At 32.9% G+C, this 144,179-nt stretch overlaps 10 protein-coding genes and 2 pseudogenes across 10 annotated transcripts; 6 read left to right on the forward strand and 6 right to left on the reverse strand.

Moving 5' to 3' along the window:
* The first annotated feature begins 31,486 nt into the window (after window positions 1-31,486).
* LOC132932959 (uncharacterized) lies at window positions 31,487-33,828 on the forward strand. The gene is made up of 6 exons (XM_060999302.1): window positions 31,487-31,699; window positions 31,777-31,843; window positions 32,305-32,471; window positions 32,571-32,780; window positions 33,090-33,285; window positions 33,644-33,828. Exons 1-6 carry the CDS (start codon window positions 31,487-31,489, stop codon window positions 33,826-33,828), a joined length of 1,038 nt encoding a protein of 345 aa, XP_060855285.1.
* Window positions 33,829-34,051: 223 nt separating this feature from the next.
* Window positions 34,052-35,681, reverse strand: LOC132932960 (zinc finger MYM-type protein 1-like). The gene is made up of 5 exons (XM_060999303.1): window positions 35,439-35,681; window positions 35,129-35,317; window positions 34,707-34,980; window positions 34,447-34,642; window positions 34,052-34,391 (listed from the first exon to the last, which is right to left on the reverse strand). Exons 1-5 carry the CDS (start codon window positions 35,679-35,681, stop codon window positions 34,052-34,054), a joined length of 1,242 nt encoding a protein of 413 aa, XP_060855286.1.
* Window positions 35,682-48,954: 13,273 nt separating this feature from the next.
* LOC132932961 (uncharacterized) lies at window positions 48,955-52,083 on the reverse strand. Its single transcript, XM_060999304.1, has 2 exons — window positions 51,590-52,083; window positions 48,955-49,339 (listed from the first exon to the last, which is right to left on the reverse strand). The coding sequence occupies exons 1-2, from the start codon at window positions 51,904-51,906 to the stop codon at window positions 48,955-48,957; spliced, it is 702 nt and encodes a 233-aa protein (XP_060855287.1). The 5' UTR covers window positions 51,907-52,083.
* Window positions 52,084-57,573: 5,490 nt separating this feature from the next.
* LOC132932962 (uncharacterized) lies at window positions 57,574-59,797 on the reverse strand (annotated as a pseudogene).
* A 366-nt stretch (window positions 59,798-60,163) lies between these two features.
* LOC132932963 (uncharacterized) lies at window positions 60,164-62,300 on the forward strand (annotated as a pseudogene).
* Window position 62,301: 1 nt separating this feature from the next.
* On the reverse strand, window positions 62,302-62,777 carry LOC132932964 (uncharacterized). The gene is made up of 2 exons (XM_060999305.1): window positions 62,596-62,777; window positions 62,302-62,545 (listed from the first exon to the last, which is right to left on the reverse strand). The coding sequence occupies exons 1-2, from the start codon at window positions 62,775-62,777 to the stop codon at window positions 62,302-62,304; spliced, it is 426 nt and encodes a 141-aa protein (XP_060855288.1).
* Window positions 62,778-63,272: 495 nt separating this feature from the next.
* LOC132932967 (uncharacterized) lies at window positions 63,273-75,668 on the forward strand. The gene is made up of 10 exons (XM_060999307.1): window positions 63,273-63,604; window positions 74,273-74,315; window positions 74,377-74,506; window positions 74,574-74,625; window positions 74,775-74,817; window positions 74,881-75,010; window positions 75,083-75,134; window positions 75,307-75,349; window positions 75,414-75,543; window positions 75,613-75,668. The coding sequence occupies exons 2-10, from the start codon at window positions 74,313-74,315 to the stop codon at window positions 75,666-75,668; spliced, it is 639 nt and encodes a 212-aa protein (XP_060855290.1). The 5' UTR covers window positions 63,273-63,604; window positions 74,273-74,312.
* On the reverse strand, window positions 69,823-71,265 carry LOC132932965 (uncharacterized). Its single transcript, XM_060999306.1, has 3 exons — window positions 71,114-71,265; window positions 70,433-70,722; window positions 69,823-70,385 (listed from the first exon to the last, which is right to left on the reverse strand). The coding sequence occupies exons 1-3, from the start codon at window positions 71,263-71,265 to the stop codon at window positions 69,823-69,825; spliced, it is 1,005 nt and encodes a 334-aa protein (XP_060855289.1).
* Window positions 75,669-75,904: 236 nt separating the features above from the next.
* LOC132936225 (uncharacterized) lies at window positions 75,905-76,706 on the forward strand. The gene is made up of 5 exons (XM_061002917.1): window positions 75,905-76,029; window positions 76,102-76,153; window positions 76,326-76,368; window positions 76,433-76,562; window positions 76,632-76,706. Exons 3-5 carry the CDS (start codon window positions 76,330-76,332, stop codon window positions 76,685-76,687), a joined length of 225 nt encoding a protein of 74 aa, XP_060858900.1. The 5' UTR covers window positions 75,905-76,029; window positions 76,102-76,153; window positions 76,326-76,329; the 3' UTR covers window positions 76,688-76,706.
* Window positions 76,707-77,843: 1,137 nt separating this feature from the next.
* On the forward strand, window positions 77,844-78,728 carry LOC132932968 (uncharacterized). Its single transcript, XM_060999308.1, has 6 exons — window positions 77,844-77,877; window positions 77,941-78,070; window positions 78,143-78,194; window positions 78,367-78,409; window positions 78,474-78,603; window positions 78,673-78,728. Exons 1-6 carry the CDS (start codon window positions 77,875-77,877, stop codon window positions 78,726-78,728), a joined length of 414 nt encoding a protein of 137 aa, XP_060855291.1. The 5' UTR covers window positions 77,844-77,874.
* A 652-nt stretch (window positions 78,729-79,380) lies between these two features.
* LOC132935181 (zinc finger protein 892-like) lies at window positions 79,381-85,932 on the forward strand. The gene is made up of 14 exons (XM_061001652.1): window positions 79,381-79,449; window positions 79,513-79,642; window positions 79,710-79,761; window positions 79,911-79,950; window positions 80,014-80,143; window positions 80,216-80,267; window positions 80,440-80,482; window positions 80,547-80,676; window positions 80,746-80,797; window positions 80,947-80,989; window positions 81,056-81,173; window positions 81,256-81,307; window positions 83,540-83,588; window positions 84,733-85,932. The coding sequence occupies exons 1-14, from the start codon at window positions 79,393-79,395 to the stop codon at window positions 85,465-85,467; spliced, it is 1,683 nt and encodes a 560-aa protein (XP_060857635.1). The 5' UTR covers window positions 79,381-79,392; the 3' UTR covers window positions 85,468-85,932.
* Window positions 85,933-103,578: 17,646 nt separating this feature from the next.
* On the reverse strand, window positions 103,579-105,267 carry LOC132932970 (zinc finger BED domain-containing protein 5-like). Its single transcript, XM_060999309.1, has 2 exons — window positions 104,188-105,267; window positions 103,579-104,016 (listed from the first exon to the last, which is right to left on the reverse strand). The coding sequence occupies exons 1-2, from the start codon at window positions 105,265-105,267 to the stop codon at window positions 103,579-103,581; spliced, it is 1,518 nt and encodes a 505-aa protein (XP_060855292.1).
* Window positions 105,268-144,179: the final 38,912 nt, after the last annotated feature.

Raw genomic sequence — 144,179 nt, forward strand, 5'->3', positions numbered from 1 at the left:
TTAGGTTTACCACTTGCAAGACGGAGGCAACAATTAATGACCGACTAAAGTCATCTTGAAATAATGTTATTTGGTCCGGAGAGAGAGGCCTCCATCCACAACCTGGCCATGGCACGGCCGATACCCACGGGTGCCCCCGGATATTTTGCCACGCTGATTTGACACCCCTAGTGTTCGGGGCTCTGTTGTCTCGTCCAGGAGACCGGAATAAATAAAAATAGAAACGCCGGAGGGGGTCCGGCAAGAGTTCTCATTTCTCTGAAGCATAGCGTCAAGTCTTATCTCTCATTATTTTCGAACAATATATCCATTTATCCATAAAATAAAAGCGATTTAATTTATTTGATATTTTAAGAATATAATTTACTATGATATATGAATTGTAATTAAAATATCTTAAATTTAAATTATTTCAAGTCACTATGTGTATGGACAGTTGGCACACCATAATTGGTAGCAATGCTAAATAATAATTTAGTGAATTTGGTCTAAGATAGATAATTCTCGTATATATTATTTTTTATTTATTTACTGAGTAAATTGTCATTTTACAATTGTTAAATATATGATATTGCAGTATAACAATATTATGTGTTTTTAAAATGTTCCCAGACCTTCTAGCCATTTTTTTTTTTTTAACCAACAAAGGTTTTATAACATGTGTACAATTTTTGATAATTTACGGTGGTGCAAGGTTGTATTCGGTATAATACAGTACAGTGGCGTAAAATACATTTGATAGTAGGCAAGCATTGGTCTAGAACCTTACTTATATTATAATGCCAGAAAATGACAGGAGTAAAGGGAATTGCTACTTATATAAATGTTATGAAGATTGGATCAGTTTTAATACGCTTTTTTGATATTCTCGAAGAACAGTATATAAGACAGAATCATCGCACGATACTCGACCTGTATTCTGCCCCATGGTCCGCTCAAAATAAAAGTAAAATTAAACAGATTTTTATTGATTATATTTTGGCAAAACATTATGTTTATGTTTTTATGTCGATCGACGTTTCCGTTAGTTCGAATATTTATTAGAACACGTGTGTTTATAGCCTATATGTGCCCTTAAATGTATCATATAATGAGACAATTTTTTTAAATTAATTTTTTTTCCATTTTTCTTCACACTTTTCTACAACACACATAATATAACGTATTTCGTTTGAATGCCGCCACAGAACATGGCACTTGAGGTTAGACAAATCTCTGTGATATGTCTGGCAAATTTCACATTTGAATGGTTATTCACCCGTGTGAACCATTTTGTGCCTAGCCAGACGGTGCTTAATTTTAAAGGTTATTTGGCATCTGCTGTTTGAATGGACTGTCGCCGATAGGGAAGGAGAAAATATCGAGACCGTGGTGTGAGCGGTCGGAGCGGACTGGCTGTATGGTTCCGAATTCATGACCAGATCCGATGTCTTGTTCCGGGCGGTCAAACAGTTTGCACACGCAACACTGAACCGCACCGATGAAGGGTGAGCCCGGTAGACATGACTCGGCGTTAACGTAAGATTCCGACACGGGGCCCTGGTAAACAGTGAAAGCCAGGCGTCAAGGGGAAGAGGGAAACCCTTCTAATCCGCACGGGAACAACTCGTCCTAGTGAGACATCAGCGACGTTAAAAAGTACAGCGACAAACCGGCATGGGATATCAAGCGATGGATATAACTCAAGGGTCGGGCCAAAGCAACCACGGAAGGACACATGTTAAAGAGAAAGGAAATTAAGCACAGACCTCCTACATGGTGGAACGGAACGCTGGGCCGAGAACTGAGCACCCTCGGCCGTTGGAAGGTGAATCTCAGAAATGCTGGCAATGCATTCGAACGACGGGCTGTGCGCACCAAGTTCAAGACTTTTGGATTTGGACTCAAAACACTATGCATTTTAGTAAGTGCGTCGCACTTGCTGTCAAAGAGTTCGTGGCCAACAAGCGCGGACTACCGGTCACTGAGGTGACTTGGCGCCACATAGCTGTATATTTATTTAGGTGCACTTGACGGTTTCTCGGCATTTTGTTCAACCATTTCAGCCACAATGTGTGGATGGGAATGTTAAATTGTTGAAGGAGATAAAAGACAAAAAGAAAATTGTGGCTCGTACTACCTAACCTACCCAACCTCGTACTACGGGAGAAGCCGTTTTCGAATCGCCCGTGGGGCGGGGAGGGAATCCGGTCCGTATTACGGAACCCGACGCTGATTCGAAACCCCTATAGTGTTCGGCGGTCTATCGTCTCGTCCGGAATAAACAAATAGAAACGCCGGAGGGTCCGGCAAGAGTTCTCATTTCTCTGAAGCATAGCGCCATGTCTGATCTCTAATTATTTTCGAACAATATATCCATTTATCATAAGGAACACATAGGAAAAAATCCAGTCAAAATCGAACCTAAGATTATTGAGATTAAATTATACAAAAAAATGCGCTTACAGCTCAATATATTAGTATACACTACTTCCGAGAGGCCGTTTTTTAAATATTGTAAATTGTAATAAATGTTTAGTTGTGAAACGTGTCCAGCGTATTTTAAGCGAAGAGACAGTCTCACTAGAAATAAGAAAAAACGTGCAGGCGTATATTTTTCATGCATCACGACGTGTAATCCAACGTTCAGTTACCTGATCTGATCGTACTTGTATAAATAATGTATAAATGTATAAATAATATTTAATTATTTTAGAAAGGAATCGTTCGTGCACATTATGTGGTATTATTGAAATAGCACCTCAATTGTACACCACCTAATGATGACCAGGCCAGACCTTCAATCCAATATGTAAAACCTTCGAATGCGGTATCCTATATCAGTAAGACCGCGATGGATGCAATTGAAAGTCATCCGGATTCTACAGGAGATTAGTTTTTTTTGTTTCAACTCTTACATTTTCTTAACTTCACTATTCAAAAAATCACAATTATTATAAACAGTCTACCATTTCGATATCATATTACACATTATCATTTATCAGGCAAGACAATATCATTGTAATTTATGTATTATTTAAATATTGAATTAACACTGCCCACGCCGCCGTCGATAAACGATCGGCGGCCTGTTATCGTGTTATGCAGTGACGACAAAAACGTGCCGACGCTGTGCGCAATAAAACAATGCCGTCGACGTTACATCGCCTTCTTCGATATAATTTCCTCATTTTCGGCGGACCGTCAACGCGTACTTGACGAATAATGATAGCATTGACAGACAAATAGATTTTTAATGCTGACTCCGTGTGCAACAACATGATGTGTGAACAATAATTGAAAATGCGTATGTTATTGACATTTTATAGGATATCTATGCACTGGTATCAATGAACGACAAAACGCAGCCATCGCCGCCGATGACCACCAACATAATAATTCACCTGGTGCGCCATCTAACAGTCGCCGGTACCGCAGCGCTACCTGTTGACTCAAGCGCGTAATATACGATAATTTAAAATAACTAACTACTGAATATTGTATATACATTTTTTACAAGTATAGAATGGGGCTCTCCAATAAAATACAGTATTCATATTAAAATTAAAAATATACAATATAATTGTAATCACGTTTCATTAGCATTCAGGTGTTATCAATGACTTGATGACATGAATTTTACGATTATAATATTGTAAATATAGATACAATGAGATAGTTTTCTTTTAATTTCTATTTGAAAATTCAACATGAAAAACAGAAACCTTCGTACCTATGTTTATATTTTGATATGTTAGGTTTACCACTTGCAAGACGGAGGCAACAATTAATGACCGACTAAAGTCATCTTGAAATAATGTTATTTGGTCCGGAGAGAGAGGCCTCCATCCACAACCTGGCCATGGCACGGCCGATACCCACGGGTGCCCCCGGATATTTTGCCACGCTGATTTGACACCCCTAGTGTTCGGGGCTCTGTTGTCTCGTCCAGGAGACCGGGATAAATAAAAATAGAAACGCCGGAGGGGGTCCGGCAAGAGTTCTCATTTCTCTGAAGCATAGCGTCAAGTCTTATCTCTCATTATTTTCGAACAATATATCCATTTATCCATAAAATAAAAGCGATTTAATTTATTTGATATTTTAAGAATATAATTTACTATGATATATGAATTGTAATTAAAATATCTTAAATTTAAATTATTTCAAGTCACTATGTGTATGGACAGTTGGCACACCATAATTGGTAGCAATGCTAAATAATAATTTAGTGAATTTGGTCTAAGATAGATAATTCTCGTATATATTATTTTTTATTTATTTACTGAGTAAATTGTCATTTTACAATTGTTAAATATATGATATTGCAGTATAACAATATTATGTGTTTTTAAAATGTTCCCAGACCTTCTAGCCATTTTTTTTTTTTTAACCAACAAAGGTTTTATAACATGTGTACAATTTTTGATAATTTACGGTGGTGCAAGGTTGTATTCGGTATAATACAGTACAGTGGCGTAAAATACATTTGATAGTAGGCAAGCATTGGTCTAGAACCTTACTTATATTATAATGCCAGAAAATGACAGGAGTAAAGGGAATTGCTACTTATATAAATGTTATGAAGATTGGATCAGTTTTAATACGCTTTTTTGATATTCTCGAAGAACAGTATATAAGACAGAATCATCGCACGATACTCGACCTGTATTCTGCCCCATGGTCCGCTCAAAATAAAAGTAAAATTAAACAGATTTTTATTGATTATATTTTGGCAAAACATTATGTTTATGTTTTTATGTCGATCGACGTTTCCGTTAGTTCGAATATTTATTAGAACACGTGTGTTTATAGCCTATATGTGCCCTTAAATGTATCATATAATGAGACAATTTTTTTAAATTAATTTTTTTTCCATTTTTCTTCACACTTTTCTACAACACACATAATATAACGTATTTCGTTTGAATGCCGCCACAGAACATGGCACTTGAGGTTAGACAAATCTCTGTGATATGTCTGGCAAATTTCACATTTGAATGGTTATTCACCCGTGTGAACCATTTTGTGCCTAGCCAGACGGTGCTTAATTTTAAAGGTTATTTGGCATCTGCTGTTTGAATGGACTGTCGCCGATAGGGAAGGAGAAAATATCGAGACCGTGGTGTGAGCGGTCGGAGCGGACTGGCTGTATGGTTCCGAATTCATGACCAGATCCGATGTCTTGTTCCGGGCGGTCAAACAGTTTGCACACGCAACACTGAACCGCACCGATGAAGGGTGAGCCCGGTAGACATGACTCGGCGTTAACGTAAGATTCCGACACGGGGCCCTGGTAAACAGTGAAAGCCAGGCGTCAAGGGGAAGAGGGAAACCCTTCTAATCCGCACGGGAACAACTCGTCCTAGTGAGACATCAGCGACGTTAAAAAGTACAGCGACAAACCGGCATGGGATATCAAGCGATGGATATAACTCAAGGGTCGGGCCAAAGCAACCACGGAAGGACACATGTTAAAGAGAAAGGAAATGAAGCACAGACCTCCTACATGGTGGAACGGAACGCTGGGCCGAGAACTGAGCACCCTCGGCCGTTGGAAGGTGAATCTCAGAAATGCTGGCAATGCATTCGAACGACGGGCTGTGCGCACCAAGTTCAAGACTTTTGGATTTGGACTCAAAACACTATGCATTTTAGTAAGTGCGTCGCACTTGCTGTCAAAGAGTTCGTGGCCAACAAGCGCGGACTACCGGTCACTGAGGTGACTTGGCGCCACATAGCTGTATATTTATTTAGGTGCACTTGACGGTTTCTCGGCATTTTGTTCAACCATTTCAGCCACAATGTGTGGATGGGAATGTTAAATTGTTGAAGGAGATAAAAGACAAAAAGAAAATTGTGGCTCGTACTACCTAACCTACCCAACCTCGTACTACGGGAGAAGCCGTTTTCGAATCGCCCGTGGGGCGGGGAGGGAATCCGGTCCGTATTACGGAACCCGACGCTGATTCGAAACCCCTATAGTGTTCGGCGGTCTATCGTCTCGTCCGGAATAAACAAATAGAAACGCCGGAGGGTCCGGCAAGAGTTCTCATTTCTCTGAAGCATAGCGCCATGTCTGATCTCTAATTATTTTCGAACAATATATCCATTTATCATAAGGAACACATAGGAAAAAATCCAGTCAAAATCGAACCTAAGATTATTGAGATTAAATTATACAAAAAAATGCGCTTACAGCTCAATATATTAGTATACACTACTTCCGAGAGGCCGTTTTTTAAATATTGTAAATTGTAATAAATGTTTAGTTGTGAAACGTGTCCAGCGTATTTTAAGCGAAGAGACAGTCTCACTAGAAATAAGAAAAAACGTGCAGGCGTATATTTTTCATGCATCACGACGTGTAATCCAACGTTCAGTTACCTGATCTGATCGTACTTGTATAAATAATGTATAAATGTATAAATAATATTTAATTATTTTAGAAAGGAATCGTTCGTGCACATTATGTGGTATTATTGAAATAGCACCTCAATTGTACACCACCTAATGATGACCAGGCCAGACCTTCAATCCAATATGTAAAACCTTCGAATGCGGTATCCTATATCAGTAAGACCGCGATGGATGCAATTGAAAGTCATCCGGATTCTACAGGAGATTAGTTTTTTTTGTTTCAACTCTTACATTTTCTTAACTTCACTATTCAAAAAATCACAATTATTATAAACAGTCTACCATTTCGATATCATATTACACATTATCATTTATCAGGCAAGACAATATCATTGTAATTTATGTATTATTTAAATATTGAATTAACACTGCCCACGCCGCCGTCGATAAACGATCGGCGGCCTGTTATCGTGTTATGCAGTGACGACAAAAACGTGCCGACGCTGTGCGCAATAAAACAATGCCGTCGACGTTACATCGCCTTCTTCGATATAATTTCCTCATTTTCGGCGGACCGTCAACGCGTACTTGACGAATAATGATAGCATTGACAGACAAATAGATTTTTAATGCTGACTCCGTGTGCAACAACATGATGTGTGAACAATAATTGAAAATGCGTATGTTATTGACATTTTATAGGATATCTATGCACTGGTATCAATGAACGACAAAACGCAGCCATCGCCGCCGATGACCACCAACATAATAATTCACCTGGTGCGCCATCTAACAGTCGCCGGTACCGCAGCGCTACCTGTTGACTCAAGCGCGTAATATACGATAATTTAAAATAACTAACTACTGAATATTGTATATACATTTTTTACAAGTATAGAATGGGGCTCTCCAATAAAATACAGTATTCATATTAAAATTAAAAATATACAATATAATTGTAATCACGTTTCATTAGCATTCAGGTGTTATCAATGACTTGATGACATGAATTTTACGATTATAATATTGTAAATATAGATACAATGAGATAGTTTTCTTTTAATTTCTATTTGAAAATTCAACATGAAAAACAGAAACCTTCGTACCTATGTTTATATTTTGATATGTTAGGTTTACCACTTGCAAGACGGAGGCAACAATTAATGACCGACTAAAGTCATCTTGAAATAATGTTATTTGGTCCGGAGAGAGAGGCCTCCATCCACAACCTGGCCATGGCACGGCCGATACCCACGGGTGCCCCCGGATATTTTGCCACGCTGATTTGACACCCCTAGTGTTCGGGGCTCTGTTGTCTCGTCCAGGAGACCGGAATAAATAAAAATAGAAACGCCGGAGGGGGTCCGGCAAGAGTTCTCATTTCTCTGAAGCATAGCGTCAAGTCTTATCTCTCATTATTTTCGAACAATATATCCATTTATCCATAAAATAAAAGCGATTTAATTTATTTGATATTTTAAGAATATAATTTACTATGATATATGAATTGTAATTAAAATATCTTAAATTTAAATTATTTCAAGTCACTATGTGTATGGACAGTTGGCACACCATAATTGGTAGCAATGCTAAATAATAATTTAGTGAATTTGGTCTAAGATAGATAATTCTCGTATATATTATTTTTTATTTATTTACTGAGTAAATTGTCATTTTACAATTGTTAAATATATGATATTGCAGTATAACAATATTATGTGTTTTTAAAATGTTCCCAGACCTTCTAGCCATTTTTTTTTTTTAACCAACAAAGGTTTTATAACATGTGTACAATTTTTGATAATTTACGGTGGTGCAAGGTTGTATTCGGTATAATACAGTACAGTGGCGTAAAATACATTTGATAGTAGGCAAGCATTGGTCTAGAACCTTACTTATATTATAATGCCAGAAAATGACAGGAGTAAAGGGAATTGCTACTTATATAAATGTTATGAAGATTGGATCAGTTTTAATACGCTTTTTTGATATTCTCGAAGAACAGTATATAAGACAGAATCATCGCACGATACTCAACCTTTATTCTGCCCCATGGTCCGCTCAAAATAAAAGTAAATTTAAACAGATTTTTATTGATTATATTTTGGTAAAACATTATGTTTATGTTTTTATGTCGATCGACGTTTCCGTTAGTTCGAATATTTATTAGAACACGTGTGTTTATAGCCTATATGTGCCCTTAAATGTATCATATAATGAGACAATTTTTTTAAATTAATTTTTTTTCCATTTTTCTTCACACTTTTCTACAACACACATAATATAACGTATTTCGTTTGAATGCCGCCACAGAACATGGCACTTGAGGTTAGACAAATCTCTGTGATATGTCTGGCAAATTTCACATTTGAATGGTTATTCACCCGTGTGAACCATTTTGTGCCTAGCCAGACGGTGCTTAATTTTAAAGGTTATTTGGCATCTGCTGTTTGAATGGACTGTCGCCGATAGGGAAGGAGAAAATATCGAGACCGTGGTGTGAGCGGTCGGAGCGGACTGGCTGTATGGTTCCGAATTCATGACCAGATCCGATGTCTTGTTCCGGGCGGTCAAACAGTTTGCACACGCAACACTGAACCGCACCGATGAAGGGTGAGCCCGGTAGACATGACTCGGCGTTAACGTAAGATTCCGACACGGGGCCCTGGTAAACAGTGAAAGCCAGGCGTCAAGGGGAAGAGGGAAACCCTTCTAATCCGCACGGGAACAACTCGTCCTAGTGAGACATCAGCGACGTTAAAAAGTACAGCGACAAACCGGCATGGGATATCAAGCGATGGATATAACTCAAGGGTCGGGCCAAAGCAACCACGGAAGGACACATGTTAAAGAGAAAGGAAATTAAGCACAGACCTCCTACATGGTGGAACGGAACGCTGGGCCGAGAACTGAGCACCCTCGGCCGTTGGAAGGTGAATCTCAGAAATGCTGGCAATGCATTCGAACGACGGGCTGTGCGCACCAAGTTCAAGACTTTTGGATTTGGACTCAAAACACTATGCATTTTAGTAAGTGCGTCGCACTTGCTGTCAAAGAGTTCGTGGCCAACAAGCGCGGACTACCGGTCACTGAGGTGACTTGGCGCCACATAGCTGTATATTTATTTAGGTGCACTTGACGGTTTCTCGGCATTTTGTTCAACCATTTCAGCCACAATGTGTGGATGGGAATGTTAAATTGTTGAAGGAGATAAAAGACAAAAAGAAAATTGTGGCTCGTACTACCTAACCTACCCAACCTCGTACTACGGGAGAAGCCGTTTTCGAATCGCCCGTGGGGCGGGGAGGGAATCCGGTCCGTATTACGGAACCCGACGCTGATTCGAAACCCCTATAGTGTTCGGCGGTCTATCGTCTCGTCCGGAATAAACAAATAGAAACGCCGGAGGGTCCGGCAAGAGTTCTCATTTCTCTGAAGCATAGCGCCATGTCTGATCTCTAATTATTTTCGAACAATATATCCATTTATCATAAGGAACACATAGGAAAAAATCCAGTCAAAATCGAACCTAAGATTATTGAGATTAAATTATACAAAAAAATGCGCTTACAGCTCAATATATTAGTATACACTACTTCCGAGAGGCCGTTTTTTAAATATTGTAAATTGTAATAAATGTTTAGTTGTGAAACGTGTCCAGCGTATTTTAAGCGAAGAGACAGTCTCACTAGAAATAAGAAAAAACGTGCAGGCGTATATTTTTCATGCATCACGACGTGTAATCCAACGTTCAGTTACCTGATCTGATCGTACTTGTATAAATAATGTATAAATGTATAAATAATATTTAATTATTTTAGAAAGGAATCGTTCGTGCACATTATGTGGTATTATTGAAATAGCACCTCAATTGTACACCACCTAATGATGACCAGGCCAGACCTTCAATCCAATATGTAAAACCTTCGAATGCGGTATCCTATATCAGTAAGACCGCGATGGATGCAATTGAAAGTCATCCGGATTCTACAGGAGATTAGTTTTTTTTGTTTCAACTCTTACATTTTCTTAACTTCACTATTCAAAAAATCACAATTATTATAAACAGTCTACCATTTCGATATCATATTACACATTATCATTTATCAGGCAAGACAATATCATTGTAATTTATGTATTATTTAAATATTGAATTAACACTGCCCACGCCGCCGTCGATAAACGATCGGCGGCCTGTTATCGTGTTATGCAGTGACGACAAAAACGTGCCGACGCTGTGCGCAATAAAACAATGCCGTCGACGTTACATCGCCTTCTTCGATATAATTTCCTCATTTTCGGCGGACCGTCAACGCGTACTTGACGAATAATGATAGCATTGACAGACAAATAGATTTTTAATGCTGACTCCGTGTGCAACAACATGATGTGTGAACAATAATTGAAAATGCGTATGTTATTGACATTTTATAGGATATCTATGCACTGGTATCAATGAACGACAAAACGCAGCCATCGCCGCCGATGACCACCAACATAATAATTCACCTGGTGCGCCATCTAACAGTCGCCGGTACCGCAGCGCTACCTGTTGACTCAAGCGCGTAATATACGATAATTTAAAATAACTAACTACTGAATATTGTATATACATTTTTTACAAGTATAGAATGGGGCTCTCCAATAAAATACAGTATTCATATTAAAATTAAAAATATACAATATAATTGTAATCACGTTTCATTAGCATTCAGGTGTTATCAATGACTTGATGACATGAATTTTACGATTATAATATTGTAAATATAGATACAATGAGATAGTTTTCTTTTAATTTCTATTTGAAAATTCAACATGAAAAACAGAAACCTTCGTACCTATGTTTATATTTTGATATGTTAGGTTTACCACTTGCAAGACGGAGGCAACAATTAATGACCGACTAAAGTCATCTTGAAATAATGTTATTTGGTCCGGAGAGAGAGGCCTCCATCCACAACCTGGCCATGGCACGGCCGATACCCACGGGTGCCCCCGGATATTTTGCCACGCTGATTTGACACCCCTAGTGTTCGGGGCTCTGTTGTCTCGTCCAGGAGACCGGAATAAATAAAAATAGAAACGCCGGAGGGGGTCCGGCAAGAGTTCTCATTTCTCTGAAGCATAGCGTCAAGTCTTATCTCTCATTATTTTCGAACAATATATCCATTTATCCATAAAATAAAAGCGATTTAATTTATTTGATATTTTAAGAATATAATTTACTATGATATATGAATTGTAATTAAAATATCTTAAATTTAAATTATTTCAAGTCACTATGTGTATGGACAGTTGGCACACCATAATTGGTAGCAATGCTAAATAATAATTTAGTGAATTTGGTCTAAGATAGATAATTCTCGTATATATTATTTTTTATTTATTTACTGAGTAAATTGTCATTTTACAATTGTTAAATATATGATATTGCAGTATAACAATATTATGTGTTTTTAAAATGTTCCCAGACCTTCTAGCCATTTTTTTTTTTTTAACCAACAAAGGTTTTATAACATGTGTACAATTTTTGATAATTTACGGTGGTGCAAGGTTGTATTCGGTATAATACAGTACAGTGGCGTAAAATACATTTGATAGTAGGCAAGCATTGGTCTAGAACCTTACTTATATTATAATGCCAGAAAATGACAGGAGTAAAGGGAATTGCTACTTATATAAATGTTATGAAGATTGGATCAGTTTTAATACGCTTTTTTGATATTCTCGAAGAACAGTATATAAGACAGAATCATCGCACGATACTCGACCTGTATTCTGCCCCATGGTCCGCTCAAAATAAAAGTAAAATTAAACAGATTTTTATTGATTATATTTTGGCAAAACATTATGTTTATGTTTTTATGTCGATCGACGTTTCCGTTAGTTCGAATATTTATTAGAACACGTGTGTTTATAGCCTATATGTGCCCTTAAATGTATCATATAATGAGACAATTTTTTTTCCATTTTTCTTCACACTTTTCTACAACACACATAATATAACGTATTTCGTTTGAATGCCGCCACAGAACATGGCACTTGAGGTTAGACAAATCTCTGTGATATGTCTGGCAAATTTCACATTTGAATGGTTATTCACCCGTGTGAACCATTTTGTGCCTAGCCAGACGGTGCTTAATTTTAAAGGTTATTTGGCATCCGCTGTTTGAATGGACTGTCGCCGATAGGGAAGGAGAAAATATCGAGACCGTGGTGTGAGCGGTCGGAGCGGACTGGCTGTATGGTTCCGAATTCATGACCAGATCCGATGTCTTGTTCCGGGCGGTCAAACAGTTTGCACACGCAACACTGAACCGCACCGATGAAGGGTGAGCCCGGTAGACATGACTCGGCGTTAACGTAAGATTCCGACACGGGGCCCTGGTAAACAGTGAAAGCCAGGCGTCAAGGGGAAGAGGGAAACCCTTCTAATCCGCACGGGAACAACTCGTCCTAGTGAGACATCAGCGACGTTAAAAAGTACAGCGACAAACCGGCATGGGATATCAAGCGATGGATATAACTCAAGGGTCGGGCCAAAGCAACCACGGAAGGACACATGTTAAAGAGAAAGGAAATTAAGCACAGACCTCCTACATGGTGGAACGGAACGCTGGGCCGAGAACTGAGCACCCTCGGCCGTTGGAAGGTGAATCTCAGAAATGCTGGCAATGCATTCGAACGACGGGCTGTGCGCACCAAGTTCAAGACTTTTGGATTTGGACTCAAAACACTATGCATTTTAGTAAGTGCGTCGCACTTGCTGTCAAAGAGTTCGTGGCCAACAAGCGCGGACTACCGGTCACTGAGGTGACTTGGCGCCACATAGCTGTATATTTATTTAGGTGCACTTGACGGTTTCTCGGCATTTTGTTCAACCATTTCAGCCACAATGTGTGGATGGGAATGTTAAATTGTTGAAGGAGATAAAAGACAAAAAGAAAATTGTGGCTCGTACTACCTAACCTACCCAACCTCGTACTACGGGAGAAGCCGTTTTCGAATCGCCCGTGGGGCGGGGAGGGAATCCGGTCCGTATTACGGAACCCGACGCTGATTCGAAACCCCTATAGTGTTCGGCGGTCTATCGTCTCGTCCGGAATAAACAAATAGAAACGCCGGAGGGTCCGGCAAGAGTTCTCATTTCTCTGAAGCATAGCGCCATGTCTGATCTCTAATTATTTTCGAACAATATATCCATTTATCATAAGGAACACATAGGAAAAAATCCAGTCAAAATCGAACCTAAGATTATTGAGATTAAATTATACAAAAAAATGCGCTTACAGCTCAATATATTAGTATACACTACTTCCGAGAGGCCGTTTTTTAAATATTGTAAATTGTAATAAATGTTTAGTTGTGAAACGTGTCCAGCGTATTTTAAGCGAAGAGACAGTCTCACTAGAAATAAGAAAAAACGTGCAGGCGTATATTTTTCATGCATCATGACGTGTAATCCAACGTTCAGTTACCTGATCTGATCGTACTTGTATAAATAATGTATAAATGTATAAATAATATTTAATTATTTTAGAAAGGAATCGTTCGTGCACATTATGTGGTATTATTGAAATAGCACCTCAATTGTACACCACCTAATGATGACCAGGCCAGACCTTCAATCCAATATGTAAAACCTTCGAATGCGGTATCCTATATCAGTAAGACCGCGATGGATGCAATTGAAAGTCATCCGGATTCTACAGGAGATTAGTTTTTTTTGTTTCAACTCTTACATTTTCTTAACTTCACTATTCAAAAAATCACAATTATTATAAACAGTCTACCATTTCGATATCATATTACACATTATCATTTATCAGGCAAGACAATATCATTGTAATTTATGTATTATTTAAATATTGAATTAACACTGCCCACGCCGCCGTCGATAAACGATCGGCGGCCTGTTATCGTGTTATGCAGTGACGACAAAAACGTGCCGACGCTGTGCGCAATAAAACAATGCCGTCGACGTTACATCGCCTTCTTCGATATAATTTCCTCATTTTCGGCGGACCGTCAACGCGTACTTGACGAATAATGATAGCATTGACAGACAAATAGATTTTTAATGCTGACTCCGTGTGCAACAACATGATGTGTGAACAATAATTGAAAATGCGTATGTTATTGACATTTTATAGGATATCTATGCACTGGTATCAATGAACGACAAAACGCAGCCATCGCCGCCGATGACCACCAACATAATAATTCACCTGGTGCGCCATCTAACAGTCGCCGGTACCGCAGCGCTACCTGTTGACTCAAGCGCGTAATATACGATAATTTAAAATAACTAACTACTGAATATTGTATATACATTTTTTACAAGTATAGAATGGGGCTCTCCAATAAAATACAGTATTCATATTAAAATTAAAAATATACAATATAATTGTAATCACGTTTCATTAGCATTCAGGTGTTATCAATGACTTGATGACATGAATTTTACGATTATAATATTGTAAATATAGATACAATGAGATAGTTTTCTTTTAATTTCTATTTGAAAATTCAACATGAAAAACAGAAACCTTCGTACCTATGTTTATATTTTGATATGTTAGGTTTACCACTTGCAAGACGGAGGCAACAATTAATGACCGACTAAAGTCATCTTGAAATAATGTTATTTGGTCCGGAGAGAGAGGCCTCCATCCACAACCTGGCCATGGCACGGCCGATACCCACGGGTGCCCCCGGATATTTTGCCACGCTGATTTGACACCCCTAGTGTTCGGGGCTCTGTTGTCTCGTCCAGGAGACCGGAATAAATAAAAATAGAAACGCCGGAGGGGGTCCGGCAAGAGTTCTCATTTCTCTGAAGCATAGCGTCAAGTCTTATCTCTCATTATTTTCGAACAATATATCCATTTATCCATAAAATAAAAGCGATTTAATTTATTTGATATTTTAAGAATATAATTTACTATGATATATGAATTGTAATTAAAATATCTTAAATTTAAATTATTTCAAGTCACTATGTGTATGGACAGTTGGCACACCATAATTGGTAGCAATGCTAAATAATAATTTAGTGAATTTGGTCTAAGATAGATAATTCTCGTATATATTATTTTTTATTTATTTACTGAGTAAATTGTCATTTTACAATTGTTAAATATATGATATTGCAGTATAACAATATTATGTGTTTTTAAAATGTTCCCAGACCTTCTAGCCATTTTTTTTTTTTTAACCAACAAAGGTTTTATAACATGTGTACAATTTTTGATAATTTACGGTGGTGCAAGGTTGTATTCGGTATAATACAGTACAGTGGCGTAAAATACATTTGATAGTAGGCAAGCATTGGTCTAGAACCTTACTTATATTATAATGCCAGAAAATGACAGGAGTAAAGGGAATTGCTACTTATATAAATGTTATGAAGATTGGATCAGTTTTAATACGCTTTTTTGATATTCTCGAAGAACAGTATATAAGACAGAATCATCGCACGATACTCGACCTTTATTCTGCCCCATGGTCCGCTCAAAATAAAAGTAAAATTAAACAGATTTTTATTGATTATATTTTGGCAAAACATTATGTTTATGTTTTTATGTCGATCGACGTTTCCGTTAGTTCGAATATTTATTAGAACACGTGTGTTTATAGCCTATATGTGCCCTTAAATGTATCATATAATGAGACAATTTTTTTAAATTAATTTTTTTTCCATTTTTCTTCACACTTTTCTACAACACACATAATATAACGTATTTCGTTTGAATGCCGCCACAGAACATGACGCGGTCCCGCGTAATAGCTGTTTGAATTCAAATAGCCTTTTACGCGGAAAGCCGCGCTACGCTTCTCAAACAAACCGCCAATCGACGACGGACGACGCCAGCGCGCGACACCCGCGCTGTGAACCGTCGGCCGGCCGTTGGGTGAACCGGATTATAAAGTCACTAGTTTTTACCGACGACCCGCACGAGACTGACACACACGTCCCCGGCCGATCGTCTCTGTTTCTTTTTTTTTTTTCCGTTTGATTTGTTTTTTTTTGTTCAGTGACCGACAGGGCCACAAACGGGTTTCTTGTTTGTTCATCCGCGAAATAAATTTAACCCTCACATCGCAAAACTTGTGTTTTTCTTTATTTGTTTTGTCGTGTGAAACCTCTACCTCAACATCACCGCACCCACGCGGCCTTCACTAGGCCCGCATCAACTGGCTCCCCGTACAGGAATCACCGGTAAGTGAAAACTTATTAACTTACCCCTTACTACCACCATCATATACCCTTCCCGTTGCGCGACTTGGAAAAAAGTCCCCGACGCGATCCGACAAAAACGTGGTTAGCTGGCGAAAACGGAAAAACCGGCGTTACGTAATATATTACATAAGGACGTAACGACCAGCCGCGCCGCCCGATTTACGGACGCACCGACTACACCGCGCGCGACGCTCCAAAGTCCACACACACACGACGTAGGTAGGTAGGAACGCAAGAGCGCGAGAGGGTCACACCACCACCGCCCAGCACCACCACCGATAACGTCAACACGCGATTACCTGGGACAGAAATACCACATAATCGGACTGCCGTCGCCGCCGCCCAAAGCGACAGCCGCCGTCTTCCCTAATCGCAGTAGTGGGCCGGATAACGCACACACGCGCATCCGCGACAACACTCCGCGAAAACCGGTTACTGTGATCGCCCGGCAAGCGCAATAACAAGACAATAACAACCCACTGACCTACATTCCGTACGCAAATAAACACCGATAAACGGTCAACACAGCTGATCGAAGGAACGCGACGACCGTTCCACCGACAACAGCCACATTTTATATTTTCCCGTAAACAACACCGGAAAAACAACCGGACGTCATGTCGGGAAAATATATTAATGAGTTGACCGCCGCGGAGTTGCGCTACGAATGCAGGCAGCGCGAGTTGTCGGATACGGGCGCGAAGGATGATCTTGAAATCCGGTTGATACAACACTTCACGGACCTGAACCTACAGGCCAATGAAGTCCGGTTTCCGCCTATGGAACCCGCCGGGCATACCGGAAACAACCCGCCAACAGGTCAAATACTTGACGCCGGACAAAGGGAAAACCAACCGGTCGAATCATCACCCGCCCAGCCATCGAACATCACCACCAACATCCCACCCACACCCACACACCAACAGGCTATGGACATGATTCAAGCGAGTCGGTCCATAATTAAGGAGGTACGGCAAGCGGCGGAAAACTCGGCGCATGGGCACAGTTTGGAATCGCGACTGACCATGCTCGAGGACTGCATGGCCCGCTTTGGCGACGACCAACGCCGCATTGCAGAAACAATGCGACGCCTGGAAATGGGTATGGCACGCCAAGCACCGGAACACCAACCGGAAGGGACAGCACCGACCCGCCCCCCACCACAACGTGTCATTGAACAACACGGAATACGGTACGAGGTACTCCGCGGCACGCGAACCGCCGTCCGCGGGTAACCAGCACGCCGAACGTTCGGTACGTTTCGATGACACGCCAAATTTATACCATGCCCCCTCCTCCACACACACCTATGCGTCACAACAATCGACGCTGATACCATACGACGACGTATGTGCAGCGAAACATTCGCTGCCGGAGTTCCTCGGAACAACGCCTGAGGACCCGGTACGATTTATACACAAAGCGGAATCGATATTGTACCAAACGCGTATAGATAGGTCGGCCTGGACTAATATTGTCACGCAGCAGCTGAAGGGTGCAGCCAGTACATGGTGGAACACCATCAGACTACTGGACCTCACCTGGGATGAGTTCCGCGCCGAATTTTTAGAAAAATTCGACAACGTGGAAATACAATCACGACTGCGGGCTGAGATAGTATCCGTCCGACAAACACAAACGCAATCGCTTACGGAGTTCGTGACACAAAAAAACCAACTCGCGCGCCGCGTCAATACCGGGCTATCTGAAACACAGCTAGTCGGTACGATAGCCGGTCTAACGCGCAACGAATACCGCACACATATCCGATTGCAGAGACCAGTGACTTTCGGAGACCTCCGCCGGGTCGCTGGAATCCTGGAATACACACCAGACGAAACGCCCACACAACAACAGCAGAAACCGGCGTACAAATCATATTCACAAACCCGCCCGCCCCAACCGAAGCCGCAACCGCGTACACGGGACGGTACTGCAGGTAAAACACAACCGCCCAACCCGTGCAGGTACTGTGGAGGTCCTCACTGGAACAGTGACTGCCCCGGGAACACGCCGCGTTCGGGAAACGGGAAATGAGTCGACGGACAATTGTCCACGCCGCCGCCTCAAACACACACACACATACAACCACGCCACCACACACAACGCTCGGCAATACAGACGGGGATATAACTATCAAACGCGCATCGATAAACTCGGCGTCATCAGATATATCACCCATCAAAAACATTAAAATTCCGTTAAGTAGCAGGTCATCATCACCACACACAACGACCCCTACTACGGAATTAACACGTACTCATACGGTACACACCCATAGCACAGAGGTAACCGAAACGGATGCTCTGGTAATGGCGGTGCAAACCGCTCCCCATAGTACCGATAACGCGGTTAAGAACCAGTTACCCAGCTATACATCACAACCACCGTCGACTAACGCTAAACGTGTATGCCCCGACAAAATTCCGACCCCCGCGGTCGAACTCGAATTTAGGTCAGGCCCCGTAACAGCTCTACTCGACTCACAAGCACAAAAATCGTATGTAAGCCCGAACATAGCACATAAATATGGCACACCCCCACACGGACAACCAACTCAGGTACGAATGGCGGACGGACATACCACAATGACAAGTGGTACCTCCACATTCGTAGCCAGAATCGGAGACCTCACGGTCACCTTCAACGCAGCCATTCTGGAAAATTTGTACTGCGATATGCTCCTAGGTCACGACTTTCTCGTACAAAACGAAGTCACCTGGGACTACACAACGAGCACTATCCATTTAGGTTCGGATAGGAGAACAACAGCGTGCTGGAAAGGGCGGACACCCACCTCAACCCCAGCACTAGATGTTGACAAATTAACAATAAACGGTGACCACCACACACGCGCGAAACTCGCCGAAGTAGTACGCAACTATCCGGACGTATTCAACGGTAGGGTAGGACGCACCAGGTTAATTGAACACGACATCCTCCTCAAAAATCAAACACCCATAGCACTCAAACCATATCCCTACCCACCGGTAAAACAGGCCACAATCGACACCATGATACGGGACATGGAAGAGCAGGGACTGGTAGAACAGAGCACATCCCCGTGGGCCGCACCCATCGTTCTAGCAAAAAAGAAAGACGGCTCACCCCGACTATGCATTGATTATAGGCGGCTCAATGATATCACTGAGTCTGACGCCTACCCAATGCCCGACCTCAATACGCTGATACGTCAGATGAGAGGCGCAAAAGTATTCAGCGTCCTGGACCTTAAGTCGGGTTACTGGCAGGTCCCACTTAACCAAAACGCGCGAAAATACACGGCATTCCGGACGCGTCGGGGCCTATACCAATTCCGAGTCCTCCCCTTCGGCCTCAAAAACAGCCCCATGACCTTCGTGCGATTAATGGACGAAGTCCTGAGGGGGTACCTGGACGAGTTCGTCCGCGTATACCTAGACGATATAGTAGTGTTTTCGAACACTGTGGACGAACACCAGTGCCACTTGGACAAAGTTCTAGAACGTCTACAGAGACACGGGCTCACATGCAACCCCGAAAAGTGCAAATTCGGAGCCACCGAAATTTCATTCCTCGGACACCTAGTCACCTCCGAAGGAATAGACAAACAACCGGAGAAACTAGAGGGCATCATAAACTACCCCCCACCAACCAAACTGAGGGACCTACGGAAGTTCCTGGGCGTTTGCAACTGGTACAGCCAGTTTGTCGACAACTACGCGGACACCATAGCACCCCTAACGAATAGACTCAAACAGGGGACCAAATGGTCGTGGACCGAAACCGAACAGGCCGCATTTACCAAAATAAAACGCGCCCTGTACGATTCGCCAAAACTGTCGACACCAGATTACGGAAAACCGTTTTGCCTACAAACTGATGCTAGCGAAATAGGAGCAGGTGCCGTCCTTTTCCAACGGGGTGACAGCCCGGACGAAAGGCGGATAATCGCCTACGCAAGCAAAAAGTTTAGTGATACGCAAACAAGGTACGCCGCGGTAGAACGCGAGTGCCTCGCGATAATCTGGGCAACCGACAAGTTTAGACCATACCTAGAGGCCCGCCGCTTTGACCTATTCACCGACAACTCGGCACTCACATGGCTCCACCGAGCCAAAAACACAAATTCCAAGTTAACCAGGTGGGCACTACAGCTGGCTAACCTGGACTACAAAACCACACATGTGCCCGGCGTACAGAACGAGGCGCCGGACATGCTATCCCGCAACCCAACCACCGGGCCACCGGTAGACGAGGAACACCTCGAGGAACGACTAGTAGGAGTACCCACCTCACCACTCACCACTGCTACTAGCTCACCGGCCGACAATCTGTTCGCCACGACGGACCCGGCTAACACCACTAGTGGTCCCAAAATCACACACGCTATGCTCGTGACATGGCAGGCCAATGACCCCAATACACGAGACACAGCGCGCAACATGACAACGGACGACCCAGCGCACAATACCGGAAGTACCACGGATAAAAAAAATAAATACATTTTTACCGACGGTCTTCTGCGGATAAATTTGGGCGAACACACACCCGTAGTCATCCCAAAGGACAAGACGCAGAACGTGATCTGGACATACCACGATCACGTACTCGCAAACCACCCGGGCTGGAAAGAAACGTACAGAGCGGTAAAACAACGGTTTTTTTGGAAAGGACAAAAAAACGACATCCGACTGTACGTCAAGTCGTGTCACATATGCGCGTGTACCAAACCACTGAACACGCGCGCAGATGACCCCGCGACCACCAGAATACCCCGACACCCCTGGGAGGTGGTTAGCATAGACCTCATGGGCCCCTACCCGCGTACGAGTAGGGGAAAACAATACATACTGGTCGCCACGGATCTGTTTAGTAGATGGACCGAGGCATACCCCCTCGGAACAGCCACTACAAAAACAATAACCGAAACGCTTGAACGAGAATTCTTTTCACGTTTCGGATACCCCCGTGTGTGCTTAAGCGATAACGGCCCACAGTTCGTAGCAAACGATATGCGTAAAGCGATCGAACAGTGGGGGGCCGAGGGCTGGACAACTCCGGTATATCACCCGAGGGCCAACCCAGTCGAACGCCGTAACCAGGAATTAAAAAAAGGTCTACGTGCGCTACTCATCGACGGCAACCACAACACCTGGGACACCAAGCTAGCCCCCATTCTTTTTTCGATCAGGAACAGGCGTAACGACCGGACAGGATATCCACCATCGGTACTCGTCCTCGGGAGAGAGGGCAAAAGGCCGGGGGACTGGATACTGTCGCGGACAGCGGACAACCCGATCGAACAAATAAACATGGCTAGGGCGAGTCGCGAAAACAATGTACTGACCGCACCACCGGTAACAGGTGGGCCGACGGACACAAAGTACAAAACAGGTGACACAGTGTACTACAAGGCACACCACCTGTCAAACGCGCACAAAAAATTTCACGCCGGCTTCGCACCGAAATGGTGGGGACCGGTAAAGCTACACAAACGCGTAGGCAAAGGTGTGTTCACCACAGACCAACAGCCAACACGCAAGATCCACGTGTCCTGCCTAAAACGCGCAAACACCGCAGCGCCCAAAACACCCCCCACCCAACCCCCACCCCAACCATAAATCCACAATAGCATTTGGTGTACATAATTTCAGTCGGAATAGCACCAATGGAGCGTACACCATCAACGACACCCAGCACCCTCCAACAAGCGGCGGAACTGCTGGAACGCAGCCAGCAGCTGCTGAGGTCAGCCAGCTTGGAGGAGGGCACGAACACCACCACGGCGGCACGGGTCCGCCAGATGACCACGGCGCAGCTGCAGCGGGACCCGGTACTGTGGGCAGCCTACACGCGGGGGTGGGTCGACCGCACAGCCGTGTTCATGAAAGCGACAAGCGGGGAACCCACAACCATGGTGAGGCACAACAGGTCACGCAGCCCCAGACGGGCGACACGACCGGTAGCCACGGCACGACCCGCGGCCACAACTCGACCGGCGCCACCAACGTCGACAACTCGGGCACCCGTGAGGCTGCCACCCCCGACCATTAATGGAGAGACCGACACCAGCGCCAAGGACGTCGACCATCCCGCCGCCAGGAACGCTCGTCAACCCGCTGCCAACACCAAACACCACCACCGAGACAACAACACCGGCCACGCTCAACGCCCGCCAGCGCCGGAACAAGCAGCGGATGCGGGACTACAAAGCCAAACAGACGTCCCAACAACACCGCCTGGAAAAACCGGGGTCAACAGCAACCCCCGCCCCGTCACAACCAGAGCCTGCGACACCAGACCTCACCGTGGCCACGGTGCCGGAGGTGACAAACACTCCCGGAACAACCGGAACCGCGGAAAACCTAACAGCCGCTCACCCTCAAACCGCGGATATGGAAATATCCCCGGAAGAGGAGGCGGACCTGTTAGGTGAGACGGACGCAGGCACGGCTGGAACTGAAGACATGGAGGTCAGCCTCATGTACTTCAGTCCCCCCACGTCCCCCCAACGTGCCTAGACACCACCAGGGCCACGCCCGCTGAACACAGCTGGAAAAGCGTACCCACGGACAGGTGTCTACCACAACCACCCTTCACACACACCCTTTGACGACACCGGCAACGGCCGGAACACCACCGCCGTTGGCGGTTTGGGGGGGGGAGTATGACGCGGTCCCGCGTAATAGCTGTTTGAATTCAAATAGCCTTTTACGCGGAAAGCCGCGCTACGCTTCTCAAACAAACCGCCAATCGACGACGGACGACGCCAGCGCGCGACACCCGCGCTGTGAACCGTCGGCCGGCCGTTGGGTGAACCGGATTATAAAGTCACTAGTTTTTACCGACGACCCGCACGAGACTGACACACACGTCCCCGGCCGATCGTCTCTGTTTCTTTTTTTTTTTTCCGTTTGATTTGTTTTTTTTTGTTCAGTGACCGACAGGGCCACAAACGGGTTTCTTGTTTGTTCATCCGCGAAATAAATTTAACCCTCACATCGCAAAACTTGTGTTTTTCTTTATTTGTTTTGTCGTGTGAAACCTCTACCTCAACATCACCGCACCCACGCGGCCTTCACTAGGCCCGCATCAAACATGGCACTTGAGGTTAGACAAATCTCTGTGATATGTCTGGCAAATTTCACATTTGAATGGTTATTCACCCGTGTGAATCATTTTGTGCCTAGCCAGACGGTGCTTAATTTTAAAGGTTATTTGGCATCTGCTGTTTGAATGGACTGTCGCCGATAGGGAAGGAGAAAATATCGAGACCGTGGTGTGAGCGGTCGGAGCGGACTGGCTGTATGGTTCCGAATTCATGACCAGATCCGATGTCTTGTTCCGGGCGGTCAAACAGTTTGCACACGCAACACTGAACCGAACCGATGAAGGGTGAGCCCGGTAGACATGACTCGGCGTTAACGTAAGATTCCGACACGGGGCCCTGGTAAACAGTGAAAGCCAGGCATGAAAAAGTACAGCGACAAACCGGCATGGGATATCAAGCGATGGATATAACTCAAGGGTCGGGCCAAAGCAACCACGGAAAGACACATGTTAAAGAGAAAGGAAATTAAGCACAGACCTCCTACATGGTGGAACGGAACGCTGGGCCGAGAACTGAGCACCCTCGGCCGTTGGAAGGTGAATCTCAGAAATGCTGGCAATGCATTCGAACGACGGGCTGTGCGCACCAAGTTCAAGACTTTTGGATTTGGACTCAAAACACTATGCATTTTAGTAAGTGCGTCGCACTTGCTGTCAAAGAGTTCGTGGCCAACAAGCGCGGACTACCGGTCACTGAGGTGACTTGGCGCCACATAGCTGTATATTTATTTAGGTGCACTTGACGGTTTCTCGGCATTTTGTTCAACCATTTCAGCCACAATGTGTGGATGGGAATGTTAAATTGTTGAAGGAGATAAAAGACAAAAAGAAAATTGTGGCTCGTACTACCTAACCTACCCAACCTCGTACTACGGGAGAAGCCGTTTTCGAATCGCCCGTGGGGCGGGGAGGGAATCCGGTCCGTATTACGGAACCCGACGCTGATTCGAAACCCCTATAGTGTTCGGCGGTCTATCGTCTCGTCCGGAATAAACAAATAGAAACGCCGGAGGGTCCGGCAAGAGTTCTCATTTCTCTGAAGCATAGCGCCATGTCTGATCTCTAATTATTTTCGAACAATATATCCATTTATCATAAGGAACACATAGGAAAAAATCCAGTCAAAATCGAACCTAAGATTATTGAGATTAAATTATACAAAAAAATGCGCTTACAGCTCAATATATTAGTATACACTACTTCCGAGAGGCCGTTTTTTAAATATTGTAAATTGTAATAAATGTTTAGTTGTGAAACGTGTCCAGCGTATTTTAAGCGAAGAGACAGTCTCACTAGAAATAAGAAAAAACGTGCAGGCGTATATTTTTCATGCATCACGACGTGTAATCCAACGTTCAGTTACCTGATCTGATCGTACTTGTATAAATAATGTATAAATGTATAAATAATATTTAATTATTTTAGAAAGGAATCGTTCGTGCACATTATGTGGTATTATTGAAATAGCACCTCAATTGTACACCACCTAATGATGACCAGGCCAGACCTTCAATCCAATATGTAAAACCTTCGAATGCGGTATCCTATATCAGTAAGACCGCGATGGATGCAATTGAAAGTCATCCGGATTCTACAGGAGATTAGTTTTTTTTGTTTCAACTCTTACATTTTCTTAACTTCACTATTCAAAAAATCACAATTATTATAAACAGTCTACCATTTCGATATCATATTACACATTATCATTTATCAGGCAAGACAATATCATTGTAATTTATGTATTATTTAAATATTGAATTAACACTGCCCACGCCGCCGTCGATAAACGATCGGCGGCCTGTTATCGTGTTATGCAGTGACGACAAAAACGTGCCGACGCTGTGCGCAATAAAACAATGCCGTCGACGTTACATCGCCTTCTTCGATATAATTTCCTCATTTTCGGCGGACCGTCAACGCGTACTTGACGAATAATGATAGCATTGACAGACAAATAGATTTTTAATGCTGACTCCGTGTGCAACAACATGATGTGTGAACAATAATTGAAAATGCGTATGTTATTGACATTTTATAGGATATCTATGCACTGGTATCAATGAACGACAAAACGCAGCCATCGCCGCCGATGACCACCAACATAATAATTCACCTGGTGCGCCATCTAACAGTCGCCGGTACCGCAGCGCTACCTGTTGACTCAAGCGCGTAATATACGATAATTTAAAATAACTAACTACTGAATATTGTATATACATTTTTTACAAGTATAGAATGGGGCTCTCCAATAAAATACAGTATTCATATTAAAATTAAAAATATACAATATAATTGTAATCACGTTTCATTAGCATTCAGGTGTTATCAATGACTTGATGACATGAATTTTACGATTATAATATTGTAAATATAGATACAATGAGATAGTTTTCTTTTAATTTCTATTTGAAAATTCAACATGAAAAACAGAAACCTTCGTACCTATGTTTATATTTTGATATGTTAGGTTTACCACTTGCAAGACGGAGGCAACAATTAATGACCGACTAAAGTCATCTTGAAATAATGTTATTTGGTCCGGAGAGAGAGGCCTCCATCCACAACCTGGCCATGGCACGGCCGATACCCACGGGTGCCCCCGGATATTTTGCCACGCTGATTTGACACCCCTAGTGTTCGGGGCTCTGTTGTCTCGTCCAGGAGACCGGAATAAATAAAAATAGAAACGCCGGAGGGGGTCCGGCAAGAGTTCTCATTTCTCTGAAGCATAGCGTCAAGTCTTATCTCTCATTATTTTCGAACAATATATCCATTTATCCATAAAATAAAAGCGATTTAATTTATTTGATATTTTAAGAATATAATTTACTATGATATATGAATTGTAATTAAAATATCTTAAATTTAAATTATTTCAAGTCACTATGTGTATGGACAGTTGGCACACCATAATTGGTAGCAATGCTAAATAATAATTTAGTGAATTTGGTCTAAGATAGATAATTCTCGTATATATTATTTTTTATTTATTTACTGAGTAAATTGTCATTTTACAATTGTTAAATATATGATATTGCAGTATAACAATATTATGTGTTTTTAAAATGTTCCCAGACCTTCTAGCCATTTTTTTTTTTTTAACCAACAAAGGTTTTATAACATGTGTACAATTTTTGATAATTTACGGTGGTGCAAGGTTGTATTCGGTATAATACAGTACAGTGGCGTAAAATACATTTGATAGTAGGCAAGCATTGGTCTAGAACCTTACTTATATTATAATGCCAGAAAATGACAGGAGTAAAGGGAATTGCTACTTATATAAATGTTATGAAGATTGGATCAGTTTTAATACGCTTTTTTGATATTCTCGAAGAACAGTATATAAGACAGAATCATCGCACGATACTCGACCTTTATTCTGCCCCATGGTCCGCTCAAAATAAAAGTAAAATTAAACAGATTTTTATTGATTATATTTTGGCAAAACACTATGTTTATGTTTTTATGTCGATCGACGTTTCCGTTAGTTCGAATATTTATTAGAACACGTGTGTTTATAGCCTATATGTGCCCTTAAATGTATCATATAATGAGACAATTTTTTTAAATTAATTTTTTTTCCATTTTTCTTCACACTTTTCTACAACACACATAATATAACGTATTTCGTTTGAATGCCGCCACAGAACATGGCACTTGAGGTTAGACAAATCTCTGTGATATGTCTGGCAAATTTCACATTTGAATGGTTATTCACCCGTGTGAATCATTTTGTGCCTAGCCAGACGGTGCTTAATTTTAAAGGTTATTTGGCATCTGCTGTTTGAATGGACTGTCGCCGATAGGGAAGGAGAAAATATCGAGACCGTGGTGTGAGCGGTCGGAGCGGACTGGCTGTATGGTTCCGAATTCATGACCAGATCCGATGTCTTGTTCCGGGCGGTCAAACAGTTTGCACACGCAACACTGAACCGAACCGATGAAGGGTGAGCCCGGTAGACATGACTCGGCGTTAACGTAAGATTCCGACACGGGGCCCTGGTAAACAGTGAAAGCCAGGCATGAAAAAGTACAGCGACAAACCGGCATGGGATATCAAGCGATGGATATAACTCAAGGGTCGGGCCAAAGCAACCACGGAAAGACACATGTTAAAGAGAAAGGAAATTAAGCACAGACCTCCTACATGGTGGAACGGAACGCTGGGCCGAGAACTGAGCACCCTCGGCCGTTGGAAGGTGAATCTCAGAAATGCTGGCAATGCATTCGAACGACGGGCTGTGCGCACCAAGTTCAAGACTTTTGGATTTGGACTCAAAACACTATGCATTTTAGTAAGTGCGTCGCACTTGCTGTCAAAGAGTTCGTGGCCAACAAGCGCGGACTACCGGTCACTGAGGTGACTTGGCGCCACATAGCTGTATATTTATTTAGGTGCACTTGACGGTTTCTCGGCATTTTGTTCAACCATTTCAGCCACAATGTGTGGATGGGAATGTTAAATTGTTGAAGGAGATAAAAGACAAAAAGAAAATTGTGGCTCGTACTACCTAACCTACCCAACCTCGTACTACGGGAGAAGCCGTTTTCGAATCGCCCGTGGGGCGGGGAGGGAATCCGGTCCGTATTACGGAACCCGACGCTGATTCGAAACCCCTATAGTGTTCGGCGGTCTATCGTCTCGTCCGGAATAAACAAATAGAAACGCCGGAGGGTCCGGCAAGAGTTCTCATTTCTCTGAAGCATAGCGCCATGTCTGATCTCTAATTATTTTCGAACAATATATCCATTTATCATAAGGAACACATAGGAAAAAATCCAGTCAAAATCGAACCTAAGATTATTGAGATTAAATTATACAAAAAAATGCGCTTACAGCTCAATATATTAGTATACACTACTTCCGAGAGGCCGTTTTTTAAATATTGTAAATTGTAATAAATGTTTAGTTGTGAAACGTGTCCAGCGTATTTTAAGCGAAGAGACAGTCTCACTAGAAATAAGAAAAAACGTGCAGGCGTATATTTTTCATGCATCACGACGTGTAATCCAACGTTCAGTTACCTGATCTGATCGTACTTGTATAAATAATGTATAAATGTATAAATAATATTTAATTATTTTAGAAAGGAATCGTTCGTGCACATTATGTGGTATTATTGAAATAGCACCTCAATTGTACACCACCTAATGATGACCAGGCCAGACCTTCAATCCAATATGTAAAACCTTCGAATGCGGTATCCTATATCAGTAAGACCGCGATGGATGCAATTGAAAGTCATCCGGATTCTACAGGAGATTAGTTTTTTTTGTTTCAACTCTTACATTTTCTTAACTTCACTATTCAAAAAATCACAATTATTATAAACAGTCTACCATTTCGATATCATATTACACATTATCATTTATCAGGCAAGACAATATCATTGTAATTTATGTATTATTTAAATATTGAATTAACACTGCCCACGCCGCCGTCGATAAACGATCGGCGGCCTGTTATCGTGTTATGCAGTGACGACAAAAACGTGCCGACGCTGTGCGCAATAAAACAATGCCGTCGACGTTACATCGCCTTCTTCGATATAATTTTCTCATTTTCGGCGGACCGTCAACGCGTACTTGACGAATAATGATAGCATTGACAGACAAATAGATTTTTAATGCTGACTCCGTGTGCAACAACATGATGTGTGAACAATAATTGAAAATGCGTATGTTATTGACATTTTATAGGATATCTATGCACTGGTATCAATGAACGACAAAACGCAGCCATCGCCGCCGATGACCACCAACATAATAATTCACCTGGTGCGCCATCTAACAGTCGCCGGTACCGCAGCGCTACCTGTTGACTCAAGCGCGTAATATACGATAATTTAAAATAACTAACTACTGAATATTGTATATACATTTTTTACAAGTATAGAATGGGGCTCTCCAATAAAATACAGTATTCATATTAAAATTAAAAATATACAATATAATTGTAATCACGTTTCATTAGCATTCAGGTGTTATCAATGACTTGATGACATGAATTTTACGATTATAATATTGTAAATATAGATACAATGAGATAGTTTTCTTTTAATTTCTATTTGAAAATTCAACATGAAAAACAGAAACCTTCGTACCTATGTTTATATTTTGATATGTTAGGTTTACCACTTGCAAGACGGAGGCAACAATTAATGACCGACTAAAGTCATCTTGAAATAATGTTATTTGGTCCGGAGAGAGAGGCCTCCATCCACAACCTGGCCATGGCACGGCCGATACCCACGGGTGCCCCCGGATATTTTGCCACGCTGATTTGACACCCCTAGTGTTCGGGGCTCTGTTGTCTCGTCCAGGAGACCGGAATAAATAAAAATAGAAACGCCGGAGGGGGTCCGGCAAGAGTTCTCATTTCTCTGAAGCATAGCGTCAAGTCTTATCTCTCATTATTTTCGAACAATATATCCATTTATCCATAAAATAAAAGCGATTTAATTTATTTGATATTTTAAGAATATAATTTACTATGATATATGAATTGTAATTAAAATATCTTAAATTTAAATTATTTCAAGTCACTATGTGTATGGACAGTTGGCACACCATAATTGGTAGCAATGCTAAATAATAATTTAGTGAATTTGGTCTAAGATAGATAATTCTCGTATATATTATTTTTTATTTATTTACTGAGTAAATTGTCATTTTACAATTGTTAAATATATGATATTGCAGTATAACAATATTATGTGTTTTTAAAATGTTCCCAGACCTTCTAGCCATTTTTTTTTTTTAACCACCAAAGGTTTTATAACGTGTACAATTTTTGATAATTTACGGTGGTGCAAGGTTGTATTCGGTATAATACAGTACAGTGGCGTAAAATACATTTGATAGTAGGCAAGCATTGGTCTAGAACCTTACTTATATTATAATGCCAGAAAATGACAGGAGTAAAGGGAATTGCTACTTATATAAATGTTATGAAGATTGGATCAGTTTTAATACGCTTTTTTGATATTCTCGAAGAACAGTATATAAGACAGAATCATCGCACGATACTCGACCTGTATTCTGCCCCATGGTCCGCTCAAAATAAAAGTAAAATTAAACAGATTTTTATTGATTATATTTTGGCAAAACATTATGTTTATGTTTTTATGTCGATCGACGTTTCCGTTAGTTCGAATATTTATTAGAACACGTGTGTTTATAGCCTATATGTGCCCTTAAATGTATCATATAATGAGACAATTTTTTTAAATTAATTTTTTTTCCATTTTTCTTCACACTTTTCTACAACACACATAATATAACGTATTTCGTTTGAATGCCGCCACAGAACATGGCACTTGAGGTTAGACAAATCTCTGTGATATGTCTGGCAAATTTCACATTTGAATGGTTATTCACCCGTGTGAATCATTTTGTGCCTAGCCAGACGGTGCTTAATTTTAAAGGTTATTTGGCATCTGCTGTTTGAATGGACTGTCGCCGATAGGGAAGGAGAAAATATCGAGACCGTGGTGTGAGCGGTCGGAGCGGACTGGCTGTATGGTTCCGAATTCATGACCAGATCCGATGTCTTGTTCCGGGCGGTCAAACAGTTTGCACACGCAACACTGAACCGAACCGATGAAGGGTGAGCCCGGTAGACATGACTCGGCGTTAACGTAAGATTCCGACACGGGGCCCTGGTAAACAGTGAAAGCCAGGCATGAAAAAGTACAGCGACAAACCGGCATGGGATATCAAGCGATGGATATAACTCAAGGGTCGGGCCAAAGCAACCACGGAAGGACACATGTTAATGAGAAAGGAAATTAAGCACAGACCTCCTACATGGTGGAACGGAACGCTGGGCCGAGAACTGAGCACCCTCGGCCGTTGGAAGGTGAATCTCAGAAATGCTGGCAATGCATTCGAACGACGGGCTGTGCGCACCAAGTTCAAGACTTTTGGATTTGGACTCAAAACACTATGCATTTTAGTAAGTGCGTCGCACTTGCTGTCAAAGAGTTCGTGGCCAACAAGCGCGGACTACCGGTCACTGAGGTGACTTGGCGCCACATAGCTGTATATTTATTTAGGTGCACTTGACGGTTTATCGGCATTTTGTTCAACCATTTCAGCCACAATGTGTGGATGGGAATGTTAAATTGTTGAAGGAGATAAAAGACAAAAAGAAAATTGTGGCTCGTACTACCTAACCTACCCAACCTCGTACTACGGGGGAAGCCGTTTTCGAATCGCCCGTGGGGCGGGGAGGGAATCCGGTCCGTATTACGGAACCCGACGCTGATTCGAAACCCCTATAGTGTTCGGCGGTCTATCGTCTCGTCCGGAATAAACAAATAGAAACGCCGGAGGGTCCGGCAAGAGTTCTCATTTCTCTGAAGCATAGCGCCATGTCTGATCTCTAATTATTTTCGAACAATATATCCATTTATCCATAAAATAAAATCGATTTAATTTATTTGATTTTTTAAGAATATAATTTACTATGATATATGAATTGTAATTAAAATATCTTAAATTTAAATTATTTCAAGTCACTATGTGTATGGACAGTTGGCACACCATAATTGGTTAGCCTACTACAAATATTTGTGAAATGACTGGGTATCTTCTATAAATAAATAAAATTTTAAAATTGACAGATGAAGCTACCATATCTATTCAATCTTTTGAAGATGATGTGTTTGATGCCTTATGTCCTTCACCTATTACCTCATGTGTGCGATGTGCTGTGCATACTTTGCAACTATGTATTCTAGATGGGTTTAAAAACGCACCAATCACCAGTTGCATAGTTCAAGCAAGAAAGGTATAATAGTATAATTTTAAAAGTTTTACATAGTATAGTATAATATGTTGGTTTGATGATTTTATTTATGCTCATAATTTACCTATTTTACAAAACCAGGTGGTGAAAAAATTGAGAACTCCTAAGTATGCCACTTGGCTAAAAAGAAAAAACCTCAAATATGCTATAATAGATAACGAAACAAGATGGAACTCTGTCTTTAATATGTTATTCAGATTATTAGAGTTGAAAGAGTTTTGCCAAACCCACCATAGCACTAATACTGAACTCAAATTAAAAAAAAGTGAATGGGATTCTATTCAAAGCATTGTAAGTTTTTATTTTTAATAAATATCTTATAATTTATTAGTGGGTATCAAATATTATAGAGTAGTATTAGTATATATTTAATATAAACTTTGGATATAGGTATCGCTAACATAACAATCGGCAACACTATTTTACCAATAACTCTAAATTTAGTAAAGATAAAATTAAAGAAAAAAGAATATCAAACTATTATAATATGTTCATTGCCCATTTATAAAGTGTAGACCGTATCCTATATTATACAACCTTAATAAAAGTTTTTAATTTTTGATTATATTAGTAACTAATAGATATATTTATTGTGTATAGGTTGATGCATTAATGCCTGTTAAAATAGCTACTCTTGCTCTTCAAAAGCAGGACATAAACCTCGGTGACTTCTTTGGAGTATGGCTTAAAGCATCACATGGTCTCCAGTCTAACGGTTCAATATTAGCTAAACAAATTTTGAAATCTATGAAACAGCGTGAGGTGCTATTATTAAAGAATCCAATCTTTTTGGCAGGTTTGTTTGATGAAATATAATAATTGTCATAGTCATATACAATGACTATATTCTAAATATATATATTCCTTATATTCTAAATAATTTAAAGACTGGTGAATTGGTGCTGCTGTTGACTTAAACATTATTTATTCTTAACAAAAACTTTTAAAATTTTAGATGTACTTATGTCTTATATATTTGTTTTGTTTATATATTAAAAAATTAGATTTTAAAAGAAAACATATCATTGTTTGTACACACGAGTCCTGATAACAGTTTACACATTCACCATTATTGCTTTTTTTTCTGCAGGATAATTTGTCTACATAATATTTAGTATTTAGTTATATTTCAATATTTGAAACTTTTTTTCTAGCAATTTTCCTTGATCCACGTTACCAATGCATGTTAAATGAAACTGACAAAAATACTGGAATTAATCATTTAATTAAAACATGGAAATGTATGATTCAGATACAAGATGTATGTCAAACTGATGATGTCAATAACTCTGCTATAGGCATAGGCGTAGGGTGGTCAATTTTTTTGGGGGGGCTTTAGCCCTTCCAGGGAAAGGATTTAGCAACCCCCCCCCCCCCCCCAACCGGTACATCTGCAAATTTACATAAAAAATACAAATAACGTGTGACAATCAAAGGTTTTATTAAAATATTCTATTTTTTTTTTTTTTTTTTACTGTTATAACATTAACCGTCTATTTTCTTTAGAATATATCTCTAAAATATCTTCAGCATTTATATTATTCGATACATCTCTTTCAATATTAATAATAGCTACTTACATTTACATTTTTACACATATCAACAACAATCAAGTTTAGCTTATGAGCCATACAATGAATGTGTGTTGCATACGGATAGTGTTTTATCATTTTGGCTTGTACACCACCTTTTCTGCCAGACATTACATTGGCTCCATCATACGACTGTCCAATAATGGGGACGTGGTCAAACTTACAGAATTTTAAAAAGTTAAGAATTGCATTACTTAGTGACTCAGCGTCTTGTTTTTCGGACACATTAAGAAAGCCAATAAACCTTTCAAAAACTTCAAAATTTTTGGTGTACCTAACACAAACCGACATCTGTTCTTCTTTGTGACATCTAAAATATATAAAGTAGTTATAAAATTAAATATCAAGTCATCAGGAGCTATTACCTTGCTTCATCACACATAATAGAGTAAAATTGAGCTTTTTTAACTTCATTTATGATATAGTCCCGAACGTGATTTGAACAAATGTCAATGATAATATTTTGTGTGGTAGGACTTGTATAATTTATATATTTCTCATAATTAATTTGAAAATCTGGATTATTCTTGAAAAATAGTTTACAAGCTTCCTTAAAATTTCCTATTACAAAAAATTTAAATTAATTTACTTTATGGGTAGGTTTTTACTAATTAAATTATTATACCTTGATTTAATGAATTACTATCTTCTTGATGACCTCTAAATGCTATGCCTTGCCGACTGAGATACAAAATAATATCTATTATACATTTTATATAGTTTCGGTTCTTAATTACTTCTTCATGCTTAGCATTTGATAACAAAGTGTAAACAGATCCTGTTGATTTTGATTTTTTATGAGCTGACCATTTAGCCATACATGTTAAGTGATTCAGAGTACTAGAATGAATTTCTAATTTTGATTTAGAGTTCTTTCCTTTACCTTTTGAACCACTTATCTATAGTAATACATTAAAGATTTAACAGTGGTTATTGTAGGTAATATTAAATAAATTGTATTTGGAGTTTGTGAGCATTACATAATTTCAGCACCCAGTAGGATAGATGAATAAAGTATGCAGATACTTTAAAAATATAAACACTTACTTTTTTCCAATTGTTAAAACCTTTAGTTGTAAATGTTTCTTCAGATTTACATTTGTTTGTACCAAATGTACGGCATGCATAGCAAAATACACTATCTTTTGAAATGCTATACTCAAGCCAATCGAATTGTTTAAATAATGCTGAAGTAAAAGCGCGATTTTGTGATCCAAAACAAGTTTTAGGATACGCCTAAATAATAGATATTGTAATAAGCAAACAGCAAAAGCCAATAAGTTTTAGGCGAGGTTTTAGGCAAGCTATACATAATATTATATATAATTATATAAATTGTATATATTATAAAACTTACGTCTAATATAGGTGTTGCTGGGCCCGAGTCAATATCACCTAAATCTAAAATGTCATTAATATCACATTGTACATCTTGTGTGGGTTCATGTACAGCCTTCACAGGCATAGCATCATCTACAGATGCATCATCTTCAACATCAACAATTATGTTTGTAGTATTTATTGATGCCACTGAAATTAGTGAAATGTCTACAAACTGTTTAGGTTTACAGAAAATACTAAATAATTTATTTTTTTCCATTTTGGTAAACACTAAACTGATTGAATTACAATAATTGTATTATTCAAAAGTTCGTAATAGCAATAACCCTAGCATAGAACGATAAAATTAGTGATAGGTATTCGGTACATTTCGTTTCCATCACGTGCTTGTAGCGTTTATCTTATATTCTTATCAGTTATCGCTATTGCATTTTATTGTTCTGTGATTTTTGTAAATAATAATAATAATAATAACACAATAAAATAATGAATAGAATATGACGTATGGACGTATTTTAATAAAATAAGCACAATTTAACCTTAACGACATAATATCGACCGACAAAAACAACACATTATTGAATTATATTATAACTCATAAGAAATGTAATGGATAAAGTGACATAAAAAAATAAAGAATTATTTTTATCAATATTTAAATATCGAAAAAATTATTTATTTGAATATTTTTTAAATATAGGTGGCCTTAAGTTTTAAGTTTTTTGGGGGGCTATTATTCCAACTGGGGGGTCTAAGTCCCCCCAAGCCCCAACTACGCCTATGGCCATAGGTTAACACAGATTGATAAAACAATTATTTTAACTTGTAGTGGTAAATAATAGTATAATTTTTTTTTAGCCAATGTTATTGATTCTCCTGATAATACTGCAGAAACAATTGATGATGGATTTGAATTGTTTTTGTCATCACAAACATCTGTTGCAAGTAATCGTAGTGAAACAAATATCTTAAATGATATATCCACTAGTTTGCATAATTTTAAAAATGTAGAGCGTCTACATTATAAAACAAACATACTTGCATTCTGGGAATCCCAAAAACATGATAAGTCTGATCTTTATAAGCTAGCAAATATTGTTCTTGCCGTACCCGCTACTCAGGTATATACAATATTGTTAATACTTTGTATTTTCATGTGGAATTTTTTATTTTTTATTTTTTCAGGTTAGTGTTGAACGGAGTTTTAGTGGAATAAAGTTTATATTATCTGATCTACGTACATCCTTATCAGTCAATTTATTAGATGCCATAATGATACTACGTTCAAACACAAAATGTATGAAAGTTAATGCTTAAAAACTCATTTGTAATTGATTATTAATCTTATTAAAAAGTTGAATAAAAATATGATTTGTGTTTTATTTTATAGATTTATATTAGTATTTAATAATAAATAGAATATTGGGATGTTCGTACTGTAGGTATGTCTTATAATTGTTATTTTATTTAAAAATCATTCTTTAAAAAATTGAAAAAGCATAACAATCTATTGGGTAATATCTTTAATTTTGGTGGCTCTTAAGTGTTTTGTTATTAAAAAAGTCTAAACACTAGGTAAACGTTAGATCTTGGACATTTTTATTTAAATTTTAAATGGTTGCGACCAGGCCCGTATTAACAAATATTGCCGACAGGGGCTAACCTTCATTTTACATTTTTGACCATTTCAATATATTGCCGCCCCTAAACCTAATTTTTATACTGCCGCCAGGGGCAATTGCTCCTCCGAGCCCTCCCTTAAATACGGGCCTGGTTGCGACAGAAATTTAATTGATAAAGTTAATCAATATCAGAATCTAAAATCTAATCTAAATTTCACATTGATTGAAATGTAAAAGTAATAAAGAATAATCAAAAATGTATAGTTAAAGTTCATAAATTGAAAATATTTCAGTGACATTGAAATAATAATAGTATAAATTTGATATTTAAATTTTAAAATGTAATCTAAAATTGAAAAAAAGAAAATTATATTTAAAATCAAAATCATAATATAATGAAATCGATATATTATTTTTAAATCAAAATCAAAAAATACTAAAATTGATATATTATTTTTAAATTGAAATCGAAAAAAACTAAAATCGATAAATTATTTTTAAATTTAAATCAAAAAGAACTAAAATCGATAAGCAAAATTGAAATTAAAATCGAAAAATTTTATTTCGATTTCAAGCCCTGCCTTTGACCTGTCGTTTTGAAACTTACACACATCGTATAATGTACCTTGGGCTACAATGCCTGTGATTTTGGTGAACCTACTACAAATATCACGGAGATGGTGATCAAATTGTGCATAGTCAGTACAGCGATCAGCATTCGCGTGCAGTATAACCATAAATTACGTACAATCGTCTTTTAAAAAATTTCCAAAAATCGTATAAAATCAACCCTTTGACTGATCGTTTTAAAACTTACACACATCGTAGAAAGTAATACGGTCTACCATACCCGTGAGTTTGGTTAGCCTACTACAAATATCTCGGAGACGGCGATCTCATTGTGCATTGGTGGTCCAATTCACCTTGCAACAGCTAAACGCCCTTTAGAAAATCGTATAAAATCAACCCTTTGACCTGTCGTTTTGAAACATACACACATCGTATAAAGTACCTCGAGCTACAATGCCTGTGATTTTGGTGAACCTACTACAAATATCACGGAGACGGTGACCTCATTGTGTATTGTCGTTCTACCCCGGGACTCACCCGGCAAACCCATTACTTGCTTAAAAAGAATATATAAAATCAACCCTTTGACCGATCGTTTTGAAACTTACACACATCGTAGAAAGTACCTCGAGCTACAATGCCTGTGATTTTGGTGAACCTACTACAATTATCACGGAGACGGTGATCTCATTGTGCACTGTCGGTACAGCGATCAGCATACGCGTGCTGTATTACTATAAATTACGTACAATCGTTTTTTAAAAAATTCCAAAAATCTTATAAAATCAACCCTTTGACTTGTCGTTTTGAAACTTACACACATCGTAGAAAGTACCTCGAGCTACAATGCCTGTGATTTTGGTGAACTTACTACAAATATCACGGAGACGGTGACCACCTTGTGCATTGTCGGTCTACCCCGGGACTAACCCGGCAAACCCAATACTTGCTTAAAAAAAATATATAAAATCAACCCTTTGACCTGTCGTTTTGAAACATACATACATCGTAGAAAGTACCTCGAGCTACCATGACTGTGATTTTGGTGAACCTACTACAAATATCACGGAGACGGTGATCTCATTGTGCATTGTCGGTACAGCGATCAGCATACGCGTGCTGTATTACTATAAATTACGTACAATCGTTTTTTAAAAAATTCCAAAAATCTTATAAAATCAACCCTTTGACCTGTCGTTTTGAAACTTACACACATCGTAGAAAGTACCTCGAGCTACAATGCCTGTGATTTTGGTGAACCTACTACAAATATCACGGAGACGGTGACCACATTGTGCATTGTCGGTCTACCCCGGGACTCACCCGGCAAACCAAATACTTGCTTAAAAAAAATATATAAAATCAACCCTTTGACCTGTCGTTTTGAAACTTACACACATCGTAGTAAGTACCTTGGGCTACAATGCCTGTGATTTTGGTGAACCTACTACAAATATCACGGAGACGGTGATCTCATTGTGCATAGTCGGTACAGCGATCAGCATTCGCGTGCAGTATAACCATAAATTACGTACAATCGTCTTTTAAAAAATTTCCAAAAATCGTATAAAATCAATCCTTAGACTGATCGTTTTAAAACTTACACACATCGTAGAAAGTAATACGGTCTACCATACCCGTGAGTTTGGTTAGCCTACTACAAATATCTCGGAGACGGCGATCTCATTGTGCATTGGTGGTCCAATTCACCTAGCAACAGCTAAACGCCCTTTAGAAAATCGTATAAAATCAACCCTTTGACCTGTCGTTTTGAAACATACACACATCGTATAAAGTACCTCGAGCTACAATGCCTGTGATTTTGGTGAACCTACTACAAATATCACGGAGACGGTGACCTCATTGTGTATTGTCGTTCTACCCCGGGACTCACCCGGCAAACCCATTACTTGCTTAAAAAGAATATATAAAATCAACCCTTTGACCGATCGTTTTGAAACTTACACACACCGTATAAAGTACCTCGAGCTACAATGCCTGTGATTTTGGTGAACCTACTACAATTATCACGGAGACGGTGACCTCATTGTGTATTGTCGTTCTACCCCGGGACTCACCCGGCAAACCCATTACTTGCTTAAAAAGAATATATAAAATCAACCCTTTGACCTGTCGTTTTGAAACATACACACATCATATAAAGTACCTCGAGCTACAATGCCTGTGATTTTGGTGAACCTACTACAAATATCACGGAGACGGTGATCTCATTGTGCATTGACGGTACAGCGATCAGCATACGCGTGCTGTATTATTATAAATTACGTACAATCGTCTTTTAAAAAATTTCCAAAAATCGTATAAAATCAACCCTTTGACTGATCGTTTTAAAACTTACACACATCGTAGAAAGTAATACGGTCTACCATACCCGTGAGTTTGGTTAGCCTACTACAAATATCTCGGAGACGGCGATCTTATTGTGCATTGGTGGTCCAATTCACCTTGCAACAGCTAAACGCCCTTTAGAAAATCGTATAAAATCAACCCTTTGACCTGTCGTTTTGAAACATACACACATCGTATAAAGTACCTCGAGCTACAATGCCTGTGATTTTGGTGAACCTACTACAAATATCACGGAGACGGTGACCTCATTGTGTATTGTCGTTCTACCCCGGGACTCACCCGGCAAACCCATTACTTGCTTAAAAAGAATATATAAAATCAACCCTTTGACCGATCGTTTTGAAACTTACACACATCGTAGAAAGTACCTCGAGCTACCATGACTGTGATTTTGGTGAACCTACTACAAATATCACGGAGACGGTGATCTCATTGTGCATTGTCGGTACAGCGATCAGCATACGCGTGCTGTATTAGTATAAATTACGTACAATCGTTTTTTAAAAAATTCCAAAAATCTTATAAAATCAACCCTTTGACCTGTCGTTTTGAAACATACACACATCGTAGAAAGTACCTTGGGCTACAATGCCTGTGATTTTGGTGAACCTACTACAAATATCACGGAGACGGTGATCTCATTGTGCATAGTCGGTACAGCGATCAGCATTCGCGTGCAGTATAACCATAAATAATTACGTACAATCGTCTTTTAAAAAATTTCCAAAAATCGTATAAAATCAACCCTTTGACTGATCGTTTTAAAACTTACACACATCGTAGAAAGTAATACGGTCTACCATACCCGTGAGTTTGGTTAGCCTATTACAAATATCTCGGAGACGGCGATCTCATTGTGCATTTGATAATAATTATATCATTTCGTTATAGACGGGAATTTACAAAATGTAAAACTTTTTCGTCATGTAAAAATTTAAATATTAATTTAAACAAGGTTATGGCGTAATAAAACTGTGGAAGAGTTAGTGGGACAATCGCCCACTAGAAATTTTGTTTTATGCAATGTAAGGATTTGGGCTTTTTAGTTCCACAAAAACTACCCACGAAGAAAGGGGAACACTTTCCTCGTGACCTGTGAGCCGCACCGCGTGAGACCCGAGGGTCAAGTCGGTGGAACTCACAGGCTTTGATACACGCATGGGGTATTGAAACTCCAAGATTTATTTTGGGTAAAAGGTGGATTAATAAAGATATAATAAGTTATAATTTTAAGGTAATCACGTGGGTGTATTTTACATAAGTTAAATAATAAATAATTTAATAATAACATTTTCATAATTTCGTTATAGTATAAGGTGGCACATGGCAAATATAATATAAGTATAAGATTGCACATGGCAATTACAATAAGTATAAGATGGCACATGGCAAATATAATAAGAAGTATAAGAATTTTCAGCCTTAGGATGTTTCATACTAAGGGGAATGGGGATAAAAAAAAAGGACCCGCGTCTTGCGACGCCTCTAAATCGTGCTTTGAAAGGGGGGACCAAGGGGAAAATATAATTACGATACATGGACGTGACTGCTGCTGACTATATTAACGTGGGTGACGGATACTCCGCCCGAACATCGGGCCTGTAGTCGTGTCTCAGCTCATCATGTTGTTGTAGAACAGTGCGTAGATATTCATATACAGGTGTCGTTGAACCGATTCAGGGCCGTAGAGCGAAAAACTGGCCACGAGGTGATGTATTCTAGTTCTATTCCTTTTACCAGTTTAACTTATCCATATTATAACGCCAATCAAACTTTACCTGAATTTTCTGCACTAAGCTCAGCTATAAACCCTCATCAAATTGAAACTGTGACTCCTACATTACACACTTATTATTCTCAGTATAATTCTCAGCCATCTGCTTCATCCACACATTCTGGTAATATGCAGCCTACTAATTTTGACAATACCAATACATAATCATACATTATAGGTATGATTACATGTTTATAACTATTCAAGTATGTTACTATTAATTAATGTTCCCACTAATAATTACTATTAATTTTAAATTTAATATTCAATAATATAATAGGTAATAATAGTAGTGTACATTATAATGGCAACCAGCAAGTATACTTTATAATTTTAATTATTTAAAATGTATTACTTAAAATTGTGTTAAGAGTATAAATAATCTATACAGACTTTGTAGTCTATACCTTAAAGTAGTAATACAGATCAATATAAAATATTTTTATAATTATTTTCTTACGTAAAATAATAATAATATTGTAATAAAAATGTAATATTATTTTCCAATGACTTTATTTTGCCACTTAATTGCATGTTGCGGAGTGTTGAAATACTTAACAAAGTGTTCTCTAACTTCTTTGGCATTTGTTGACGAATTTCTAGTTCCCCTTTCATTTGTTAAATCGTCCATTGTACAACTAAGCAGTGGTGTAGTGGGGCGTATACGCGGGTATACGGCGTATAACGACTTCTCCAGTTTTTGGTTGATGCGTATACTTATAATATAATTTGTGATACGCAGGTATACGGGTATACTATTTAGCTATAATATAAACAGTATTAACGAATAACCAATAATACCAAACATATTTCCTTGTTATCACGTTCAGGAACGGTTATTATTTTTACATTTTACACATCTATTTTTAACTTCATTGCATGGATCTATATTTATTATATACAGAGTGTTTCAAAATGATTCATCCGATTCAGGTTAGGATGTAATGTAAATCGGATGAATCATTTTGAAACACCCTGTGCAATATATATTATACATCTAAAATTATAAGCTTATCGATAACGATCGCCGACGCCGAGATGCACGGTCACATGCATTACCGAAAATAATTTTGTCAATAAATATTATTTCGTGTACACTGATACACTGTGTCACTGTACAGTAAACAGTTTACCACAATAATAAAACATTAATAACCTTTGTAGTTTGTACTTTGTATATTTTCAATTTTGTTAATATTTATACCGTATATCAACCGTAATACAGTCAACTCGCGATATAACGAATTTCAAGGGACCGAGAAAAAAATTTGTTATATCGAAAGTTCGTTACATCGAAATTCGTTATATCAAGAGAATATATCAATTGAATTCGTTATAACGAGAATAAAAATAAAAATTCAAAATTTTATTATTCGTATACACATGTATAAAATATATGAGTCATATAAGTATATACATATTTATTGTTTAATTTCAATATAAATGTATGTAATAATATTTCTAATAAAAATATGCTATAATAATAATATGTACATACATCATTACATCACATTATTAAAAATTCGTAATAGAAAGCTCCAAATTTATAAAAATTCGTTACATCGCGAGAGTTTTGATCAAAAACGCTTCGCTACATCGAGGGGACCAAAATACATTACATTTGTTCGTTATACCACGATATTTTCAAGGGACCGGTAGTTTTATTCGTTATATCAAGATTTTCGTTATATCGAATTTCGTTATATCGCGAGTTGACTGTATTAACAAATACAAATATATCGGTAAAAATTATACCGAACTCGCTTTGAAGAAAAGGTTTTTATTCTTAAATTGTTAAATTGTTAATTGGTTATTAGGTACTTACTACTTATTACTCGTTATTAGTTATTAATTTATTATTATTTATTTCGTTTCACTAACTCATTTAAAACAAATACAATGGACAAATTTATTATTCGAATTACAAAGGTAAGTCAATAAAATATAGAATACATACGTACAGTTAATATAATATTTTAATGTCAGGTACATATTTAATTTACAAAATTAGTAAGTAATTAGTATATTTATTAAGTTTTTTCTTAATATAGGGAAAAATTCAACTTGATTCAAATTGTGATCCAGATGAACCGGCTCCTATTGCTGAAAATGAGTTCTCTCCCCTGACAAAAAAATTAAAATTGGTATGTAATTCTTTTTTTATATACATAGGTAATGTAGGTATATACATAGGTATATAGTATACGATGTGGCATAATTGAATATGGGGGTAAATATGAATTAATTAAATACAAGTATACAACTAATTGTAGTGATAAATTAAGTTCAAATAGGTAAAATACAAATGGTTTAGTCATATTACTCATATTGTAGTGAACATAATAATGATGTATTTATTATATTTATCAGGAAGTTAATATTTTTACTATGAAAAATAAAAATGTACTTTGGATATTTCTTTAAGAGATTGAAAACAAGCATAATTACTAAATTAAAATATTGTTTTTTTTCAAATGAGATACTATTGATATTTTATTTTATGATATTTTATTTCACACTACAGTTATTGAAAAATATATTGAAATCTGTATTTTGTGGTACAAATAAATATTTCACACTGGGTCTATTTTAATTGGTTTTTCATATCATAACAAACTCAATAAATGTTGTGTTTTATATTTTATATTTTCAATCTACAATATACTTGTTTAATTATTTTAGAAAATGTCTTCTATTGGATCAACTGACTTAAATCAAAATCTAAAAAATTCTGCTCCTGATGATACATTAATCCAGGTAAAGCTAATCACATTTTAAACTTATATCATTTAATTTAAATAATAATTTATAGTATCACTATATTTAAGGTATCTACCTCTATAATTTAAGATAAATAGTTTTGATTTAGAAAAAAAATATAAAAATTTATGAATAACAATTAAGGCATTCCTAACTGTTAACATTTAATGGTTTTTATGTAAACTAATTTTAATAAATAATGTTGTTAATTTGTTTTTTTTATACCTCCAAGTATTCAAATAAATAGGTTATAGGACTTGTAATATGAAGCAGTTTTTATGGTAATTAAGTTATTTTTACTTATTATGCACATTACATATTAGTATATTACATACCTAATAGGTATTACCTATTTATTATACTACAATTAATTTGTTATTAATGCTCTAAATTAAAATTTTTTTTTAATATTGCTTATTATTAGCAATTGCTATTGCCTTCTATAATATTGCTTATTTGCACAAATATTTTATTTAAACACACACAAGTATTTTCATGAGTTTATGCATTTTAACAAAATTGTTGTAGCATGAGAACTGCATTATTGATGTATTTTAAATTCAATCCTTATTGCTTACCGATCATTTTTTCTATTACGAATAAAAAGTTCTAATAAGAAAAAAACTATTTCATTTTTAGACAAAAGAACAGTGGCCATCAGTTTGGTCATTTGATCAGTGGATGGAAAAGAAAGGAAAATATCCATGGCTGTTTTGTTCAATGCACAAAATTGGTTGTATTTATTGTAAAGAAGTTGGAACTTTGAAAACGTTCAAGAAACAAGGAGTCGAAATATCAAAAGAATGGAGTACTTGTAATGTTGACTGTGGCATCCACCCAAATAAAAAAATAAATTATCAAATTTAAGAAATAAAATTTAAAGACATGTCGAATCTCAAGCTCATGAATATGCATTAACAATAAAAAAAGATAACGAATCACAGAGATTAGTTAAGAACATGGAAGCTGAATGTTTTAAAAATGAGAAATCTACTGAATATGTATTTCGAACTGCATACTTTATCGCTAAATACAATAGGCCTTATGATGATCATCAAAAGCTTATTGAGCTTCAAAAGGTTAATGGCGTACATTTAGGATCTACACTTCATTCGAGATATTCAAGTACTAGTATTGTAAGCCATATTGCCTCTAAAATGAGAGAACGAATAGTGAAAAACATAATTTTTTGAACTTTTTACTCAGAAAACATTGTAAATCAATTATTGAAATGTCTTCATGAATGTGGATTTAATGACAATTTTCTAAAAGAAAATTGGATTTCTTTTGTTAATGATGGTGCTAGTGTATTGCTTGGGAAAAAAAATGGTGTTGCAAAACGTTTGAAAGATATTTACCCTCTTATATTCACCTGGCATTGTCTAAATCATAGACTAGAATTAGCTGTTAATGATTCTGTCAATGATATCATATCAATAAATCATTTTAAAGCATTTTTAGATAGCTTATATGCATTGTACAACAGATCTCCCAAGAATCAAAATGAATTGAAAAAGAAATGTGCAGAATTAGATGTTTTGTTTTTAAAAATAGGTCGAGTATTAACTGTTCGCTGGGTTGCCAGTAGTTTCCGAGCAGTCCAAGTTATTTGGAAAACTTATCCGGCTTTATATCAACATTTAAGCACAGCATCAAAAGATGATTCTAGAGATACAAAGTCAAGGTCCAAGTATTTAGGATTATGTAAACGTTTAGAAAGTATTGAATTTGTGTTGGATTTAGCATTGATGTGTGATGTCCTATTAGAGCTATCAAACTTGTCTAAAGAATTACAAAGTCATAGAGCAACAATGGTGTTTGCTGATCAAACTATCAAAAGAACTATACTAGTTATAGAATCATTCAAAACAAAGGACGGAGAGTATACATCTGAAGCTAAAAAAGCAAAAACAAATATGGTTTTTAAAAACATAACATTATTTGATAACCAAAAACTAAGACAAATCAACCAAAATCAATTTTTAAGTAGTGTTTGTAATAATCTTCAAATGAGTTTACTTGAATATAATAATGAAGATTCGAAAATAATATGTAATATACAAATATTAAATAAATGTACTTGGCCCAAAGATGTTGATATAAGATTTGGCGAAGAAAAAATAAAATATTTGACTCAGCGATTTTTGATTAATACAGATACTGCTATTCGGGGTATGAGAAAATTTGTTGATAACAATACCATTGTGATAAATGAAGAATTAAAAGAATTAGATGTGCTTATAAAAACTTTACCAGTATCTACTGCTGAGTGTGAGAGAGGTTTTAGTCTGATGAATTTAATATGTTCTGATCTCAGATCTAGGTTAACTATACAGAATATTTCTAACCTTATGTTTATAAATGTTAATGGACCACCGCTTTCTCAGTGGAATCCAACAGATTATGTGAAATCATGGCTATTCAAACATAGGTCTGCAGATGATAATAGATCAAGAAAAGTGGCCCTTCCAAATTTGGAGAAAAAGGATTCTCTATGGAAAATTTTGTAATTGGTACAGATTTAAATACATTAAAATTTAAAATTTAAATATAACAATTATATTTAACAAATATTATAACAAATATATTTCAGGAGTATGATTTCTGATTTTTTATTGATCCTTAAGTCCGGCATCTATGGCCATTAGCTGTTAATAGGTTGTAAGGTGGTGATGGTAGGGTTTTTGTTGGTAGGGGCTTACACGTGAGTGTTTGTGTTTTTTGCAGAATTTCGAATAGGGCACCCGTAGGTTTCTGCCATGTCCCGGAGTGGGGGATGGCGACACTTGTTCTCCGGACACCGTGACTTGCCCGGAGAAAATGCCGCCCAGTGGTCGGGGATCGAACCCGAACCGGCCGCGCCGCAGCCGACGTGTTAAGGTGCGATTCCTTAGAACGCGTCTAGAGACGCGCGACCAGCGCGGCCGACGCGGCGCGACTCTAATTTTAGCCGCGCTTGGACTTCTTTTGCTATTTTTAGATGTAGCCGATTCCTTAGAACGCGGCTGACGCGTGCGACCGCCGCGCGCGTCTAGAGCCGCGCGTCTAGAGCCGCGCGACCGTGACCGCGCCAGAGGCAGTCATGACGCGGCCGCGTGCTCGTAATTTTTATAATTAATACGAATAAATATTACATTAAATTTTATTATTATAATATTTATTAATTTATTATATTTATTTTAATTAATTTATTAATTATATAATACGTTAAATAATATTTATCAATATTATATTATAAAAATGTCTTCGAACATCATGAAAACGGGATTTAGTACTGAAGAAGATAAAACCTTGGCTGAACTCGTTGGGTTTCATCCATGTTTATTTGACTTGGCAAACCCTTCATACAAAAATCAAATAATAAAAGAAAATGTATGGAAACGAATTTCAAACGAATTGAACAGACCAGGTATTTTTTAATTTTTAAAACTTTTTATTTATAAATGCAATAGTATTCAGTCCGGTCTTATTACGTTATGTTACGGTATTTATCATATATCTTTTTACAAAAATTGGTCTAATATAGTTAGGTCTGATCGAATATAATATTATAATAAATATGTATTATATTATATTTTTCACTCAAGGGATAATATTTCGGGACAACGTTTGGCCCATCACACTTTCTTCATAATTTTAATAATAATATAGACAGAAACTGGAATATTATGTATTATTGATTTATATAAATAATACAAGGTTAAAAAAAATGCTCATGTATTCTCATTTCAGATTAAACATATATACATTATAAACATTATAAACTGTACATATAATATTATTGAGATATATAAACAAACAATTAGTGAAGTTAAAAATAAAAATGAAAATTAATGTAATCAGTACTTCAATATTATAATACAAAATATTTAAAAATATTATATGACATTTTACGAAGTATCGGTTCTTAATGTATGATAATTTTGCCATGGTACTGTACCCTGCGGAGAGTTGAAAAATTGTTTAAATTCATCTCTTACTAAAAAGCCTTCATAATTTCCATATCCTCCCGTATGCTCAAGCTGTACCATATTATTAGCAGGATAATCATTTGGGTCAAAATTGTAATAGTGTTGTTCTGATGTATTCTCTAAAGTATATTGGTCACGTAAAAGATTATGAAGACAGCATGCAGATAATATGAGATGGTCGACGGTTTCTGGTTTTATTGGTATCGGTGTATAAAACACTCTAAAAACCTGGCTTAATAGTCCAAAGCTATTTTCAGTCGTTCTTCTTGCCCGTGACAAACGATAATTGAAAATTTTTTTTTCGCAATCATTTCTAGACTCTATTTTAGAGTATGGTCGCATCATGTGTGGGTCCAAACGAAATGCTTCATCACCGATGTATACATACGGCAATATTTTTTCTGAATTTGGAATTTTGCAATTAGGTGGAAAATATTCACAATTTTTCATTTGTTCTGACATTTTTCATTTGTTAAATATACCACTATCGCTCTCTTTACCATAAGATCCTATGTCAACCAAAATGAACTTGCAGTTCGCATCAACAATTGCCAACAAAACGATTGAGAAGAAATCTTTGTAATTGTAATATAATGATCCACTTTTCTCTGGTGAAAATATACGAATATGCTTACCATCAATGGCACCCACACAATTCGGAAAATTCCACTTTTTCCAAAACTGTTTTGATATTTCTACCATGTCATCTTTTGTTGGTGTAGGTAATAAAATAGGTGTTAATCGATTGCTTAAACTTTTCAAAACTAGCTTCACAATACGTGAAATGTAACTTTGAGAAATACGAAAGGCAAAAGCAAGGGAATGAAAAGATTCACCAGTTGCCATAAACCTGTTAAATAATAATAATAATAATAATAATACAATTATATTAAAGTATTTAAGTATATAATATCAGTATATGCAAATATAAAAAAACTATTATTTAAAACAGAAAAATATTTATCTGCCAATAACTTATTAGTTTTACCAAAATTATATATATAATATATATATCATATATATATTTTTTATATTATTTTTAATGTAATTTTAAATTATAAAAAAACACTTGATTGTGTTTAATTTATACTTTTAGATTCTGAACGAAGTGAAGAATGTATTAATTTTACTATGATGAATGTTTTTTGTTGAGTGTTTGAAATTATAATTATTGCATAATTGCGTAAAATAACAATTTAGCCTTCAACGATTTTTGATATTTGTTCTTATTCAAAATGTATACGTCGTAGAAACTTGAAACTTACATAAAATGTTTGAATTAGCGTTTTCTTTACATGAATGTATTTTCAAAATATTTCGTTTATTTTTAAGCTATATTTAGGCATTTAAAATATTCGATTTTTCTTAGATTTTTTTTATAAAAGTTGATGAAAAATTGTTGACTCTGCCAAAACACTTGAAAATATAATACAAGGTTCTCCATAAGTTTTACTTATAATAAGTATAAGAAATATCGCGATCGGTTCAATTAAAAATTAAAAATAATAAAAATTACAAAATTAAAAATTCACGCGTGAAATAACTATTTAATATTTATTATAAACATATACACTGACAATTCATTTTCGTTCAGAATCGTTTTTTTTATAATATAAAATAATTCCAAAATCTATCCTAAAATGCCTAACCTATCAATTCATCTCGTGTATCCATCCAACTCTTGTATGGATTCTTTTTTATAATTTAAAATTATTTGCAATTTTTTTAGATAAATTATGGTATTTTAATATACTACAGTAATAATTATGATCAATATTTATCGAAGGGTTGAAGACATAATTATTATGTTTATATTTATATTATAATATTATTTTTATTTTTCAATACAAGTTTATTGTTTTTTTTTTAATCATAGTATTTAAGTTAAAATTATTTTTATAATAATTTATTTGACAATAATATCTACCTACTTATTTTTTATGTCAATATTGATATTTGAATAATAAATTATGTTTTACTCTTATTTATTTTTACATTTTTAAACATAAAATTATTTATCCAGTTGATGATTGTAAAAAGCGGTGGAAAAATATTAAGGATACATATAATAAAAAAAGGAGAGGCAGAAAATTGGGTACTGGGTCAGCTACGAGAGAAAAACCTTCGAAATGGATACTAGAGGATGTTTTGACATTTTTGGATACAGCTGTATATGAAAGACAGTAATAACTAATAATATATTTTACATTTGTTTACTTATTGATATTATTTATTTGTAAAATATAATCTTAATACTTATAAATTATAATAATAGGAGCTTAACGAATGTGACAAACGATGAGGACGAGGAAGAATGTTTAAATTCATTGGATAATAGTGTTTCTCAAATTGAACCGGAAAATGAAAACATACAATTACCATCAACTTTAGAGTCTACAACAGAAGTTCAAAAATCAAAAATAGAAACAACTGGTACAAAACGACAAAAAAAAACTGAAGCATTCATCGAAATATTGAACCAAAGAAGTGAAGAAAGAAGCCGTTTACTACAAGAGCTGACAAACCCAGAAGAAGCAGAAGACCCAATCGACGTTTTCTTCAAAAGTATAGCCCTAACAGTAAAACAGTTTTCGCCCCAACTAAAGATTAAAGCAAAAATGGAAGTATTAAAAATAATAAATGAACTGGAACTTTTGAATCTTAAACCATCGAATCAGACAAAAAGTCCTTCTAATTACGAGTTTGCAGAAAATGTAAGTTCTAGGTTCCAAGAGTTACACCCGATAAATTATTCCGCCACATCACATTCTGAGCTCAATGGAAACTCATCAGCATCCAATTGGTCGGAACATTTTCAAAATTTTTAAATACTAATTTGCATTTAATTATTACAATTACTTTAACCTTGTTATTTATGCTATTTTATGTTTTTGAACAGTAGTATTTTTACTTAAATATTAATTTGTTTTTTTTTATTTTAAAAAGTGACGATTTTATTTTATTTTTTATCAATATAATAAGATATATTTATTTTATTTATTCTTTTACATAATGCTTCCGTTATAATTTTTCTTTTTTATTTATATTGATCAAGTATATGATATGTTATATGTATAAATATTTTTAAAAACATTCTTACCTTAACGTCACAGCGAATTTCTCTGCCGGTGAAATAGGCTCTTTCACTCTGTTATACGGATTTAATTTTAAATCATCTTCGATTAGATTTAAAACAAAATTAAACTGCTCCCAACTCAGTCTAAAAAATTCCCTGAATTTTTTTTCATCTCTAAACAAATGTTTCTCAATCAATACACTAAAAAAACCCTCCTTTTTTCTGGTCAAATACAAATCGTTCACACTTTTTGTCATAACTTCTTCAATTATAATTTCTTCTTCTTCTATTTCTTCTAATAATAGATTTATCAATATTTTTTTTTTCTGTTGACGCAACATTGTTCACTGGTTTGAAAATTTATAATACACAAATTTATAATAAATACAAAATTGTAACCAAATACATGTGATCAATAGAACGAACAACGACGTATTAACCCGATATCAAAATATGTGCCGCCCGGCCATTTGTTGTGGCGCGGCGCGGCGCGATTTGTAGTTCTAGGGAATCCGCTATCAACCGCGCGGCTAAAATTAGAGTCACGCCGCGTCGGCCGCGCTGGTCGCGCGTCTCTAGACGCGTTCTAAGGAATTGCACCTTTAGACCGCTCGGCCACCTCGTCCCCCGATTTCTGATTGTAAACTATAGAGGCTCAATAATTGTGGTAAGGTAGTAATAAAGTGTATGTAATTATAAATATAAAATTAATAATAACGTAGTATATATTGGGGGTGTGGGGGGCGAAGCCCCCACGTTTACATATCAAGCACATTAAAGCGTATACTCAGTAAAAAAATTACGACTACACCACTGCAACTATGAACTAAGGATATCATCAATGTTGATGCCATCTCTACGTCGAACAAAATTGTGTAGCACACAACATGCTTTTGTCACAGCGACAGCGAAATTGAGTTCAACTAGTATACTTGTTTGAAAATTCTTCATTTTTTCGACATTATTCCAAAAGAATATTCTATATGTTGTCGAGCTCTTGATAACCTGTAATTAAAAATCCTCCTGTCGTCCTAACCTGCCCGGGAAAGGTCGTAATAAATTTGGATGTAACGCAAATGCTTCGTCGGCAACGGAAACATAAGGCAGAGGAACACCGTTATCATCACCAGGTAAACAAATTTTTGGTGGCAAATTTAAATTATAACCGTATAATTTTTTACCAAACACTAATTGTTTGAAGACATTACAGTCACTTTCCTTATCGTAGGAACCCACATCTATAATTCTAAAACAGTAATTAGAATCACAAATTGCCATCAGGATGAGTGAAAAATATTGTTTGTAATTATAATAGAATATCCCACTGTTTTTCGGCAATTTCACGGCAATTTGGAAATTGAGCTTTCTCGAAATACCAGGCTGCAATGTCTAACCAATCGTCAGTAGTTGGTTCTGCCATTTCAATTGGTTGTAATATGTTCCAATTAACCTCACAAGTTTCACGTACGATAGTTGATATTGTGGATATTCCAATTAAAAATTCGAAATGTAAAGCGGAAAAGTTAGAACCAGTAGCCAAATATCTAAATAAACACATATTTGGTATTAATTAAAATAATAATCTTTAAAAAATAGTGTTTGCCAATCCAAAGTTTGTTATCTTTATTTTATTTAAAAATGTGTAATTTAATTGTATTAATGTTAAATGTTAATTATTAATTAATAGAACTAGGTACCTACCTACATAGATTCTTTGTTTAAACATCTAACTTCATTTCTTTAGATTTTTTGGTGACACTATGAACTACTAACTACCTACATATCTGAAACCTTGATCAGCTTGATCTAAAATGTCAATCCTTACCTTTACAAGTTTATAATATATAATAATTTTATAAAATATTAACTACTAAATAATTTGTAAATTTACAATTTGACAAAATAAATGTTGACCAAATTCGAATATTTAAATGATTCTAAAAAAATCATACCTAAGTATTTAAAAAAATATATCATCTGCTATTGTAAAAATAATGATATTGATAGAAAAAAACTAAAAAATTAAAATTTTAAATTATCCGCTAACAGCTCAAAACGAGTGAAAATATTTAACTCTAATATAAACAAGCAGTGAAATTTGTAAAATTTTAAATTTTGACCTCCCAAATATTGAAGCAGTTTTACTGCTCATAACAGTGATGATAGACACAATAATAAAAAATAAAAAAACACACATCACTGTAAAATCAATGCATTCGTCGCTGATAGCTCAGAATCTAAAATTATTATTTATTTTGTTATATTTTCATATTTTCATTTAGGTACCTATTAACTTTAAAAAAATAATAGATATCAAATACTGATAATAATTTAAGACAATAATAGTCTACATATTGATTATGATTTATGGTAACCCTTTCGTTAAGTTCAAATTTTATTAAATATTTCTAAACTATTTGTTAAATCTGTTTAGAGGCATATTGAACCAGCTTATTGGTTTTTATAATACTAACAAATTAAATGTTTAAATTGCACATACCTTAACGTCACGGTCAATCTTTCTTCCGGTGAAATTGGAATTCGCATATTAGTATGTTGTTTTAGAAGGTATTTACCAATATATGAGACCTAAGATCATTAAATAAATACTATTGTCAGTAGGTAAATATATATTGTAGACTGATGTTCCAGTTTTACATAATTTTATTAACATTTGTAATCGAATAAGCTAATAACATACCAATGAATCGAATGACGAAATTGACATCCGATAATATTTAAAGAATTCGTCTGGGTGTGATCGCAAAGTTAAGAAATTAACTTGAAACTGACCTTCGTTGATTATTTTCATATTCAACGGATGCACCCAGTATTTTCTCTTCCTGGTCATTTTTTGTTTTAACTGTTGTCTTTTATATAAGCTATACATTACACAAATCGCTTCAACATCATCTAAGGTCTCCATTTAGTAGAACGATGGAAAATAACTTATTTAAAGACGTGAAGTACACAGTATATTTATCTAAACCACGTTTTCCATAAGAACTAATGAACTAGACTAATGTTATAAGTTCAAATAACAATAAACACATTTCGAATTTGGCGGGTATTCGAAGGCGTTTTCATCGCACGCGATCTTCTTGCCTACACGGCAGCGGTTTTTAACCGCAATTTTTAACCGCAACCGCCCGCGATTAAATCGCTCTGTGTGAAACCAGCTTAATAGGTAAATTAAATAATTAAAAATGCTAAATAAATGCTATGTACCAGGTTGTAAGACAAGATACGCTGGTGGAAGTGAAGGAAAAAATATTTCATTGTTTAGAGCTCCAAAGATACTGTGACTATATTAAAGACAAAAAATATTTACATGATTTTTTATAAATTTTAAGAAGGTAATTACTAAATAGCATTACCCCACAATAATATAATAATTATATAGAGTATTATTATTATTTGATACCGAATAATAATTTATACACTTAGATAAATTATTTGTACATAAAATCATTTAAAGTAATTTTCAAGATACGGATACTCATACTTTAAATTTAAATATTATAATTTAATATAATTATTAAGTAATAAACAATATTTTTATAACTTATATCATGATGTAAGATAAACTATAGTTAATAAATAACTATTAGGTACATATTAAGTAAATCGAATTTTAACCTTTTGTAAAAATGTATTATATATTAATTTATCTTTATTAAAATATTCCTATAGGCTATAACATATTTAATTTTAAGTTTTATGTTTTTTATAATCTGATTGGAATATAATTATAATTTTAATTAAATAACACATTTGTTTATTTTAGTAAATCTAGATTACTATTTATATTAACATAATTTGTAAAAAATACTACCCAAATCAGGATATTATTTATAAGTCACAACACATAACACTCATGGTTTAAGTGGGAGGGGGGGGATGCAGGAGGACTCAGTCAACCCTACCTCTGATGACGGTTAAAATGCGTCCCATTTAACAAATTAGGATTTTATACACTAGGCATTATACATACAATTATAAATGGAACGCTTAAAAGTTAAAACTATATGGAGGCATTAGTCCCCTCTGGAATTTTTCCCACTTAAACCCTGAGGAAACAAAAAAAATTATCAAAACAGTCCAAGTTGTAACTACTTCTTTAATATTATGTGATAACTACCTACTTATATGTATACTATTTTATGTAATATACTTAGGCTCATTATACCTATTATTGTTAATGTAATAGTGTTTTAGATATATTTAAATATTTTTAAGAGAAGGTACCAAATTCCAATATTAGGTAAATATTGAATCACAAGTAAATTTAATATAAAGAAGTAAGTACATATAAATAGATTTGAGTTACTTATAATATATAGAAATTATTAAATTTGTAACGGTCTGTATTCTGTTATCTGCAATTTTGCTATAGTTTTCAATTGTCAACTTCTAGGCAGTTGAATAAAGTATATCATAAGGCAATAAATGATTTGCAATATGAATACCATACGTTAAAATTATCTTATTGAAATACCAATAAATAAATGTAGGTACACACAGGTATTTTCCATCATAAATACAATATTTATAATATTTAATATTTTTGATTCACTGCAATAAAACCCAATACACATGTGTCTAATATATATAGTGTCTAATGCAATTATTCAAACACCCGGCCTCTGAAGCTTGTGGTGCTCCAGGTGGATATTATTTAAACTACAAATTTGCCGTCGAAAACTAAGGCGCTTTTTTTCTCCTGGCCAAGCCGAGTGTTATCACCTTCTCTTCTCTACATCGTGCCCTAAAGTTTATACTAGCGCTTTACGCGTGTGGTGGAAATATAAACTACTGAACCGTAACACAATCTGAACGAATAGCGGGCCGGCGATAGCTAACCTGTATATCTTAAGGTATGTTTACACTCGTGCACTTTCCGTTTCAATTTTCAATTCAACATGCGTTGCAACATTCAATTCCACTTTCACCAAGTGCATGCCTTTATTGAATGCTTCAGACGCATGCTTTTTTCTGTTCACACCAGCAACGTCAAAGCAGTCACCTTCCATCATTTTAGGTAAAATCATGTCGGATTCAAATCTACTTCTCGGTGTCAGTGCGGCCTACTTAATTATTGCGAGTGCAAATAAAAAACGTAGGAAAAAGCGTTCATTGTGGGTTAAAAATTATTTAAAAAATCGAAATTTCGGAATTATAGATGATTTGCAATTAGACGAAGATATTTTATTTAGAAATTTTACGCGAATGTCTAGAGCCAATTTTTACTCAATATTAAAAATAATTGAACCCGAAATATTAAAACAAAACACTCGTTTCAGAGAGGCCGTTCCAGCTAAAATTAAGTTATTAATAACGCTAAGATATTTAGCTACAGGAGATTCGTTTTCCTCTTTAATGTACCTGTTTAAAGTCTCCAAGCCATTTATATCGACTATGTTGCCTACGGTATTGAAAGCTATAATAAATGCTCTACAAAATTATATAAAGGTAAGTAAATGTATTCATACAATTAAATTAGGTTTAAGGTATACATAATATAGTACCTAATTCCATTTTTTAGATTTAAAACAAGGTGAATAAGTTATAATATTTTATCAATTGCTTTATTCACAATAAGATCATCAAATATACTTACTAATATCATAGGTCTTCGCTCAGAATCGTTTTTCTTATACAATGATATTAGCATGATAATAGCATTGAATTCAAATTTAACACAATCCATTACAATGACCCACTTGTAATCTACTGTATAGCAGAGCGACACCCACTTTTTAACTATTAAATTTAATTTTTATACAATTATGATACAACGTCTCCACTCAGAATAATTTTTCGTAACTTATTAATTATTATATTATAATACGTTTCAATTCATATTTTTTTATAATAACTAACAATAATAGTAGAGCATATTAGGAAACATTTTATTATTATTTATTGTATGTACATATTGGTAATTAGTTATTACAAAAAAAATGAGAATGAAAAATGAAAAATGTAGGTAGGCACTTTAAATGTTCTTATTGGCCGGCTGTATTGAATGATAAAAATTCGCCGATTTTGAAAGACGCATCTGTGTTGTCATTTGAAGTCAAATCATCAACTGTGTTTACTGCAAGATTTGTTGACTCGTCAAATACGAAAGACCGGGTGTCACTACTGTATGTTCCAACAGAGGTTTCTGGCGATTCAGTCCTGAATCGTTGTCTTTCATATGTTTCCATTTCTTTAATTTGTAAATCCATAAGTATGTTGGTAATCTGACGTTTGGCCAAAATTTGGTTCATGGGTTTAAGTTTCCTTACATTATCCGCTACAAAAGTGCCGAATGTACAAAACTCGTCTCTTGCAGACATTTCGTCAGCTGCTTTTTTCATGAATTTGTAAGCCTCGTCTTCTCTCTCATCACGAACACTTTTTTTTAAATTTCTCTTTGCCCTTATAGGCTGTACGAATTCATAATCTGTTATAGTATTTTGCAGATCGTCACATATTTCTTCATTTTGTAGATCCTGCAAATATATTTTATTGCATATATTAATAAATTATTTTTCCTACATCTTCCCTCAAGTGACCAAGAATGGAAATCTATCTCAAATGAATTCAACAAGCTATGGAATTTCCCTCACTGTTTCGGTGCTATTGACGGCAAACACGTCGTAATTCAGAAACCGGAAAATACGATAAATGAGTTTCACAACTACAAAGGAACAAATAGTATTGTTTTATTAGGAATAGCTGATGCTAACTATCGTTTCTTATACGTTAACGTTGGATGCCAAGGCCGAATTTCAGACGGAGGTGTCTTCAAAAATACTTCATTTTATAAGAAACTCGAAAAAAATGAACTTAATTTACCAGAAAATGAACCACTACCTGGTCGTACGTTGTCACTTCTTTATGTTTTAGTAGCTGATGATGCTTTTCCATTAACTGAACATATTATGAAACCATACAACACATAAACAAAGGTTCTCCAAGGTTTCTTCCGTGTTTAGAGTTTTCCGCAAGCCAATAGAAATCAAAGTTGAAGATACAATAGTAAATATTGTACTAGCTTGTGTTTACCTTCACAATTTTTTAAGAGTGCAGCCAGATTCTAGACAATTTTATTCAACGTCAGGGTGTTTCGATAGTTATGATACAAGTACAGGGGAAATTATTCCTGGATTGTGGAGAGAAATCACTTCTGGTGACACTGGTTTGAGGCCATTTCGATCAATTCCACGAAGACCAGCGACAACCGCAAAAAACGTCAGAGAAGAATTTATGTCATATTTCATGTCCGAAATTGGGTCAGTACCATTTCAGGACATATACTTATAAATAAATACACCAGCAATTGAATTGTAAAAATATTAAGTTATTTCTATTTTTTATTATATTATTAAGATAATATAGAGATACGTATTATAACAAAATAACTTATAACGTACGACTGCGTAATTATACGACTGCGAGATTATTAGTTATTAGTATTATAAAATAATAAATATAGTGAACTGTATTATATTATGATTTGTTAATCAATGTACACATAATAATAAACCAGAAATAAATAAACCCAAATAGTTTTATTTATGGTTATCAATAGCTAACAGATACGTAAATAACACACTGAATCTAATAATAAACACTGATAAATATAGAAATGCTTAAATATAAAATAACTTACGTTTTCATTATTGTTAACGCTTGTCGGGTTATCATGTTCTTCGCTATCCCTTGTTTCCCTTGGTGTAGTTGAATCAGAAATGAAAAGTAGCGATTTATACGCAAACCATGAGGAAGAATAATTTTCTTCCGTGGCAGAACCAGATTTTTTACGATCGCAAGCTCTTTATTTTAGATTTTACTGCCGCCGCGTCCATGTTAAATTTTGTGTCTATCGAGACAATGGCATCGTTTCTTTTAATCTTGTTTGTGTAGTCTTTGTGGTTTGCATCCCATAGTATCGGAAACGATCTACATAATATAAAATAATAATAATATTATATAATTAATTAAAACAATTCCTTAATTAAAACTAATTTTAATAAATAAATAAATTTAATTTAATTTAATTTAATGTAATTTATTTAATTTAATTAAAATATAATATTACCTGTAATCGTCAATGAATCGTGTTGTTTGATTTTGATCTTCGTTTTCAGTCATTTTTTAACAAATACACACAAAATATAAAATAATATCAGTATATACTAATATATTAATATATAGTACAATACAAAAAAGCACAGCGTGTTGAACGGATTCCCACCGAGTGCGGGAGACCTTGTGTCGAAGCGTGCGTCACTAAAATGTAGCCGTTCAACTTGAAAGGGCATGCGCTATTGCAAGCTTTTTCGTTCAACTCACGGTGCGCTATAATGCATGCGTCTAAAGCCGGGTCCACACGATGATAGTTACTCTCGCAAGAGTCGTTTTTGTGATAGTACCGTGATAGTAACTATCATGAGATAAAGCATCCACATTATGATAGTACACTGATAGTAAAATACATGATAGTATGGACGTAGGGTGCATAAAAAGAGTACAAAAGTTAAAAATTAGTGACAACATTTTGAATATTCAGTACATAATTTCATTTTTTACAAATATTCATTAAAAATGTCAAATGAAATTACTATTGCCATGCTACGTGTTGTAGAAGAAATCATAAAACTAAAAAGATCAATATCCAAAAATAAAAAACGTATTTGGATGAAAAAATGGATGATGCGTAGAAACACATTGGGGGCATCAAATGCACTAATAAAAGAGTTGGCTATTGAAGATCCAAAGAGTTATTTTAACTTTCTTAGGATGGATGAAAGTATGTTCAATATTTTACTAGCTAAGGTAACGTATGATAACAGTACCTTAATAGTAAATTTAGTATAAATATTAATTATTATATTTATAATTTTGTTCTACATATTAGGTTGGACATAGATTAAAGAAGCAAGATACAATGATGAGAATGTCATTAACCCCTCAAATTAAATTGCAAATTGCACTGCGATTCCTAGCAACAGGAGACTCTTATAAATCGTTGCAATATTTATATAGAGTTTCCAAATCAGCAATCAGTGACTTCATACCGGATGTGTTTGATGCAATTTATGAAGGATTACAAGAATACATTCAGGTAAAAAAAATACTTCAATTTAAAATGAAACAAATTGTACTTCCAGTCGTTTGTTTACTTCTCTTGTTAAACAATAAACATATAACAAAATAAAATAATAAAATAATCAAGTTTACTTTTCTTGAACATAAAATTAAAAAATAAAAAATAAATTTAAAAATATATAAATTTAGGAACTCCAGTTGTTATAAAATAATGTTAATGATGAGGGTTCATTCTCTTGTGGTTGAGGTTGTGATACAGTGTAATTAAACGTTTGACTCGTTTGAGGTTCATTATTTACTTCCTCTTGATTATTTATACTTGTGTAATAATTATTGTGTTGACTAGATAATGTTGTGATACAAGTGTTATGATTTGATACTACTGATGATGATGAACTTGGATCATTCATTGAAGCGAGGCGAGCTGTTGTCAGTAATTGTTGAATTTCACTTTGTAGTTTTAATGCTTCTGTTAATGGAAGTTTTTCCAGCTGTAGCCCAACTTGTTTTCCAAATAGTGTGAATTCAATTTCTGTTGTTGCTTGTTTGGAACAAGCAAATTTTAGAGCTTCAACTGCGTTGTCTAATGAATTATCAAGTTTAGACTTTTTTATTGATTTATTTTGTTGTAGTTTCGACACTCTTTTATTTATATTTGTGGGTAGCTCAGTCTCAGTAGAATTTGAAATTTCACCATGTTCCAAAACTGCATTAGACACATTTTCTACTAATTTATAGTGATCATAATTTTCTTGAGGTTCCTCTGATGTTAGTGTCTAATAAATTTAAACAAAAACATAAGTAAATGTATTTATATTATATTTTTAATAATATATATTTTAATTTTAGGTTCCTAAAGCAAAATATGACTGGGATAAAATCATTAATGGTTTTAATGCATCTTGGAATTTCCCAAACTGTATTGGGGCCATAGATGGGAAACATATAGTCATAGAGTGCCCAGTAAATTCTGGATCAATTTTTTTTAATTATAAAGGAACGTACAGTATTGTCCTTTTAGCATTAGTGGATGATAATTACAATTTTTACTTGTATTGATATTGGTGCTCATGGAAGTATGTCAGATGGAGGCATTTTTAATAAATCCGCACTTAAAAAAGCCATTGAAGAAAACTTGTTGGATATACCAGAGAATGGTGTTATTTTAGGCGATGAAGCTTTCCCTTTGACATCCTATTTAATGAAACCGTATGCAAGACGTAATATTTTAACCAAAAAGGAAAAAATGTATAACTATAGGCACTGCCGTGCTAGAAGAATAGTGGAAAATGCATTTGGAATTCTTGCAAGTAGATTTAGATTATTTAGACGACCAATACCTCGAGCACCGACAACAGTAGTGAAAATTACTAAAGCTGCATGTTCATTACATAACTTTATTAGAAAGAGTGGATTAAATCAAGATCTTAAATCAGTTGACATTGAAGATTTGGAAAACGGTTGTATCATACCTGGAGATTGGCGAAACGAACCAGAATCAACTGGACCCGTTGAAATAGCAACAACAAACCAGCGAAATTATTTATCGGAAGCAAGAAAAAAAAGAGATAACCTGGCTGAATATTTTATTAACGAAGGGGCTGTTTCATGGCAGGACAGAATGATCCAATAATTTATAAATTAATCACAGTATACAGATAATTAAAGTAGCAGAGTGTAAATTCTTTAATTTTTAATAAAATATCTAAAATTATACTTACTAAATTGGTATCTGGTTTATAAACACCATCATTATTTATTTTTAAAAAACTGTCAGCTAATGAAAACCAAGATAACTTTGGTTTATAAACTGTACTTGAACCAGATCCTGTTACCATCGACTTCTTAATTTTGGCAACTTCTTGATTATATGTACACCTGCAAGATATTTATGTTATTTACATAAATAAAAAAATAAGATAAATCACCTTATGTTTCTAGTTTTTTGTCTCAATTCCTTTATGGTTGGCATCTTGGAAAACTGAAGCAACATTTCTTCAGCATGGTCTCTTTTTACCCTGTTCCTATATTCGTCTAAGCTTTTATCCCATAAACATGGATATTTCTGGTACTCTTCAAGATACTCCAAAACATCAAAATTGTGAGTCATTGTGAGTCAGTTTTTAAAATATAACCATATATTATAACTTTATAAACAAACAGGTATAAATTATTAAAACTATATTTTTAATTATATATTTATATTTACAATTATAAAAATATATTATATTATTAATAATTACAATACACTGAGATAGATATCTCAGTGCCACGATAGTAAAATAATATGATAGTAAGCATCCACATTGTGATAGTTACTATCACTCTTACGAGATTAGCTCTCAACTATCATGCATGTATGATAGTGCGAGAGTTGCTCTCACGATAGATCGATAGTTACTACCAACGTGTTCACGCGGCGATAGTATTCGATAGTACTATCACGAAAACGACTCTTGCGAGAGTAACTATCATCGTGTGGACCCGGCTTAACGCAAGAAAAAACGCACGAGTGTAAACATACCTTTAAGCCGAGGTTTCGTGTATCGACCGACGCGCGCGCTAGCTCTGGCTCCCTATTCGCCAACGGTCGACTGTAGAGCGGTCGTGCAACGCGATTGACGACTGCAGCGCGGCGGAGGTTCTTCAGTGATCGGTGACCTTTATTTTTCTACCATAGTACCGTTAAGCTCCGCGCACATATTTTCGTGGTGTTTATCTCGCCTTTGTTCCGTTCTCAGTTTTTCCCACCAGTGTCCCGATTTGTGTTTACGACACCGTTTTTGCTCCGTGAGAGATATAATTCGACTTTTCTCAGGGAAACAATATATCTGCCGCATTCCGTCGTTCCTCCTCGTTCACCGTCACTCACTTCAACGCACTCAATATTTTCGCCATCGTGCGCTCAAAATCATTTGGAAAAACGCAGCACACAAGGTAGACTGTTCTCTTAATTTTTTGTATTATCTCTTCCGTATGTTTATGAATAATAATGGTTTTCCTCTATATTCTCACCGTGTTCTTCATCTCTACCGCTTTAAGGGCGACATAGATCGCCTGGATGCCTTCTATTTTCGGCGTCGTTTGGGCGCGCGAAAAACGGTTGGTACCCATTTACGTAACTATTATAATAGGTACATGTATATGGCCCACCGCCACAAAATCGGTGGGCCCGCACGACAGCCCAATTGGGCGGTGAATGGTGTAAGACCTATAGTTTTCGTGTGGGCAGGGGGGTGAACGATTTATTGCGCCCGCACCATCGATTTTCCCGAATCACACGCGTTCTCCGTTAATGGTTTTTGAGTACACCTTGTGTAAACACCGGAAACGGACGTTTCCGTTCCACGTCCTATCGGAATAACAGTGGACTTATCGTGTGCTTTATTATATTTATTATGATATATGATATCGGTGACTATAATAATAATAATCTGATGTGTCTATAATGGCCGACACTCGATTGTACCCGGGGAGATGCAAGCGTTCGTTTCTGTCCCGTAAATTGTATTATAGGGCTAAATAATTGTCGATTGTTTATCGTAATAATATCGTACCCACACAATTGTTGTCGGGCTTGTGAGTGCTCTGAACTACAGTTTTACCTCCACAGCTAAGACATATTTTTAAATGTTTTTATTTCAAATATAGAATGTTTCAAACATTTAAAAATATTTGTAATTTTATTTTAGAAATTTAATAGATACATATTCTGCCGCCTTAACCCTCAAAAGGGTATCTCCAAATATTGAAATGTTGGTAAAATTACATAACAAGTTGAAATGTAATGAACTCATGCACTGTTCCTTAAATCTTTGTTGACAATTTTTTTTTTCAATATACTAAATATTATCCATAGAATTGATTGGTGATATTTTTAATTGTCTAACATAACTCTAAGTATAAGATAATGGACTAGATAATGGACTTAACCTTAAACTTCTAATCGGAATAAGAAGCTAAAAAACAGTAAATCCGCTATACTGGAGTTACTGTGATTTACTTTAAAAATTAAAGATTTATTCAAGATATTAAATACAATAACTCCAACCAGTATTTAACAAATTATAATTTATGCATTGAATAATACCAAATATTTTGAAACCCATATGAAAAACTTTAATATTAATCTAAAAGAAAAAATTTTAAATAATAAAACAAAATTTCTTTAAATGTCTTCCTTGACAAATGTATATAAGTTAGTTTTAATAAAAACAAATATATAGGGACCTAAAAATATTTAAAAATAACAATCTTATCTACACTTATATGTCAATATATAAAACTTAGCAAAAATAAATACATATAAATCTGTCTCCTTCTTCATATAGGTCATTTGCTGTTTCTGAAGTAGGAAAATCCAACCAAAACTTCCTCCGATTTTGTGGCATTAAAGGCAATAGAACTTGGATAATACTTTGTTTTTTTGAAGGATGGATTCCTCTTGGGCTTACTTTTTGTAGTGGTTGTTCAATGCCTTTTTTTAAAGTGGATTGCTTAAGAAAATCAAGTTTTTGAAGTGGTGAATAATCATCATAAGTAGTGGAATACATTAAGTAATTCAATCCTCTTTCGGCTTTAATATGAACTATGTCATTTAACATAGGTCTAATTTTTTGTTTAATTTGTATACTGAACATTCTGATTTGTAATCAAAAAAGTCTTCTACTCTCATGACTTTGGCATCAACAAAACCTTTGTTAGCTGATTTGATACATTGTTCAAAATCAGAATAATCATATAATTTTTCCAATTTTTTTCATAGCCAACTCAACCTGGTGGTGAAAATGGTCGGCAGACATAAAACTATGCCCGGGCTGGAAATAAAATAAACTAATTTCTAGAGCCAGGATATCTTGAGAATTAGTTATTTGAACTAAGAATGTAAGAAAGCACCAAATTTTGTTTTGAGCTGAACAGTTATCTAGCCAAATTGTTATTTTTTTCAAGTCTTTGAAGTGTAAAAAAAATGCATGAAAACAACTTGTTAAATCTTCTTGTTTTCTTCCTTGTATACCTTCGTGCCATATTATTGCTAATGGCTTAATACATCCTTTGGGGCCAATCGGTAAAAAACTTTCATTAAAAGCAATGACCCTTTTAGTAAAAATAGCTGCCTTAAAGTTTTCCATTCTAGGTAACATAATAACTTTTTGTAAGTCAGCTGATACATAAATTGCATCATCTGTGAAAATAATAAAAAATACATTTAGCTATATTATTAATAGAATTTTAATAGAATTTATCTAAGTTTTTATAACCTTTCTTTTTTTGAACGACATGGCTCTCATACTTAGCCCGAGCATTTATATATTTTTCCAATTGCAAAGTGTATATTTTGCAAATATCACAAATATTATACTGTTCATTTAATGTTTGTTTTCTGGCAGTTGAATCATGTTGATCAAATAATTCACAAAGTTTACACTCCTCATGGCCTAGTTTGGTAAAAGATATATGCTTTTTCCTTAATGTTCTTCTATAGACATCATATGAAAATTTAATGGCTGGATTTTTTTCTTTAAAATCAGAATACATGTAGGTCGCATTGATTTCATTTGGCAAGTATTTCCTGTTGGGAGCATGTTCCCTCCTATAATGAGCCACTGTTAGGTTGAATAAATTAATGTGTTCCTTTATCGGTTCTAAATCACATTTGTTCCATGCAGTTCTAGTTATTTTATTTAAAGGAGACACGATTACACTTTTTTCAGTCATATTTGAGCATATATTTTGAATAAAATAATCATTTTTTGATGAAAAGCCCAATGTTGCAAGGTAAAATAATTTACAGACATATACTTTAATGCCATCCAAATTTGTAAGGGTATAATAAAAAGACCATTTTTTTCTTATTTCATCATGTCCTCTTCTACGGTTCACATCTCTTCGTTCAACTGAAATAATTACATACATCCTTTGTTCATCTTTGGACACACTCCAAAACTGTTTATTAATTTTAAGTCTTAACATTTCAGGTATCAGTGTAATACAATTTTTTTTACATGAAATACAGGGGGGTTTCAAATTGGGTTTCTCAACTTTTTTCTGAAATTTAATTTGATTTCGTTCTCTGATACTGGTCAGATATTTATTGCGTTTCCTTTTTGTCCCTTTTTTTGTTAAATTGTTGTGCTCATTTTCATTGCTACTACCCAACTTATACTCATCCTCACTTTCAGAAATATGATCAATGATACTATTCTGTGTTAAATTGTTATACTCATTTCTATTGTTATAACCAAATTGAATTTCATATTCGTCACTCCCAGAAATATATGAATTATCATCATCGATGGCACTATTCTGTGAAAGAAAAAAAATGTTTATACCTACATACTTAAAATATTAAATGTAAAATCTAAAATTAAGAAAGGTTAGTTAATTACCTTATCTCTTTTGGAATATGATGCATGTAATAATACATCATTTTGGTTCTCTTGTTCTACTTCAAATAATGTACTTTGATTCTCCAGTTCTACTTCATATGATATATTTTGGTCAACTACATAGGTAGTTATTTTGAGGTAAGATTTGATTCTCATATTTGTCACTTCTAGAACTATATGAATTATCATGAAAGATGACACTACTCTGTGAAAAAAAACATATTTTAGACATAGGTAGTTAAAAATGTTAAATGTATAGAAATTGTAAATAGGAAAATCTGTAAAATCTAAAATTAAGAAAGGTTAGTTAATTACCTTATCTCTTTTGGAATATGATGCATGTAATAATACATCATTTTGGTTCTCTTGTTCTACTTCAAATAATGTACTTTGATTCTCCAGTTCTACTTCATATGATATATTTTGGTCAACTACATAGGTAGTTATTTTGAGGTAAGATTTGATTCTCATATTTGTCACTTCCAGAACTATATGAATTATCATGATAGATGACACTACCTGTGAAAAAAAACATAATTCATACATAGGTAGGTAGTTAAAAATGTTAAATGTATGGAAAATTTAAGTAGGAAAATCTGTAAAATTTAAAATTAAGAAAGATTAATAATTAATTACCTCATTTGTTATGGAATATGAAGCAGGTAATAATACATCATTTTGCTTCTTTTGTTCTACTTCAAATAATATATTTTGCTTCTCCTGTAGTACTACTTCATTTAATATATTATTTTTGTCAATTTATAGAGTTGTTTCGAGGTACATTTTGTAAACAATATGGGTCGAATACCATAACTTTATGATTTGCATATGCACAGTCTACACTCTACAACGCATAATATTGTTAATGTTAATATTAGGTACCTACTTATATTAATTTATGAATTGAGTAAATTAAATAGATACTTACATCTTTAGTTGGAACTCGGTGCTCTGTGGTCATATTCAACATTTTCTTTGTACGACTATTCATTTTATGTATACTTGAGGATTGTCGTTAGATTATAATAATATATTTAAACAATTATACGAGTTTAAAGAACTAGACAAATTTCATCGATCAACTAACAAGCAGGAAAATCGAAAAACTACGTACCTTATCACATAATAATATTTTATTTCTATTTCTGGTATTAAACTGCACCAAATATAAATATTATAAAAATATTATAACTCAAATATAGTGTTACCAACATAATATGTTGTAGTTATAACTTGTAACTATATATTTTTATCTTAGGATTGATGTACCTATCACTAGAAATTAGAATTAAATACTTATCATTATAATTTATACCAGATACAAAATGTCTGGTAATATTATGGAGATAGGAAATACTATTTTCAAAATCAATGTAAAAATAAGCTTTTTTCACGTAACTCCAATAATTTTCATGTCACATACCCTATTTTTGCTAATTATTAGGATTTACTGTGAAAATGCTTCTGTTTTGTGAATATTTATGGACATACCCTTAAAGTTACTAATTTAAACATATGTTTTAGACAATTAATAAACCCATTTACCCAATAAAATCATTTTGACCAAAATTGGAGATACCCTTTTTTGGCTTAGCACGGCAGTATTGTACATTTAAAAAACATAATTGCATTAATAGTTAGAATTAAATTAAATTATTTTATTCATGTAGTTAATACAATTTTTGATTAATCTACCTGAATCTGGGGATTTTACCTCCCTAAATAAACAAAATCAGTTAATATATGTGCCATAATGTCTACAGCTGAAGTTTTTTAAAATTTAGACATTTTTCTAATTGTTTCCGAAAGCAACATCATATTAAAATTATTATATTTTATTATATTGTACTTAATAAATAAAATAATTTTTTAAAAATTGTATAAAAGTACAAAATGATACAATGTGTATTTGATTCTAATTCACATTTATGATTTTAAAACGTACTACTAATAATATGATTTAAATTCAAACCTTGAAATGTTATCTTTTTTCTTTGACATATATATAAACTAAAAAATAAAATATATAGATTATTATGAACATTTTTCCCATTCATTGTCAAATTGATTTTTGTACATTACTCCTGAAGTTTTGTCGTTTATATAAAAACATATAAAATAATGTATATTATTTAGGGTAACGGCACCAGTAATTGGCAGTTAAGTGTATTATTATTTGACATTCATCTTATACGATAAATTAACCTTTATTAAATCATCTTCAGCACTAATTTCTGTTACGTCTGGTGTGTAATTGTGAGTGTCTTTGTGCAGAACAACTTAAGTATTTTTTGTATGTGCCCGTCCTGTACACTTGTACGTATTATATTTAATACATTTCCAATAGGTCTTTTCGTTTGTTTCATTCGTATAGTCCTTTTCAAAAATAAATTCCTCATGTACTAATAAATCTTGACCTTTAGTACTTTTTATGGAAGTCATTTTCTAGTAATAAAAAAATAACTTGAATTTAACTGGAAAAAATTTGTATGGTACCTAATACGAATATAATCGAACACGATCGCGATGATATAACGACACGACGGTTATCGACAAACTGTTCAATTATTTCAATTTAATTGTTAGATTTGGTCGTGTACTGGGTACTGATCTTATTACCTTTATGGGTACAAGTGTAAACTATTTTATTAAAACCATAAGAATATTTATAGATTAAGCAACAAAAATAAATAGTTTGTTCATATACCGGGTGCAATTATAAGATATATACACATATACAGTATGGACTTCTTTTAAGGGGAAATATCAAACGGGGAAAATAACTTGACGGGGAAACGGTAACGGGGATCTGTCCATGAACCCATCCAAAGGCTGTTGTATGTGAGTTGAGTTAGGGTAAAAAGCTATAATATGAATCCCTTTATCCTTGTAGAACATGCTAAGATGATATGTCAGATGAGACACATGACCATCTAAAAATAGAATGACAGGTAGTTGTATTTTCTTTTCCATCAAACATGAATAAAATACGTTGGCCACATTTTCAAAAAATGTCTCTCCAGTTATCCATCCTTTGGCACTAACTGCCATGAACCAGTCACTTAGTATTGTTTTTGCTATGCCTTTTGGCATTTGTTTTCCATAGAAAACCAACATGGTAGGAGCCACTACCCCATCTGCAGAAATATTCACCAATACTGTAATCTGCTGTTTATCATTGTTTCCACAAACTTCATAAACATTCTTTTCTCCCCTCATACAAAGTACTTTTTCCCCTTTTGGACAAAGCATGAATCCAGACTCGTCAGTATTGAAAATCCTTGACGGATTTTCAAGAATGTCCATCAAATTATTTTCAATTAAAAAGTCTTGGACATTTTGAACCAATTTAATATGTGTGTTTTTGTAACCAAACTTCTTGATTTAGTAACTTTTTGGACAGTTCTTTTGGCTATACTTGGATTTCTTTTCATGAAGAGTTTGAACCATTTCTTCCCTGGGTTTCCATTAAACAACTGATCAACACCCATTTCCTTTGCCATCTTCCCAATTGAAACTAATAAATTTTGTTTGATTATTGGAAATCCACGTTGGCTCATTGCTTCTATCCAATGCACCAAAAGTGGCTCATAATCACTAAGAGCAGGTTTAGGTCCAAATTTTGTATTTCCTAGTGTAGCTTTTCCATCAACAATGTTCTGTAAACTGGACCGGGGAACTTGATACAATTTGCTAGCTTGGTACACGTTTTTTTCTTTTTAATTGACAGCAGAAACAGCCTTTTTCGTATCTTCTATGTCATACTTTAATTTTGGTTTTTGAAGCCATTTTGTTAAATTAATCTAAGTTTTTAGTTTGAATCTACCTAAAGGTAATTATAAAATCGAACCAACATAGTAAATACCACCATTTGTTTTGACAATCTACCACAAACAATTATTATTAAAATTATAAAATCATAAATGAAATTGCCAAAAACCGGGTTCACCAAGTACCAAAGTTTGGCAGTTTTAGCCAAACACTGGGTTAAAAACAAGTATAATATAGTGTTTGGCAATTTAGTATTTCATAACGAATTGTATTTATTAATACTTACTTTAAAAGCTTAGATGGCAACGAATTGAAGGGCTTGGAACAACAACCAGGTAAATCCACTTTTTGAAATTGTTCAGGGCTGATAAAAAACAGTTTTATTCCATGATAATCAATACTTAAGCAATTACAATTACATTTTTCTATAATTACCATGATGAAAAATAATACCATGGACTTAAAAGTTGTCCAAAGTTAAGAAATGTATGGAATTATCTGGTTATTGCGCCAAACGTTGTTTTTTGAGGGTATACTAATAGAAATTTAAAAAAAATTTGCTCAAAAAATTGAAATTTTAATTTTTCTACTTTGAAATATAATAAAACAGTGCCTTGTGTTTTAAATTGAATTATAACAAAACAAGTGGCATAAAAACTGATTAAATTCACAACAACAAAACAAAATTTTATGTTTGTCAAAAGTAATGATAATAGTATAATAACAGGATTCCCTTTCCTTGTTATTTCTTAAAATTCAATATTTTTGTATAACAAAAAATAATAAAAACTTTTAAACAAAATTAGCCATATAAATAATTTAACAAAATAATATCTTATCAATAAAACATAATCTAATGTTTGTCAAAAGTAATAATAATAGTATAATAACAGGATTCCCTTTCTTTGTTATTTTTTAAAATGTAATATTTATGTATAACAAAAAATCATAAAAACTTTTTAACAAAATTAGTCATATAAATAATTTAACATAACAATACCTTAACAACAAAACAAAATCTTATGTTTATCAAAAGTAATAATAATAGTATAATAACAGGGTTCCCTTTCCTATTTATTTTTTTTTTTTTTGCTTGAGTTACATAAAAATATTAATAAAAAATAATGTCATCAATATTCATAATCAGATAGATCAGGATTATTATCTGTATTGTCTTCAAACTGTCTGTAGAACCACATGTTCAGGTGGTACATATTTCACAGCTAGTTTCTGAACGTCTTTTAACTTAGCTGCTTTAATTTCAAGTGCTCTATGATACAGCATTGGAATATTTTCAATTGGGCTTTTATTGTCAATTTTATGAAGTATGTAATGCTCTTTACCAGTAGAATTTGCAGAAATACTACAAAATAATCCGTCTATTAAATAATCTATCTGGCGATAAGACATAATAGAAAATTTTATCTTTTTTTGAGTTTGTGATGTACTTTTAAAAAAATGGTTTAAAATACTCGAAGAAATTCAAAATCATATTTTGAGTCACGTTGATGACGTAAAATTTGTTTGGGTTGGTTTCTTTTACTATGGCTTGATGTGTTTGTGGCAAAAATACTCGTTCTATTTTTCGTTTTTTCTGTTCTATTAATCCAAAACAACGATCGCACGGAAGGAAACTGTCCTGGCTCAGGATACCTTTGTGTTATAGTCTCTAAGCCAAACGCTTTATACCGTATTACAGAGTAGAGGTATTGAATTATTGCATTATTTTTATTTTGCGAAGAACAGTTCTCAGAAAAAAGATAAAGGGTTTTCACTCCTTGTTGAAGTAGATTTTCTAAATAGTAATGAATAAAACTTATCACTTCATTTTGGATCTTTTTTGCAATCGATTCGTCATACATGAAAAAATATGATTTTTATACAAAAGTTATAGGACCAGATTTGTCTATTGTAAAAAACGTCGCCACATGGTACGGGAGAGAGTGGCATATTTTGCTGGTAGTCGAAAGATAATACTTCCATTTTAGGATTTTCTTTTGTTTCCAGGGATAACTTTTTAAGATCAGAATAAAATATATCAGCTTTTTTTTATGCATTTCTTTTTCTTCAATAAGCGATAATTTTATTTCTTGGTCGATTTCTGCGTTTATCAAATTCTGTAGACGATCACAGGTCTGACAGGTATCAGATTTTGGGTTACCAAATGACAAATTAAATTTCTTAATAAAATAATCTGAAAATAACTCGTATTTCACAATAGGTTTAACTTTTTCCCCGTTTTTTAATTTTTCTAAAATGGTTTGTTCGTGTTTTTCCAAATATAAATTGTACATTTTACTGATGGAATATAACATAATTATTATATTTTTAATTGTGTTGTGTCATCATTTAATAGATATTTTTTCTAATGAAATAATTTAGTATTTATTTTAAATATAAAAATACCTCCGCTCAAACTTCAACGAAGCCAGAAAAGATCTCAACATCCCAGACAACCTGTACGAAGCAATTGGTCCATTTTCAAACTTTCATAGCATAATAATTCATTATTTAAAAAAAAAATTGAATTGTACAATAACATATAATATTTAATGTAGAAATTAACACCTGTAAGCTAATAACCTATGTAGTTGATGCTTAACCAATATAAAAAAAAAAAATAAAATAACCCCCCGGTATACATAATGAGTTACTCAGTAACTGTTAGTGAGTAGAGATTTAGTTTTGTATGTCTTTTACAAACATTTAAATACCTGTTTTAATTATTGTTCATTATTATCAATAATAAAACAAAACAACAAAGGACTGCTGCTTAAGCTCATCATAAAAGTCCATGTAACATTAAAACTAGTTTTACTATTATTTATAACACAAGAGCGAATTTCTAGGTTCTTAAAAGCTTAAAATATGATTCTAATATGCTCTAAAAAAAACTTAACATGTTCTCTTAATTGTCCTTAAACCTCTTAAATATACAGAAAATATGTTTTTTTTACTTCAAATAATTTATGTTTATATTTACTATTTACCTATACATATTATAACAACATTTTCTCTGATAAATTATTTGTATTCAATCACATATGAAACAATAAAACAATCTCCAATATAATTCTAAAATATTCTTTAATGTGAAAAATGATTTTCTTTCATCAAATTCAATTTTGGTTAATTTGCCCACTAATTATGACTTGTTAATTGGGCTCATGACGTATAACTAGTGCCTAGCACCTTTTCGTCCAATTTAAAATGTATGGTATGTTAAAGACAATTATTTATATAGCTAGAAGGTATTTGTATAATATTATCGACCATATTGACTTATGGACACAATTAGTATGAAACTGTTTTATTGTTATGTTATCTTTGGATCAAAAAATTGATAAAATTAAATATTCAATTTTATTTAATTCAATTTTGTATAGCCTGTCTATTAAAATATTTTTATGTGTGATATTATATTTATTGTGGCCAATAATTGTAGATTTAAAAAAAAGAAGAAGAAAAGAAAAGGAGATAACAAAATGGTTTGTTTGACATTTAAATAAAGAATATTAGATATGTTTAAGACTGTTATGTTGTCTTTAGGTACAAAATTATGAAGATTCAAAACACAAAAAAGCTACTATGAATGTAGAGAAGTTTTATGATGAGCCCATTCATGCCAATTACCAGCATTTGAATAAAAACGAAACAAGGGGTTATAATTTAAATGAAGGTCCCTCTGTTTATTATTGCTATGATATTATTTGATTATTGATTAATGTGTTGGTTTATATATTTAGATGAATGGACACAAAGAGTTCCTATTGACGATGCCTCTGCAGATGGCTCTTTGTTAGTATCTGTGAAAGCTAAAGATGCTTTAAATGATCTTATTTTTATTTATTGTACAATTAATGATAAATAACTTAATTAATTTTATATAACCTGTATATTGAAATATTTTTATGTGTGGTATTGTCTTTTTTTATGGCCAACTGTAGATTTAAAAAGAAGAAGAAGAAAAAGAAGGGAGATAAACAAATGGTTTGTTTTGACATTAAAATAAAAAAATATCAGTTATTCATAAGACTGTAATGTTGGCTTTAGGTACAAAATGAAGAAGGTGCGATTAATGATAAAGCTACATTGAATTTTGATAAGTTGTACGATGAGGTACTTCATGACAATTACCAGCATTTGAATAAAAACGAAATAAGGGATTCTAATTTAAACAAAGGTCTGTCTCTGAATATTACTGCTATGATGTCATTATTTGATTATTGATTAATGTGTTGGTTTATATATTTAGATGAATTGACAAGAAGGATTCCTTTTGGTGATGCCTCTGAAGATGGCTCTTTGTAAGTATCTATGAAAGTAAGAGGACGCTACACAGATATTTGTTGTCTCCGTCTGCTTTAAATGATCTTATGTATTGTACAATTAATGATAAATAACTTAATTAATTTTATATAACCTGTATATTGCAATATTTTTATGTGTGGTATTGTATTTTTTAATGGCCAACTGTAGGGTTATGAAAAAGAAGAAGATAAAGAAGGGAGATAAACAAATGGTTTGTTTTGACATAAAAATAAAAAAAATATTAGTTTTCTATAAGATTGTTATGTTGGCTCTAGGTACAATATTATGAAGATTCAATACACAAAAAAGCTCCAATGAATGTAGAGAAGTTTTATGTTGAGTCCTTTCATGCCAATTACCAGCATTTGAATAAAAACGAAACAAGGGGTTATAATTTAAATGAAGGTCTTTCTCTGTTTATTATTGCTATGATATTATTTGATTATTGATTAATGTGTTGGTTTATATATTTAGATGAATGGACACAAAGAGTTCCTATTGACGATGCCTCTGCAGATGGCTCTTTGTAAGTATCTGTGAAAGCTAAAGATGCTTTAAATGATCTTATTTTTATTTATTGTACAATTAATGATAAATAACTTAATTAATTTTATATAACCTGTATATTGAAATATTTTTTTATGGCCAACTGTAGATTTAAAAAGAAGAAGAAGAAAAAGAAGGGAGATAAACAAATGGTTTGTTCTGACATTAAAATAAAAAAATATCAGTTATTCATAAGACTGTAATGTTGGCTTTAGGTACAAAATGAAGAAGGTGCGATTAATGATAAAGCTACATTGAATTTTGATAAGTTGTACGATGAGGTACTTCATGACAATTACCAGCATTTGAATAAAAACGAAACAAGGGATTCTAATTTAAACAAAGGTCTGTCTCTGAATATTACTGCTATGATGTCATTATTTGATTATTGATTAATGTGTTGGTTTATATATTTAGATGAATTGACAAGAAGGATTCCTTTTGGTGATGCCTCTGAAGATGGCTCTTTGTAAGTATCTATGAAAGTAAGAGGACGATACACAGATATTTGTTGTCTCCGTCTGCTTTAAATGATCTTATGTATTGTACAATTAATGATAAATAACTTAATTAATTTTATATAACCTGTATATTGCAATATTTTTATGTGTGGTATTGTATTTTTTTATGGCCAACTGTAGGGTTATGAAAAAGAAGAAGATAAAGAAGGGAGATAAACAAATGGTTTGTTTTGACATAAAAATAAAAAAAATATTAGTTTTCTATAAGATTGTTATGTTGGCTCTAGGTACAATATTATGAAGATTCAATACACAAAAAAGCTCCAATGAATGTAGAGAAGTTTTATGTTGAGTCCTTTCATGCCAATTACCAGCATTTGAATAAAAACAAAACAAGGGGTTATAATTTAAATGAAGGTCTTTCTCTGTTTATTATTGCTATGATATTATTTGATTATTGATTAATGTGTTGGTTTATATATTTAGATGAATGGACACAAAGAGTTCCTATTGACGATGCCTCTGCAGATGGCTCTTTGTAAGTATCTGTGAAAGCTAAAGATGCTTTAAATGATCTTATTTTTATTTATTGTACAATTAATGATAAATAACTTAATTAATTTTATATAACCTGTATATTGAAATATTTTTATGTGTGGTATTGTATTTTTTTATGGCCAACTGTAGATTTAAAAAGAAGAAGAAGAAAAAGAAGGGAGATAAACAAATGGTTTGTTTTGACATTAAAATAAAAAAATATCAGTTATTCATAAGACTGTAATGTTGGCTTTAGGTACAAAATGAAGAAGGTGCGATTAATGATAAAGCTACATTGAATTTTGATAAGTTGTACGATGAGGTACTTCATGACAATTACCAGCATTTGAATAAAAACGAAACAAGGGGTTATAATTTAAATGAAGGTCCCTCTGTTTATTATTGCTATGATATTATTTGATTATTGATTAATGTGTTGGTTTATATATTTAGATGAATGGACACAAAGAGTTCCTATTGACGATGCCTCTGCAGATGGCTCTTTGTTAGTATCTGTGAAAGCTAAAGATGCTTTAAATGATCTTATTTTTATTTATTGTACAATTAATGATAAATAACTTAATTAATTTTATATAACCTGTATATTGAAATATTTTTATGTGTGGTATTGTCTTTTTTTATGGCCAACTGTAGATTTAAAAAGAAGAAGAAGAAAAAGAAGGGAGATAAACAAATGGTTTGTTTTGACATTAAAATAAAAAAATATCAGTTATTCATAAGACTGTAATGTTGGCTTTAGGTACAAAATGAAGAAGGTGCGATTAATGATAAAGCTACATTGAATTTTGATAAGTTGTACGATGAGGTACTTCATGACAATTACCAGCATTTGAATAAAAACGAAAAAAGGGATTCTAATTTAAACAAAGGTCTTTCTCTGTTTATTATTGCTATGATATTATTGATTAATGTGTTGGTTTATATATTTAGATGAATGGACACAAAGAGTTCCTATTGACGATGCCTCTGCAGATGGCTCTTTGTAAGTATCTGTGAAAGCTAAAGATGCTTTAAATGATCTTATTTTTATTTATTGTACAATTAATGATAAATAACTTAATTAATTTTATATAACCTGTATATTGAAATATTTTTATGTGTGGTATTGTATTTTTTTATGGCCAACTGTAGATTTAAAAAGAAGAAGAAGAAAAAGAAGGGAGATAAACAAATGGTTTGTTTTGACATTAAAATAAAAAAATATCAGTTATTCATAAGACTGTAATGTTGGCTTTAGGTACAAAATGAAGAAGGTGCGATTAATGATAAAGCTACATTGAATTTTGATAAGTTGTACGATGAGGTACTTCATGACAATTACCAGCATTTGAATAAAAACGAAACAAGGGATTCTAATTTAAACAAAGGTCTGTCTCTGAATATTACTGCTATGATGTCATTATTTGATTATTGATTAATGTGTTGGTTTATATATTTAGATGAATTGACAAGAAGGATTCCTTTTGGTGATGCCTCTGAAGATGGCTCTTTGTAAGTATCTATGAAAGTAAGAGGACGCTACACAGATATTTGTTGTCTCCGTCTGCTTTTAATGATCTTATGTATTGTACAATTAATGATAAATAACTTAATTAATTTTATATAACCTGTATATTGCAATATTTGTATGTGTGGTATTGTATTTTTTTATGGCCAACTGTAGGGTTATGAAAAAGAAGAAGATAAAGAAGGGAGATAAACAAATGGTTTGTTTTGACATAAAAATAAAAAAAATATTAGTTTTCTATAAGATTGTTATGTTGGCTCTAGGTACAATATTATGAAGATTCAATACACAAAAAAGCTCCAATGAATGTAGAGAAGTTTTATGTTGAGTCCTTTCATGCCAATTACCAGCATTTGAATAAAAACGAAGCAAGGGGTTATAATTTAAATGAAGGTCTTTCTCTGTTTATTATTGCTATGATATTATTTGATTATTGATTAATGTGTTGGTTTATATATTTAGATGAATGGACACAAAGAGTTCCTATTGACGATGCCTCTGCAGATGGCTCTTTGTAAGTATCTGTGAAAGCTAAAGATGCTTTAAATGATCTTATTTTTATTTATTGTACAATTAATGATAAATAACTTAATTAATTTTATATAACCTGTATATTGAAATATTTTTATGTGTGGTTTTGTATTTTTTTATGGCCAACTGTAGATTTAAAAAGAAGAAGAAGAAAAAGAAGGGAGATAAACAAATGGTTTGTTTTGACATTAAAATAAAAAAAATATCAGTTATTCATAAGACTGTAATGTTGGCTTTAGGTACAAAATGAAGAAGGTGCGATTAATGATAAAGCTACATTGAATTTTGATAAGTTGTACGATGAGGTACTTCATGACAATTACCAGCATTTGAATAAAAACGAAACAAGGGATTCTAATTTAAACAAAGGTCTGTCTCTGAATATTACTGCTATGATGTCATTATTTGATTATTGGTTAATGTCTTGGTTTATATATTTAGATGAATTGACAAGAAGGATTCCTTTTGGTGATGCCTCTGAAGATGGCTCTTTGTAAGTATCTATGAAAGTAAGAGGACGCTACACAGATATTTGTTGTCTCCGTCTGCTTTAAATGATCTTATGTATTGTACAATTAATGATAAATAACTTAATTAATTTTATATAACCTGTATATTGCAATATTTTTATGTGTGGTATTGTATTTTTTTATGGCCAACTGTAGATTTAAAAAGAAGAAGAAGAAAAAGAAGGGAGATAAACAAATGGTTTGTTTTGACATTAAAATAAAAAAATATCAGTTATTCATAAGACTGTAATGTTGGCTTTAGGTACAAAATGAAGAAGGTGCGATTAATGATAAAGCTACATTGAATTTTGATAAGTTGTACGATGAGGTACTTCATGACAATTACCAGCATTTGAATAAAAACGAAAAAAGGGATTCTAATTTAAATGAAGGTCCCTCTGTTTATTATTGCTATGATATTATTTGATTATTGATTAATGTGTTGGTTTATATATTTAGATGAATGGACACAAAGAGTTCCTATTGACGATGCCTCTGCAGATGGCTCTTTGTAAGTATCTGTGAAAGCTAAAGATGCTTTAAATGATCTTATTTTTATTTATTGTACAATTAATGATAAATAACTTAATTAATTTTATATAACCTGTATATTGAAATATTTTTATGTGTGGTATTGTATTTTTTTATGGCCAACTGTAGATTTAAAAAGAAGAAGAAAAAGAAGGGAGATAAACAAATGGTTTGTTTTGACATTAAAATAAAAAAATATCAGTTATTCATAAGACTGTAATGTTGGCTTTAGGTACAAAATGAAGAAGGTGCGATTAATGATAAAGCTACATTGAATTTTGATAAGTTGTACGATGAGGTACTTCATGACAATTACCAGCATTTGAATAAAAACGAAACAAGGGATTCTAATTTAAACAAAGGTCTGTCTCTGAATATTACTGCTATGATGTCATTATTTGATTATTGATTAATGTGTTGGTTTATATATTTAGATGAATTGACAAGAAGGATTCCTTTTGGTGATGCCTCTGAAGATGGCTCTTTGTAAGTATCTATGAAAGTAAGAGGACGCTACACAGATATTTGTTGTCTCCGTCTGCTTTTAATGATCTTATGTATTGTACAATTAATGATAAATAACTTAATTAATTTTATATAACCTGTATATTGCAATATTTGTATGTGTGGTATTGTATTTTTTTATGGCCAACTGTAGGGTTATGAAAAAGAAGAAGATAAAGAAGGGAGATAAACAAATGGTTTGTTTTGACATAAAAATAAAAAAAATATTAGTTTTCTATAAGATTGTTATGTTGGCTCTAGGTACAATATTATGAAGATTCAATACACAAAAAAGCTCCAATGAATGTAGAGAAGTTTTATGTTGAGTCCTTTCATGCCAATTACCAGCATTTGAATAAAAACGAAGCAAGGGGTTATAATTTAAATGAAGGTCTTTCTCTGTTTATTATTGCTATGATATTATTTGATTATTGATTAATGTGTTGGTTTATATATTTAGATGAATGGACACAAAGAGTTCCTATTGACGATGCCTCTGCAGATGGCTCTTTGTAAGTATCTGTGAAAGCTAAAGATGCTTTAAATGATCTTATTTTTATTTATTGTACAATTAATGATAAATAACTTAATTAATTTTATATAACCTGTATATTGAAATATTTTTATGTGTGGTTTTGTATTTTTTTATGGCCAACTGTAGATTTAAAAAGAAGAAGAAGAAAAAGAAGGGAGATAAACAAATGGTCTGTTTTTACATTATAATAAAGAATAATTATATATCTATTATAGGACTTTTATGCTTTATTTAGGTTAAAGATTCAATGAACGATAAAGCTGCGTTGAATGTAGACACGTTTTATAATGACACCCTAACTAATGACAAGATTTTGAATAAGGACAAAACAAGAGATCTTTATTTAAACAAAGGTCTGTTCATTTTATTCCAATGATATTATGTAATCTATACTATTAATTGATTTTTATTTAATATGTTTGTTTTAATTTTTAGATGAATGTACAAGAAGGATTCCTGTTGCTAATGCTTCAGAAGGTGACTCTTTGTAAGTATCTAGAAAAGTTAAAATTGCCTTTTTTAATATATAATTTTTATTTCCTTATTTAGACATAATATGTTCAAGTATAAAAAAAATTAGCCTACCCACGAAAAAGGTATATAAACCCTGATTTTACAATAATATTTGCTTTTTTTCAAATATTGTTTAAAAATTTCATGAGCCCCTTCTCCTTCCCCAAAAATTAAAATTGAGTACTTGAGTTTTGATGAACTAAATAAATAAATTTTTTTTTTTATAAACATATTTAGTACTTCATAGATCATATTTATAAGTATATTAAAATGAACACAATAAAAAAAATTGGGTTATACAACTATTATTAATTATGCAAATTTATATTATGTTTTTTCAATATACAAAACTGTTTATTAATATTCTTAAGAATAATTATTGTTTAGGATCTTAATAGCTAAATTGTTGATTAAGGTATTTTGATATAGCTACTTTTGTTTTGTTAATTTTTTAATCATTTTATGTATAATTTTTCAAGTTTTATTTGGTACATGGCTTTACATAATAAAAACCGTAGTCTTATTATGTAACAAACTCATATTATGTTTTTATACTCTTGAATGACCAGACCTTTAATAAGTAGTGTCATAACAGCAGTCTTGCAAAGAATACTTTTCAAATGAATTCAGAATGTGTATTTAAATACTGGAAGCGATTTGTATTTAAAATACATATTCAAATATTTTATTTTAAAAGTATTTAAATATTAATACAAATACCTTTTAAAAAAACAACTCAAAATACTTACACAAATACTTTTTTTAGGTTCAATAAATGAATAATTAATAATCAATTCAATTACTTTACTAGTCAACTCACTACAACTAACCACATCATGAAGTACTATTATTGAATAGTTTCTTAAATCAAGGCAACTAAACCCTCTTATGTATCCCTCCATCTATTGTGCTTATTGTACAAATATTTTATACAGATTGTATAAATTAAAAAAAATATGACAAAAAAAAAAAGTTCAATAACAATATCTTATATCCAAATTATAAACTACTACTACTGTGTCACCCATTAAAGAAGAAAATAGACTATTTAAAGATTCAAGATAAATGCCAATCCAACCAGTGATTGTCAGTGTATTGTATGCCATGGTATAATATGGAAGTGAGAAGCCGACGCCTGGCGGGGGTTTCAGTGTTCAGTGTTCACTGTTCAGTCATTTTGTTTGGTGGTTGTATTTTGGCGAAACATTTATAAATTATCGGAAGTTAAAATTTAAAAATAATATTTAAGAAACAATATTTAAAATAGTATATTCCAAAATATTAGTAATTGAAATTTGGAGTAGACAACGAGAATGAAAAAAAGTATTTAGTATTCTAGAATAAAAATACAAATAAAAAGTAGTTTTTAAGTATTTAAAATACATTGGTCATAAAGTATTTGAAATACAAAAAAGTAAATCCTTTTTCGTATGATAAACTTGCTGCCCGTACACTAAAATCCTAATTGGTACTTTAACCGAGGCAATTGAAACATCACATTTTGAACTTGAATCAAGAAAAATTGCACCTTCCATTACAGTGACCCACTTGTAACCTACTGTTCACAACATTTCAGAAAGTTTTCTTAAATATACCATGTATGTAATTTGAGAATATCTGATGAATATTTTGAATAATATAAAATAGGTTGTAAATAGTGAAGTAATGGCAACAAATGAAAGACAGACGTCTGATACAGAATAAAAAGTAATTTTAAAGTATTAAAAATACATTGGTCAAAAAGTATTTGAAACAAAAAAAAAGTATTTTAATACAAGTATTAGGTTATGTACCTAACAAGTGTGCATAATAGATTAAAGCATAATTTCCATTATGAGTATGACAACACAACTTAATTACTATGTTATGCAGGGTTATGTTGCAAATTATGAATTATGATAATTTAACTTTTAACTTTTCAATAGTAAAATTAAGTATCTGCTCTATAATGTGCTTAGTATTAAGATTTTTTTAATTTTAATTTCGTGTTGTAAGTATATTTTAAATACTAAATAGATGTCACTAGTAAAATAATTATTTATTTTATTTTCTATAACGCTATTAGTTTGGACATATTTATGGGTCACATAGATAATTTAACTTCTGATTTGTATTTTACCTTGTACACATTAGAGTTTGAAATATACGTATAAGTATATTATAATTTAACTTCATTCTTTAGTAAATAACTATATTTTTGTTTTAGGTTAAAAAGTCAATTAAAAAACACTAAGAAAAAGAAGAAAATATCTAAGGTATTTAATATTTTATTTATTTATACTTTTTTGTAATTTATCTGAATTATAAGAAATATTTCTCTAATGTTGATAAATGTATTCTATACACCATAACATTTTCCAAATATTTTGACTTATTTTGAGCTGTTTACTGACATTTTCATTTTTCATTTTTTTTTTTTTTTATAAATTTCAATACAATTTTTTTTGTTTGTTAAAATTGCTTGAAAATTTATTAGAAGACTCCCAGTATATTTTTTCAAAGCAGATGAAAAAAAAATAAAAATCCATAGTAACTTTTTTTAAAAGAATTTAAGGTTCAAATATTGACAAAATACGTAAAATTCACGATAATGTGCAAATTATTTTGAGTTAAAAATTCATAAAAGTTTTTCTATAGAAATCTAAGATAAGAAAATGTAATACAAGATTCCTCGTAAGAATCTTTAATCTTGATCAACAAAAATTGGATAAATTCACTCGATTTATCATGTCGATTTTTTTATTTTGTTGTAATTGAAAAACGAATAAATGTAGATACTGTAGAATTTACACCATATCTTTATTTTATCAATTCCTATACTTGATATAATTTATAAGTATTTTGCTTCATTTTGAGCTGTTCACAGAGAATTTCGATTTTTTTTTTTCTATAGTTAATAAAATTAATTTCCTGTGGAAAAAACACGTGAAAATGTTTTACAAGGCTGCTGATATATTGTCACAATAATAGCAGTTAAAACATAACTTAAAATGTTTATAAAAAAAAATAGTGCATATGTATTTTTAATAACATTTTAAGTTCAAATTTTGACAAAATGTATCAAATTTAAAATGTATTGTGTCGTAAAAAAATTTATAAAATGTTCAACTTTTATAGCTAAGGATTGAAATTTTAAGACAAAGTTCCAAATTTAATTACTTTAATCACAATAATATCAACAAATATTCCTAGTTATATCACATAGGCTGTCTGACCGTCTTCGCTCAGGATAGTTTTTCTTATACAATGATATTATATTATTGAATTAAAATTGTACACCTTCCATTATAGTGACCCACTTGTAATATACTGTTCAAAACAATTAAGGAAGTTTTCTTTACTATACCATGGATGTAATTTGAGAATATCTAATGAATATTTTGAATTAATATTTAATAGGTTGTAAATAATAAAGAAGTAATGTCACCGAAAAAATCGAATAAACGTAAACGACGGACGTATTTTAAAGAATATTCGAAGAACGATACCCCTCAATCAGTGGATACGGATATGGAGACATATGTTACTAATAATTATATTGGAGAAGACGTTACTAAGAAATTAGAATTTATTGATTCTTTGGACGATCAGACGTCGGGATATCGCACCATGACTGACACAAGTATGTATTTTGGCCTATATTGTAATCAAACGTCTAACAACGCCTACGGTGTACATGGTCACGAAAATGTTTTCACTGGAAAAACTCCTCTCTGGTGCGACGTTTGCTTTAAAACATTTACCTACATATCCCAATTGGTTATACATAAAAGAACGCACACCGGCGAGAAACCATATGGCTGCAATTTTTGTGGAAAATCGTTTTCCGCGCAAAGTCATTTGGTTCGACATATAAGAACACACACCGGTGAGAGACCATATGCCTGCAATTTTTGTGGAAAATCGTTTTCCACGCAAACTCATTTGGTTCGACATATAAGAACGCACACCGGTGAGAGACCATATGTGTGCAATGTTTGTGGCAAATCATTTGCCAGACAAGATAGTTTGGTTATACATAATAGAACACACACCGGCGAAAAACCATTCGAGTGCGGTTTTTGTGGAAAAAAATTTTCATCAAGCAGTGGCTGTAGAACACATACACTAGGTGTTCATAAGGAATATTTATGAACTATTATTGTCGTATGATCCATTATCAAGAAAAATAAACTATAAACATCAAATTATATATGAAAATGTCCCATCATCGCAGTAAGGGTTCTCGACTTATAAAACGCGATCAAAGTATCACTTCATCTTAAACGTTTAAATACCTATGCTTGGGCATAAGCAAAACCATATGGTTCACACTGTCGACGACGATCACTCGTTGTGTAGTAGCTTCAATGCTCACTGTCTGGCGATGTTGTTGCGTGCACTTTACATTTATGAATGTATTGCTTCTCCTTCCACTGTTTAATATCAATGAAAATATTTCTACTCCAGAATGCTTTTGTAAGTGGATAGCGAATCTTGCCTACTAAAATTATATTTTGTACATATTAGTTATGACTTATATGTTATACCCTTAGACTGTAGTCCAATTTGATTAAATACAAATAAAATTCAGTTTGTACAGAATTAGGTTTTTGTTGTGTACATATATTTTATCTATGGATATAGTTGAATAATAAAAATTTGAATTTGTGTATATAATTACTGTTAATTGTTTAAACATTTTTTTATATGTATTGATTTTACACTGATGTGTGTGTGTTTTTTAGCACACTATTTTCTTAGATTTTGAAGGCATTTGCTGTTGTTTTTCGTAATTAAACGACAGTACCGAATATTAAATAACCAACTGAACAAAGTTAGTCGTATAGAGTTGGTACATTTTACGGGCAACGAAGTGCCGGGATCAGCTAGTTAGATATAAAAGTAAGAACATTAACTGTGTTTACATGCCTTTATTAAAATACCCATTTTAATTTTTTAAATGTGCATTTATAAATTGCAATATTTTACATAACCATAATACTTGCTTTAAAATTAAAATATCGTAGAAAACTGATGAACAAACACTTAATGTTTATAACTTAAAGTTTGATGAATCAATTCACACTAATATTTAAGCTAACAATACAACATTATTTTTACTGAATGCCAATTTGCTATGTCATATGTTTGTTATTGTAAGACCGAGAAAATACATGCGGGTGTGAATGTCTGCTTGAACTTACTTAAAATAATAGTAAGTAATATTCTAATATGTTATGAATCGCTAAATATTCTCTATTTTTGACCGTTTAATGATATTTTTCTTGCTGTCTCGCTATCACTCATCATAATATCTATCAAACTATCAAATCACCTAAATGTCTGTTTATTGTGACATAATAAACCCATGGTATCATTGTAAAAATGTAAAAATGTTCGTAGTACTCGGATTCTTGTTTGAAAACCAATAAATCACCCACTTATAGATATGGAAATCGATAAGCAGCTACATTACCATCCATATTTAATTGGTATTGTAATGTCTTCTCTTATCACCCGTTTAGGTGCCGTTCTGTTTATATTAAGATGACGTGTCACGAAAAATGTACTCGTGCAACGACCGAGAGGATGCGCTGTTAGGTGTTTTCACGATCCGCAAGCACGCGGTGTTTAAGTCACTCCTACTATTTGCAATTTGAAACCGGTCGACGAGTGCTCGTTCGGGAGCGCCGTTTATTTGTCTATGAAAGTATGATAATTGAACACATTTTTATTGAATTTATGAAATGTTTACATGTTTTAACATAATATAATGTATGAGTCATAAAACTTGAAATATATCTAATGCGATATGATTGATGGAATGATTTGCAGACTATAGTTATATGTAATTATTAAGATTTTCAATATTTTAGACATGTCCTTGGCATAGAAATTATATTTGTATAAGATTTTATCGACATTAATATACCTAATATAATAATTTGGGAGAAATTAAGGTATTTTTATCAATTTTCACTAGGAAAAAAAAATATATATATATTTCCAAGCTTGTGAAGGTAATATACAAGCGATTTCATGATTATTTTACAAAGTAAGCATATAGAATACCTAATACATGAAAAGTATCAGTGATAAGCATCCATGTAGTATAAATATAATTGTATAAATAATAATAAACTCCTATTATTTTGTATAAAATAAATGCTGGACCATCTGTGTAAGATATGCGTTAAAAATAATTGAAATATATATGGTTTACTATATGATATCATAAGTGAAAGATTATTACAGCTTGACGTAGGTACATTTTATTTTGTTTTTGCTAATATGTGATGAAAATAACTATATAATATTATTTTTCTTATTATCGAATACCATGGAATTTAAATATGATTTTGTAGGTATTATATTACATTTAATTGTAGTATTAGTATGCACAGCGACGTTGTGATATATTTCATGTATCTACTGTAAATATATAATAATTAATATATGTTTAAGAATTCAGGTATTAAATAAAATAGGTATATATCGAAAGTATTTTATATAAATTATTATTTGAAATAATCAATCGCGTCTATATGTATGCACGAATGGTGTTTAAGTAAATATGTATGCAAATGTATGTACGTGTGTATGTGTGTGTATGTATGTATGTATGTATGTATGTATTAACTATTATATTATAGTGCAACGATATGTTTCGGATGTTGAGACTTGTAATAATGACTCGTTATAGTGATGGTCATGCATTTAGATACATTTAATAACTAAACTGTATATATGCCTTTGATGGTAATAAACTAGACATGGGTATGATATTTTTTATAATATTACATATTATTTAATGAAATTATGATATTTTTACCCATTTTTTACTAAAATATTATGATGTTTCCATAATATGCTTTATTGCAATTTTGATATTTTTACTTATTTTAGCAAGATTTCTGTATTTACACACAGACAGCTATGTTTTTTTTTTTTTTTTTATCAAAATCAGTACATTTTAATGTATATTCACATTGTTGAGTATATTTTTAGGTTTCTGCATAAACTCTACCTACGTATTTAACGAAAAAATGAGTAAATTATAATATATGATCAGGTACTATATTGCATTTAATTGTTGTATATTGGATATCGTTACATCAGTATCCACGGCGACGTTGTGATATATTTCATGTACCTATCTAATGTAAATATATAATAATTAATATATGTTAAAGAATCCAGGTATTGAATAAATTATATACCGAAAATATTTTATGTGAATTATTATTTGAAATAATCGAGTCTATGTATGTATGTATGTATGTATGAATACTGTTTAAATATACAAGAATATCAAATATGTAAGGATATAGGTACACAAGTGTGTGCTTACTATGTAAGTAATATATGTGTATGCCTATATTATGTAGATGACTTATTGATGTGTACCTATATATATATATGAATGTTTATATGTATATATAGTTATGTTAACTATAAAATATGTTTAGGCGTTTGTAATATGGAATATGTATATATGATTTAATGTGGGTTTTCATAATATCATACTAGGTATCGCGTATTCATGTAGGTAACTATAGAACTAAGTGATGGGTTGATAATAGTTTTTAGTATTATTTTTTTTTTTACTTATTGTATAATTGTATAATTCTCACTACATTTGACGAATAATAATAACAATAATAACAGTTAAAGAAATTTATTTTTTCTCGTATATACCTATAATCCATGTATGTATATATAAGCTATGATTTTAGTCTAATGTAATCTCATACAATATTTCAATGTATGTATGATTGATTAAAAATATAAGTATCTGTAATATTATTCAGGATAGGTTAGCCTGATAGTATTGTGTATATAAACATACAATAACAAGAATGTATGTATGTTCCCACATGTATGCACATTGTAGCATGAGCCTGTATGGAAAATGACTAATAATATGAAAATTTTTAATTGTTAAATTGATAAAGATGTTGGTAAGATAGGTACTACAGATGTGACGTTAATTATTGTATATTTCTAAATTTAGGTAATAAACCGCATAAAGTATCTGCTGAAATGAGAGATATTGTTAATAGTTCTTAATTTTCCGATATTGTAACTTATACAATAATATATGGCGGTGGTGTTATATGCCTGTGTGTATGCACACGGTAAAATAAAAATATTATACAAGTGATATGACTGTTGTACGTATGTGCTGATAAAATATACGCATCGGCCACTTGAGTGATATGTAAGTTGTTGATGTGCAAGCACACATGCGTTTTCTCATATGTAAGCGTGAAAAAATATGTTTTCGAGAGTGTTTCGTTGGTGGTGACTGTGACTGGTAATGGTGTGTGTGTTTTTCCCGTGTACGTGCATGAATTAATATATATATATGTCGGTCAGGTTATTGATAATATGTAAGTTGTTGTATGCGCGTTCGTGTATGTGTTTTCTCATGCACAGGCATGAAAAATATAGAACACGAGATCAGAGGATCAAGGGATCAAGAATAAGTGATAGGTAATGATTAAGGATTAGTGATCAAGAGGGGTATATGTGTAATAATAATATGGTAGGTGTGATACATAATGTAAAAAATAAATATTACACAAGTGATATGGCTTTTACATGTATGTTTTTCTCATTCGTTCTTAAAATATATCAATTGTTGATTAACAATAGTTAAGGTTTTATTAGCATACAAACATGTAGATGCATGACTAGCCTTGATGAATGTTGTTTTTCTCAGATGTATTACATAACAATTGATCAAGACGTTGTTTGATACATAATGTATCCGTTGGTTCGAAAGTATAAAGGAGATATGAAAATTAATATACCGTTGGATATATAATATGGATGAGGCATCATATACGTTTTTATATATTATTACCTAGAAGATGACGAAATACCGAGAAATATTTGTTACTCAGATATTGATACAATTTTATAATCCATTTAATGGATAAGTAAGAACCTTGTAAATATTTATTGTAAACCTTAATATTATTTTAATAATTGAAAATACTTTTTATATATCGTGTCTTTTTGTTTCATATAAATTATTTAATTTCCTATAAATATTAGAATAATCTACGTCTCACATTGCGTAGGTGCTGGTGCGGGGTGTTTGGCGAATGTTGATTGAGACGGCTGTGGTGTAACCTTATGTAGCATTATTACCAGGGTTCGGATTTTATAGCACCAAAAATCCTAAAATATGCGCTATAATATGACCAAAAAAACCTTAAAATATGCTCTATAAATATGCCCTAAAAACATCAAAAATAGCAACAAATAAAAATAAATACAAATCAAAATTTTATTAAATTTACCATAGAACTTTATTAAATCATTTATTTATAAAAAAAACTAAAATCTCCGTTTACAGTTTAAAAAAATTTGTATGTACTGATTAACCTGATACCTTGAATTATGACATTGTTTGTACGCAACTATTCAAAATTATCTGAATAAATAAGAATAAAATTCAAGTAATTATTATTTATTAATTAAATAATATTTTATTTATTTTACCTGACTTACACTGTATGATTAAGTGTTTTGCCAAATTTTAAAATTTGAAGTTCCGGCGGTTATCAGTCAACAATGACTTGTAGGTCGAAAAGGAACGTTCAACATCAACCGATGTAATAGGTGAATACTTAAAAAATACTATATCGTCACTAGTCAATTCTTCAAGATAAGAACATAAGATTCGACATCGTCGGACTATTTAAAAATAGATTTATTACATGTTATATAATATGAAACGAAAATGTGGGCATTTTTCTTATTGATTCGCATTAATGAATACTATTTGTCATTCGATATAAACGAGATTTATGAAAAATATAAAATAAAGCGTTGAGTTAAGAATATTAGCAGAACATAGCACCAAAACTTTAAAAATAGCACTAAAATTCTAAAATTCTTCAAATATGCAAAAAATAGCAAAATAAAATTTCATATTTAGAGTCCCTGGTGCATGAAACAAATGTATAGCCCACTCTGCTATTTTTATCTCTATCCTATAATAAGTAGCAAATGCTACTAATATATATATGCTACTGATATAAATACCATAGGTTAGGGGCAGATATGTAAATATCAGAATCTTAAATAATATATTTAAATTACTAAGATTCCATTTCAGTTATAATTATGGTTTATTGTCTACTAAGCACTGACAAATAATAATAATACTCGCAAATATAATATTCCTAAGCTATGTTCTATTATAATATGTGACTGTATCGTAGTCATACATAGTCGTAGTGTGTATTGAGATATGAGGTGTATAGTGAACTGCTTTACTAATCCATGGTGTGTGTTGGTCATAGCCCTTGCAATTATGTGTGTGTGTTTTAATATTAATGTATCGATCAGCAGTTAATCGTACATAAGGTAGAGTTCGTATTATATACATAAGTGTTATGAAACATATAAATATGTTATATTATTATATTTATAATTGTTACAACTTGTTTTTAAATATCACGGTTGTTTTTATTTTACACAAAAATTAAAATATTAAAATGAAAAGTAAGTATAAGCATATTTGTGTTTAATTCAAATATATTAGATTAAATGTTGTATTATTTCAAACATTAAAATAAATGTAGTAGGTATATAAACGGTGAAGTCGAAATAGGATACTATAATTTTTGCATTTAGTGACCAAACTATATACTCAAAGACGACGTCCAAGACCCTCAGAGTCGATATCCTCTATTCTCCTTAGTCAGTATACCTACTAGTTACACAAATTCATAATATTGTGTGTCATAAATATATAATTTTGTGTATGTTGTCGAGTAATCCTTTGAGCTGTATAAAATAGTTAGATCTATGTATTTTAATAGGAATTACAATTTTGTAGTCGTAATTGACGAGGGATGGCGGGGGTGAAAATACTTTCTAGGGTGGATGGATTGGAATGTTTAAATGCATCTACGTAATTGCGACTATGTTTTTTGTAAGTATGACTTTTGTGTCTTAATATATTGATATGTACCTAAGCTGTATAATATGTTTGGTTGTGTGTGTGTGTTTGTGATGTTGTATGTGTGAATATATGTACATAAACTAAATATATATGAATACTGCATATACATATATATTATAATATGTTTGGGTGTTTGTGATACCTGATGAATGTGTGTATGTATGTATATAATATGCGACTATGTAAGTATCTAAATATGTATGAACTATCCTATGGGTATATGAGTGTAAGTGTGTTGTGCTAGAGAAATGTGTGAATGAAACTCATCATCATCTGTAAACGATTAAACGATTGACCATATATACATATATATATATTATAATTAATATTTCCGTATGTTGTCGGGGAGAGGAATGTGTGAATGCAAGCGAATGTACCTATATTCCGGCGTGTATATTTTGAAAATAAATATTTTTACAAGTTTATGTGTGTGTGTGTGTGTGTGATGTGATGTGATATGAATGTATGTATCTATGCATGCATGCGTGTACCTATGTATGATAAGGTATATAATATATATGTTGAGCTTGTGTGTGTTGTAAATATTATTATATAAGTTCAGAATGAAAACTGATAAGTACTGTATAGTGTGTAATACCATATTATAGTTTGTATGTGTATGGTTATATAATATTTATATGAATAAATATACCTATGCGCTTTATTGATATGTAAGTAATAAGTATATAATATTATGGTATAATATTTGTATATAGGTATGTGTGATGTTGTAGGTACCTTATATTATATTATGAGCATAACGTATGTTCGTATATATGTATGTATGTATGTATGTATGTATGTATGTGTATGTGGGTATGTATGTATGTATGTATGTATGTATGTATGCATGTATGTGTATGTGTGTATGTATGTATGTGTGTTTGTATGTAAGTGCGTATGTGTGTTTGTATATATGTATATATTATAAGTTCAGAATGAAAACTGAAGAGTACTGTATAATGTTTAATAGTATATTATAGTTTGTATGTGTATGGTTATATCATATTTATATGATGCGTTTTATTGATATGTAAGTAATAAGTGTATACATTGTATAATAATATGTTCAGGGGTTTGTGATAATGATGTGTGTATAATTGTTTAGATATATGTAAGTACCTATGTATATTATATGTAGACTATATTATAATATATTTGAATGTGTGTTTGTTTGAGATGTATAACGTGTGTGTATGTATGTATGAATATATATATATATATATGTATGTATGTATGTATGTATGTATGTATTTATGTGTATGTGTGTTTGTACATAAGTGCGCGGCGGCCCTTTGTAAGGTGTAGCGTTGGTGGTGTTGGTGGTGGTGGTGGTGGTGGGGGGGAAATTATAGAATGTTTATTGTTAGAAATATCAGTGGAATATTATATGTTCAAGTCACTGTGATAATGATGTGTGTATAATTGTTTATATATATGTAAGTACCTATGTATATTATATGTAGACTATATTATAATATATTTGAATGTGTGTTTGTTTGAGATGTATAACGTGTGTGTATGTATGTATGTGTGTTTGTACGTAAGTGCGTATGTAGGCATTTATAGATGTGATAACTGATAACATAGGTATGATAACGCGGTGGCGGGCTATATAGAATATACATTGTATTCGTAAGCGAGTAAGTTGCGCAGTGGTGTGGTTGTCGTATGGGGAGCGACCTGTTCGAGTTCGAATCCCGGTTCGGCGAAAAAATTTTTAAATTATTTTCCGCGGTTAATTGATAGGGATGAGTGGCGGGGGGAATATCGTAAAAGTGCGTGATTTATGGTGGGGGAGTATACGAAGAGCGGGGTAGCGGGGGGAATCTCGTGTACGTATGTGATATGGGTTGTGCAGAGGTGTATAGATGTATATGGGTTGTGCAACGGGCTTCACGGGTTGTGCCATCAGGTATAGGGTTGTGCCAGCAGGTTGAGGTTCCAGAACTCTCTTTTTTATCCTACTCCCGGCCGTCGCACATTGTCCGCTATCCGACGAAGTCGGATTGCCTACCCGGAACACTGAGGTAACTGACCTGCTAGACACCCTTAAAAGACGATTGCTATATGATTTGCATAGAAGCCCGAAATGTTTTGAATTTTTTTTCACGTACATTATTACTTAATTTTCCGTTTTCGGAGACAGTAATGAACGCTGTCCACGATTCGACGCAGTCGAATTGCATACCTGACGACGTAACCCAGTCGTCGCACATTGTCGGATAGCCTACCCTTTTTACTACAGCGAACGTCATTCGAGTTGACTGTCCTGCTAGACACCCATAAAAAAAACGTAAGCTATATGATTTTCATGGACCCCCGAAATGTTTTAAAATTTTTTTCACAGTAAAGAACGCTGTCCGCTATCCGACGCAGTCGGATTGCATACCTGACGACGTGACCCGGCCGTCGCATATTGTCTGCTATCCGACGAAGTCGGATTGCCTACTCGGACCACTGAGTTGACTCAGCAGGTCACTAGACACCCTAAAAAGTCGGAGGCTAATGACTTGCATAGAAGCCCGAAATGTTTTGAATTTTTTTTCATGTAATTTATTATTTAATTTTGCATTTTCGGTGACATTAATGAACGCTGTCCGCGATTCGACGCAGTCGGATTGCATACCTGACGAAGTTACCCAGCCGTCTCACATTGTCCACCATTCACAATCCACTATTCTTTAATTAATCCAGAATCCAGAATCCTTATCAGTAATCCAAAATCCTTATCACTAATCCACCATCCTTATCACTAATTTTCATAAAAAATCCATCATCCTTATCACAAATCCACTTTTCTTATCAAAATCTAAAATCCTTATCACTTAATTTAGACCTCTGTATCACCCATACACCGCGTCGGCTTCGGTTGACGACCAGACTACAAGACCACTGCGGTTTCCGACATCGAAAACACTCATAACCAACACCGGGGGGTCTGGGGGTCTCCCCCAGCGACGCTCGGAGAGCTAGTCTTATAGTATAAAACAGAAACCCGAGGGCGCCGCCTGTGTCGATTTTTCGTACTAGCGTAAGAGACAATCAATGAAAAAATTGAACGGGCGGTCTCCCGGCGGCGGCGGAGCCGTCGCCGCGTTATCACTCCTTCTTATAACTTTTCGCGATATCGTACAATTTTTTTTCGCTTTTTTTTTTCCTTTTATTTACCGTTTGCTATCACTTCCGCCTTATCAAAATATATTCGTATTTAACGAACACTTGACGTTTTTTTTTCAAAATTCGAGTTTTACTCCTATTGGAGACGTCGGACCTCCCCGTTGATGACTTATTCGCGTTCCCCGTCAGATTTTGAGGCCGCGCGTGGCCGTACTTTTTTCTCGGCGGGCCCTCCGTGGCCGAGACGACGTGCTTTACGTCCGCCGCCGTCGCGCGCGTTATTTGCCGTTTTTTTCAAAAATTCGAAATTTATACCTTTTCGACACGTCTGCCCTAACCGTCGAAGACTTATTCGCGTTCCTTGTTAAATTTCTAAGCCGCCTGTGGCCGTACTTCCTCCGGGACGAGTCCTTAAGACCCGGGGTAGTGGTTTCGATGCCGGTAGCCGGGATTGAAGTTCATTTGCGGCGGCCGTGTAATTTCTGAAATTTTTATTCGTTATTTACCTTTCGCTATTACTTCCGCTTTATCATATTTAAGGACAATGTTATGATTTTCTCAAAATTCGAGTTTTACCGCCCTAACGTACTCCGTTCGGCCTTGTTGAAACCAACGAAGAGTGTATATTGATCGATTGGACATACTACTTCGATGCTATTGCTTTTATCTACATTTATTAAGCAACACACCTAAATCGTGTGACATGGGCTCGATTATGTGGTTAAATATCTAATATACTATGTAGTAGGTACTTGATATATTACAGTTTAAAACACTGCTACAGATTATAAATAATAATACAATATTAATAAACAAAATATAACTTTATGTATTTAAATTCTGGCAGTTAAGTTGTATAATGATATGACATAATTTGATATTACTCAAAATATAGATACATTTTTTGTATAATTTAATTATTTATTCAATAACATTAATAGATAAATGAAAATAACAAAGATTAATTGATAATATATGTACACAACTAATTTTGTTGTTGCGATGATACTAAACGCATAATGTTTAATACTGGATTTTATTATCCAATATTTATTAAGAAGCTATTATACATATTAACATATACCTATATACAAATTCCAATGTGTTGTTATTTAGTATGATATTGGCATGTCTGTGATACACTTTATATTAATTATAATATTCAATATTAATGCTCAGATCACCACAGTAGTATTCATATATATATATATATATATAATTATTGACGGGAGACACGGTATATACCTACACACCGGATACGTGAGAATATGCGATTTGAGTTTTTATTACACACGATTCGTACGATTTACCAATTAAACGATATTTTGTCACAGTGTAGATAAAGTTTAAGTGTTATAGATTTGAACAACATTTACAATTCAATTCGTAGGTAGGTAGGTTAGGGCTTTGGACAAATAACACTAGGGACGACGTATCGAATGCGTGTCGGACGGTTAATAATAATAATAAATAAAGTATAATAAACGTTACACGCAATGCTACAGTATGGCCATTATTAATTGATACGGGTTTGTCGGTGGAGTGGTGGCGTGCGGGGAACAACTTTAGCGACGCGCAACGTGCCCGTGTTATCTAACGTCATCTTGTGACGAACGCCCATGCAACACACAACCCAATCGCACAGAAAAACATATTTTTTTTTTATAATTTAATATTATTAGACTTTTAGCTTTCTTAGCTTTCATTAGCGTATTGTGTTCTGCGTTGGGCGCTTTTCAAAACCGGTGAGTACAATTTTGAAATACATAATAATAATAATAATTAATAGTAGAACGTTTGTATAGCCCGCGTACCTACTGGTTTATTCATGACATTGTACGTACGCGAGGTGGATTCATCTTCTTTCATTCGTGTACGATGCGTTTCCGTATTCACGATATTGTGTAGGTATTACTATATACACGCTATTTCCACCTTTTCGCGTTTCGTATTCAATGTTAATACGACATTTGTACTTCCGTGTTCATATCCGGACATAGACTTAAACGCCTACGTGCACAAAAATCTTTAAACGACGCTTTTTGCAGTTACGATTTCCAAGACCATATTGTGTGTGCGGACGTCACCCTACAATAGTATGTCACTTTTGTTTAGTTCATAATCAATACTCTATGTACACGTAATAATATTTTATACCTACCGTGAACAAATAATATTTACTGCATTTCTAAAAATAAACACACAACACCGGATTATTAACTGATAACATAGGTACTGATAAGATAATTCCATTATACGAACACGTAGTTTTGCTTATATTACATTATTATTAAAATATAATATATAATATAATAATAATAATAATAATAAATATACTAAATGTTTGGCCATTACCTTTTCAAAATGTTATTATATTATATCTTTTCAGGCAAATATAACAATGGTCAAACATTGTATGATTTGTGGCAACGTCGAAGGCGTGGATGGCGTTTCAGTGCATGGGTATTTATATAATGTATACGTACTTATTACGATTACTTTTGACATATTATAACACAACTATTCATGATACGATGATTGTATTAGTTTTCCAGCAAATGTCGATCGGAAGCGTCAATGGGTGATGTTCGCCGAGGACAATGGTGTCAATGCTCGACAGATATTGGCTCACTCCAATCTCTGTTCAAGGCATTTTGTTGCCGGTCGTGATTACTACGGAGGAGCCGTACATCGCCGTCGACTAACTGTTGGAGCAGTGCCGTCAGTAGTGAGTGACAACCAACATACAACCTTTGATCACTGTATTAAACAAATAGTGTCGGGCTGCACCTACCGTATAAGATTCACTTGCTTGATCATTACATTACTATACTCACTAATACAGTGTGCATTAAAATATCACATATGGGTTTATTATTTCAATATACCCATTTTGATACTATTCTATAGGTACTTGCATTAAGTTATTGTTGTTAGTTAACATTCTGTATTAAATTATACTCTTTTTTATTGCTTTTATTCTTTAAAAAATTACAAACAACATTGCTGTCTTATTAAACACTGGGCATAGCTTATTGTGACATTTATTATTGGTATTTACAACCAATAAACAAAATACTCAAACGTTTTCTTACAGTTCTTAATATTACTACTACTACAACTACTACTTACTACAGACCTAGGTCTACTCTTTTTTATTTGTAAGTTGTGTACTAGATAAGTATTTTATCATTTCACATGTGGTACTCTTAGAAATGTTTATACTATTTCAATACTTAATACAAACAATAGATTGTTATATAGAGCTTACTTACTTACTTACTTATTTTGTACAGCTCTGAAAAATTAACTATAACATGTATACTTTTATTGGTATATCATAAATCTTAAATTATTATCATATGATTTCACTATAACACTTACTGTTATACAGTGCAATACACTTTTACAATGCTTCAAAGTTATTAATATGTATGAAACCACTTAAACATTCTTCTGTGGATTTCTTTGTTCTATGATTGGTACTTGTTAATTTTTAATACAACATTTATCTTAACCAATAGCATTGTACTGATGTTATTTAGGTAGACTTTTTTCAGTCCTCACACACCTTCAATGGCATTTAGTAGTATTATACATGTTCTACGGTTACAGTTAGTTATTATATTATTATAGGCATTTGGAATGTTTTCTTACACAGTTAAAAAAAAAACATTTATATTAACATACATGTGTGCTTATTTACTTTGCTACATTATCCACAAACTATATATTGTATTGTATACATTCATAACAATGATTACAGTAACCATGCAATATGTTTACATATCTGATATTGTATACTTAATATTGTGTTTATACAGTTGAGTGAAAGTAATAATATACATTCTACTACCAATAAACAAAATACTTTTCTCACACACTTCTTAATATTACCCCCACCACTACTACTACTACTATTCACTATTTACTACTGACCTAGGTTTACCCTCATTTGTAAGTTGGGTACTAGATAGGTATTTTATCATTTCACATGTGATACTCTTAGACTTAGACTTACTCTAACTACAACATGTATACTTTTATAAACCTTAAATTATCATGTAATTTCACCATAACACATACAAAACATTTGACGTTTTCTTACATGAATTTACATTTTCTTAATATTACTACTACACAAAGTATTAATAGACTCTTTACTGGATAAGTATTTTATCATTTAACAACATTTGTCACATATGTTAGCAATGTTAAGATTATTTCAATACTTTCTTCACTTTATTTATACAACTAATAACTTTGATTAAAATAAAATATGTACACTGTTTACCCTATACACTACAGTGTAATATTACTACTAATGTGTGGTAAAAGGTCATGTAAAACTGCCATCTGTCCACTCATACACGATTGTAGGTAGTGTGAGTTACAATTATCTCACTTTGTTTCAAACGTTATTTAGTTCATCAACTTTTACTACGGTGTGCATTAAAATATCACATGTGTTTATTATTTCAATAAACCCATGTGCCAGGTATTTTATAGCGGCTAGGTACTTTTTGATGCTTTACCAGACTGCAAACCATTTACAATAGGTACTTGCATTAAGTTATTGTTGTTGGTTAACATTCTGTGTTAAATTATACTCTTATTTTGTTATTGCTTTTATTCTTTAAACAACATTGCTGTTTCATTGCATATTAAACACTGGGTCAAGCTTATTGTGATTCATTAACTAAAACAAATAAATATTTTGTTAATGTTGTTCAGTTGGACTTTTTTCACTTCAAAATGTCATGTTAAACTGTATATTATCTACTCATACGTAATGGGTAGTGTAATTTCCAGTTAACTCACTGTATTTTCACTTTTATTATGGGTGTTTACAACCAATAAACAAAATACTTAAACGTTTCCTCACACTGTTCTTAATATTACTACTACTACTACTCACTACTTACTACTGACCTAGGTTTAATCTCCTGTAGTTTGAGTTACAATTATCTCACTTTATTTTAAATGTTACCTACTACATCAAAGTTTATTTATTTCACTGTAACAAAATTCAGTGCATCTTTTATTATCTCAATATACCTACTGCAATGTTATCATAAAAGATTGTATTAAGGTTAGGCAGGGCTTGTATATAGGTGTGACTTGATCACATTGAACACACATTCAGCTAAACATTATTTTATAACTATTTAAATAAAAATTTGAACCACAACATGTATGCTTTTATTTGTGTGACATAAACCTTATTTCATATAAATTCACTTATTGCATATTATAGGTACCTACACTTACTGTCATAGATAGCAATAATTATTGTTGTTATTATTATAATTATATAGAATTATTAATACAATTGTACCTACTCTAAACTCAACCTAACTTTTAGGTGCTTGGGGACGTCGAGATGGAAGAAAGAGAGGACGTGGAGGTCGTCGGCGTCCCAGTGGAGGGTGTGGAGTACGTGGAAGTCTTTTGCGTCCCAGTGGATGTAGGGGATGATGTGGAAGGAGTAGAGGTGCAGATGGACGAAGTGCAAGCGGAACTGGAGTTTGTGGACATGCTCGACGAGTTGCAGCCAGACGTCGACGAAGAGGTCAGTAAATATGTCTTACTTATAAAAAAACCATAAATAAAACTTATCATTTAAATTGCAGTTCCGACCACTTGCCGTGGGTGAACAACCCCGAGGGCGTGCGCCAATAATTGACAGGCCGGCAGGCGTGACACACCCGCTTCCAGAGCAGCACAACGCGGGTGCGTTAAACAGAATCTGCACACAGTGTAACGCCGGCCACTTCGAAGGCGAGGTTGTGGGCCGGGGTGCCAATATGCACTTCTCCACTTGCTGTAACAACGGTCAAATGACCGCTGCAGGACAACACGCGTTGTTGCCCGCCCCTTTTTTACTAATGAGTTTGTTGATTGGAGATTCACAGGATGGTCGTAGATTCCGAGACGACATTCGCCGGTACAACAACGCCCTGGCATTCGCTGCGTTTAGCTGTGGCACAGACGACAGGCGTTTGCGAGGGCGTGGACCGCGAACGATGTGTATCCAAGGCCAAACTTATCAGAGGATAAATAATGACGTGGCCGTTGACCGAGTAGATGCCAACTACTGTCAGTTGTATTTCCTCGAGTCCGCAGAGGCCAACGCCCGCCGCGTTGGGATGGTTCTGCAGAGAAATCATCGTGAACTGTCCGTAGTTGTGATGGGACTATTGGACGGTTTTCTGCGGGACGTAAATCCGTACGCAATGGCTTTTAAGTAAGATATACATTTATTGTATTTATTAACATTAGGAATATGAATTGCCCCTTAGAGTAAATTTCTTTTACAGATACCTTTCTCAAAGTAGACAGAAAAAACAAAAAAAATTACACACTGTAACCAATAAACTAACTATGTTAACTGTCAAACTAGATATTACGTTGATATTAGACACTCACAGCTACCAATATACATACTGCAGTTATTACTTAATGTTGATTCAAAATAGTATACAAAGCAAAAAATTTTCTTACCTTTATTACTTAAATTATATTAAATATTATATGTATTTTATGTGTTTATTATAATTTTACTCTGCTACCAACAGAGTTATATGTACTTATGAATGGTATAGGTAACATTAAATATAACTTAGGGCTGGGACGTTTTTATATTTTATCTTATTATTAAAATTATTATTATTATATCATAATTATACCAAAATATATTACTAATTTAATGCTTGGATTTATATGAAGTATAGGTTTTATTGTTATTACCTAACCTATGTGGTCTCCTAAGCTTACTACACTTTACACACATTTATAATATATATATTTATTATTATGTATTATGTTAATTATACAATTATAGAGTTAAATGCAGTTAAATGGAGTCTGTCTAAGTATAAAAATATACATGTCTATATTTGTTCCAGGAACACGCGTGAGGTGTGGCTGGCAGAAGGAGACCTAGCCGACGCCGCTCCCGCAGGTGTGCGACCTAGGCCAGTGACGATGCATTTTGTCCGAGATGCGGCCCGGGACGACGGGCGAAACAACCTGCCTACCGCAAACGAAGTTGCGGCCGTGTTCGTAGGTGAAGGGGGTCGTCCGCCAAGAGACATTAATCTGGTCATCTACGATACGAATCCAATCAACCCGCAACACAGGATGCAAACCATACCAGCGGGTTAGTTAATAATTATTTACTATAAACACAATTTTTTACACAGCTGTCTCAAATTGTTCACTTATATTCACTATATTTATTGCACATTAATATCAACACCATCAAATAGAATCATAGTTTTTGTTGTACAGTAAAGCTGACACTACGATTTTAAATTTACATTAAGTATACACTACATTTTGGACATTATTTTGAAATATAATTACTTAATAACTAATTCGTTAGGTCAAAACCGACCTTAACCCGTTCACTTGTGCAGTAATACTTTACTAAATTACATCATTATACATTAAATACAGCGGGGATCAACATATAGTACTTATCACGTGTATCATCAATTATATCCTAAATTTGTTTTGTTTTTTTAATATATATAAACAATTTATTAAATAAAATAATATAAATGCAAGTACAGGATACTGAACAAGCTATTTAGCTACCATCTTTAAGTTGAAGGTATCGAGTTATTTCCTTAGAGAGATTACACAGCATATACAATTTACAGTTTTAAATCAAACATTATAACAATTTTTAACAAATGGACAGAAAAGTGCACAGATTATATTAAATATATAAAAATAGCGAATAATTAATTAAGATTAATAATAACAGTAATTAACATAAATAAGGTTTTTGATATTGATAAATAATTTGCATGTGATAATTATTAATATAATTATAAAAAGACTCGATACAATTATAACAAAAATGAGAAACTTATGTAATTGAGATAACAAATTAGTTATAAAAACATTAGATACCTCTTAAAATTAATTTCTAGATTATTGAAATAAGTTGGTCCTAAATAGTCTAGAAATATCTGACCAATACTGTTTTTTGAATAATTGATATTTAGGTTGCATCTTATAGATTCACGTTTAATTATGTATATCAAATTATATTGGTGGTTTTAGTGTGTTTTCAGAGGTACCAAGGTTTTGAGATTTATTTTTTACATACAATTAAAAAATTAATACATTAATAATAATTTTAATTTTTAATGGGACGGCTGTGCTTGTTTTTGTTGCATTAAATCATCAAATCGTGGGGTAAATTTTGATAGTGCGATTCTCATTTCCTTTTCGGTATTTAGTTTTCCTCTGTATTTACTTTTGATAACTGCTAAGGCCGAAAAACCCGTTTCACATAAGTATGAAGAAGCAAATGGAATTAAAGTCCTGATAGCCTTATTGGCTACGATCGGATATTGCTTCTTCATAGCTATCCAAAATTCTGGTAAAGATAATGATACAAATTTGGATTTTGATACTGAATCTGAGTACAAGTCTATCAGTTGTTCTTGTTCAGTAATTGTTAATTCTGACGGTAGATCAGTAGTAAAAGGATCTTTAATCCAATTTCGTTGTTGATCGTCCTCGATTTTATTCTTCCACAAGACTAATTTTCTTTTAAAAGAAGTAATTTTTTCAGTTAACTGCAAAATGTGGGTCTCATTACCTTGTAAAGATACATTTAATACATTGAGTTTTTCAAAAATATCACATAAGTATGATAATTTTATTAAAAAGACTTCATTTTCAAATTTTTCAAAATATTTTTTTTGTTCAAGAAGAAAACAATGTAGTTCTTTTCGAAGTTCAAATACTCTTTTCAACACGTTTCCTCGTGAAAGCCAACGGGAGTTGCAATAATACAAAAGTGAGGTATGCTCAGCTCCCATGTCTTCACACATTTTTTTAAAACACCGGGACTTTATAGGTCGAGTTTTGATGAAATTAACTATTTCAATAACAGACAGCAAGACTTCATTAAGACTTGGACTAATAATTTTTGAAGCGAGAGCTTCTCTGTGAATAATACAGTGCGTCCATACAGCGTTAGGGGCTTTTTTTTTAACGAGTGCTTGTAAACCATTATAACAACCTGCCATAGAGCGAGCTCCATCGGTGCAAACACCAAAACATCTGTCCCAAACAATGTTGTTTTCAATTATGAAAGAATCTAATATATTAAATAAATCTGCTGCTTTTGTTTCACCAACAATAGTTTTACAAAAAAGTAAATCTTCATGAAACACGTCATTTACTACGAACCTTACATAACAAATAAGATGGGCATCATTATGGCTGTCAGTTGCTTCATCCAGTTGAATGGCGAAGTCATTTCCTATTAGTTTTTCAATTAATTGATCATTGATGTCTTCAGCCATATCTTGTATTCTACGACTAATAGTATTATCTGATAATGGCACATTTTGAAGTTGTTTAGCAGCAGCATCCCCAATCATAATAGACACCATATCCATAGCGGCTGGTAAAATTAGATTTTCTGCGATAGTATGAGGTTTTTTACTCTTTGCTATTCGCCAAGCTACTTTATAGGAAGAAAGTAGTGCTTTAGAAGGAATTGTAGCTTGTTTTGTAAAACTATGTTTTTGTTGAGCCATAGCTTTTAATTTTGATACGAAATAATCACGTGGTTTGTTCACCAAATTTCCATGAACTGTCTCCAAATGGCGTTTCATTTTATTTGGAAGCATACTTTCTACAGCCATTACTTTCAAACAAACAACACACTGGGGATGTTCTACGTTTGCAACAACAGTGCTAGTAAATCCGAAATTCAAATAACTATCATCATATTTTCTGATTTTTTGTTTCTTTTCAATATTTGAAATTACTTCTGGATTATCACGTTTTCTACTAGAATTCAAAAACTTATCCATAGTTATAACTACTATTATTACAGAAAAAATACACAACAAATAACACAGAACAAAAAAAGATCGTAATAAATATCGGTCGATATACGTAGCCGTAGCGCATATAACACACTGAATACAAAACAGACAGGCGACAGCGGTGTGCGTTTTACAACTGATAGATTATATTAGAGGCAAATCATTAAGTACCTACCTAATTGTAAATAGTAATCGAAATATGCTATTACTCGATATCGCAAACACGGTTATCGACGGTTATCTCACACATGCAACATGTAATATGTATTGGTGCGCCGAAATTTTATTTTTAGTTTCTATTGCGAACGCGGCTCCCTTGATAATAACCGGCGACGCCCCTGGGAGCCGCGACGCACAGGTTGAAAACCCCTGCCATATTGTAAAATAGATTGATATAGTGTCAAGTAATAATAGTTTGTAAGCGCATATTAATATGTTCCATCTCAAATTGCAGTCTTAATATTAAACCTAATTATCTGACTTTTATCTCTTAACTTTAAAATAATATGCACTGTCAGTTTTATGACTATCATTTTATATTATTAGTTTCTGCTTAGAAAACTGAGTACAATTATAAATAGAAAACGCAACAAAAACAGTTTTTTCAGAATTAATAGTACATTTTACTTAGTTTTTACTTTTTTAAATTAAGGTTCTGAATGAATCTATTAAATTCTATTACTTTTACAATCTGAGGTAAAATTATTTTAATAAGCTTTACTGATATTTTGACAAATCCTGCAGCGGTCTCCTATTTTTTAGGATTATTATATTATTGTTCGCATCTCCGATAATAAGTGTCGTTCAAAGATTTATCAGTGATTAGAATGTTAGATAGACAGGCCAGGAATTCTATTCAGGACATAATTTAATCATAATAGATCAGGTATTGCTATTCGAGCTAGGGGACCTATGTATACATAAAATATTAGATAAAGTTAAATTAACAATATTAAATTCCTTACAACCATATTCATTATAGTAGTGATAGTATGACAATAAGTCGTGTTATGATTTGTATGTAGTGTACTATATAATTTATCAATAATCAAACATAATATAGTCACATTAATTCGGTGCTTAATTTCATGATTTGTTTGGACTTCATAACAGACATCAGTAGGATAAAAAAGAGATTTCTGGAACCACAACCTGCTGGCACAACCCTATACCTGATGGCACAACCCGTGAAGCCCGTTGCACAACCCGCATACATCTACTATACACCTCTGCACGACCCATGGGTTGAGCAGATTTATCACATACGTACATGACATTCCCCCCGCTACCCCGCTCTTCGTATACCCCCCCCCCCACCATCAATCACGCACTTGTACGATATTCCCCCCGCCACTCTTCCCTATCAATTAACCGCGGAAAATAATTTAAAAATTTTTTCGCCGAACCGGGATTCGAACTCGAAGCGTTCGCTTCCCATACGACAATCACGCCGCTGCGCAACTTACTCGCTTATGATTACGAGGTATATTCTATCTCATTTAACTGGTGTTTACGACAATCGTTCACATACGTACGAGATGTATAATTTCCCCCCACCACCACCACAACCACTATACCTTACAAAGGGCCTCCGCGAACGCGCGCGAGCCCGCCACCGCGTTATCATACCTATGTTATCAGTTATCAAATCTATAAATGCCTACATACGCACTTACGTACAGACACACATACATACATACACACACGTTATACATCTCAAACAAACACACATTCAAATATATTATAATATAATAATATACATAGGTACTTACATATATCTAAACAATTATACACACATCATTATCACAAACCCCTGAACATATTATTATACAATTTATACACATATAAATATGATATAACCATACACATACAAACTATAATATACTATTAAACATTATACAGTACTCTTCAGTTTGAAAGCAATTACAAACTATGTAAGCAATTACAATCCAAAAAAATTGACTTAGTAGAAGCAGTTTGCCTTGCCGAGGATATAATTTCAGAACTTAAGAATATTAGGATTAATATTGAACAAGAATTTAATAATATATTCTTAATGGCAGAGGTAATCAAAGTCAATTAATAAATTTTATATTTAATTTTTATCAAACAATTTCTAAACACAATATAATGTAATTTAGGAAATGGCTAAAGTTATCAGCTTAAATCTATCGGTGAAAAGAATTACAAAAAGACAAACCAATCGTGCAAATCCTTTTACAGATTCTGATAATAATAAAATATCAGACATAAATGTTGAACATTATTATCGAACTACAATATTTATTCCATATTTGGATTTCTTTATTGTACAATTAGAAGAAAGATTTACTGCACACAAAACAATTTTTAAAGGTTTTTCTTTTTAACTAATATTTAGTACTAATTATAATTTTTACTAATTTATAAATTTAAATAGGATTTGAGACTATTTTTTCAAAAAATCAGTTCTTAAATGCAAGTGAAATTGAATCCTTTAAAAATCTGGCAGAGTTTTATTCACCGCATGTAAATAAAGACAACAGTTTGGCTGAACTGAAAATATGGCGAACAAAGATATTGGACAATTCTGAAGTCATTAAAACTGGCCTAGATGCTCTTCAACTCTGCAGTTCCTCTATTTATACAAATTTGAATAAGTTACTAAAAATTTTATGTGTCCTACCCGTTTCAACATCCACCCCAGAAAGAACGTTTTCAACATTAAAGAGGGTGAAGACATACACTAGAAACTCAATGCTTGAAGTACAATACTCTTTAACTTATTACTTTAACCGACATTCAATATTTACTTGCATTTTATTTTAGGACCGTTTGAATGGATTAACGTTGTTGGCAGTACATAAAGATATTAGCATTACTCCAGATGAAGTCTTGGATGAAATGTCTATGAAGCCAAGAAAACTTGAACTTATACTTTAGGTCTTTAGATCTATACTTTTTTATGTCCGATTATATAAAATAAAATATTTTATAAAATGTTAATTTTGAGTATGTTTAGCTCTATATCTAGTATTATATCATAATATAATATATATCAACCTACTTCTAAAATATCAATATATAAGAACATTTTGTGTATATGACAATAAACAAAACAAGATACAGTTTATCCCCCCCCCCCCCCATTAGAAAAACCTGAGCACGCCCCTGACGATACGTATATATTAAAAATCTCGCAAAAATGTATAATTTCAACTGTCTACAATGCTGATATAAATATAGCTTTTATTGTATTCGACTTTACTCTAAATAATTGATAGGTACACATATTTGTATAATAATATCATATTTTCAATGAAAATATATACAAACTTCATATTCGTATTAAAAAATCATATTAGATGCATCCACGTGAGAAATATTATATTTCTGTAGTTCTCATAAACATCAGCATATTTATACCTCAAATATAAACTATTTTCATACTAAATCCATATACAAATATCGTAATTTTATTAAAAACACATATAGTTATTATCATTATCATCATAAACCGTTATACATAATATTATGATTTCATACGTTAACTGTTTAACTCAAGATACATTAAAGATCATCCAATTCATAATTAACATCCGTACGGTTCGAATTCAGAAATCACAATCACTCGCATACGTGCACGACTATATTTCCCCCTCCACCCCTCCACTAGGTTAGGTTAGTTTCCTGTAGGTTAGACGAAAAAAAAAACGAAAAAAAAAAAAAAAAAAAAAAAATACAAAAATTAAATTAAAGATTACTTCATCTACACTCTGTGAACGATGAAGTAATGAGTCATAGTGGATCATGACCTTTAATACGATTAAAGATTACTTCATCTACACTCTGTGAAGAATGAAGTAAAGAGTCATAATGGATCATGACCTTTAATTTAATTTTTGTATTTTTTTTTTTAGTCTAACCTACAATTACATATAGTTATATGTAATTATTAAGATTTTCGATATTTTAGACATGTCCTTGACATAGAAATTATATTTGTATAAGATTTTATCGACATTAATATACATAATATAATAATTTGGGAGAAATTAAGATATTTTTATCAATTTTCACTAGAAAAAAAAATATATATATATATTTCCAAGCTTGTGAAGGTAATACACAAGCGATTTCATGATTATTTTACAAAGTAAGCATATAGAATACCTAATACATGAAAAGTATCAGTGATAAGCATCCATGTAGTATAGATATAACTGTATAAGTAATAATAAACTCCTATTATTTTGTATAAAATAAATGCTGGGCCATCTGTGTAAGATATGCGTTAAAAATAATTGAAATATATATGGTTTACTATATGATATCATAAGTGAAAGATTATCACAGCTTGACGTAGGTACATTTTATTTTGTTTTTGCTAATATGTGATGAAAATAACTATATAATATTATCTTTCTTATTATCGAATACCATGGAATTTAAATATGATTTTGTAGGTATTATATTGCATTTAATTGTAGTATTAGTATGCACAGCGACGTTGTGATATATTTCATGTATCTACTGTAAATATATAATAATTAATATATGTTTAAGAATTCAGGTATTAAATAAAATAGGTATATATCGAAAGTATTTTATATAAATTATTATATGAAATAATCAATCGCGTCTATATGTATGCACGAATGCTGTTTAAGTAAATATGTATGCAAATGTATGTACGTGTGTATGTGTGTGTATGTATGTATGTATGTATTAACTATTATATTATAGTGCAACGATATGTTTCGGATGTTGAGACTTGTAATAATGACTCGTTATAGTGATGGTCATGCATTTAGATACATTTAATAACTAAACTGTATATATGCCTTTGATGGTAATAAACTAGACATGGGTATGATATTTTTTATAATATTACATATTATTTAATGAAATTATGATATTTTTGCCCATTTTTTACTAAAATATTATGATGTTTCCATAATATGCTTTATTGCAATTTTGATATTTTTACTTATTTTAGCAAGATTTCTGTATTTACACACAGACAGCTATGTTTTTTTTTTTTTTTTTATCAAAATCAGTACATTTTAATGTATATTCACATTGTTGAGTATATTTTTAGGTTTCTGCATAAATTCTACCTACGTATTTAACGAAAAAATGAGTAAATTATAATATATGATCAGGTACTATATTGCATTTAATTGTTGTATATTGGATATCGTTACATCAGTATCCATGGCGACGTTGTGATATATTTCATGTACCTATCTAATGTAAATATATAATAATTAATATATGTTAAAGAATCCAGGTATTGAATAAATTATATACCGAAAATATTTTATGTGAATTATTATTTGAAATAATCGAGTCTATGTATGTATGTATGTATGTATGTATGTATGTATGTATGTATGTATGTATGCATGTATGAATACTGTTTAAATATACAAGAATATCAAATATGTAAGGATATAGGTACACAAGTGTGTGCTTACTATGTAAGTAATATATGTGTATGCCTATATTATGTAGATGACTTATTGATGTGTACCTATATATATATATGAATGTTTATATGTATATATAGTTATGTTAACTATAAAATATGTTTAGGCGTTTGTAATATGGAATATGTATATATGATTTAATGTGGGTTTTCATAATATCATACTAGGTATCGCGTATTCATGTAGGTAACTATAGAACTAAGTGATGGGTTGATAATAGTTTTTAGTATTATTTTTTTTTTACTTATTGTATAATTGTATAATTCTCACTACATTTGACGAATAATAATAACAATAATAACAGTTAAAGAAATTTATTTTTTCTCGTATATACCTATAATCCATGTATGTATATATAAGCTATGATTTTAGTCTAATGTAATCTCATACAATATTTCAATGTATGTATGATTGATTAAAAATATAAGTATCTGTAATATTATTCAGGATAGGTTAGCCTGATAGTATTGTGTATATAAACATACAATAACAAGAATGTATGTATGTTCCCACATGTATGCACATTGTAGCATGAGCCTGTATGGAAAATGACTAATAATATGAAAATTTTTAATTGTTAAATTGATAAAGATGTTGGTAAGATAGGTACTACAGATGTGACGTTAATTATTGTATATTTCTAAATTTAGGTAATAAACCGCATAAAGTATCTGCTGAAATGAGAGATATTGTTAATAGTTCTTAATTTTCCGATATTGTAACTTATACAATAATATATGGCGGTGGTGTTATATGCCTGTGTGTATGCACACGGTAAAATAAAAATATTATACAAGTGATATGACTGTTGTACGTATGTGCTGATAAAATATACGCATCGGCCACTTGAGTGATATGTAAGTTGTTGATGTGCAAGCACACATGCGTTTTCTCATATGTAAGCGTGAAAAAATATGTTTTCGAGAGTGTTTCGTTGGTGGTGACTGTGACTGGTAATGGTGTGTGTGTTTTTCCCGTGTACGTGCATGAATTAATATATATATATGTCGGTCAGGTTATTGATAATATGTAAGTTGTTGTATGCGCGTTCGTGTATGTGTTTTCTCATGCACAGGCATGAAAAATATAGAACACGAGATCAGAGGATCAAGGGATCAAGAATAAGTGATAGGTAATGATTAAGGATTAGTGATCAAGAGGGGTATATGTGTAATAATAATATGGTAGGTGTGATACATAATGTAAAAAATAAATATTACACAAGTGATATGGCTTTTACATGTATGTTTTTCTCATTCGTTCTTAAAATATATCAATTGTTGATTAACAATAGTTAAGGTTTTATTAGCATACAAACATGTAGATGCATGACTAGCCTTGATGAATGTTGTTTTTCTCAGATGTATTACATAACAATTGATCAAGACGTTGTTCGATACATAATGTATCCGTTGGTTCGAAAGTATAAAGGAGATATGAAAATTAATATACCGTTGGATATATAATATGGATGAGGCATCATATACGTTTTTATATATTATTACCTAGAAGATGACGAAATACCGAGAAATATTTGTTACTCAGATATTGATACAATTTTATAATCCATTTAATGGATAAGTAAGAACCTTGTAAATATTTATTGTAAACCTTAATATTATTTTAATAATTGAAAATACTTTTTATATATCGTGTCTTTTTGTTTCATATAAATTATTTAATTTCCTATAAATATTAGAATAATCTACGTCTCACATTGCGTATGTGCTGGTGCGGGGTGTTTGGCGAATGTTGATTGAGACGGCTGTGGTATAACCTTATGTTTAGTGACCATTTAGTGACCAAACTATATACTCAAAGACGACGTCCAAGACCCTCAGAGTCGATATCCTCTATTCTCCTTAGTCAGTATACCTACTAGTTACACAAATTCATAATATTGTGTGTCATAAATATATAATTTTGTGTATGTTGTCGAGTAATCCTTTGAGCTGTATAAAATAGTTAGATATATGTATTTTAATAGGAATTACAATTTTGTAGTCGTAATTGACGAGGGATGGCGGGGGTGAAAATACTTTCTAGGGTGGATGGATTGGAATGTTTAAATGCATCTACGTAATTGCGACTATGTTTTTTGTAAGTATGACTTTTGTGTCTTAATATATTGATATGTACCTAAGCTATATAATATGTTTGGTTGTGTGCGTGTTTGTGATGTTGTATGTGTGAATATATGTACATAAACTAAATATATATGAATACTGCATATACATATATATTATAATATGTTTGGGTGTTTGTGATACCTGATGAATGTGTGTATGTATGTATATAATATGCGACTATGTAAGTATCTAAATATGTATGAACTATCCTATGGGTATATGAGTGTAAGTGTGTTGTGCTAGAGAAATGTGTGAATGAAACTCATCATCATCTGTAAACGATTAAACGATTGACCATATATACATATATATATATATTATAATTAATATTTCCGTATGTTGTCGGGGAGAGGAATGTGTGAATGCAAGCGAATGTACCTATATTCCGGCGTGTATATTTTGAAAATAAATATTTTTACAAGTTTATGTCTATGTGTGTGTGTGTGTTTGAGATTTATTCTCATGTATAACGAAGGACTGGGTGGCTTGTTTGCATACTATATGGAATACTGGAATCGTGTGTGTGTGTGTGTGTGTATGTGATGTGATGTGATATGAATGTATGTATTTATGCATGCATGCGTGTACCTATGTATGATAAGGTATATAATATATATGTTGAGCTTGTGTGTGTTGTAAATATTATTATATAAGTTCAGAATGAAAACTGATGAGTACTGTATAGTGTGTAATACCATATTATAGTTTGTATGTGTATGGTTATATCATATTTATATGTGTATAAATTGTATAATAATATGTTCAGGGGTTTGTGATAATGATGTGTGTATAATTGTTTAGATATATGTAAGTACCTATGTATATTATTATATTATAATATATTTGAATGTGTGTTTGTTTGAGATGTATAACGTGTGTGTATGTATGTATGTGTGTCTGTACGTAAGTGCGTATGTAGGCATTTATAGATGTGATAACTGATAACATAGGTATGATAACGCGGTGGCGGGCTCGCGCGCGTTCGCGGCGGCCCTTTGTAAGGTATAGTGGTTGTGGTGGTGGTGGGGGAAATTATACTTTCGTACGTATGTGAACGATTGTCGTAAACACCAGTTAAATGAGATAGAATATACATTGTAATCTTAAGCGAGTAAGTTGCCCAGTGGGGTGGTTGTGGTATGGGGAGCGACTTGTTCGAGTTCGAATCCCGGTTCGGCGAAAAAATTTTTAAATTATTTTCCGCGGTTAATTGATAGGGAAGAGTGACGGGGGGAATATCGTACAAATGCGTGATTGAAGGGGGGGGTTATACGAAGAGCGGGGTAGCGGGGGGAATCTCCTGTACGTATGTGATATGGGTTGTGCAGAGGTGTATAGATGTATATGGGTTGTGCAACGGGCTTCACGGGTTGTGCCATCAGGTATAGGGTTGTGCCAGCAGGTTGAGGTTCCAGAACTCTCTTTTTTATCCTACTGCCGGGTCATGTCGTTAGGTATGCAATCCGACTGCGTCGAATCGCGGACACCGTTCATTACTGTCGCCAAAAACGCGAAATTAAGTAATAAATTACGTGAAAAAATTGTAAAACATTTCGGGCGTCCATGCAAGTCATATAGCCGTCGTATTTTTTTGAGTGTCTAGCAGGTCAGTCACCTCGAATGACGTTCGCCGTAGTAATAAGGGTAGGCAATCCGACTTCGTCGGATAGCGGACAATGTGCGACGGCCGGGGAACTTCGTCAGGTATGCAATCCGACTGCGTCGAATCGCGGACAACGTTCATTACTGTCACCGAAAACGGAAAAATTAATTACGTGAAATAAAATTCAAAACATTTCGGGCTTCTATGCAAATCATATAGCAATCGTCTTTTAAGGGTGTCTAGTAGGTCAGTCACCTCAGTGGTCCGGGTAGGCAATCCGACTTCGTCGGATAGCGGACAATGTGCGACGGCTGGGTAACTTCGTCAGGTATGCAATCCGACTGCGTCGAATCGCGGACAACGTTCATTACTGTCACCGAAGACACAAAATTAAGTAATAAATTCAAAACATTTTGGTCGCATATATTCAAGCCTGTATAAGATAGTAATAGCGACACGACGGCGGAGCTCTCCGCGATGTCAATCGGCCCCCGGGACTCGTCGCGAACGAAGCGCGGCCGCGAGCAGTCTATACATCTATATATATTTTTTTTTATAGGAGGGAACGCGAATAAGGTTTCAACGGAACTGTACGGAGTTCGAAAAGGAGGTAAATTTCGAATTTTGAAAAAATATTGAAATTTTTGTTAATTACGAATAATATAGGCGGAAGTAATAGCAAAAGTAAATAACGGAAAAAAAAATACGGATTATCACGGCCGCCGCAAATTAACGACAATCCCGGCGGCCGGCATCGAAACCGCGACCCGCAAGTCATCCGCACATACGCCTAAACCTACCTACCTACCTATCGAGTTGAAAACTGATGTCAAATCTATGACTCTTAAACCGTAATGCTCAAAAGAATCTAACCCTCCGACGCATATATTCAAGCCTGTATATAGTAATAACGACTTGACGCCGCTAAATTAATTATTGTTGTTTATTTACTAAACGTACCTATACATAAGCAATATCAAACAGTATAGGCATATCATTATACAATTTAACTACCAGATTTTACTGAAATATACCTATGAAGATCTATTTGTTTATTAATATTGTACTATATGGTATCTGCAGCATTATAATTTTTAATTTCCTCAACCAATCAAGTCCCCTAAAAACTGTAATGAATTAAGTGGGTACTATATAGTTATATTGTACTATTGTCTATTCAAGTAAAGAACCATATAATGCAGCCCTTGTTAAATAATATAGGCGGGTCGCTCAATAAATGTGTAGATAATAAAATAGTATTAATTAAATATTAATTATTAAATAGTTTAATACTATAGTGATATCATAATACAATTTAACTGCCAGAATTTAATTAAATACATAATAAGTTATATTTTGTCTATTAATATACATAATTTGACTCACCTAAAAACTGAAATATTTTATTATATATTTAATATTTAACCACATAATCGTTTGACATGGGCTCAAAACCTACCCATATAGTATAGTCATATCAATATATCATAATACATTACCTCAACCAATTAACTCACTTGAACTGTAATATATTTAGCACAACATAGTATACATGTACATTAGTTATGTTACTATTATCTATTCGAGTAATTAATTTATTATGTATTAAATAGTTGATTTCATATAATACTCATTATTAAACCTACCTATATAAGTTGTTTCAAATAGTATATAGTCATATAATCATACAATTTAATTTCCAGACTTTAATTAAATACATACATTTTTATTTTCTTTATTAATATTGTATTATTTAAAATCTGTATCATCATTTGTATGCTACAACAAATTTGACTCACCAAAAATCTGTAATGAATGAAGTGGGTACTACATAGTTTACATAGAATTTATAATTAGCAAATTATATTACCTTAAACAATCAACTGCCCTAAAAACTGTAATATATTTAGTACTACCTACATAGTATACAATGTAGGTAAATTATATTACTATTGTCTAATTCAAGTATAAAAGAACCGTCCCATATATTCCATAAGTTATATTTTGTTATTGTATTGGTTATTGGTTTTGTATGCTACACTAAATTTATGATTACCAAATCTCACTCACCTAAAAACTGTAATATATTAAGTACCTACTGCATAGTATAGGTTTACATATTTAATATTTAACCACATAATCGAGCCCAATAAATATTGCTCAATAAATGTAGACAATAAAAGCAATAGCTGAGTATATCAATTTGTTATTTACCTTTAAATTAACTGTTTAATAATTTGATTTTATGCTCTTTACTATGTAGTAGGTACCTACAGAATATATTGCAGTTTTTAGGTGAGTCAGAACTGGTAATAATTAATTTAAAGTTAAATTGTATAATGATATGGCTATACTATTTATATTACTTATGTAGGTAGGTATTGTGTATTTAATCATGAGCATAAAATCAAATTAATAAATAGATAATTAAAAGGTAAATAATAAATTACAGTTTTTAGGTGAGTCAAATTTGGTAAACAAAAATTTAGTGTGCCATACAAAATATACCTACCCGTAGTATAGTCATATCGACCAATCGATTAATAATAATATATGTATTGTAATACACTCTGCGTTAAGTATTCGAACGTTTCCGTCACATCCATCGTCAACTCGAGCTAGGATATTATTATATAATTCAACTAACACAACCACCGTATCAACTCTTAACATTTAGGCGTTTATTTATTAAGTATGCATGTACCTACAGTACCTTCTGTGGCTATATCGTGTATCAAATATATCACGGCGTCACCGAGACCGAGTAGGCAAAAGTCTACAAAATATAAAATCGAACGCTTCGACGCATATATATATGCCTGTACTTAATAATAACGACGCCGTCCGATCATAGGCGCAACTAGGTGGGGGCTTGGGGGGGCTAAGCCCCCCTAAATATTTTCATAGCCCCTCTGATAAAAAAAATTTTGAATCTCAGGATTTTGTAATTTTTGTGATAAAATGTATTAAATTTTATCATCTATGTCTATAATCTCAATATTTAAACAAAATAATTATTAAGTTTGAAAATTATTTGTTATTCAGTGTAACTATAAAAAGTGTATAACAGGGTTTTTCCACATGACTTTGTATTTTCGTCAACAGCTCTATCAGCTGCTAACATTTGAGTATCTCATGAACCATTATATTGTTGTACACTTGTACAATGTACAGTTTTACAACACGTGAACACGGTGACCGACGCCCGTAGCCTGTTGCCCGTATTATATATTTTATTTTATCAGAAATCAATCGTATTATATTTTATTCATTAACAACCTCGTGGGACGTGAATCTTTTAAAAGTGTGAATTCTTATTATTTTAACGCTTATTACAAATAAATATTTTTTTTTACTTTTTATTCTATTTATTTAATATGGAAAAACGTGACATTTTTAACATTTTCAAATTCAATAAGTCTAAATCTAACACTCCGACAACGGCGACAAGTACACCAGAAAATGATCAAAATATTGATAATCCTACAACATCAAGTGCTTTTAACGACATTATTTTAATTTCGGAGACTGCAGATAATTCTAGTGCTGATATTCACAACAATGTAGCTTATTCCGGAGACACATTTAATGATGATCTAGGTGATTTAGTATCTGGACCAAATAGACCAATACAAAAGGTAAATATTAAATTACATTTGGTACTTAGTAGTTAGTACAAACATTAGGTACAATTGCTTATAACTATTATTTATTAATTTAAAAATTATAACAGTGCTGCAATGAGTAATGACTAATGACTAATTATCATATTTGAATTTTTCATAAGTATATTGAATTTTAATATCGTTTATTATGGCTTTTGCTTTGCTTAGGAATATCCAAAATCAAAATTTGGTTCACAAAATCGCGCATTTTCATCTTCTTATTATGCTAATTTTGAGTGGTTAGAGTATAGTATCAAGAAAAATGCTGTATTTTGTTATGCTTGCCGCATGTTTGCAAACAATTTTGGTTATACTGAAGATACATTTATCAAAACTGGGTTTAATAATTGGAAAAAAGCAAGTTCTTCTAATTCATAATCTTATACCTATTACTCAGTAATTAGATATGTCATATGTGACATCTATTACAATCATTTTATTTTTTTAATTAAAACAATTTACAGATATCTTCAAAATTAGCGTCTCATGCTGGTACTAAAATACATGTACAAAGTACTGTAAGATTGTCTGAATATGTATTCAGTAAAAAGTCAGGGTCTGTTTTATCAAAAATGTGTACAGCCAATAAAGTTTTAATAGAAAAAAATAGAAAATATGTATCTCAGTTAATAGATATAGTTTTATACCTGAGCAAACAAGGAATTGCATTTAGAGGTCACGAAGAATCATTTAAATCAACAAATAAAGGTTATACATTTGAATACTTCTCACTTTTAAATTAAATTACTTGAAAATATTACTTAGTTAAAATAAAAATTTTATAATATCTCAATTTATTTATGTAACCTACTTCTTTAGGAAATTTTAAAGAAATGTGTGAACTATTTGCCAAACACCTTCCAAGTTTCAACGAAATACATGAGAGAAAAATAAACTTAACTAGTTGGCAAATTCAAGAAGATATAATTGACATCTGTGCAAACTTAGTAAACAAAGAAATATTTAAACAGATAACGGAAACGGGTTTTTTTGCAATAATGTGTGATGAAGCAAGGTATGCTAATAATTACCTACTAACAACTCTATGTAACAGGTACTTCTTGAAAACTTTATATAATTTATCAATGTTCATATTTTTTTTAAACATAGATGTTTTAAAGAAGAGCAGCTTTCAATTTGTGTGAGATATTCAGTTAAATTTCAAGTTTTTGAACGCTTTTTGGGACTTGTAAATGTATCAACTGGGCAAGACGCTAGTCACATAGTTTCAGCCATATTTTATTTTTTTGAAAAGCATAAAGTTGATATGAATGCTGTTAAGATTATTGCACAGTCATATGATGGTGCAAGTGTCATGTCAGGGCATCTTAATGGAGTCCAATCAAAAATTAAAGACTTTTATCCATGTGCTATTTACACCCACTGCATGGCACACCGACTAAACTTAATTGTTGTTGATACGTGTAAAAATATTAAGGTAAGCCTATGATACTTAAATTTATAAATATTATTAATTTTAAACTACATAGATGATAGATTGTCATTGTTTCTTAGGGAGCTCGTACAATATTTAACGTACTTGAAGCTGTATATGTCCATTTTTCAAGACCTTTAAATAATTCAAAGTTATGTGACATTCAATCTAAATTAGGTTTAAAAAAAGGCAATATGTTAAGAGTATGCGATACTAGATGGGTTTGCAGGTACAAAAATTGCGAGGCTATGTTAAATAATTTTAATGCAAATGTTAAATACCTTGAAAATGAAATTGATGAACAATCTGATAAAGATATTGCTCAAGCTATTGGTAATAAATTAATAACATAATAACTGTTCAATTTAATAATTATAAAATAATTTAAATTTTTTAGGCATATTAAGTTCTATACAGAAATGTGAATTCATTATTTTTCTTATTATTCTTAAAGATGTATTGAGTATAATGAACATATTAAGTAATAGTTTACAAAGTAAAACAGCAACACTTGGTAAATCTAAAAATATTATTGAGTCCGTTATAAAAACATTTGAAACATCAAGAACAGATGAGGAATTCCATAATGTTTGGAAAAAAATAGTTAATTTTGCTGATGAAAATAATATTAACTTACAAATTCCAACTATGGGTAATTATATTTGTATATTAAATAATGTTTATTTTAAAAGTAATTCAATTTATATTTCTGTTTAAATTTTTAATAAAAGGATCCAAACGTCAAAGAAGAGAAACTCAAAATCTTCATGATTATGTGGTGTTTGTAACTACTGGAGCAGAAAATGAAGTAGTAGATTCAAACACTACGGTTGAAATATACTGGCAAAGAGTAGCCTACATGCCTATTATTGATTCTATTGTAAGACATCTCAAGTATAGATTCTCCAAAGAGAGTTTACTTATGGCAAGCTCTGTTGAAAGTTTTATTAAAATGGATTTTGTTGAAAGTTCATATTTTATAAATCATTACAAGGTTAATATTACATTTTTTGATAATATTTTTTTCTAAATAATTTTATTGTGATTTTAATTGTTTTAGGATGTTTTAATGATAGATATTCATGCTTTAAAATCAGAAATGAATGTAGCAAGAAATTGCATGATTACCATAAAACCGGATTTTGATATTAATGACATTAGCAAAGTGATCGAAAAACATGTTTATCCCAATCTTTATAAGTTACTGCAAGTAGCAATAAGTATTCCAATAAGCTCAGCCACTTGCGAACGATCGTTTTCTTCCATGAGGCGTATCAAAAATTGGTTACGAACCAGTATGCTTCAAGACCGTTTCTCTAATTTGGCAGTTCTGAATATTGAGAGAGATATTGTTAACTCATTGAATAATGAAGACGTTTTAGATATGTATTGTATTAAAGACAGAAAATTTGTATTAAAATAAAAATAAAACTAGAGTCGAATTTGTACACCTATATGTATTATTAACGTAAATTATGGTGAATACGGGGGTGTGGGGGGCGTAGCCCCCGCGGGTCTGTGTTGTCTTGGTACTTTTAGCCCCCCCAAAATATAAGCTCTAGTTGCGCCTATGCGTCCGATATCGCTGTTCGTGAACGAAGTACAGCCGCAGGTGGTCAATAAATTTAGAGGGGAACGCGATTAAGTCATCAAGAGGAAGGTCCGACGTCTTCGAAAGGGGTAAAACTCGAATTTTGAAAAAAAAGGTAAAATTTTCGTTCAATACGAATAATATGATAAGGCGAAAGTGATAGCAAAAAGAAAATGACAAAAAAAAAACGCAGAAAAAAATTCCGAATTAACACGGCCGCCGCAAATTACATTCAATCCCGGCGGCCGGCATCGAAACCACGACCCCGGGTCATCCGCACCAACGACTTGCCTACCTACCTACTGAGTTGAAAACTGGAGTCGAATCTATGACTCTTAACCCTTTGCCGACCAACGGGACTTTTAAGTCCTCTGTATATTTTATCCATTTAAACATAGGTAAAATAAATAAAGTACCATCTGACCACAGGGACTTCTATGTCACATAATTTTTATATGATTACATTCCCGATAAATTTCTGTTAAATCAATAGATAGCGTTAAATATATCATTTAATAAAATAAATATTGTTTAGCACGTACAATAAATTTCGATATTTATATAAATAGCCTCAACGCTAACCAGTATAGATAAGCATTGGGTTTTGTTATTGTTATTTTCGTGATATTCCTGAGAAACTGAATGTATTGTTGAATAATACTATTATTGTATATTACTATGTGTTTATTGACAATAATCACTACGGACTTTGAAGTCCCTATGGTCTATTGTGACACTTTTGTAGTTGACGAATATTGTTGTATAGTGACGCACTCGCGCTCCAAGCTTATAGTTAATATTTTATTCTTTACGCTTTTGAGTGTTGAATTTGCTCACTCGTTATTGTTTACTCGTTTACTTATCATTTGTGAAATGAATAAATTTTCAAAATTAAATGATCTTGAGATCGAAAGTATTTTAATTGAGATTCCTGGCGACGATGGTGGTCTAACTGATCTAGAATACGATAGCGACGATGAGTATTTGGTTGAAAGAAACAATTATTTAGACTTATTAGATTCAACCACAACCATTCAAACTTCTGTACTAAATATAATGGGTATGTAGTCTATAAAAACTATTTTATTATTTTTTTGATTTATATTTATTTTATAAATATAATATAATATATTCTTGTATAGATCTTCCTATAGAATTTTCCGAAGAATCTGAATGCATTGCAGGGCCATCTAATGCTATGCCAATGCATACTCCTATTTTTGAAGATGATCATGTTGATGACACTTCTGAAGAGACTGACACTCATAAATATAGGAAGAAAAAAAAAATAACTAATAAAAAGAACAAAAGTTCTGAAAGTGATATGGGGTGGAAAAAAAAATTGGATCACTATGTCGACGTTCCAGATTATAATGATTTTGAAGGTATTTATTATATTACTTTTATCTCCATAATTTAATTTAATTGTAGATGGTACATTATAGGTACTTATGTTTATTATAAAGGTATCTAAATTTTTTTAGTATAGCAGAAAATTAAAAAAACAAAACACTAGCTATTTTAGGTAGGTATTTATAAAATATACATTATAAATATTAATGTTATATACCTGAATTACTTTGAAAAAAAATCAAAATATACTTTACCTACATAGTAGGTGTAACATCATGTTACATGTATATTATCTATTTTGTACAAGGTAATATAAATACATAACTAACAATAATTGTAATGTCTTTATATCTGAATACCTTATTTAATTTTCTACTAATTTAGTACTAAAAAATATAAATAAGAATAACTTATATTATACATATTTATTTATATATGGTATAATTTAAAAGTATAATTTTATTTGTTATATAGGACCTATACATGGATTGTTTATCAACTGCTTAAGTACAACTGATGTATTTCTTCAAGTATGTGGCCCTATCTTAGAGAATATCTGTGCTCAATCCAATTTGTATGCCACTCAACGAGGGAAAACATTAAACCTTAGAATTGAAGAATTGAAAGCTTTTATTGGTATTAATTTTGTTATGGGATATAATAGTTTGCCATCTTGGAAAGATTATTGGTCAACAAGTAATGATTTAGGTGTAAAAATAATTTCTGATGCTATGAGTCGAAAGCGATTTGATGATATTTTGTGTTTTCTACATATTAATGATAATGATGCTAAGACTACTGATAATAAAGATAAGCTTTATAAACTAAGACCACTCCTTGATTCTATCAATAGTAGATTCCCTGAATTATATAAAGTAACTAGAGAAGTGAGTGTGGATGAATCTATGGTTTTATTCAAAGGGCGTAGCTCAATAAAGCAATATAATCCAATGAAACCGATAAAAAGGGGTTATAAGATATGGTGTTTGGGAGATCAAAATGGATATATTAGTAAGTTCTCGGTTTATCAAGGGAAAGAGGAAGTAATTGATGACTTTGTTGATTTTGGTTTGGGTGAGAGAGTAGTTTTAAACTTAACAAAACCTTATTGGAATAAAGGCATGAAGGTATTTTTTGATAATTATTTTACATCTATAAGTCTTTTAGAAAAATTAAAGTTAGAAAACACCTTTGCATGTGGTACAATACGATCTAATAGAAAGGGCATTCCTCCTCTTGCTCAGGATAAAACTTTAGATAGAGGCATGTATGATTTTAAGACATCCCGTTTAGGTATTACTGTTTATAAGTGGAAAGATAACAGAATTGTACACTTGGCATCTAATTTCCATGGTGTTGAAGAAAATAGTGTATTGCGAACTGAACATGATGGAACAAAAAAAAACATAAAATGTCCTACTATAGTTAACGATTATAATAAGTACATGGGTGGGGTAGACAAAGCAGATCAATTAAGAGCTCTTTATAATGTTAATAGGAAATCAAAAAAATGGTGGCATAGATTGTTCTGGGGTGTTATTGATATAATATTTGTAAATTCATTTGTAATTAATAATAAACTTAATGATACCAAATTAAGTGTTCTACAATTTCGAAGAGCAGTAGCCCAGGGACTAATTACACAGGGTAAATGTGGCCTAAAAAGAAAAACAGACACATCTCCAGGAACTTCAAAAGGTAGACCATGTTTACAACCAAGAAGGGGTAAACAGTTATTTTCTACACCTTCAGATGTGAGGTTAGGGAACTTAGGAGCCCACTGGTTAGAATTTAGTAAGACAAGAGGTAGATGTGAAGTGTGCAGTAAAAAAAATGTAGAATCTAAACCATATACTAAATGTTCAACTTGGAATGTGTTTTTATGTATAAACGAAAAGAAACCTTGTTTTAATGAATATCATTCAAAATAATGTGTTAATATTTTTACTATAATAATTGTTATTTTTTTGTATTATTACTATTATATTATATTAGGCTTTATTTATGTTTATAACTATGTTTTACATTTGGCAATAAATAAATTATAAAAATCTTATTATATTATAAATTATGAATTATACATTTTCAATATTGAAAATTTTACCACTCCATGTTCTAACTACAGTGTACAATATAAAAAAATTGACCATTCAGTTTTTAATACTATAACTATTTCTTTTGAGTTTATATTGTTGTTAATTTAAATCATAAACTATATCCATATTTTACATGGTCATTGTATTTTTAATTAGTTAATTGATTTATCTTAAACTAATTATGACTTATTTATTATTGGATATAAGAAAATAGTAGAGTCGTAACGGACCATAGGGACTTTAAAGTATGTTCTCTAAATTACCAATGGGACTTATTAGTCCCAGTCCTTAAAAATATATTAAAAAACCTCTAATTTAAAACTTCATGATTTTAAAATTAATCAAATAAATAATAAATTAAAATGCTGAAAAAAAAATCAAATTTCTATCAGAATTTATTGTTGGTCTACAAAGGGTTAAGCCGTTTCGACGTCCCGGCGAATTGCGAACGCGGTCTCGACGTCCGCAGAGGGCTTTTGAGCCGGCGATCCTGTACATTTAGCTGGGAACGCGAATATCACGTCGACGGGGAGGTGAGACTTTTGAGAGAGCGGTGAGACGCGACTTTAGTCGAAAAAGTCGGAAAAATCGGTAAAACAGCGACGACGCCGCGCTTTCCGCTATCGTTCTCTACGCCGTGGCGCTCTAAAATATTCAACTACGGCCGTGCGCGGCCTATAAATGTAACGGGGAACGCGAATAAGTCGCGAACGGGAGGTGAGATGTTTCCAAAACGGTTAAAACTCGACTTTTCGCAAAAATTATCGAAAAACGCAGGCGACGGCGGCACTCCTATCGCACGTCGCCTCGGCCGCGGCGGGACGGGACGGGACGAAGTACGGCCGCGCGCGGCCTCACAATTTAACGGGGAACGCGAATAAGGTCCGAACGGGGCCGTCCGAGGTGCGCGAAGGCGTTAAAACACGAATTTTGAAGAAATTTTGAAAAAATTCGTCAAAAGTGATAAGGCGAAAGTGATGGCGAAAGGAAAATGACGAAAAAAAAAACGCGAAAAAAAAATTCCGAATTATCACGGCCGCCGCAAATTATCTCCAATCCCGGCGGCCGGCATCGAAACCACGACCCCCGGGTCATCCGCACCGACGCCTTACCTACCTACCTACCTGCAGAGTTGAAAACTGGTGTCGAATCTATGACTATTAAGCCGTTTCGCCGTCCCGGCGAATCGCGAACGCGGTCCCGGCGTCCGCAGAGGGCTTTTGAGCCGGCGATCCCACGGATGGCGGACGACAGGCCCCGCCACCCCCGGACGTCGAAAACGCGATATTCGCGAAAAAAATTCGGACCCTCCGACGCACGTATTTATGCCTGTATATAGTTATACCTACTCGACGGCGGCGATATCGGCACTCGGCTCTCGGCGTCGTCCCGCAGCCCCGGGACTCGTACCGGAGAAAGTACGGTGGCGCGCGGCCTATAAATTTAGCGGGGAACGCGAATAAGTCTTCGACGTGGAGGTCGGACCTCTCGAAGGGGGGTTTCGGGCGACCCGCGTCTAAAATTTTCGAAAAATCGATAAAAACGTGACGACGCCGCGACCACGGCGACGGATTTCTGCGCGGAGGCGCTCCCCGCGAACGGGGCGAGGCCGCGCGCGACCTATAAATGTAACGGGGAACGCGAATAAGTCGCGAACGGGGAGGGTGGACGCGTCGAAAAGTGCTAAAACTCGAATTTTCGAAAAAAACGGCAAAAAAACCCCGCGACGGCGGCGTTAGGTCTGCACAAAATCGCCACCGCGGCGGGCCCGCCGGGAAAAAAGTACGGCCGCGGGCGGTACGTAAATTTAGCGGGGAAGGCGAATAAGGTCCGAACTGGGCCGCCCGGGGACCCCCGGGGGGGGGGGGGGGGGTAAAACTCGAAAATCTGAAGAAGTTTTGAAAATGTCGAAAAAAATCGCGAAAAGTGATAAGAAGGAGTGATAACGCGGTGACAGCTCCGCCGCCGCCGGGAGACCGCCCATCGAATTTTTTCATTGGTAGTCTCTTACGCTGGTACGGAAAATCGACATAGGAGGCGCCACACGGGTCTTCGTTTTATACTATAAGACTAGATCTCCGAGCGTCGCTGGGGGAGACCCCCAGACCCCCCGGTGTCGGTTATGAGTGTTTTCGATGTCGGAAGCCGCAGTGGTCTTGTGGGCTGATCGTCGGTCTCGAGCTACACGGTGTAAGGGTGATACGGAGGTCTGGTGATAAGGATCTGTGAAAAAATTTAGTGATAAGGATGATGGATTTTTTATGAAAATTAGTGATAAGGATTTTGGATTTATGATAAGAACGGTGGATTTTGATAAGAAAAGTGGATTAGTGATAAGGATGGTGTATTAGTGATAAGGATTTTGGATTACTGATAAGGATTCTTGATTAATGATAAGAATAGTGGATTTGTGATAAGAATGGTGGATTAGTTAATCGGAGAGCTGTAAGTTTTTTACTGCCTTCAAAAACGCCAAATCAAGTAATAGAATTCAAATATTTCGGATAATCATATAGCCACCTCAATTTATTTGGGGTCTAGCTGGTCAGACTGGGTCACCTACCTCGATGTTGGACTTATATGTCTCGGCAACAGGTATGCAACGTTCAAAACGTGAAAACGTGAAACGTGAAAAAAATTGTAAAACATTTCGGGGGTCCATGAAAATCATATAGCCGCCGTCTTTTTATGGGTGTCTAGCAGGTCAGTCACCTCGAATGAAGTTCGCCGTAGTAATACGGGTAGGCTATCGGACAAAGATCCCCAGACCCCCCGGTGTCGGTTATGAGTGTTATGATAAGAACGGTGGATATTGATAAGAAAAGTGGATAAGTGATAAGGATTTTGGATTGCTGATAAGCACTTCGTCGGATAGCGGACAATGTGCGACGGCCGGTTCAAGTCGTCAGGTATGCAATCCGACTGCGTCGAATCGCGGACAACGTTCATAACTGTCACCGAAAACGGAAAATTAAGTAATAAAATTCAAAACATTTCGGGCTTCTATGCAAATCATGTTGTAACCGTCTTTTTAGGGTGTCTAGCAAGTCAGTCACCTCAGTGGTGCGGGTAGGAAATCCGACTGCGTCGGATAGCGGACAGCGTTCTTTACCGTGAAAAAAATTTTAAATCATTTCGGGGGTCCATGAAAATCATATAGCCTCCGTCTTTTTATGGGTGTCTAGCAGGTCAGTCACCTCGAATGACGTTCACTGTAGTAATAAGGGTAGGCATCCGACAATGTGCGACGGCTGGGTTACGTCGTCAGGTATGCAATCCGACTGCGTCGAATCGCGGACAACGTTCATTACTGCCACCAAAAACGGAAAAAAAAATTCAAAACATTTCGGGGTTCTATGCAAATCATATAGCCATCGTCTTTTTAGGGTGTCTAGCAGGTCAGTCACCTTAGTGGTCCGAGTAGGCAATCCGACTTAGTCGGATAGCGGACAATGTGCGACGGCCGGGTCACGTCGTCAGGTATGCAATCCGACTGCGTCGAATCGCGGACAGCGTTCATTACTGTCGCCGAAAATGCAAAATTAAGTAATAAATTACGTAAAAAAAAATTCAAAACATTTCGGCTTCTATGCAAATCATATAGTAACCGTCTTTTTAGGGTGTCTAGCAAGTCAGACACCTCAGTGGCGCGGGTAGGCAATCCGACTTCGTCGGATAGCGGACAATGTGCGACGGCTGGGTAACTTCGTCAGGTATGCAATCCGACTGCGTCGAATCGCGGACAACGTTCATTACTGTCACCGAAAACGGAAAAATTAATTACGTGAAAAAAAATTCAAAATATTTCGGGCTTCTATGCAAATCATATAGCAATCGTCTTTTAAGGGTGTCTAGCAGGTCAGTCACCTCAGTGGTCCGAGTAGGGAATCCGACTTTGTCGGATAGCAGACAATATGCGACGACCGGGTCACGTCGTCAGGTATGCAATCCGACTGTGTCGGATAGCGGACAGCGTTCATTACTGTCGCCGAAAACACAAAATTAAGTAATAAATTCAAAACATTTCGGGCGCATATATTCCAGGCTGTATAAGATAGTAATAGCTCTCCGCGATGTCAATCGGCCCCCGGGACTCGTCGCGAACGAAGCGAGGCCGCGAGCAGCCTATACATCTAGGAGGGAACGCGAATAAGGTTTCAACGGAACTGTATGGAGTTCGAAAAGGAGGTAAAACTCGAATTTCGAAAAAAATATTGAAATTTTCGTTAATTACGAATAATATAGGCGGAAGTGATAGCAAAAGTAAATAACGGAAAAAAAAATTCGGATTATCACGACCGCCGCAAATTAACGACAATCCCGGCGGCCGGCATCGAAACCGCGACCCGCAAGTCATCCGCACATACGCCTAAACCTACATACCTACCTATCGAGTGGAAAACTGATGTCAAATCTATGACTCTTAAACCATAATGCTCAAAAGAATCTAACCCTCCGACGCATATATTCAAGCCTGTATATAGTAATAACGATTTGATGCCGCTAAATTAATTATTGTTGTTTATTTACTAAACGTACCTATACATAAGCAATATCAAACAGTATAGGCATATCATTATACCAGATTTTACTGAAATATATGAAGATCTATTTGTTTATTAATATTGTATTATATGGTATCTGCAGCATTATAATTTTTAATTTCCTCAACCAATCAAGTCACCTAAAAACTGTAATGAATTAAGTGGGTACTATATAGTTATATATTGTACTATTGTCTATTCAAGTAAAGAACCATATAATGCAGCCCTTGTTAAATAATATAGGTGGGTCGCTCAATAAATGTGTAGATAATAAAATAGTATTAATTAAATATTAATTATTAAATAGTTTAATAGTATAGTCATTTCATAATACAATTTAACTGCCAGAATTTAATTAAATACATAATAAGTTATATTTTGTCTATTAATATACATAATTTGACTAACCTAACAACTGAAATATTTTATTATACATTTAATATTTAACCACATAATCGTTTGACATGGGTTCAAAACCTACCCATATAGTATAGTCATATCATAATACATTACCTCAACCAATTAACTCACTTGAACTGTAATATATTTAGCACAACATAGTATACATGTACATTAGTTATGTTACTATTATCTATTCGAGTAATTAATTTATTATGTATTAAATAGTTGATTTCATATAATACTCATTATTAAACCTACCTATATAAGTTGTTTCAAATAGTATATAGTCATATAATCATACAATTTAATAAAAGCAGTAGCTGTGTATATTTTTTATTTATTAATTTGATTTTATGCTAAAGATTGAAGAATTTCAAGAAATTAATTAAATACATTCATTTTTACTATGTTTATTTATATTGTATTATTTAAAATCTGTAGCATCGTTTGTATTTTACACCAAATTTGACTCACCTAAAAACTGTACATAAAATACATAAAATTTATAATTAGCAAATTATATTACCTCAAAACTGTAATATATTTAGTACAACCTTCATAGTATACATGTAGGTAAATTATATTACTATTGTCTAATTCAAGTATAAAAGAACCGTCCCATATATTCCATAAGTTCTATTTTGTTATTGTTTTATTTAGAATCTGTTGCAGTATATTTTGTATGCTACACTAAATTTATTTACATATTTAATATTTAACCACATAATCGAGCCCAATAAATATTGCTCAATAAAATATGTAGTCAATAAAAGCAATAGCTGTGTATATATTTGTTATTTACCTTTAAATTAACTGTTTATTAATTTGATTTTATGCTTTTTACGGGGTAAATAAACTCACTTGAACTGTAATATATTTAGCACAACATAGTATACATGTACATTAGTTATGTTACTATTGTCTATTCCAGTAATTAATTTATTATGTATTAAATAGTTGATTTCATATAATACTCATAATTAAACCTACCTATATAAGTTGTTTCAAATAGTATATAGTCATATAATCATACAATTTAATTTCCAGACTTTAATTAAATACATACATTTTTATTTTCTTTATTAATATTGTATTATTTAAAATCTGTATCATCATTTGTATGCTACCACAAATTTGACTCACCAAAAATCTGTAATGAATGAAGTGGGTACTGCATAGTTTACATTTAGTTTAGTTATTATAAGATAATAAAAGCATTAGCTGTGTATATTTGTTATATTTTATTAATTTGATTTTATGCTAATGATTGAACCTTTCGAACGATGCTTAATAAATGTAGCTAATTATTTATCAAATAGTCTAATTGATCACTTAATACTCATAACTAAACCTACCTACATAAGTAATATCAAATAGTATAGCCATATCTTTATACAATTTAACTGCCAGAATTTAATTAAATACATTTAGATCTATTAGTTCATAAAATACACATTCCTACATATATTGGTTGATTGAAAGTGATTTGTGTTCTTTTCATATGTACTGCAGCTAAATTTTCTGTAAAAATTGTCCTTCGATCAAAATTTGGTTTTGAAATTAATTTTTCTAATTGTTTTGCATTAGAACATAATCTTATATCAACATGATTTCGAACATTCATCATACTACGTCCATAAACACTATTATTCATTAATTTGAAAAATTCTTTTTCAAACTCATTCTTAGCTTCTGATCTAAGATTAGTATTAAAATCAATATACACTTTTAACCAAGGAGATTGGCTAAATTCTAACACTCTATGAATTTTCTCTATTTTTAAACCTAAATTAATATATAATTTTAGTGTTTCATAATGTATTATATATTTTTTCTTGTCATACAAAGTTGTTAATAATTTTGGAAGTTGTTTACCATCAAAATGTCTTTCCGGTGCTAAAGGGAAATCTGAATGTAGATCATGAAGTTCTTTAGGGTAAGTTAAATCGACTTCTAAAATATAACCTTTACGTGATTTATCAGAAATATTCATTACATCAAAATCATTCAGATTATCAATCCATTTAAAATCTCCAGTAGGTAAATATTTACTCATTGCCCAACCATAAAGATTATTTGCATCTAAGTATTGTAAAAATATTGACTCATCCTCTTTTTTAAATTTATTCCCCATATGTTTATTGTTTGCTTTTGAATACCTTTGACTACATTGAGACAAACCACCTCTGATTCCATTTTCAAACATCAACATTTGATCAACATCTGTTAATAAATCTAATTTTACTTTTGTCATTCTTAACATACAATCCCATGCAAATGGTGGTGTTGTATAATACCACATAGGATCTAATTTATAATTTTTTAAAGAAATGTCTCTAAAATTTTCTATTATATCTGTTAACAATAAAGTATCGATTTCGTTATAAAAACTAGTGAATTCACACATATTTTTTACATTAAACGCTTTCCAAATTTTCTGTGAGTTTTCATATTCCTCTTCTAAAGTTCTAGAGTTCTAAAGCCCAAGAAAATTTTGAAAACGTATCTATAACAGTTATTATATAAGAATAACCCTCATTTTCATCAGAATAATTTCTCATTATAACTAAATCAGCAGCCCATAAATCATCAATACCTTTAGTAATTATTCTTCGTTTAGGAAATTTTTTTCTAACTGGTTTATGAAGTTCTTTAGCTAATATCATTTTATCTGGGTCATTTAATTTTTATTGGAAATATTATGTCCAATTGTAGGATTTTTTATGAATTTACTTTTATTTGTGTTACATTTAAAACATATTGATGAAATTCTCCATCTACCATTAACTGTTTGAATTTTATTTGCATTAATATTTTTTGTTTGGATTTTACATTTAAGACAATATATAGTTTCGTTCATTTTTTATATTTATATTGAAAAAAATTTTTTAAATAGAAAATTTTTAAAAAAAATTATTGAAAATAAAAAAAAATTATATTTTCTAATATAAATAAGAAATGGAAATGGAAAACTATAAAGATGCTTTAAATAAAATGAACAATGGATATACATTTATAAAATTTAATGATTTGGAACAAGGAAAACCATACAAAGTAAATAAGTTCATAATGATTGATACAAAGTTTGGAAAAAGAATAAGTGTTGTATTAAACGATGAATATATGTTAAATTTACCAGAAAGATATACAAATGAATTTACAGAAAACAAAATAACACGGTATAATACATGTTCGGAAACAAAATTGAATCTTATTTATAATTATGAAAAAATTTTAAAGAATGGGAAAACAAGACATGATTTTGATTTTAAATAAAAAAATAAATTTACTTTTATAAATGGTATTTATAAAAGTTAAAAAGGGTTGTATTCATTTAAACAAACCTATTCACAATAATGATAGTGATCATTTTTTAGGTCTCTATTCATCAGTTTTGAAAGGCAACAATTTTATTAATATTGAATCAGAGTGTTGTATAACAATTAAACAGAATATAATACATATAACCACAGGTAGATATAGTATTGAACAATTGAACAAAGAAATAGAACCACTTATTATATCATTCTCTGATGAAACTAATAGAATTACAATTAAATCTCCTTGTTATTATAATTTAGATGAAAAATTAAAAAAATATTTAGGTTTCGAAAACAGTGAATTTGATTTTTCAATAGTTAGTAGTAAACCAATAATTTATCATCCCAATTCTAATGAAAATTATATAAATATAGAACAAGATTGTAGATTTAGATTAGGTAGAAATGGTGAAATACCAACCTAACCTAATGGACACAATTTTTAAAGGAATATACACAATAAATGAAATTGAAAATTTAATGAATTGTTACGATTTTCCTAAAATAACTCTTGAATTAATTGATGGTTTTATAAATATTTCAGCCTCAATCGGTCTATGTTTTGATAAATATTTATCAAAATGTTTAGGTATTGATTATATTGGAGATTTTATAACAAATGCAATCCCTATAAATAAAAGATGGCCTGCTTCATTCGAAGTAGCACCAGATATTTTTTATAAAATAATAGGTACAAAGAAAGTAATGATTTATACACAAGGTTTTATAAAAAATATTAAAGGTATTATTTCTACTAAAAATAGTAAAACTGAATTAAAAGGAAATTATTCAATTGAGCATTTAAATATCTTATTCAATTCGATTATGAAGTTGGAAAATAATGGTGATTACATTAAAATAACAACAAAAGATTATTTTTCATTTGATAAAGATTTAAATTTAAGTTTAGGAGGGATTGATACAATATATACACATTATGGAGAAAATTCATCATTAAATAATAACAACAAAATATTAGAAGTACATTGTAATATAATTGAAGAATCTATTACACATGATATTGATGAGCTATCTCATTATGATGAAGTTTTATTTTTATTTCAATATAATTCTAATAGTGTTTTGATTAAACCTCATAAAATAATATATAGACCAGTGAGTAAAAATCGGTTTCAAAAAATAGAAATTTATATTTTAGATTTGAAAGGTAATATTGTTAATTTTGATGAAGAATTTATTGGTGTTCTTGATCTAATAAAAAAAAAAAATAAATATGAAAAGTTTTTTTTCAAGATAAAATATCTTGAAAAAATAAAGTATGGAACGATCTTTTTTATAAAACTTCCTCAACTATTCCTCTTTCAATATCAAACGTATACACTGCACTAGAAATTAAACAAACATAACAAATTGTGTTCTCAGGTAAATTTTTACTGAAATCTACGTTTAAAATTAGTGTACAGTTGGTGACCGCAATTTGACTTTGGTGTCTACTCATGTTAACAACAAAAAATGGTCTCTTTTTAAACATTTGTTTATCTAAATACATTAATGGATTTTCTTCATGTGATTTATAATAGGTTTTTTTATAACTCATATGATCTTCATATGCTTGACAAATTTTCAAATCATTAAAATCAAGATTTTGCAATTCATTAGGATATTTTTTTCCATTAACTTTAAAAGAATAATTTACAACATTACAATCATCAAAAAAAGCAGCATTACTATCTTGATTGTCTAGTTTATTTTTTTGAAAATAAACAACACCAAAAAATGGATGTTTATTATTTCGATAATTAGATGATAAATCGTATCTTATAACTCATATAACCTTTTACTGTACTTAGTCTTCCAGTATTCTCACTTTCATCTATAATTTTATTATTTAATTTAATTGTAATTTTTTGAAACGAAAATGCTCCACCATTATCAGATAACATAACATTAGATTTTGCTGGATATTTAGTACCATCTTCTTGTACATATTCAAGTAATAAATAAAGTTTTGAATTTTTAACATTCAGAAATTTATCTTTACCATCTACTATAACTATTGTATTTCGGTTTGGTTTATTTAATTCTGTTGTGATTTGAGGTATATAACTTTCATATTGGCTATTTATTATATAATTATCATATTTATTTAAAATATTTTCCATTTTCTTATTTATATTACCAAATATATATATTTTTTTAAATAAAGTAAAAGTAAAATTTTTTATTGAAGATGAAAATAAAAAAAAATCTTTATTTGAATTACCTTCACGTGTTTTAATTATAGGACCATCTGGTTGTGGTAAAACAAACTTGTTGTATAATCTGATTATAAATTATTGGATTCCTTATTTAAATCTATATATTTTTACAAAAAATATTGATGAACCAGTCTATAAATATATTAAAAAAATATTTGATGATATACCTTCTATAAACACACATTTTTCTAATGATGAAATAATATCTGTAGATGATTGCGAAGAAAATAGTTTAGTGATTTTTGATGATTTTCTAAAAGAAAAACAAGACATGATAATTGAATATTTTATAAGATCAAGATCAAAGAATATTAGTGTTATTTATTTAACACAAAGTTATACTTCAGTAGATATAAAAACAATAAGAAATAATTTGAATGTTTTAATTGTTTTTAATCAATCAAATTATTATATTGAAAAAATATGGTCCGATTTGATTAGTGAAGATGTACCTCTAGACAAATTTAAAGAAATTAATAGAACTTATTGTAAAAAATATGATAAAAAAAGTAAAATAAAAACATATGGTTTCATAACAATAGACTTGATAAAAAATTTAATTTATGACAATAAAGGTAATAAGATTTTATATAACGATGAATGATTATATTTTATTTTAATTTTGTATAATAAATGGATATTAAACAAATTCAAAATGAATTAAAAAAAAAAATTAAAAAAAATGTTACATTTGATAATCAAACACAAAACAATTCCAAGTTAGGAAATAATTTAAAAAACAAATTAGATGTAAAGATTCAGAAAATAATTAATACTAAAGAAAAATTACAAAATAGGTTTAGAAATGAATTTTTAAAACCTAATGAAAAAGAGACTGTTATTATAAAAAAAGATGATGACGATGAAGTTGAAGATAATATTAAAAAAGAAAAAAAACAACATAAATCTACAGATGTAAAAAAAATAATTAATCTTAAAAAAGATTTACAGGGTAGATTTAGAAATACAGTTGCAAAACAAAAACATGTAATTGAAGAACAAGAAAAAAAGTTTGAACCAATAATAAACGCATTAACAAATGTTAATACAACAATGAATGCAGTTAAAGATGTTGCTATTAAAACTGAAGGAGACATTCAAAAATTAAATAAACCCTATTATTATCAACCTAGAAATCCAGAATTAAAAAGATTAACAAGTTCAGAAGAGACTTTTCTAAAACCAAAATATTCTAGTCAAAAATCAACAAGTAATTCACCATTACCTAAAAATGTTATAAACTTAGGTGCTATTTCGACAAGATATTTACCAACTGTAAAAGATACTAATTCTTTTGGAATATATTATAATAAAGAAGATGATATTCATATGATTGGAAAAGATAAAATAAATTTTGAAAATGATAATATAATTTTAAATGGAAAAACATATACAGGAACTCTAGGTTTGTGGAGATTATTAACTCATGTAGATACTACCAATCCGAAATTTTATACAGATGATGATTTTAATATTTATAAAAATATATTAATTGAAACTAATTCTATATATCAAAACAATGATCCTTCAACGAAAAGAGCTAAATCAAGTCGTGGTGAAAAATATAATGATATGATTAAAAACATTTGGAGAGAAATGAATGGAATTAAAACGAATGAAAATAATGAAGAAACTATGGATAATAAAAAGAAAGAAAATACTGATAATAAAAAAAATAATAAAAAATTAATAAAAAGAAAGAAAATAATGAAGATAATGAAATTAATGAAAAGAAAGAAAATAATGAAATGTTAGCTGAAGATAATCAAATAGGGGAGGGTTTAAAGAAATACACAGAAAATCGTATTGAATATCGTTATATTAGTAATGTAAACCAAGTTATAGATAATTTACAGTTTATTTCTGCAGAGGAAAGAGCTGGAAATAATAATTTTAAAAACGAAAAACTTGGTATTCTTCATTTGTTTAAAATAATTATGGAAAACCATATTGATACTCCTGAAGGTATTGAATATTTACTAAAATATGTAACTTGTTTACCAAATGATGTGAAAAATATATCAAAAGAAAAAATAATTAAACGTATACATTATATATCAATTGAAAAAAGTACAGGAAATAATATTTACCATGATGAAAAACTTGATATTCTTAATATTTGTATTAGAGAAATGGAAAAATTAATTGATATACCTATTATTGGTGCAGATTATTTATCATCATATGTTTCATGTTTACCAAAGAAAATTATTACAGGTTCAGGAATTGTTAATTTTCTTTTGAATTGTTCAAGTTTACCTCAAATACATTGGCCTGGTTATAATTATTTAGGACCGGGAACAAAGTTAGAAAAAAATAAAAAACCTATAAACAAATTGATGAAGCTGCGAGAGAACATGATTATTTTTATAAAGATAATAAAGATACTAAAACAAGACATATTGCTGATAAAATTTTAGAACAAAAAGCAATGGAAAGATTTTATGATCCTCATAGTTCTATAGGTGAAAAAACTGCAGCCATTTTTACAGCAAATGTAATGAATGTTAAAAGACGATTTGGAATGAATTTAATTTAATTTAATTTTTTTTTTTTTGTATTATAAATGAATCTAAATTTAAATAAAAAACAATTAAATAAAATATATAATGCTCATATAAATAATAAAGATGTATCAATTCTAATTGAAAATAATCAAATTGATAGTGGAAAACATAAATTTATTCTTGAGCCAGATCAAATAAGAAAATTAAAAAACGCTAAAAAAAATAATACCAGATCAAGATTAGAACTTAAACATGTTCAAATTAAAAAAGGTGGATTTTTACCAATAGTTATTGCTGTGATTGAAGGCGTAAGTGCTTTGGCTGCAGGTGCAAGTGCAGTTTATACAGCAATAACTGATGCTAAACATAAAAAAAAATTGGAAGAAGAAACAATTCGACATAATAAAGAGATGGAAAAAATTAGATCACAAGGTACTGGTTTGAAAAAAAAAAAAAAAAAATATTGAAAAAAAATTAAAAAAATGAATAAATTTGAAATAAAAACATTTAGAAATAATATTGAAAATTTTGAAGGTATTTATACACGGTTTTGGATTAAAGAAAATAATATAAAAATTGACCCATTGAGTAATATAGATATAAATTACTTTGGAAATAAAATAAAAAATTATAGAGGGTGTTTATGTTAAATGAATTACCTACAACACCATGGGAAAATGAATGTGGAGTATTTAATTTAAATGATTCTACTCAAAATGGTTCTCATTGGGTTGCATGGAAAAAAATAAACAATACATTTAAAATATATTTTGACCCATTTGGTCATATAGTTGGTGAGCCACCAAAAGAACTTTTAAAATATTTGGGTAAAGATAATCTTTTTTGTACTGTTACCCAATTTCAATACTATAATGATCCATCTATATGTGGTCATTTATGTTTAGAATTTATTGAAAATTATAAAAAATTTATTTAAATATCATAATTTTTTTTAATAGAAATATTTCTATTAAAAAATAACGAGTTAACGAGTCGTTTTTTTACGTTAACGAGTCGTTTTTTTTACGTTAACGAGTCGTTTTTTTTACGTTAACGAGTCGTTTTTTTACGTTAACGAGTCGTTTTTTTACGTTAACGTTAGGTTAGGTTAGGTTACGAGTCGTTTTTTTTATGTTTTTACGTTTTTAAATATAGTATGTTATTTAGAAATTAATATAATTTTAAATACTGTTTAAAAAAAATTTTTTTATTTTTTGTAATAAATAAAAGAAATGGTAAATGAAAAATTGGAATCACTTTTAAAATTGATTGAACAACAACGTAATATCCTAAGACATATATTTAATGATAGTGACATTGATAATATGTTATGGGATGATGTAATAAATAAATGTTGTTTCGAAAATTTTTTAAAATATAGATATAACAATAAACTAAAATTAATTCATAATAGTTGTTTCGAAAATATTTTAAGTTTTATTAAAAGCAGATATTATAATGAAATTTTAATTTCACTAAACAAACTACGTAAATTAATAAAAGAGGAATTAAATGATTCGAATAATAATAATAATAATATATAGCTAGACTGATTATTTTTCTCAAAATCGAAAATTTAAATCGAATATAATACTTACGAAGTATTATATATTTATATATTATAATACCTATACAGTGTTGTATAATAATAATAATAATAATAATAATAATATATATATATATCAACGTTAGACTGATTATTTTTTAACATCCGGTATTGAATATCTTATCATAATATATATGTATAGTTTATATTGTGATGTTTTTTTATCGAATTATTTAAATAGTGTTTAAATAATCATTATACATGCCCAAGTGTTGTAGCTCAGTGGGTTAACGCGTTTGATTTAAATGTGTTCTTGGTCGGATTGAAACTAGTGGGAGAATGTGTGGCGCCCATATTCACCTACTAATTTCATCAGGCTTTGAAGACGTTTACGGTAGATTGTATAGGTGGGTGCACACACCTATGCAATCTACTGAAAAACTGTCGTTGACCTGCGAATAAAGCACTTGGGTAATTTCACTGTCCCACGATAGCTTTGCAGATATCTGTAAAAGAGTTCCGGCCTCCTTTTTCCTAACGGGTATCTGCAAAGCTGGGAATGATTTTGTAGATTTTTTGCATTTTTTTTCCATGTTTCTATTAAAAATATTAAAAAATAACACGATCGTATAAGAACTATATTTCATTTAATATTTGATATTATCAAGTCGGATCAACACAGATATGTTTTATATGCTTATCTACACTACATATTAAAAGTTTACCCCCCGCTTCATATTTTTCATTTAAGTATAATTCCGTTGCTATTTATGTTAGAATCTTCATTTTTACATTAAACATTTTTGATTTTAATTCTTTATAAGTCCCCCACATAGTATCATAGTGTAAATTTTTGGATTTTAATAACGCGCACCCTATTCGGGTGCGCGTTAAATATCAAATATTTTTTTAATAGAACAATTCTATTAAAAAAATTAATTAATTATATTATTATATTCTAAGCATTTTGTGATCGGAATCTGTACCTCCCATGCTAAGACAACATATTTTAATATTTCCGAAATTTTGAACAACACAAATATCATGGAGATATTTGAAAAAATAAGTACCGGTTGTATTTATTAAATCATTAGCTATTTTACAAATTTCAAGCCATGTTGGTGATTCTAGTATTTTAGAAGCATACGGCTTTCCATTTCCAGAAATATTGTTTCCATGATCGAAAATTAAAATATTTCCTTTAATTGGAATTTTATTTAGATTTTTTTTCATAATTTTAATTTTAATATTTTTATTATTAGTATTATAGTATTCATATTTACAAAACTTAACAAAGATTTCATTATTTAATATTGAGTTTTTTATTTCGTTTTGCATTTAATTTTTTCGTAATTTATTAAAATCATTGATAGTTGTTTCCATTCTTTTATTATTTATTATATTTTTAATTTTTAAATTAATTTTTTCAATTTCTTTTTAATACATTTTTGCATTTAGATTTTTATTTTAAATAGAACAATTCTATTAAAAAATATTTTAATTATTATTGCATTTCGATTTTCATTATTAATATCATAAGTATTATGAAAAATATTTTGGGGGATCATGGCATTTCAATTTTTAATTATTAATAACATAAGTTTTGCGAAAAATATTTTAATTATTATTGCATTTCGATTTTCTGATCTCTTTGTACATTGTTTTCTTTGTGATCTTTTATTGATATAATATGGACTGTCCCAGGACTGGTACATATATACTACTGCTGTGTATATAAATTTGTTATTTACCTTTAAATTAACTGTTTATTAATTTGATTTAATTAATGCTCTTTACTATGTAGTAGGTACATAATATATTGCAGTTTTTAGGTGAGTCAGAACTGGTAATCATTAATTTAAAGTTAAATTGTATAATGATATGGCTATACTATTTGATATAACTTATGTAGGTAGGTATTGTGTATTTAATCATGAGCATAAAATCAAATTAATAAATAGATAATTAAAAGGTAAATAAAAATTTAGTGTGGCATACAAAATATACCTACCCGTAGTATAGTCATATCGACCAATCGATGAATAATAATATATGTATTGTAATACACTCTGCGTTGAAGTATTCGAACGTTTCCGTCACATCCATCGACGACTCGAGCTAGGATATTATTATATAATTCAACTAACCTAACCACCGTATCGACTCTTTACATTTAGGCGTTTATTTATTAAGTATACATGTACCTACAGTACCTTCTGTGGCTATATTATCGTGTATCAAATATATCACATATAAAAATGTGTAAAATATAAAATCGAACGCTTCGACGCATATATATATATGCCTGTATATAATAATAACGACGCCGTCCGATCTCGCCGTTCGCGAACGAAGTATAGACGCAGGCGGTCAATACATTTAGCGGAGAACGCGATTAAGTCATCAAGGGGGAGGTCCGACGTCTTCAAAACGGGGTAAAACTCGAATTTTGAAAAAAAAAACGTAAAATGTTGGTTAAATACGAATATCATGATAAGGCGGAAGCGATAGCGAAAGTTAAATACCGACAAATAGAATTCCGAATTAACACGGCCGCCACAAATTATTTTCAATTCCGGCGGCCGGCATCGAAACCACGACCCCCGGGTCATCCGTACCGACGCCTTACCTACCTACCTACCTACTGAGCTGATAACTGGTGTCGAATCTATGACTCTTAAGCCGTTTCAACGTCCCGGCGAATTACGAACGCGGATTCGACGTCCGCAGAGGGCTTTTGAGAGGGCAATCCAACCGCTTTGGACAACGGACGACCGGCTCCGCCACCTTCGGACGTCGAAAACGCGATATTCGCGAAAAAAATATAACCCTCCGACGCACGTATTTATGCCTGTATATAGTAATACCTACTCGACGGCGGCGATATCGGCACTCGACTCTCGGCGCCGTCCCGCGGCCCCGGGAATCGTACCGGTGAAAGTACGGCCTATAAATTTAGCGGGGAACGCGAATAAGGGGCGAACGGGAAAGGCGGACGCCTCGAAAAGGGCTAAAACTCGAATTCTTGAAAACAAAGGCAAAAAACGCGCGCGACGGCGGCGGACGGTTTGCACGTAATCGCCACCGCGGCGGGCCCGCCGGGAAAAAAGTACGGCCGCGCGCGGTATGTAAATTTAGCGAGGAACGCGAGTAAGGTCCGAACGGGGCCGCCCGGGGACTCCCGGGGGGGTAAAACATGAAAATTTGCAAAAATTTTGAAAAAAATCGCGAAAAGTGATAAGAAGGAGTGATAACGCAGCGACGGCTCCGCCGCCGCCGGGAGACCCGTTTTCCCTCCATTATCCACTAAGAGGGTTCGGAAATTCGCCACAGGCTGCGCCCTCGGGTTTCTGTTTTATACTATAAGACTAGCTCTCCGAGCGTCGCTGGGGGAGACCCCAAGACCCCCCGGTGTCGGTTATGAGTGTTTTCGATGTCGGAAGCCGCAGTGGTCTTGTGGTCTGGTCGTCGGTCTCGAGCTACACGGTGTAAGGGTGATACGGAGGTCTGGTGATAAGGATCTGTGAAAAAATTTAGTGATAAGGATGATGGATTTTTTATGAAAATTAGTGATAAGGATTTTGGATTTATGATAAGAACGATAGATTTTGATAAGAAAAGTGGATTCGTGATAAGGATTTTGGATTACTGATAAGGATTCTGGATTAATGATAAGAATAGTGGATTTGTGATAAGAATGGTGGATTAGTTAATCGGATAGCTGTAAGTTTTCTACTGCCGTCAAAAACGCCAAATCAAGTAATAAAATTCAAATATTTCGGACGGTCCAACTAATCATATAGCCACCTCGCTTTATTTGGGGTCTAGCAGGTCAGTCACCTAACCTCGACGTTGGACTTATATGTCTCGGCAACAGGTATGGAACGTTCATTACTGCTGCAGAAACCACAAATTAAGTTTATTCCGTTAAAAAAATTGAAAAACATTTCGGGCGTCCATGCAAATCATATAGCCACCGTCTTTTTGAGTGTCTAGCAGGTCAGTCACCTCGAATGAAGTTCGCCGTAGAAATACGGGTAGGCTATCGGACAAAGACCCCCAGACCCCCCGGTGTCGGTTATGAGTGTTATGATAAGAACGGTGGATATTGATAAGAAAAGTGGATAAGTGATAAGGATTTTGGATTGCTGATAAGGATGTTGGATTAATGATAAGAATGGTGGATTTGTGATAAGGATAGTGGATTAGTTAACCGGAGAGCTGTAAGTTTTTTACTGCCTTCAAAAACGCCAAATCAAGTAATAGAATTCAAATATTTCGGATAATCATATAGCCACCTCAATTTATTTGGGGTCTAGCTGGTCAGTCACCTACCTCGATGTTGGACTTATATATCTCGGCAACAGGTATGCAACGTTCAAAACGTGAAAACGTGAAACGTGAAACGTGAAAAAAATTGTAAAACATTTGGGGGGTCCATGAAAATCATATAGCCGCCGTCTTTTTATGGGTGTCTAGCAGGTCAGTCACCTCGAATGACGTTCGCCGTAGTAATAAGGGTAGGCTATCCGACTTCGTCAGATAGCGGACAATGTGCGACGGCCGGTTCACGTAGTCAGGTATGCAATCCGACTGCGTCGAATCGCGGACAACGTTCATAACTGTCACCGAAAACGGAAAATTAAGTTATAAAATTCAAAATATTTCGGGCTTCTATGCAAATCATGTTGTAACCGTCTTTTTAGGGTGTCTAGCAAGTCAGTCACCTCAGTGGTGCGGGTAGGCAATCCGACTTCGTCGGATAGCGGACAATGTGCGACGGCTGGGTAACTTCGTCAGGTATGCAATCCGACTGCGTCGAATCGCAGACAGCGTTCATTTATGTCACCGAAAATGCAAAATTGAATAATAAATTACGTGTAAAAAAATTCAAAACATTTCGGGATTCTATGCAAATCATACAGTAACCGTCTTTTTAGGGTGTCTAGCAAGTCAGTCACCTCAGTGGTGCGGGTAGGCAATCCGACTGCGTAACACCGTTCATTACTGTCGCCG

This window comes from Metopolophium dirhodum, chromosome 1, assembly GCF_019925205.1.
Source record: "Metopolophium dirhodum isolate CAU chromosome 1, ASM1992520v1, whole genome shotgun sequence".
Lineage (NCBI taxonomy): Eukaryota > Metazoa > Arthropoda > Insecta > Hemiptera > Aphididae > Metopolophium > Metopolophium dirhodum.

Excerpts from the sequence above, each read along its gene's own strand:
- LOC132932959 (XM_060999302.1), top strand. The coding sequence starts at position 31,487 with ATGGTGGAACGGAACGCTGGGCCGAGAACTGAGCACCCTCGGCCGTTG. Across the intron at positions 32,781-33,089 it reads GGGATTCTATTCAAAGCATT|GTTGATGCATTAATGCCTGT; the intron begins GTAAGTTTTTAT and ends TATTGTGTATAG. Across the intron at positions 33,286-33,643 it reads GAATCCAATCTTTTTGGCAG|CAATTTTCCTTGATCCACGT; the intron begins GTTTGTTTGATG and ends CTTTTTTTCTAG.
- LOC132932960 (XM_060999303.1), bottom strand. The coding sequence starts at position 35,681 with ATGGAAAAAAATAAATTATTTAGTATTTTCTGTAAACCTAAACAGTTT. Across the intron at positions 34,981-35,128 it reads GTTTTAACAATTGGAAAAAA|ATAAGTGGTTCAAAAGGTAA; the intron begins GTAAGTGTTTAT and ends GTATTACTATAG. Across the intron at positions 34,643-34,706 it reads TAGTAATTCATTAAATCAAG|GAAATTTTAAGGAAGCTTGT; the intron begins GTATAATAATTT and ends TTTTTGTAATAG.
- LOC132932961 (XM_060999304.1), bottom strand. The coding sequence starts at position 51,906 with ATGTTGCGTCAACAGAAAAAAAAAATATTGATAAATCTATTATTAGAA. Across the intron at positions 49,340-51,589 it reads AAATTCGCTGTGACGTTAAG|GTTTATGGCAACTGGTGAAT; the intron begins GTAAGAATGTTT and ends ATTATTTAACAG.
- LOC132932964 (XM_060999305.1), bottom strand. The coding sequence starts at position 62,777 with ATGACTCACAATTTTGATGTTTTGGAGTATCTTGAAGAGTACCAGAAA. Across the intron at positions 62,546-62,595 it reads CAAAAAACTAGAAACATAAG|GTGTACATATAATCAAGAAG; the intron begins GTGATTTATCTT and ends AATATCTTGCAG.
- LOC132932965 (XM_060999306.1), bottom strand. The coding sequence starts at position 71,265 with ATGGTAATTATAGAAAAATGTAATTGTAATTGCTTAAGTATTGATTAT. Across the intron at positions 70,723-71,113 it reads TTGCCATCTAAGCTTTTAAA|TTTACAGAACATTGTTGATG; the intron begins GTAAGTATTAAT and ends TCCCCGGTCCAG. Across the intron at positions 70,386-70,432 it reads AAAAGTTACTAAATCAAGAA|ACTTTTTAATTGAAAATAAT; the intron begins GTTTGGTTACAA and ends AAAATGTCCAAG.
- LOC132932967 (XM_060999307.1), top strand. Across the intron at positions 74,507-74,573 it reads GGGTTATAATTTAAATGAAG|ATGAATGGACACAAAGAGTT; the intron begins GTCCCTCTGTTT and ends TTATATATTTAG. Across the intron at positions 74,818-74,880 it reads AGAAGGGAGATAAACAAATG|GTACAAAATGAAGAAGGTGC; the intron begins GTTTGTTTTGAC and ends TGTTGGCTTTAG.
- LOC132936225 (XM_061002917.1), top strand. The coding sequence starts at position 76,330 with ATGAAAAAGAAGAAGATAAAGAAGGGAGATAAACAAATG. Across the intron at positions 76,369-76,432 it reads AGAAGGGAGATAAACAAATG|GTACAATATTATGAAGATTC; the intron begins GTTTGTTTTGAC and ends TGTTGGCTCTAG. Across the intron at positions 76,563-76,631 it reads GGGTTATAATTTAAATGAAG|ATGAATGGACACAAAGAGTT; the intron begins GTCTTTCTCTGT and ends TTATATATTTAG.
- LOC132932968 (XM_060999308.1), top strand. Across the intron at positions 78,071-78,142 it reads GGATTCTAATTTAAACAAAG|ATGAATTGACAAGAAGGATT; the intron begins GTCTGTCTCTGA and ends TTATATATTTAG. Across the intron at positions 78,410-78,473 it reads AGAAGGGAGATAAACAAATG|GTACAATATTATGAAGATTC; the intron begins GTTTGTTTTGAC and ends TGTTGGCTCTAG.
- LOC132935181 (XM_061001652.1), top strand. The coding sequence starts at position 79,393 with ATGGCCAACTGTAGATTTAAAAAGAAGAAGAAGAAAAAGAAGGGAGAT. Across the intron at positions 79,951-80,013 it reads AGAAGGGAGATAAACAAATG|GTACAAAATGAAGAAGGTGC; the intron begins GTTTGTTTTGAC and ends TGTTGGCTTTAG. Across the intron at positions 80,798-80,946 it reads GCCTCTGCAGATGGCTCTTT|ATTTAAAAAGAAGAAGAAGA; the intron begins GTAAGTATCTGT and ends GGCCAACTGTAG.
- LOC132932970 (XM_060999309.1), bottom strand. The coding sequence starts at position 105,267 with ATGGATAAGTTTTTGAATTCTAGTAGAAAACGTGATAATCCAGAAGTA. Across the intron at positions 104,017-104,187 it reads GAGGAAACGTGTTGAAAAGA|TTAACTGAAAAAATTACTTC; the intron begins GTATTTGAACTT and ends CACATTTTGCAG.